Source organism: Marmota marmota, unplaced genomic scaffold, assembly GCF_001458135.2.
Source record: "Marmota marmota marmota unplaced genomic scaffold, marMar, whole genome shotgun sequence".
Taxonomy (NCBI): domain Eukaryota; kingdom Metazoa; phylum Chordata; class Mammalia; order Rodentia; family Sciuridae; genus Marmota; species Marmota marmota.
Genome location: NW_026000174.1, coordinates 45,601,759 through 45,745,937, shown reverse-complemented (window position 1 = coordinate 45,745,937; position 144,179 = coordinate 45,601,759). Strand labels below are relative to the sequence as shown.

The 144,179-nt window shown below is 42.9% G+C and overlaps 1 protein-coding gene and 1 long non-coding RNA gene across 22 annotated transcripts; one reads left to right on the top strand and one right to left on the bottom strand.

Annotated features, from left to right (window-relative positions):
• Positions 1–22,711: 22,711 nt before the first annotated feature.
• Cd44 (CD44 molecule (Indian blood group)) lies at positions 22,712–104,619 on the bottom strand. 21 transcript variants are annotated; one of them, XM_015477779.2, is made up of 18 exons: positions 104,388–104,619; positions 71,201–71,366; positions 67,131–67,264; positions 61,915–61,983; positions 59,086–59,310; positions 52,644–52,769; positions 51,258–51,383; positions 48,540–48,653; positions 47,947–48,063; positions 46,083–46,211; positions 44,655–44,786; positions 41,743–41,844; positions 39,801–39,890; positions 38,718–38,921; positions 35,886–35,939; positions 32,147–32,218; positions 30,011–30,089; positions 22,712–23,650 (listed from the first exon to the last, which is right to left on the bottom strand). In XM_015477779.2, exons 1-18 carry the CDS (start codon positions 104,458–104,460, stop codon positions 23,446–23,448), a joined length of 2,217 nt encoding a protein of 738 aa, XP_015333265.1. In that variant the 5' UTR covers positions 104,461–104,619; the 3' UTR covers positions 22,712–23,445. The 21 variants fall into 21 exon arrangements, with proteins under 21 accessions (XP_015333265.1, XP_015333258.1, XP_048644538.1 ...); XM_015477772.2 differs by lacking the exon at positions 52,644–52,769 and having other exon boundaries at positions 104,388–104,616; XM_048788581.1 differs by lacking the exon at positions 52,644–52,769 and having other exon boundaries at positions 38,853–38,921; positions 104,388–104,616.
• On the top strand, positions 79,182–91,675 carry LOC125612094. The gene is made up of 3 exons (XR_007342399.1): positions 79,182–79,193; positions 88,257–88,264; positions 91,505–91,675. It is a non-coding gene; the product is annotated as an uncharacterized LOC125612094 (long non-coding RNA).
• Positions 104,620–144,179: the final 39,560 nt, after the last annotated feature.

Below are 144,179 nucleotides of genomic sequence, written 5' to 3'. Positions count from 1 at the left end.
CCATGCTCCTGCAGTTACCAACACAGGAAAAAAGGAACATGAGGAACCTTGACTGAATCTTAGAGCTTCCCCGTGAACATATGTACCTCACTTCTGCTCATATTTCAATGGCAAAAGCAAGTCACACAGCTCTACCTGACCTCAAGGGGCCGAGGAAGTGAAACCTTCCCAGATGTCTAGGAAGAAAGCTGGAGGTAGCAGGCAAATGGCTCTAGTGGCTATCAGGCCATGAAAATTCCTTACAACATTCATAAAAGATAATTCACAAAACATGGTTCCTTAGTAGGTCCAGCACAGCCCGATTTCCTCCAGTATGGGGGAAATTATAGTTATGGAATTGAGTGGCAAGCATGGAAACGTTGTGTTAGAGAAATGAAATGCGTGGTCTTCAACAGCGGGATCCCCTCAGCGTGGCGAGATGAGCGTGTGGTGAATGCAGGCCCACTGGGAGATCCCTTTCCACATTTCAGGGTACCCACTGCAGATGGCCTAGACTCATTAAATTGTTCTCTAGAATTCTTTTTTTGGGGGGAGGTAGAGGAAAGGAGGCAAGTATTTGATTTTAAGTAAAATACATAAATGTGTTACATCATCAATTTTTTTTTCCAATTATTGGCAACAGTTTATTTAAATTAGTGGTGGGAATGATCACTTCATTTGAACAGACATTTTTCTCTTCCCTGGAAGGCCAAGTCTGACTCACATCCACATTTCAAAATGCTGGTCAAATCTTAATCACAGAAAACATACTTAACCGTACGAGTCCAGGCTGCCATTTTATTTTAAGAAAGCAAAGAGCCACGAATGAAGTCCACTTCTAAACACTTTAGTATGGATGCATCTTGGTCAAAATCAGCCAGTCCTTGTAAAGATGACTTACCCAGGAAGAAACTTGATTTTGCTGGGACCATGAAGTCTGGGACCATGACTCCTCTTCGCCTGGATCAGAGGTGTTAAATCCATCTGCTGTGCGGGCCAGGTAAGTGTTGCTTTGTTCCCAAAGAAGAAGAGGAAGGGGAAGAAGGAGAAGGTCAAGAGGAAGAAGAGGAGAAAGAAGAGGAAGGAGAAAAAATATTTTGGAGGGTGAGTATGAAAAGAGCAGTTGTGGACTGAGTAATGTCACATAGGAGTTCTCATCTCCACTGAGTCATTCAAGACTTCTGCACATGTGGCTATGCTAATCAGCTTTCTATTACTGGGGGAAAAATGCCTGCAATAAATAAACTTATAAAGAGAAAGGATTTATGTTGGCTCATAGTTTGGAGGTTTCTGTCCATGGTCTGTTGACCCCGGTTGCTTTTTAGGTCTGTGGTGAGACAACTTATGAGGGTAGGAAGTGCCTGGCAAAGCAAATAGCCACCCACCTCATGGTCAGGATGTGAAGGAGAAAGAAGGTGAGACCAGAGTCCCACAGTCTCTTCCACAGCACGTCCTCAGTGACCTAAAACCTCCCAGTGGGCCTCTTAAAGATTCCACTAAACCACCCAATAGCACCAAGCTGAGGATCAAGGCTTTAACACAAGGGCCCTTGGGGGAACATTCCAGATTCAAACCAGAGCAGTGGCCAATTCTCTTTGGAAGTATATAAAATTAGGGCTTTGAGTTAGATAATTTCTGGTCTTTTGAACACTGAAATTTGAATTATCTTGCCCAGGTAAATCGGCATGACTACAGATATTTATTTATTTATTTGTTGATCTTATTAACATAATATCTCATTATTATTCTATTATTAACATAATAGAATACATGTAACCCAGATCTAAGTCATAATGTCACATGGACTATAATCTCACAAACCCATTGCCCAGGGCAGGAACTCTGGTGCTTCTCCCATACTATATTCTTTTGCTTAATTTGGGTATATAATTTCCTTGCTTTTTAAAGAATGGTTTCATCCACATATATGCATTCCTAAACAAGCTTTGCTTATATCAGTCTTTCTAAATACTACTGCATGTAAGTTTTTTATTTTTTAATTCTATTTTTTATTTCTTTCTTTTCTTTTTTTTTTTTCTTACACTATTGGGGGCTGAATACAGGGCACTCTGCAACTGAGCTACACCCCCAGCCCTTCTTATTTTTTACTCTTTAGTTTACAGAGAGGGTCTTGCTAAGTTGCTGAGGCTGACCTCAAACTTAAGATCCTCCTGCCTTGGCCTCCTGAGTTTCTGGGATTACACCTATCCACCAATACACTGGACTGCATGTAGTCTTTTTGAACATGCCTTTTTTTTTTTTTTCCTATCAGATGTTGTACTTCTCCGTTCATCCATGTTGTTTCAAGTAGCTGTGTCTGATTAATTTTCACTGCTGTATCATAATATGTGAAATATGACACATTTTGTCGATTCATTTTCTAGCCAAAAAGCTTTGTCTTATTTCTAGTTTTCTTTTCTGTTTCCTATATGTATAACCTAGCATGCATTCTTAGGTGAAATAATAAAAATAATAATATCATGTGTATGTGAGTGAAAATTTCCTATACTGCCTACCTTTTTGTCCACAGTCTTCTCACTGGGCCCCACTGTGCACCACCCATGATAGCCCTGGTATCCATAAAATGCCACCTGTTTCATGGAGTCCCCTTCTCTAATGAGAGCACTGAGGCAAGCAAGGGACATTTCTAGGAGGAGAGTTCAAGGTTAAAAATGGAGGCCTTCTTTCCTGAGGCTCACACGGTCAGGCCTTTGAGCCCAGGTGTGATGGTAGCTGGGCAGGGCCCACTTGGTCCTCGGTGTCTTGTTTGAGCAACAGCCTGTGAGGCCCAGCAGGCTCCTCCAAAAGCAGCTGGTTGCTTGCTGTGATGTTCATTTCTGTCATTTGACAGAGGTTACAGGAAGTCCCAGAAAACCCCTCAACCTACCCAAGAACTGCTTGTAGCTCCTTCAGCTACACCCTTGTCTTCATCAGTTCTGGCTGCGATAACAAAGTACCATAGACTAGGTACTTTATAAACTAGAAATATTTATTTTTCACAGTTTAGAGGCTCAAACTCTGAGATTGGAGGCGGCATGGTCGGGTTCTAGTGAGAGCCCTCCTCTTGGTTGCAGAAAGAGGGCAACAAAGATCTCTGGGGTTCCTTTTACCAGAGCACTTATTCCTCCATGGGGTCCCATGCTCATGGCCTAATTGCTTCTCAAAGGCCCCACGTCCTAATACCATCCACTTGGGGGTGAGGATTTTAACATGTGAATTGCCAGGGGTGGTGGCTCATGCCTGTAATCCCAGCGGCTGGAGGCCGAGGCAGTAGGATCATGAGTTCAAAGCCAGCTTCAGCAAAAAGCGAGGCCTTAAGCAACTGAGCAAGACTCTGTCTCAAAATAAAACAAATAAAAAGGGCTCAGTTGATAAGTGGCCCTGAGTTCAATACCCAGTTCAGGAAAAAAAAAAGAAAAAGAAAGAAAGAAAAAGAAAATGTAGATTTGAAGGTGACACAAACATTCTGTTCATTACCCCATGATGGAGGACCGCAGGACCATAAACCGCAGCATCTCTGAAGAGGATGTGCTTGTGGCTCCCACCTAAGGCACTGAACCTTGTGGGTACCTTCTTTCCAGGCACAGTGACATAAACAGGAAGCCAGTGCTCTGCATATCAAAGAGCCACAGGTGAGAGAAGTTTCAGCCACTTCCAGGCAACGGGTCTCCTTCCCACTTGTCAGCCCAGACAGGAAGGTGGGGGTGGAGATGTTGCCCACATTTGACGTGGATCACGCTAGAGACCATGGAGTCCCTGGCAAGAACACAAATGTTTCTAGTTTAATGCTTTTTTTTCCTGGTAGTTTTCTAAGTTTAGTTAATCATGGCTCCCAACGAGGCACTGAGGAACCATATTTAGTTTCCATGTTGTTGTAAGAAAAATCGAGCCACAGCGAAGTTCCAGTTCAGGAGTGCCGATTATGTCTGCATAGCTTGTCCAAAAAGAGTACAAATCCACCCAATAGGAATATGGTTTTACTTTCAAACATTTTAAAGCACTGAGTTTCAATTTTCATGGATACCATTAAGTGGATGAGTAAAGCATTATTCTATTGTCCCCCCCACACCCCCGCTTCCCTGAGTCATAAGAAATATGCACAACCTCAAAATCTTTGTCTGTTATTTAGGATAATTAGATTTTAACTTTCCAAATATTGTCCGGAAAAATCTAGTTTCTTCCAGTTAAGGGGAAAAAGGCAAATATAGAACTGCCCTTGTCTGTACTACCCTCTTTCTGTTGCATGACCTGGCTCTGTTGGAATTCTCCAACGGTTCCTGTCACCTCTCAGATATTTCCCAGGCCTGGAGAGCACCCTGATCACAGAGGGAGGAGCTGTGGAATTTCCCAGTTGCCTTCATCTGAGTGAAAGGTCCAGCTGGAACTGTCCTCCTTCTCCACCTGGTCCCAGACTTTCATGTTGGTGAGGACAGGGATCCTTCCAGAATGCGAGACTATCGAGCATCTCAGAGGGAGACTATTTCAAGTTTAGCCCATGCCTTTTTGCAGATGAGGAAATGGATACTCTGATTTAAATGAACTAGAGGTAACTCAGTGCCAAACCAAGGTTACCTCCTGGTCCCCTCCCTAGCTATGGTCCATTGGATTATTTTTTGGCTTCACTCTCCTCCTCTGTGATATGGTGCTCATTATGCCTTTAATATAATGGACTTGATGAGAGAACGTCGATAAAGCAGTTAACATAGTACTTGGCACATAGTAAGGGTTTAATCAATGATAGCTATCAACATCCTCCTCCTCATCATTCTGAGTGCTGTCAATCACAGCTTCTTAGTGACTAAGCTGGAGGAAGTCATGTATCCTTTCTCCTGGGTTGACCTTTTTTCCCAGTCATATCACATGGACATCAGCATGTAACCCACAGTTCAACTGCCCTCCCCCCAAATCTGAGCTTTAGTGACGGGTCCTTGTCTCTTCTGACTGAGCAAGGGATACCCATCCTCTACTCTAGGGAAGCTTCTTGGTCATTATAAAGTGGTGTTATTTTGATGCCTTCTCTTGGTCTGATGCTTGGCCACAAGAAGCACAGAATTCCTTCAGGGAGATGTCAGTCTCAGCCTGGCCAAAGTGCTCTCTCACTGAGATGGGAGCTTGAACTGGCCCTACCAACAGGAAACAGGACATTTAGAAATGAAGCAAGTCTTTTCCTCGCTGGAAAAGTCCCTTGGGGAGTCCTTAGTTCCCAGAGTTGCATGCACTCGTAGAGACCAATGTCATGAGAAAGGCCATTTCTGTGGAATGTGCCCAACCTAGCAGAACCATCCAGAACTCCCCTGGCTGGGTCTATTCCCAGCAGCTGCCTTACCCATCATAATGTGTGTCACCCACACATTATGTTTGCTTTCTCCCCAATAGTTCCAGGCAGAGATTGAGAGGAAATTTTTGAGAGCTTTTTGACTGGGGGAGTTCATCCACAGCTATGCCAGGATCTTCTCAGAATGATGGCCCTTAATGGTTTTTAGCAACTTCAGGTCAGCCTCACAGTCTTAAGGGTCTGCTACTTGTTATTAATAATAAAGTATTAATTGATCACCATATTAATAATAATAACATAGTTATTAATTGTCTTAAATTGGGATTCCTAGAAGCATAGTCTGAGGCAGGATTCCAGTTCAAATAATTTTTTTGAGAGTGTATTTTTTAGGAAGACTTGCGAGGGTATGGGGAATCCATGCATGGAATGGAGAACATTGAACAAGCAGTTAGGTTTGGAAGAAGTCTGTGAATTTCTCCTCTCGAGGAAAGAAAGCTTTTCTCTGAGCAACCATATCAGTCAGACACGGACTACAAATGGGAGAGAGCAGCTGTTAGTGATTAACTGTCAACACAGCAGTTAAGGGAGGAGTGTTCCAGCCTGGAAAGGGGGCCCAGGCAGAGCACCAATGGCATTTCCTGAAGCTACATCCCCTATGTGCCTTCCACGTGGCAGGCTCACTCTCAGTCATTTGGTTGTGTACCTCAGTCATTTGGTTATGACCACAACTCTGTAAGGTAGATGCTATCACTTTCCCTATTTTATAGATAAGGAAATTGATACTCACAGGGGGAAACGTGCACACCTAGAAAGAAGCTGGCCCAGAGGTCTTTCTAGATTCACTGCTTCCCTGGATTTGTTCCGTTTCCCCAAACAACCTGGTGAGTACAGTGCCAATGGTACCCATTCCTTATAGTGTATGGACCTCTGTGCCGAGTGCAACCCCCTTTTGTGTCTAATCCTGAAGTCCAGTTACACATGACTTCAGGACACTCAAGGAGGACTGGTCTTGCTGGTCATGCCATAGGGTTATATATCACCTATACAGTTGCCTTCTGGAATCATGAAACCCAGGGTTGGTTAAGAGGTTGTCTCAAAGGATACCTGGAGTCTCTAGGTGCACCTGTAATAGTTGCTCTCACTAATTCGAGCAAATCATTCTCTTCCCTAAACCTCTGAAAGTCAATGGGCCAATGAGAGTCAATCTTGAATGTCAACTCTCATCTACCGAGAGTGAGGAGGATTCTCAGACACTCTCCAGGATGTCCAGGAAAGAATCAAAATTGATTATCATTAACTGTAAAGGAAGAAGGAAAGAGAAGTGATTGACATTTGTCTTACATCTGCCATCTTTCTCAGGATGGGCTGAGTCGTGCTGTTGGTGAATAATACAGAAATCTCAGTGACCTCCACAAGATAAATTTATTATCGGCTCATACCATGGTTTCACTGCAGGTCTGTAGATGACTCACTCATTGTCATTGTTCAGAGACCTTATGTGACAAACTAGCCGCTCTCTTTTTTTTTAATGCCTCTTATTTTTTATTAGTATTTATTTTTTATTAGGAAAGAAAAATAATTTGAACTTACTTATTTAGCCATTTGCATTTTTGTGTTTTGTTCTTCCATGTTTTTATTGGTACATAATAATTGTATATAATGGTGGGATTTGTTGTTAACTATTCATAGAACATATAACATAATTTGGCCAATATCATTCCCCAGTATTTCCCTTTTCTCTCTCCTCCTCCCTCCCTCCATCCCTTGACTCTATTGCTCTCCCTTCAAATTTCATGAGATACCCCCCTCACTTTTCTTTTCCTTTTTCCTCTCTACCTTCCACATATGAGAGAAAACATATGACCCTTGACCTCAGAAGAGTTTGGCTTATTTTGCTTAACCTGATGTTCTTGAGTTTCATCCATTTTTCTACAAATGATATATCATTTTTCTTTATGATTGAATAAAACTCCACTGTGCATATATACCACATTTTCTTTAGCCATTCATCTATTGATGGACACCTGCACTGGTTCCGTAGTTTATCTGTTGTGAACCATGCTACTATAAACATGGGCATGCATGAACCACTATAGTAGAATGAGTTTCATTCTTTAGGATAAATCCTGAGGAGTGATATGGCTGGATCATATGGTGGTTCCATGCCCCATCTTTGGAGAAACCTCCATACTGAATTCCATAGTGGTTGTACTAATTTACAATCCCACCAGGAGTGTAGAAGTGTTCGTTTTTCTTCACATCCTCTCTAGCATTTATTTGTTTGTATTCCTGATGGCTGCCATTCTGACTGGTGTGAGATGAAATCTCAGGGTAGTTTTGATTTGCATTTCCCTAATTGCTAATGATGGTGAACATTTTTTCATATATTTGTTGACTATCTGTATTTCTTCTTTTGAAAAGCATCTGTTTATTTCAGTTGCCACCTATTAATTGGGTTAAAGTTTTTTTTAGTTTTTATATATTCTAGATATTAATCCTCTGTCAGAAGAGTAGTTAGCAAAGATTTTTTTCCCATTCTGGAGATTCTCTCTTCACACTCTTAATTGTTTCCTTTGCTGTGAAGAAGCTTTTAAATTTGATGTCATTCCATTTATTAACTCTTGACATAATTTCCTGAGCTTTGGGGATCCTATTGAGAGAGTTGTTTTCTGTGCCTGTGTGTTGGAGTATTGACCCTATGTTTTCTTCTAGGAGTTACAAAATTTCTTATCTAATTCCTGGGTCTTTGATTTGTTTTGAGTTGATTTTCATGCAGGGTGAGAAATAAGGGTCTAGTCCCATTGTCTACATATAGATAAACAGTTTTTCCAGCTCCATTTGTTTAAAAGGACACTTTCTCCAATGTATGTTTTTGGCACCTTTGTCGAGGACCAGGTGACTATCTCTGTGTGTTTGTCTCTGTGTCTTCTACTCTGTATCATTGGTTTGTGTGTCTGTTTTTAGGCCAGCACCATGCAGTTTTTGTTACTATAGCTCTGTAGTATAATTTGAAGTCAGGTATTGTCTCTAGTGTTGCTTTTTTGACCAGTCACTATCTTAAGCAGGCTTTTGTTGCCACACCAGTAGGGAAAAGAGCTCTAGGGAGAGCCTCACATGGAGGTTAAATGTCACCCCACCTCATAACCTATTGGCCAAAACTAGCCACGTACTTCCATCTGGCTCCAAGAGAGAATGAAATATCATACCACCATATTTTCAGAACAGGAAGGGGAGGGGAGATCCAGAAACATTTGGTAAACAGCATACATACAAACCCTGTTCCACTTCTCTGGTCACCTAATATTTGATACACTCTGTTCCCCACATACAAAGTGCACTCAGCTCTTTCTGAAGGGAGATACACAAAAGTCTCATCCAGTCATGGCATCAGGTTCAGAGTCCAGGATGTCAGTGTGCTGTGCGGAAGTTCCTAGGTATTGTCCAGATGTAAATCCCAATGACAGTGGAGTCATACGGATGTTCTGCAGCTCTTCCCGTCCGCTCCATCCTAAGCACACACACTGCCATTTGGAACAGAGATAGGTCAGGCCCTGCAGACACTCCCATCTGGAAATGGACCACTGGAAGACTTACAAGTCACTGTGTTTTTTTCTTTTCAGATGCGGGGAGTTCTCTTTACCCAGTTTGGACTTAAACTCCTGGGCTGAGCCATCCCTTTTCAGAAATCTTGATGGGCAGACATTAGAGGGCCCCTGCACTATAGATAAGGACATTTTCTTGATTAGATCCTGATCTGGCTCCTTGAGAGGACTTCTCCAGTCCATTACCCACCACCCACCCCAGAGCCCTTCATTCTATTTTCTAGAAAGTCATTTTCCACCGTACCCCATTGCTGTTGCTCCTTTAGCAACACCCTCTATTTTCTGCTCACCAAAAGTTAGAGTTTAGGGTTTCTTTTAAGTCTTGAACAGGACTGAGGGTATAGCTCTGTGATCGAATTCTTGCCTAACATACTCAAGGTCCTGGGTTTGATCCCTGGAATTGGGTTGGGGGGTGGAAATCTGAACAGTTTAGAATTTCATAGGTAAAGTCTGTGGTTTCCTTGACATTACATCTCTTAAAAGTCTCTGCTAGTGATAGTCTAATGCCAACAGCCTCATATTCCAACAGCCATGGCCTCAGTACTTCAGAAGCACGCCCCTGTCTCATTACTGTGGGAACTTTGAGCCCAGGCTTATGGCAGAGAACCACATCCTTGCATTTGTTTTTCCCAAGCCATTTTTTAAATGAAAGAATAAACCAGATGCCACATGAATCCATGCAGGGGATTCATCAATAGAGAGGATGATCAGGCCCTGGAATTGCCTTTGCCCATGAAGCTAAAGTGGTTTTATTGCACGAAGCATCTATCTTATCTCGGGCTGTTTGAGATTGAGAAGCAGTTGGGTCTTCCAATTCTGTGTTTTCGCACTTGTAGAATCTCCTTTTCCCTCTAGAAGGAAATAGAAACATTGGAGATGGAAACTGTGCCATTAGTCGGTGTCTCTGAGCAACTAAGATGACAGAGCCGGCCTGGGACCTGTGATGAGCATTCAGCACCAATGAGCAATAAACCTTGTGTTCCAGGCCACCGGGAGCCTGCAGTTGTGTGAAGTGCAAACAATTGCCTGGCAAATTTATCTTCTGTGGGGACTTTTCGGCTTAGATGTTTCCTCCCTGGTGTAGCCTCATTTGAAAACAAAATAAAATGCTTCTTTCGTGCCAGTAGCAAATGATGCCTATGAAAATGATATGTGTTTAACTGTTCCCAGAGAATAGGGAGCTCAGTCCCCCAGACTCCCTTCTAAGGCAGGATGGAGGGGAAGGCAGGATAGATAAAGTCAGCTTCTAATGTGATACTGAAGTTGCTTTCCTAAGATTGAGGCGATACGGTATTGGGATCTCTCAAAAAAAATTCTTTTCTGTATTAATTTCAACAAAAAGAGATTATTTTAAACACTGATATTATGGGAAGCTAAAACAATGGTTCGTTTGATTTAAAAAATGACCAAACACTGATGTTGCACCTTTATTTCTGCCCATGTAGGATAGGCAGCTAATCCCTAAAGAGACAGAAGTCTTCTTTGTCCAGCTGGATTCTTCCTGAGGGGAAATGCCCAGTGAAACAGACAGAGGATGCTCTTGATCAAAATTTATTGATCGTGAGCCAAGCCCCGGTCTGTGTACCTCTTCTGATATATCCACTCTTTGAATCCTTATAAGTCAATAGCATGGTACCTTCACTGACTCCACTGGACAGGCAATAAAACTGAGCCCCAAATGTATTAAGAGGTACTCAGTCATAAATTCCAATGAGTAAGTTGGAGACTGGGGAGAAAAGGATGCCCCTTTTTTCTTTTTTCTTGGAAACTTGGAGTCTGGATGCAGCTGCCACAGAGGCAGAGAGGGAATCTGCCTACCGGACACAGCTGTGTGTTGCTCTTGCTGTCACTTTGCTTCTGTCGTCTGCATGTCCCATTTGCTCAAGATTCAAAGTCCTGGGCAGGAGGACCCTCTGAGTTCCTCACCCCCATCTCTGCCCTCTCGGGGCCTCCAGTTCATAAACATCTCCAGGGCTGTTCTGGGATAAGCAGCCCCATCTCAAGGTGCCCTTTCTGCCCGAATCTTAGGTTACTGCTTCCTGCACCAGCAAAAGAAGAGACTCCTGGGCTATGTTCTTTCTCTCCTCCAAAATCTATTTGCCTCTTATTCTGCTAGAGTCCCTTCATTTCCTCTTTTTTTTTTTTTTTTTTTTTTAGTGGCTCTTCCCTCTTTGGATTCGGTACCATGATCTAAGCATGTCTTAGGGACGAAAATACAAAAGCGAGTGTATTCAATCTGTGGACTTTAATAGAAAACCCAGATGGACCATCTGTTCTCACACAGGAGCCACAGTGCATATTGTCTCGGTGCCCTTGGGTTCCCTGGGAGTGAGCACTTACATCCGGGAACTGGAGGGAATGGAAAAAGAAACATCTGGAGATATTGCCACCCTGGGTTGCAGCTGGGTTTCTCCTGGACTACCTAAAACTAAGCATCGCTCAACACCTCCAGGATTAATTTCTGTCTGAAACCCCCTGTTCTGACTTAGACAACAAATACCATTTTCTCCCACTCGTTTTGACATCTCTCCTAGCAGAATTAGTACCTGGGGAGTATTGTATACTAACAGAATATTCACTCCCATCTTGCCTCTGAGGTAATCGAACTGTTATCTGACAAGAAAGAAAGAATATCCTGACTGAATCACATTTCCCTAAACCCCGGAGGCAGAGAGGGAATCTCAGTTCATTCAGCCTCACTGATACTATCTAAAGTGTAGCCCGTTTGCACAATATGTTCATAAGCTTAGAGGACGCTTTTTGGAACAGAAAACTCTTCCAGAATAAAATTTCTGGGAACAAAGAATTTTCCAAAGAATACATGTGTGACTGCTTAATTATCTTTTTATGGGAATGGAGTAGACTGTTACTTATACGTTTTTAATATTAAATTCTTTTCAAAGAACAATAAAAAGCAGTCAATAAATCAATTTCTTTGGGTGACAGTCCCACACTATTTTGTTTTAAATAAAAACATTTAGTGAAAAGGATAATTTCAAATGAAAATCCAGAGCCAAAAGTTGGCACAGTATTGACCTTAACCTCAAACACCAGACAGACACTTGATCTGTGATTTACCTAGAATCTACAAGTGAAGGCAAAACCTTTTTTACTTATTTATTTTTTTTAACTTCCTTAAAATTCTATTTATCTATCTATCTATTTATTTATTTTGGGGGTAATGTGCTTAGTGGGCTTATTTAGTTTTTAATCGCTTTTACTTTTTAAATACATAACCGTGGAATGCATCACAATTCTTATTACACCTAGAGAACACAATTTTTCATATCTCTGTATATAAAGTGTGTTCACACCAATTCGTGGCTTCATCCATGTACTTTGGATAATGATGTCCATCACATCCCACCATCATTGCTAACTCCCTGCCCCCTCCCTTCCCCTCCTACCCGTCTGCCCCATCTACAGTTCATCTATTCCTCCCATGCTCCCTCTCCCTACCCCACTATGAATCAGTCACCTTATATCAGAGAAAACATTCACCACTTTTGTTTTTTAAGCAAAACCTGTTTTAAAGCCTTGATTCTCTTTTGGTCATCTCAAAACTCATTCAATAGCTTGTGCATGCTGACACCATTCCTCCTCAGGAACTGAAAGAAGAATATCCCTATTCAAAGGACCAGTATTTTCAGGCAGAAGCAGTGTGGCATGGAAGGCAACTGAGTGTGTTTGGGCCCCAGGTTGTTCATGGAGCATCCTTTCCCCACTTACTAGTGCAGTGACTGTGTTTCCTGTGTCTTGGTTTCCCCATCTACAGGATGAACACAAGATGGAACTTCCTCTCATGGAGTTGTGCTGGGTCTCATTCAGTTGTCTTGCTTTAGCACGGCCTTCTTTGGTGTTCTCTGCTTGGCACTGTCTTGAGATCTCTAACAGATTGCCTCGTTTAGTTTTGGTAACTCGGTGAGCTATGTTCCATTATCTATAATCCACCACATGGAGGATGAATAACTAAACTGAGCAATACAACATGTTCAAGACAGTGCCCAGTGTCAGCTGTCACGGATCAACAATCTCGTGTGCATCCCTCTGTCATGGCAGGTGCTTGACTGCGGTGATTGGGGACCTCAGACAAGGCTGTGTAGTGCAGCATATAGCAGAGTGGCCAAAGTACAGTAGATACTCAGTAAACAATAGTTAAATTGCAACTCATTAATGTTTCCTTTCCTTCATGACCCATGGGTCCTTTTCAAAACACAAAATGTTGATTAAAAAGAAAATATTGGGTCATCGGTTGTAACCTGACCCCTTTTCCCACCCAGGCAACCTGGTTCGACTCCTCCACACCAAGCTTTTAGTGCAAAGAACCCCAACTTTACTTTATGATTTTTAAAATTATTTATTTTTCATTTGTTCTTTTTAGTTATACATGACAGTAGAGTATACATTTGATATATTTATATAAGCATGGAATACATCTTATTCTAATTTGGATCCCAGTCTTATATGATGTGGAACTGTGGTGTGTTCATATATGTACATAGGAAAGTTAAGTCAGATTCATTCCATTCTTTTCTATTCCTGTCCCCCCATCCATGCCCTGCATTCTCCTTTGTCTAATCTACTGAATTTCTATTCTTCCCTCCACAACCCTTATTGTGTGTTAGCATCCACATATCAGGGAGAACATTTGACCTTTGTTTTGTGGGGATTATCTTATTTCACTTCCCATAATAATCTGAAGATCAATCCATTTACCGGCAAATGTCATAAAGTCATTCTTTTTTATGGCTGAGTAATATTCAATTGTGTATATATACCACAATTTCTTTATCCATTCACTTGTTGTAGGGCACCTAGCTTGGTTCCATAGTTTAGCTATTGTGAATTTAGGTGCTATAAAATTTTGATGTGTTGTCTCTGTAGTATGCTGTTTTAAAGTCCTTTGGGTATATGTCAAGGAGTGGGATAACTGGGTCAAATGGTGATTCCATAGACCAGAAACCCTACATCTACTAGAAGAAAATATAGAACCAACACTCCACCATATCAGCTTAGGAACTGACTTTCTCAAACAGACTCCTAAAGCAGAAGAAGCAAAATTGAGAATCAATAAGTGGGATGGTATCAAACTAAAAAGCTTCTCCAAGCAAAGGAAACAATCAAGAACATGAAGAGAGGGCCTACAGAATGGGAGAGAAATCTTTGCCACCTGTACCTCAGATTAAGCATTAATCTCCAGGGTATATAAAGAACTCAAAAAACTTAAACAGCAAAAACCCAAATAACTCAATCAATAAATGGCCAAAGGAACCCAACAGAAACTTCACAGAAGAAATATGAAGAGTCAATAAATACATGAAAAAATGTTCAACATCTGTAGCAGTTAGAGAAATGCAAATTAAAACTACACTGAGATTCCATCTCACTTCAGTCAGAATGGCAATTATCAATAATACAAGTAAACAATAAATGTTGGCAAGGATGTGGGGGAAATGTCACACTCATACATTTCTGGTGGGACTGAAAATGGGTGCAACCACTCTGGAAAACAGTGTGGAGATTCTTTCTGTTTTTTCCTTGAGGATCCAAGGACCGAAGTCCAGCAGGACTCAACTTCCAGGTAGACCAAGGGGAAGAGCTGAAGCAGCCACTAGGGGGCGCATTATCAGCAGGCCATAGAAAGCCAACAAGGTGGTTGGGAACAGTAGAGAAAACATCAGTTCTGGAAAGAATGTGAATCAGGATGGGATGACTCCCATTGTGTTCTACCTTGGCTTGTCCTATGAACACATAGGACTTTCCCCAGCTTTACACACAAAGCTCTACCTTTTTTCCAAGGGGAAGTGATACAAAATAAGGGGTCAGAGATTCCTTGCCAATTAAATGGAATCCCAATATGGTACAGCCCAGAGACAGAGCCTGGCATTGCCATTGACTTTGTAGCTCAGGTCAGATTGTATTTCTGAGCTGTGCTCCCCACCCGCCCAAACCCAGCACCAGTGGCTCCAGTGGGTGGAAGAGGGGCCAAAGTGTGGCCAGTCCATCCTGCCCTGGAAATGTAACTGACAAGCCCCGCTGAGAAGGAGAGGAGAGAGACATTGGGGAGATTTCTTTATGCCTATTATGATTTATCTATCAGCTCTATGCGTAGCTGAGACTTAATAAGTAGCTACTAAATTCAGTTCTTTCCAAACACTTGTTCGAAGTCTTGTTCTTCTTTCCTTTCTTCTAACTAATTTTACCCTTCTGACAGCTTTTCCTGACTTGTTTTTTCTTCAGTTCATAATGAGACTTAAAGAATCCTAGGAGGAGGAAAAAAAAAAAACAATAAAGCTCTTACCGAACTCCAGTAACCCAACCTGAAGTTTGAACTGCCCTTAAGCCTTGGTTGCTGAAAACCTGTCTCTCCACTTCTGCATGGACAAGTTTCCAAGGCCTAGGATCATCACAGAGCCAAGCCCTGGAATTTCACCCCCTTTCCTCTCTCTCCCTGTCTAGGAGCCACCCTGAAGCTTGACTCTGGCGAGGGCTTTGTGTAATAAGATATTGACAATAACAAACCTGCATATTTCACCATTCCGTCCCCCCCCCCACACCCCACAAAAAAACAGGAACCCCCTTCTCTTCCTCCTAGTGGTTATTTGAAATCTCAGTGGGGAGGGCATAAGTTTTCAGAACCCACATTCTTGGGAGGGTTTGGGAAAGGCTCAGAAGTTCTCAGAACATCCTGAATCGTGGTTCAGATTCTATCCAGGTCCCTACTTTATATTCTCAACCTTTCTGGTAGAAATTATTATTCCCATGTTATAGATGAGGAAACCCAGGCACAGGGCTGTGAAATAACTTATGTAAATTTACACATAAGTAAATAACAAGGGTTGGGTATGAACAAAGAGTCTAGTGGTAAAGACCATCATTTGAAAACTAGACTTTGGCTCCCTGGTCTGGGGTTCTTGCCATTCCTCTTTAGGGATCGAGGAAGGAGAAAGTGGTTTGGATGAGACTTGTGGAAAATAGTAGTCACCGCACGATGAGGTCAGCGGTCTGAAAGCCTGAGTGGGTGGGATTAGGAGGTGGGTTATGGGGAGCCCTGACAAGCAAACTACTGGTGTTGAAGACCGGATGTCAGCACAGGCCAGGAATGGGGCTTGTGGCTACGCTGTTCAGCCAGACTTTTTCCCCCACTGACCCTTCGCCTGGGGCATCATGGCAAAAAATCATAGTTCCACATGACCTGATCCTTTCCCTTCCAATAAACACAGCATCTATGAGGTTGTTTATGGATTCCTGAATTCGTTCCTTTGCCAACATGGCCCACGGTGCATCTATTTAGCTTACTCATCTCCAAACCTCCCCAGTGGCTTCTAGAGATTTCCTTTGGCTGCACCAGGCACAGAGAGCTCTGGGTTCTTTGCAACATCTGGAGATGATCCCTCAATGTCAACAAATTCAATCCACCAAGCTTCTGAAAATAGGCAGTAAGACATGTGTAGTCAGAGAGTTTGGACAGAGTGGGGCTCCATGCAGGTTCTACCGCTTTCTACCGATGTGGTTTGGGGACCACAATGAATTTCTCTGTACCTGCAGCTAAAAGTGGAATAGGAATTTCTTCCTTATGGGTAGTAGGGAAAATTAAAAGATGTGAATTTTTGTAAACCTCAATATCTGTAAGTGATCGATAGCGGATGGTCACTTTGGAGGCCATGATTGAGCTGGGACTGCTGTTGTGCTTTGGAGATACAAAGCCAGATCTTGCTTTCAGAAGTGAATGGAGAAGGCCTTTGTCGGAAATTAGTGAAATTGCCAGGTAAGAACTACATCAGTGATAGACAAGGTCAAGAGATGATAGCAAGAAGAGAGAAATGAGCTCATCTGGGCAGAGGTGGAGTGAGATGACTTCCTAGAGGTGATAATCAAAGCTATGGATGGATGCCCAATTTTGGTTAATGTGCAGTTACAACTCACAGGACCAAGAGCTTACCAAGGGGTGGTGGCTGCCTGTTAGCTGCCTGGCCTCCTTGCTCTTGGCTTAATAGCAAAAGCCTTTCCGTTATAATTAAATGACAAAGAGGTGCCATGGATCCTGAAATAATCTGGCTCTAACTTAATAGCAACACACAATTAAACACTGATTTAGAATCCAGGGGACTAGAGGAAATAAATCAACTACCTACTGTGCACATGTGGAATTTGGCCAGTAGAAATTAATATTTTTAATCAAATAATATAATTCAGTCAGAATTACACAAACTATCTCATGGAATTCTCCTATCAATCCTATAAGGGTTTAACTGTTCCTCTTTTACTAAGACTCAAATTATCTAAGTTGTGCAAGCAGTATTTTTCACGATTAAGCAATGGCAAGATCATTTTTAAAACCCCCGTGACATGTCTGATTCCAAAGCTCATGATCCTTCTGCAATCTCGCAAACATATGTTTACACATAACTGCTCCTTCTTTTTCCAGTAAGCACTGCATTTATGCAGTTATTTATGTTTTTTTAAAAAAATTAATGTTATTGTCTACATAGACCAAATTGTGAGTATATTTTGCATGTAAACATGAAGGTACCCTTGAGGCACAAGATTCTTTCACATACCTGACATACATAGATTGCACTTGTGGCCCTGATAATTGACCTTTTTGTGGCTTCCCTTTTTGCAATGTGACTTTGTAACTCCTCCCACTGGGAGGTAGAACTTATGTCCCTTCCTTTAAATCTGGACTGTTTCTTGTGATTTTCTTTGACCAATAGAATACTGTGGAATGGCAGAGCGCTAGTACCCTAGGCCTCCAGAAGCGGTCAGGGCATCAGTTCTCCCTGGGATTCCTACCAGGTCTGGACTGGCCAGAGAGGAGCATGTGATAGACACATGGACAGAGAGGCTTCAGGCCACCAAGATCAAGCCATCCTAGATCAGACAGCTTCCAGCTGACCAGTGGGTTAACTACACACACGTGTGAGTCAGCTGAGTTCTGCCCAGATCAGCAGAGGCAGCCAACCAACTAGTCGACTCATGAGAAATAAATAGATGTTTGTTGTTTTAAGCTACTAATTTTGAAGTGGCTTTTAGTGCATCAATAGTTAACTGATAACAACAAAAGCATAATTTTATTTTTAACTAGAAGGCAATAAAGGCAAAACTTGCATTGTTTCAATTATTAGTCAGTACCCCAATTTGGACTCATTGTTCCCTAGACCTGTTGGGCAACTATCTTCTTGGTATCCCCCTTTATCATTTTAGGAATTCCCTTTAGTTTGTTTTCTGAAACTCATGTCTTCCCCTTTCTTGGTAACTCCCTTGTTTTGGTGGAGTACATCCTTTGGCAGTCACATGTGAATGGGTGCATAGGCTTAGAGACTAGGCATATCTGAAATATCTTTGTTCTAGACTTATTCTTAATTTGAGATTTTGATAAGATAGAATTCTAGCTTGGAGAAAGTTCCCTCAGAATTTTGAAGGTACTGTTTCATGGCCTTTCACCTTCCAATGTGGCAGCTGAGAAGTATGATTCTATTTTGATTCTCAATCCTCTATTGTGTTGCCTCTATGAATTTTTAAGATAATATGGCTTAGCATGGGTCTGTTTTCCTCCATTAAGTACTCCCTTGCCCTTAGTCAAGATATTCATGTTCTTAAGTTCTGGGAAATTTTCTTGATTTATTTCTTGGATGATTTCTTCCTCTCCATTTTGTGTTTTCTCTTTCTACATCTCCTATAATTACATGTTGATCTTGTAGCCTGGGTCTCAATTCATTGTCAGATATAGTTAACTCCATTTTGGGGGGGGGGGTTACCAGGGATTGAACTCGGGGACACTCAGCCACTGAGTTACATCCCCAGCCCTATTTTGTATTTTATTTAGAGACAGGGTCTCACTGAGTTGCTTAACTCCTCACTGTTGCTGAGGCCGGCTTTGAACTTGAGATCCTCCTGCCTCAGCCCCGCCCAGGCCTCTAGGATTACAGGCATGTGCACCAGGCCCAGTGATAACCCCATTCTTAGTATCAATTTAATTTTAGTCAGCTTTCGATTATTGGGATAATATTCCTGGGAAAATAAAGGGAAGAAAGATTTAGTTTTGCTCATTGTTTCAGAGGTTTAGGTCCCAGTTTGTGACCATTGAAAACAGAACATGATGGTGTGGAGTGCACCTTGGTGCAGGGGGTAGAACATTGCCTCTCACTTTGTGGTGGCTAGAAAGCAGACAGAGATAAAGATAGAGGAAAGAAAGGTCCCAGGACAAAATATGTCCTCCAAAGACACGGACTCAGTGACCTTCTTCCTCCAGCTAGTGTCTACCTCCTAAAATTTCCACCATCTTCCCATAGCCTATTAAACTGTGAATCCCTCAATGGATTAATTGATTGATGAGGTCAGAACCCTCATGATCCAGTCCCCTCTTGAAGGCCCTACCTCTGATCACTGCTGCATTGGAGACCAAGTATACAACACACGTGCTTTGGGGAGGCATTTCAGGTCCAAATCATAAAACCTTGACTCAACCAGGGACTATTTTTAGACCAGAATAAACTTCTGGTCTTCTGCTGGGATTGAGATAGAACAGTTCTTAGCTGCACGGAGTGGGGAAGGGGGTCTGGAGTTCTGACTGCTTCCTAAATAGACTTTAAGCCTCTCCACCTAATCTCCACCGTCCCCACCACTTTCAGAGTAGTTAATGCTGCCAATTCCTGAACTTTTGGGGATTCTGCTGCATGAATTTGTTTCTTAACTTTCCCCACTGCGACTTAGGGGTTAGCTCTTCCAGGTTTGTTCAGTCAGTGACCAATTGACTATTATTTTCTAGCTTCAATTTTTTTTTTGTTCTAATTAGTTATACATGACAGTGGAAATGACATGTGGAAATGACATGCTGTCATGTCATACAGGACAGCACTTATACATTGCTGGTGGAACTGCAAATTGGTGCAACCACTATGGAAAGCAGTATGGAGATTCCTCAGAAAACATGGAATGGAACTATCGTTTGACCCAGCTATCCCACTCCTCGGTTTATGCTCAAAGGACTTAAAATCAGTATACTACAGTGATGCAGACACATCAATGTTTATAGCAGCTCAACTCACAATAGCTAAACTGTGGGACCAACTTAAGTGCCCTTCAACAGATGAATGGATAAAGAAAATATATACACAATGGAATGTTACTCAGCCTTAAATAAGAATGAAATTATGGCATTTGCAGGTAAATGGATGGAGCTGGAGAATATCATGCTAATGAAATAAGCCAATCCTCAAAACCAAAGGCTGAATGTTTTCTCTGATCTAGTTTCAAATTTTTATTGCTATCATCTCTTCTTCCAATCTCTGATTTGCTTTATCCTTTAGTCAGTATCTCTTCATTGTCTTTATTTAGAGGCCTACTTAAGGGCATGGAGGTGAAAGGAATACTCAGTGGCACAGAGGATAGGTTCACCTTCTTCTCTTCAATGGGGAGTCCAAGAATAGCTATTTGCTTTTAAAGAATGAAAACGTCACAGAATCTCACTTAGTTTGAAAAATGTAGGCTACACACCTCCTATGAAAAGAAAATCAAACTTTCTTCAATAAAAGACTCTTGAGTGTTGGAAACCATGTAGTTTTTCCTTTTAGAAAAAAAACAAAAAAAAAAAAAAACAAGATGAGTGTGAGGCTTCAACCACCTCAGAAACCTTTGACTTTGTGCTTCCATTTTACCCAGAGAGACAACCACAGCTCGTCCCTCCCAGCCTCCCATTTCCCTTGAATTAGAGACTTCTGAGTCCATTTCCTTTTGCCTTTTAATGTTAGCCTTTTAATATTTTCCAATAAGTGCTTTCAACCGGGCAGAATACATGTCATGCTTTCCTCATTATTATTGGTCCATCAATAAATATACAAAAACCAGAGGAAGGGTATGCTCTGAAAAATCCAAGTAGCAATAGCAATGATCATTGTACAAACATGAACAATGGGCCAGTCTTTGCTAACTCCACACCGAGGACTTACAACAAGACACACCTAGGACAAAAGCAAATGAACCTGTTCTTCTTGTTCTTAAGGACATTTCATTCTTCCAGAGAAGTTGGATATTTCCTCTCTTCTACTGCTCTGCTGTGACATCACTGAGTGAATGTTGACACAAAACTGATTCTTGATGTTATGGGTTTCAGTGCAAAACCTTTTGAGAGGTTCTGCTGGAAGAATACATGTTGACAGGCTAGAACCTGCAAAATGGGGAGTTGGAGGTGTCTTTTGCCTCATTTGATTTTTTCACCCAGAGCTAATTTAAGGAAGGCCCTTAGGAGACATAAAAGATTGACAATTTCGGGGAAAATTATGCCTTAAGCTCTCGGGTTGCTTTGTGATATAGTTAAATGGTGGCCCCTTACTTTTGTAACAAGGGCCCAGTTTAATGACTTAGTCCAGGACACCTGGCATGTCATTGGTAGGAATGACATGTGGTCAAATTATGCTTTCAGAGTCATGGCCATTATGTCAAATCATTTCCTACCCTGCCTGTTTGTTGGAAAATGTCTAGAACGGGCGGGAAATCATCTCTAGCTGTGAGACTTGACTCTCCAATGTGCCCCCAAAAGAATCTGGGGGACAGGTGGAGCCTGGCAGGGCCCTCTTAAAGCCGATCCCAGAGTGGCTTGTGGCATTCAGGTTAAAGAGCCTGAGGGAGCCTGTCTGGGTGTGTGGCAGAGCCAAGAAATCCCTTAGAAAAAAAGGGGAATTTTTAAATACTGGTGGGAGTGACAACCCAGAGAAAACTGAAGTCCATTTTCTTTCAACTTGAAAAGGAAAATAAAAAAGAAAACCAGGTATCTGAACATGCAAGTAGCCAAAAACATTCACAGAAGGAGAGAAAGGAGTTTTCCTTTTTAAGATTGTGGCCAGAGCGGAGGGAGAAGGTCAGAGCGGGTAGGAAGAGCAGCGGTTGGGAAGGAGTGGAAAGTTTGCATCTCTCCTTTAAATATACCCTTCCTGTCAACTCTTTGTACAAACCAGTCCTCATTTTTAAGTAGGGATTTTTTTCCCCCTTCTTCTCCTATTTTTGACTTGAAAAACATTGCCTGTGAAGCACAGCAGTTCAGGCAATGAGCGACTTTTCTGGAAGCCTAAAAAGGGAGAACCCTTACTTGAGAGCGTCAACCTTATCGGTCATGAGTAGCCCCTGGAAGTTCCAGGACCAATGGCACATCCTGAATGATGAAGAGGTGCCCCAAAGGACTTGCCAAGTTGGAAAAACACAGGACAGAGGATAAAGCCATTATTCTCTTGTTTAGCCATAAACCTGCTTTTCTGGTGATAAGATTCCAGTGGTGAGAAACCCTGTAACCTTTTGAGGGATTCCCCAGGAACTTAACTCATCCCAGTCAGAAACTGCATGGGGGGGCAGACAAACAAATATGCCATAAAACAGTGGAATAAGATCTATACCACATACCCCCCCACCCACCAACCTATGCCAATCAGTTGGCCACTGACCATACTTTTTCATTTATAATCATGAGAGGTCAAAAGGCATAATGATATGTTTTTTTTGGAAATCACCACTAGGGTCAGCATCTATGAAATGGGACCCCACAAATGGCAGGTGATAAAAATGGAATATGATTTCTCAAAACCCTTCAAGGGGACAGAAAGGTGGCCATTAAAACCCCAAAGCGGCTGAAGCTCTTCTGCTCACAATTCTGACTCCAGAATCCAAGAGAAAGCTTTTGAACAGCCTCAGAAATCAAACAGTGCTGCCTTCCTTGATCTGTGAGGTTTGGCTGAGGGATCCTGAGTGGGAGTCCAGGGACTCTGAGATGAGTTTAAGGAGGACCATTCTCAGATTATCCCAATGAGCTCTAGAGACCCAGGCGTTGCTGGTTTTAGAGACAGAAGGATCACAGCACAAAGGGTTAAAATGGAAGAAGTACAGATATTTATTATGTATCAGCTGAAACCCTTTTATGCCTCTGACAAAGTAACCTAAAAAAAAATCATACTGATCAAAGGACCACCAGGGTTTAATATTTCAAAAACACAGATAAATAGCTTACTACAGATAAATAGCTTCACCCTTTGGGTGTCTCCCAGAAGCATCTGAAAAATTTCCAGGGGGGTCTGTTTGTTAAAAGGGATGTATAACCAGTATACCCCAAACCCCTACCCTCACTGGAGAGCAATGCCCAGGGATGGGCTGCTGGAGGGACAATATGGGCCCGTTCAGATTTTCTCCCAGGGACCAATCTCTTTTAGCCTCCGGGAATGTCCTTAGCTGGTGACTGTTAGCTGGGAGGTAGGGTATGGAGAAGGTTGGGAATCAGACACATGCATTTGTGGTCTTTGTTAGAAGCCATCTTTAGCACACCCTGAAGGGGTGAAGGCCTCTAGTGGGGAACTGGAACTGTCAGATTCTTGTGGATTATTAACTGAGTCCTAATGTCAGAAAGCAATGCTGTTTTTATAAATTGGACCTGACTTTTAAAAACAAAACAAAACAAAAAAACCACAAAAAAGAGTAGAAAATTTTATGCTAAAAAAAAGTCCCCAATAAAACAATCAGTAGCACATTGCATCTGTGAAGTGTCCCAGCTCCCTGTAATGGTTATATTTCAAACTGTGGTTTCTTTTCAAGTTAATGGTGTAGATGTTACACCCCGATCTTCATGTCCACATTCTGCAGGTTCCGTGTCTCGTCGGCTGTCATAAATTGGTCTGGGGTCTCCGATGACTCCTTGTTCACCAAATGCACCATTTCCTGAGACTTGCTGGCTTCACCGTTGAGTCCACTTGGCTTTCTGTCATCCACGGTCCCATTGCCATTGTTGATCACCAGCTTTTTCTTCTGCCCACACCTAATCATTTGTAAAACATCGAGAGAAAGGGTAAAATGAGCATGGGTTTCTGGCCTTTTGACTAAGATAAAGTGGAGACAGGGTCAAATGACTCAATCACCATCTTCATGACCATCATCACTGTTCAGTCATGACCATGACCATCACCACAGCTTATAATGACCTGAAAGCACTGAGCTTGATACCTTCTCTACTTTATCTTATCAACTCTTAACAACCAGCATTTCTCAAAGTGAGGTCCCTGGACCAACAGCAAAAGCATCATTTTGGAACTTGTTAGAAATGGGAATTCTCAGTGAATCAGAAAACTCTAGGGTTGGGGCCCAGGACCTGAGGTATAACAAGCCTGTGAGGGCTTCTGATGCACGGTCGGGTTGGAGAATCCGTGATCAACACTCTGGGAACCCAGCGCTATTATTATCATCCTGTCACAGGAAGAATTGGAGATCTGAACATTTAGTATTTTTCCCAAAATATTTAACAAGCAGTAAAAGAGTCAGGATTCAAACCCTGGTCGGTCTGACTCCCAAGCTCTAATTCTTCTCCTACCACACCATGCAATGGAAATGTTGACTTTTGTGAACACTGCAGCAGTTCCTGCAGACTCAGGTGAACTGTCAACATGACGATTGTAAATCATTCTGATTTGTGTGTTCAAGAAAGTCGCACTACTTGCTCTCCCCTTCAACATTTGTTGGCCTTGTCAGTGTTATTACTGCTTGCACAGAGAAGAATAAAACAACATTGTTCTAGAAATAGAGGCCATATTTTTGATTTTCCCTAACATTGGTTCGCTCACGTATAACCCTGGGTAGAAGATAAATTATTCTCTGTTACTTTAAGGTTTCTTCATCACCTTACTTAAGACTCAAATGCAGAAGAAGGTTTTCTACAAATGAGCATGAGACTGTCCTGCTATTGTCATAGCGTTGCCTCACCCTCCCGGCCTGGTGCAGGGCTTCCTCTTTCCTGTAACATGATCACAGCTACACACAGAGCAGTTAGAAAACGGTGCTTGACGGAAGCAAAGTTGCACAGTTTCACAACTACCAGGAGGGCGGGGAAGAGAAGGACTAGCATTCGTTAAATACTTTCTGAACTCCAGACTCTTCGCAAATAATTTTCTATGATCCTTATAATAGTCCCACAAAGCAGCAATCGTCCCCATCACACAGCAGTGGAAACTGGGGCCCAGAGAAGTTTAATAACTTTCTTGAGGTCACCTAAGGGATAAGACTGACAGAGTCAATATTCAAATCTAGACTTTTATGACCAAAAGCCCAGCCCTGCTTGGCTCTTATCAGTGCTGCCAACCATCTGGATATCTGGAAACAGTATGAAGACGGAATTGTTCACTTTGCCGCTGGATATTTGAGTTATAGAGACAAAGCCTCTATTATTCATGATCACAGGCCATTCCCTGTAGGACTGCCAAGGCTATAAACTTTAATCTTTTGTTTGGGGAAATAGAAATTATACCTCCTCCACAGGGGGTGGATCTTATATCCTCTGGCATGAGGCTTGGTGAAGGGTAGAGGGAAAGATGCTTGAACTACGGAGCAAAGTTACGAGGACAGGGGGCGTGGATAAAGCCCACAGAGTAGGGTGCATGGTCAAGAGCAGGGTTTGGGAGGCTGGGCTGGGAGACCTTGCAGCTGTGTGACCTGGAGCTATTCAACCTCTCTGAGCTTCAGTTTGGGGTACTTGTGAAATGAGGCAATGGAGAGTTATCAGCCTCACAGGAGAATGGAGAGACCTCAACACAGATCCTGGTACTCAATAAAAGAGTCTATTATTGTTATTATTTATTGCTTTTATGAACAATGTGGGTTGAGGACACTAAGCACTTAGACGGGTATCCGGAATTCAGGAAGCGATCAAGAAGAGGCTGGCTGTAATTGCTGGCATAACGAGAGGCATGTGAAATGGACTAGGCTGATTTCCTCTGGCTGCCTCCTCCTCCCATCATGTTTTATGTACTATTAAAAGGGTTTAAAGGGCTACAACTAGACTGCCACTTGCATGATTCTAAATCCTCAGGTGGTATTCTGTGTTCTTTGGAGGAAAGTTGCCTCATTAAAGTAATTTCTATTTGCCTGCCCATTGGATGGGTGAGCAGGGGAATGAAGTACTGTGGCAAAGTGATTTGTAAGCATAAAAACCAAAAATCTGTCTCTGCATGCAGGGGCGGAGACGAACATGTTATTAATCTAAATGAAGCTGATTTTGGAAGTAAATAGCACTTGACCTTAGAACACAGGAATACTACACTTGACCTCTGGCTGGCTCCTCTCCTCTTTGGATTTATGTATCTCCATTATCTGTCTGAGCTCTTGGAGGAGGGTAAGACGATTCTCGCAAATAACTCAGTCCAATATTGAGTGATCTAGGTGCTTAATAAATAGTTTCAAAAGATAAGGGCTAAATTTTCCATTTTCCTTAGTTCTAGGAATGAAGGAGGAACAGCAGCTGAAGAGACCTTAGGGATCATCCAGCTCAACTCCTTTTTATGTAAACTGAACACTGAGTCCAGAGGTCACGGGTATTGTCCAGAGTCACATTGCCAGAGTCACAGCTTAGACCTTATGACTCCCAAGGCCGGGGATCCTTGCTGACTTGTGTTTTGCCTTTGTCTTCTCTCATAGAAAGGTCCCGCTGTGACCAAGCACAGTGACCACCAGATGGAGGGCTCACCAGGAGGGGGCAGGGCAGGCTGGATGGGCTTTAATATCCAGGTAACGAACTTTTAGGACATGGTGGAATTTATCTCAAAAGGCTTCGTTGGCAACTAACTTAACAACTGATTCACGTCTCTTCTACCTGAAAAATCTTTAAAAGATATTTAGGAATTTATTTTGGGTTGTTTTAGAACTGTGCCATCTAACACAAGTAACCACCAGCCACAGGTGTAAGTGTCAACTAAATTTAAACAAAATGAGTAAAATTTAAAATTATTATTTTATTTTGGGGGCTACTGAGGATTGAACTAGGGACACTCGACAGGGTCTCACTGAGTTGCTTAGCACCTGGCTTTTGTTGAGGCTGGCTTTGAACTCGAGATCCTCCTACCTCAGTCTCCTGAGCCACTGGGATTAAAATTCACTACTTTGGTGGAACTAGCCGTGTTTTAAGTGCTCATGAGCCACAGGTGGCTAGTGGCTATGGACAAACAGTACAGATGCAGCATGTGTCCATCACTCAGAAAGTGTGATTGAATAGCACTGTTGTAACCAGCAGGATCCCAGCAAGCTAGACAGTGGAAATAGACCGGGAAGACATTTCTAAATTATGGAGATTTATGGAGGGGACCTACCAAGAAGAGGATGGGTAACTGCCTTCTGGGTTCACAGAAAATATGATTATTCCCATAAGAGCAGAGACCTGCGGAGGTCTTTTCTGCACAATCAGTCTAGAAATGTCCTTAAATCCCTCCTGTCTTGGAAAGTCTTCTCTGACAATGTCCTCAGGTCTTTTTTCCTCTTCAGACACATTGGAAAAATTCTTTAAGGGAAAGATGCCTGCAGGCTGCTTCTCTTGGGCTTCATCCAATATCTACCACCCCAATTGACTCCTGAAATGATGTGCTCTTAGTGGGGGTAAATCAAGTCCATTTCCCCTTGGGGAGCTGTCATTCAATGAGGCTGGTTTCAAAAAGAACATCAACGAAAGCAATTTTGGAATATGGCGGGGGGTGGGGAAAGTTGAAGAAGTCATGGAACACCCTACGTCAGTGTCTCACAGAGCACTTTGTCATGGTCAATCCTGTGCGTCAACATCAGCCACTAACATCTTTCCTCTTTCAACCATAATCCCTATACAATGGCTGGCACTGAGGGTGTTCTCCACAAATAATAAGTGACTCAAATCTGACAGGCTTATACAACCACTAAAACTCAAGATTCTTCTATGGAAGGAACAGCACGCTTCATTTTTTCTCTTCCTTCTCACCAGTGCTGATGGTCACGGGAGCCACCCAAAAGATATTCGCTGAGCTGGTCATGGTGGCACATACCTGTAATCTCAGCAGCACAGGAGGCTGAGGCATGAGGATCAGACCTCAAAGCCAGCCTCAGCAACTTAGCAAGGCCCTAAGCAACTCAGCGAAACTTTATCTCTATATAAAATATAAAAAAGGGCTGGGTATGTGGCTCAGTGATAAAGTGCTCCTGGGTTTAATGCCCGGTACCAAAATAAAATTAAAAAAGATGTTTGCTGAATGAATAAGTCTGCTTTGAGGTCCTATTTTCAACCAAACGTTCTTTGATGAAAATAGGATTCTGCATCACTCTTCAGTGTTAACACCCAAAGCAGAAAGGCCCCAGCCTTCTAACAGGATTAGAAATGGGCTGTTGGCTTTGGGAATGCAGTAAACATTCAGGGCCTGTGCAGCCGTTAACCATCCTTTAGCTGAGTGGCAAATCTGTTTTCAATTATCAAATCGGGACACAGTAATTTATGGCATTCACACAGCTACTTTCCCAGTGAGATACTTGCTCTGTTGGGTCCTGTGTGTCCCTGTTTGCCTGTTGCTATGGTGACTGCTGGTCTTGGGAGGAGAGGACCCGGGATCATGAGGCCCTGTCCTCTCTGTTGCTGCTGACAAGACAGGGAGCTAACCCTCCACGATGTACAGACCCCAGCTGCTCTTGGGGACAGCTGAGCTGCTTCTCGGAGCGCTCCCCACGTCGACAGCATGCAGGCCAAGGTCTCCATGGTGACATGTGCAAAACTTATGGACTGTATATGTGAGCATTAGGGGTACATTCTAGGGCCTATGACAAAAGGACTGATTTCAAACAATGGGAAATTCATATTTAATTGAGCAACAGTAATCCAAGGGAAGACAAGGAAGCTGGGGGAAGTATAAAGATTCTTTGTCACATTATTTAGATTCATCTTTTTTAAAAAAATCCCTTTTCATTAATAGGAGCACATAGGTTTTTTAGACCCCTGGTTCTTGTTCCTTGTGTGACTGATTTTTTTTTTAATGCTCTCAAAGGTATATAGAGAAACACAGCTATTGACTTTAATATAGTACTTTTTTTTTTGGTAGTGTGGACTGAACCCAGGGGCACCAAAATATACTACTTTTATTAACTTGTACCAGTATAAATTTGGTACTATTTATTTCCTCAGATAGTTGGAGACTACAAAGGTTATGCACAACATGGTATTAGTTGTTTATTGTTTTCTAAAAGTGAACAACCAAGAGTCTATAATTCCTCTCTAGGTCTTCTCCCAAACTAAGGGGCATTTTCTGGCCTGTGAGATGATTCAGAGGCACAATGCAGGCAGCCCTACCTGAAAATAAGATTCTCTTACTTTAGAAGCAATCCCGGGGGACATCTACGAACGGTTTAATATTACAAAGGTTTCATAATGAGTCTTTAAAGAGTCTTGGGCAGAAAATTTCCACTTATATAAAAGTACACCTTTATTTTAAAGTCTGCCTGGTTAATGCTCATTTCCTCTGTTGCGAGAATTATTATTGTCCTCCTGTTCACCCTGGGTAGCATTATTTCTGGTGCCTGCTTGTGGCTTAACTATGTGTATGTGCCATGCAAATAATTTTCAAACTGCTAAGCCCCGGTTGAGGTAGGAAGAGAGAGGGGCCTCTAAGGACAGGCAAAGAGAACACTTGCCCATTCTCTCTAGGTCTTCTCTGTCTTTATCCACCGGAGTACTCTGTCTTTACCCACTCTCCTAAGGAAAGTTCTTTATTGTTCCATAGATCTCAATGTTAGCAAGTTTTCCTAGGCTATAACCTGAATTCTTGTAACTGCAGCTTCCAGAAAATAGAAAACATTATTACAAAAAAAAAAAAAAGACACACAAAGCTAATTCATGCTTCAGGCAAGGGTTCTGGAAGGTTCCATGGACGTCAGGCTAAAGATCCCTGAATCTTTCCATATTTTGTGGATCCTCAAAGCACTTAATAAATGTTTATTTAACAAATCAATGAATGAATCTTTACTTTGTTGTGCATTCCCTGTGAGCTATTTCATAACTTTTATGAGAGAGAGTCTTCATTGGGTTTAATTCTGCAAAAATTAAGAACCATGAGATTCAATAACCATTTAAAAGTGGGGGTCCAACTACTCACCAATGTCTCCTTTCTCTAAAGAATGGGACAGGAGGGTTTCTTAAACTGTGCCATGCCCACCAAGCCCTGGGATCTTGTTAAAGCCCAAACTCTAAAATAGGAGGTCTGGGGTTGGGACTAAGATTCTGCATTTCTAACAAGCTTCCAGGAAGCCAAGGCTGCTGGTCACAGGAACTACACTCTGAGCAGCAAGGACATAAAGCCTCAGTTTATTGATGCCTCCCCCAAGTCGCAGGCCCCAAGGGGCAGCCTCTTACCTTCTCCGACTGTTGACAGCAATGCAGACTGCAAGAATCAAAGCCAGGGCCAAGAGGGAGGCCAAGATGATGAGCCACTCTGGTGTGAAGGAACCAAAGGACACGCATGAGCTTTGGAAATGTACTTTGTAAAACCAAAAATGCAGTTTAAAAATCAACCTGTTTCAAATAAGAACCACAGTCAGCACCGAGAGCCCTCCAACCAAAAGGTTCAGCCACCAGGCAGGTCATTGTAAAATAAGAATTTTTCTGTAGCTGCTTGTCCAACAGGCCTCCTGAATGAATCTTTTATCATCAGTCAGCATTTTCAAGTCCTACCACGAGAAATCTCTTTCCAAAAACATCTAGGGTGACTTGTTGAGACTTGTAGATGCCTTTGGTGCAGTATTATTAAATAGGTTAAAAGAAATTTATGCTTCTTTTGAAAGAAACATTCTAAACAAAAATGAAGGTCACATTCTAGTGAGTGTGGCAAAGGACCCTGCTTGGGAGGTAGAAAGCGGGTGAATCTGTGCACACGTAATGAGGGTCATTTGGCTCCATTTGCAAGAGTTTTCAAAATATTCATGCTTTTGATCCCATAGTTATACTTCCTGGAACTTACAGAATCTCAAAATTAGCTGTAAAGATGCACTTTACTGTGCTGTTTCTAATATTAAAAGTTAGGAACAACCCAATATCTAATGGTAGGGGATTGGTTAAATAAATTAGGATATATCCATTGTATATATCCAAAAAGAAAATAGTAAACTATGTGAAAAAGCTGTGGTCAACCACCAGGAATGGTTGACCAGACCACACGCGCCATACAGTTCTATTTTTGTACATAAATTACATTGAAAGACAACAGGAAGAATACAGATGAAAATAGTAACCATGGAGCTTCTGAATGGTGAGATATTTTTGTCCATTTGTTTAGTTATATTTTTGAAAATCTCTTTGATACCATGTATGACTGTGCCCTATTGAAATACTATACACTTGTTTTAAGGTCAGGCTTTGATAGGATTAAGGTAGGACTTGGCAAGTGCAAGTTTTATATGCTTGCAATGAACCAGGGCTTGAGAAAGAAGAAAGATGGAAAGTCATTCATTGTCCACTTTCTTGAGAAGTCTTGGTTTCCTCCTATTTCCTGCTGGGTACCACCTTTGGCTCATCTCAAATAGGTGGGGAGGCTGACGGGAGTGTACTATTTCTCCAGCCTACGCTGCACCTTGGCCCTGGTCTCTGGTCCTGAGATGTTCCACATTCACTCTCACTTGAGCTGGGAAGACACCTACTGCCAGTCACAGCTTCCTGCATTTCCCTTCTCCTTCCCTGTCCTCCCTGGCAGCCCATCCCCTCTCTCCAGAGGCTCTGCCTTCAAGTGTGCTCAGACAAGCTGAGGCAGAGGAGCCAGGCATACACCACATTCTTCTCTTTTCCCACGAGTGGCTCAGTTTGGAGCCCTCCAAAGAGGGGAGAATTAAAAGGGTAATTTACTATGCTGGGAGAGCTCTTCCTCTCTGTAATCGCCCTTTACCAATGGTCAGTTCTGATCCTGAGCCAAATAAAGAACTGGCTTCAGATGTCTCAAATCTTGACACTCTTAAAAGTCAGGTGTCCACCCCCCTCACTACTTGCACATATAATATTTTCTGAAAAGTTTTTTTTTTTTTTGACTGGATCAGTGGATTGACCCTCATGAAAAAAGTAATGAAGGGAAAAGAAGAATGCTTTGCTCCACCCAACACAGATGGTCCTTATATCTCCTCCTTATTTGCAATGCAAAAAAAAAAAAAAAATCCAGCCCAAGAAATAAAGGGGACAGTTGGTGGGAATAGGAAGGTCCTAGGAGAGCTCGGGTAATCACTCATTTGTGAAGAAAACTTTAGTAAATAACATAGCACTTCTCTGAGACAGGCCAGGGGATCTGAATGTGAGCTCAGCCCACCTAGGTGACCCAGGGGACCAAGGAAACAAGAGTGTTCCATCCTTTTCTTCCAAGAAGCATGGTACTCTCATTCATTCTTAAACTTTCAAAGAGAAGCCATCAGGTTCAGGGGACCTTAATTTAGGAGAATGGGCATTTGATTGGGTTTCTTCTTCTTCCTGGAACATTCTGAGAAACTTTCTTTTTTTTTTTTTTTAACTCACCTGGAATGTGGGGTTTCCTTATAGGCCCAGAAGTCGTGGTTGCCCCACCTTCTTGACTCCCACTTGAATGTCCTAAGGGGAAAAGCAACAAGATCTCTTAGCTCAAGTTTGGAATGCATAACCAGGAGTTCTTTCCAGAGCAACACGTGGGGCCAAGTTCCAAGGTCTGCATCACTAAGAAACTATTTATAGATTGAAGCCACAGACATTTATGGTGTTATGTAAAAGACATTGCAAGACAATCCACCCCCCTCAAGAGTTCCATGCAATTAAGGGGAAGGCTCAGAAACATTATTTTGTGTCGAGAAACATGAAAATTCTTAGAAGCTGTGTGGTGCAGTGGTTAAGACTTTGGGCTCTAGCTGGGCAGCCTCGGATTCCAGTCCTACATCTGCCTCTTGCTAACAATGTGGGCTGGGCAAATTACCCTCCTTAAGTCTTGGTTTTCTCACTTATGAAATGGGGATGATAATAATAGAATCTACTTAATCATCATTTCACAGAGACTTAAAGAACTATGCAGTCATGGTAGTTGTGTGTAGTTATTAATCTCTATGTTTAATTTAGGACCTTGCTCCTCCAAGTGTGGCCCCTGGGCTGGCAGCATAGCCATCACTTGGGAGCTCGCCAGGAATGCAGAATGTCAGCCCTTCCTACAAACCTACCGAAGCAGAGTCTTCATTTTAACAAGATCTCTAGGGGATGCAATGGTCAGTTCTGGTCCTGAGCCAAATAAAGAATTGGCTTCAGATGTCTCAAATCTTGACACTCTTAAAAGTCAGGTGTCCACCCCCCTCACTGCTTGCACATGTAATGTCCAAACTGAATCTAAAGATCACATCTAATATCATCACAGAAGCCCAAACAAACACCAAATAATAAGGATCTGGGAGCGATGACCTTTTCTGTCACTGAAAAAATCACCCTAGTAGATTCCTTACCCATGTATTAGTGGAACACACCTTTGTTGGAAAAATGAACATTTTCTACCACTAAATATTGTAATAATAAGGAAATGATCCCAAAGTCCCAAATGGGAGGGAAGCATTGCAAGACATACAATCCACAAGTCAAAACAATAGGTGGCTTATCAAAACGAGAAGAGCATCATATTAAAATTAAAACAACAACAACAACAAAACCCCTCTAAGACACCTTGCTAAGAGACTTACCTAAATTAAAGCTTCGTGAATTTTGTGTTTGTTTTTGCCTTTTGATACTTCCTATACTACCTGAGAGCAAAACTTGAAAATGTCCTACTACAATGAGCTTTTTCCTCTAGCAAATGGGAACCTGCCATAATCTACTGAAGGCCACTGAGGAGAGAAAACTCAGATGTTTAGCCAGTCAGCAGGGACTTAAATGAATAGCTTTTCTTAGAGAGTCAGACTTTGGAATCTGCAGAACAGACCCTGAAATCTTGATTACAATGATTATTTGGGGTAGGAAGACTCCTATTTATATAATTCAATGTTTTTGTTAAAACTCATAATAGAGCAAATTCTTACCAGATGTCTTACTGTTTCAACATACTCCAGCCCATTTTGACAATGGCCTTTTACTCCACAAACCTCTAAAGTATCCAAAGCATTTACCCTAAGTGCCTGCCAGGGTCCTTGGTCATTGGCAGGTCTTCACCTGCACAAGTTGTGGGATAGTGGCCATCTAAGTTGGAGATCTTTGGCCTTGGAAACCACCTAAGGTACAGTCACTCTCTCTGGTCTTTTTTTTTTTTTTTCCCTGACTCACAGCAGCCTTTGATATTTGAAAGGGAGACCATTAATAGATCATAATCTCTTTATTTTGATTTTCCAAAAAGTGCTCCCAGCAAGGAAAGATCTGGGTGTGTACACAACAACATGAAACCTCCTGTTTGAACAATAGACACCTGCACAGGAGCCAAACAAAGAGACCAGCTCCCGCCCACCAGATTCTCACTTCAAGCAAAAGCTGAAGAGGATGGACAAGAGACAGCAGGCTCCCCTGAGCCAGAGCGTTCCACAAATCCATCTAGGGTAGGACTGGCAGGGAGAGCAACTTCTGTAAAGAGGGGCACCGGGCACCCTTGTTGGGAGGTGAGACTCAACCTGAGACATGGGCAGAGAGCCTTCATTTGGCTTCAGCTGTGAGAAAGGCAGTGGAGGAGAGAGCTTCTCAAACTTTGACTTCTACACAAACCACCTGGGGGGTGTTAAAATGCAAATGCTAATCCAGTCTGTCTGCGTTGGCCAGAGATTCTGCATTTCTAGCCAGCTCCTCAGTGGTGTCTCTGCTGCGGGTCCAAGGACCACACTTCAGAGTAGCTGAAGTCTTTTGGTTTCAAAGAGCAGTACTTTTAATAATAACTCCCTACTGTTTCCAAAATACTTGCACATTCCTGACACCTTGTGCTCCTCATAAAAACTCTAGGGGGTAACCGAGGCTGGTTGATCTGCACCGCTCTTTACTAATAAGGATCTGAGGCTGGGAAAGGTCAAGGGCCCTACCCAAGGAACCTTCAACTTCTGTGTCTACTTCAGAAATATTTCAAATGAGCCCTACATTCCCATGCTCTTCCATAAAGGGTTATTATCAAAGCCATCATGTAACTATCCATTTTCAGATTGGCTTTAAATCTGTAGGCAATCCTTGCCCCAATTTGGGCATGAAGGGGAGGATGATAATTTACATGGATTAACTGGTTTGTGTGAGGTCACCTGGATTTGCAATGCTAACGGGGAACCACAGTAGGCAGCAATGGCAGAGCCTCTCGCTAGCCCCAGCATGAGAGATCAGCTGCCTCATGTCAAACTTTTGCTGCCAGAAGTACTGTTTTCAGGGATGAGATCTGAGAGCAAACAGGAATCTATTTAATAATGTGTGCCTGGCAGTAACTATGGTTATAATGGATTGCTTTCTCTAGACTGTGCTTATGAGAGGCAATGAATCTCTGGGTTCAACACCTGACTCTGTCACTCAATGGTCATGCCAATTTGGCCAGGTTACTTACTTAACCTTCTTTGAGCCTTAGTTTCCTCATCTGGAACATGGGACTAAAAATGGTCCTTATGTATGACACAGGGTTTGTAGTCTAATTAAATGAATTAATATTAGATGAACTTTGAATTTGGTGATATTGATAATTATTGCCCTATAGAAATAGAAGAAATAGCAGTCGCATATGGTCTAACCTCTGAAGTGTTTTGAACAACGCTGCTAACACTCAGTAAACTCTTAAATGCTAGCCATCGTATCATGTGACTTTAAATCAATGCCCTGTAACAAATTATCGCAAATTTATTAGTTAGGAAACTAAATCTCCAACCCTTTGTGTATCTTTCTTGGTTAGTGTGTAGAGGAACTGGGATCACGATATTTCTCTTTCAGACTCACACTCTTAGTCATTCTGGCAGATGGCAAATGTTAACAAGCAGCCCTGCTTGAATTCTCGCTGATCCTTTCAGATGGAAGACTTTCCTCCAGAGCAGTAGTTCTCAAAGTGTGGTCCCTGTCCCAGAAGCATCAGCATTACCAGGGAATTTATTAGAAGTACAAATACTTGGGCTGCACCCCAGACCTACTGAATCAGAAACTTTCAGGGTGGGGCCCCAGCAATGTGACTTCATTCACCCTCCCTGCGATTGTAATGCATGCTAAAAATGTGTGAACAACTTCTCAGGAGACACTGACTCATACTTCATTAGTAATCTTCAGGTTCAACGATTATAACAGTAAATGACTACAGCAGTTTCAAACTCACCAGCCGATCCAGATCCATGTGTGGTATGGGACCTCCCACCTGCGTCTTGGTCTCCTGTCGTGGGCAATGATGGAAGGTCAGTATGGTGCACTTGCATTTTCATACAACCCGTCACTGGGTTTAATCTTTTAAAGGTAAGCAAGGAATGATGGGAAGAGACTGGAATGGGTCCATGATATTAATGACTGCTCACTGCTTGGTGCAATGATGAGTGCACTAGAACTTTAATCAGAATTAAGGGAGCTGATGTAGCATAGGTCCTCAAGGATGCCCCTAGGAGATGTGCTTTTGGTAGAAACCCAAGAACTGTGGCAAAGAACTCTCCCACAAAAATATGATGCCCTCACAGGTCTGAGGTTGGGACTGGACATTGTGTATTTTAAATAAAGACAGTAAAAATTGGATTATGAGACTTCTGATCACTGTGTACTCTGGCTCAGGGCATGGAACACTTAAAGAGATTTATTGAAGGCAGGAAATGAATTAAAATAAAAAAATCTTGTGATGGAATGATTTAAAGATTCAAAAAGAAAAGTCAACCACCTATTTAGGGGAAAGGGGGTAAAAAAAAAAGTGAAAAAAGAAATTGTGAGATGATAACATGTGAACAATGTGTATCCAGGTATTAGAATTAGTTCCTAATGATTTTTCAAAAGTCAAGTCTATATTTTCAATACCAATAGTTGATATAATCCCATCTTCTCAAACATCCATTACTATAAAGCTTAATCTTAGACCAACTCAAGAATTGCTAAAATCTATATCTACAGGTTGAATCCCGGATTTAGCCTGTGAAAATTTCCTGTCTTCTCCACCCCACAACAACACCATATTTCAAAAAAAAAAAAATACTAATCATACTAGAATCTTGTTTTTTAAAAAATCACGACAATGGTATCATAAAGTGGCTGTAGTCATCCATTGAGAAGGTACCTGGAAAGAAAACAGTAACCTGATCATCTTCATTTCCCTGATGAGGAAAGGTGATCACCCTCATAATTATATTAGATAGATTGCTTTGTTCCTTGGTTGATGGTTAGAATAACAGATGGCAGCACTTGCTGAAATGCCCCATTGTAATCCCCGATACCAAAAGCACCACCAATATCACCAAAACCATCACCAGCACTGTCACCACGGTTCTGAATGTGTTAGTTCCTAGCCATAAACATAGAGACTGAGAAAAATGTATGGGCAGAAATACACTTGGATGAGTGTTTGAATGAAAACCAAGGATGGGAATCAGACTATTCACTAATCATTTACTCCACGGGGAACCATGAAAAGTCTGTCTGTATGGTTACCACCTCTTGTACACTCCATAGAAGGGATCAGTAACTGGGAATACAGATTGTATAGAAGGCCTTTTATCACCAAGGTTTTGTAAACCTTATAGGATACTGTAACTATTAAAATTGCTGTTTAAAATTTAAATCCATTAGGTTGCACAACAGGCCTTATTTTGCCAAGAGAAACTAAGCAGTTTTTTTTTTTTTTTTTTGTACTAGGGATTATACTCAGGGGCACTCAATCACTGAGCCACATCCCCAGCCCTATTTTATATTTTATTTAGAGACAGGGTCTCACTGAGTTGCTTAGTGCCTCGCTTTTGCTAAGGCTGACTTTGAATTCATGATCCTCCTGTCTCGGCCTCCACAGCTGCTGAGATTACAGGGGTGCTCCCAGCTGGCAGTACTAATAACATTCACTTGTCCAGAAGAAATCCAACAATGGTTCTTGGAGTTTTTTAGCAAGGAAGAATAGAACCGTGCTAAATGGAAAAACAAAAAAACAAGAAATGTGAGGGGGCTCTGTCCTGCCAGTATTGCTGAAGTCAGTATTTTTTAAACTGTTTTCTTTGAAATCCTGGCGTGGGCAGCCCAAAAGAAAGGCCAAACAAGTGACCTTCTAGAATTTCTTTTCCTACATCAGGCATAGCATCACATAGCCACCTGTTTTATGTATTAGGTTTCATATTTTTTTTTCTTCTTTTGGGAGGAAGGGTTGTGGAGGGAGGGTCTCTGTTATAAAAAAAAGTATATTTAAATTCACTAATTTTTAATACGTTAATGAGCCATAAAAAGTACTCAAATAGCTGATACTAGGAAGAGGGAATTTGTTTTTAGTTTCCTGGCTAGAGTGAATGTTTTCTAGTTCCCCCTTTTTACTGTGAATTTCTTAATGCACAGTGAGAAACAAACAAAAGAATAATTAGAGAACTGCTTATTTGAGAAGAAAAGTCTCATTCCAAGTGCATATCAAACTTAATTGAATAAGTCATTTCTTTGCCATTACAATAAAAGAAGTGGTTTCTATTCATTAATAGTAGATTGGATCATAAAGCTTTTAGTGCATCATAACTAGAAGAGATTAGCCACCAGCCCATCACCAAAGGTAAAATTGATCAATCCATCACCAATAAAAGATAATAGAGGAAATTACTCACACGTTTGGGTAAACTATACCAAATAGGCAGCATATATTAGTTGAATCAAATGAAATTGCCAATATTCAATTATTTCCACAAAACCATTAATTTCATATGGTTCAACTTGATAGATCACCAGATGAGGAAGAAGACAAAGAAAGAAATCTCACCATAACAACCAAGTCACACACACACAAAAAAAATGGAAAGTGCACTGGTAAATGGAAGCATTATTTTTATCCTAAATAAACCTGAGTTTACTGACAGTAGAGTTGATGTCCAGGATGAAAGTCACAAAGTTGCCTAATCACAGCGTACGTAGAAAATAGCCCTTTAATAGGAAAAAAGTGCATGTGGTTTCTCTCTGTGAAGAAAGCAAACCAGATAACAAGTGGCCAAATTACCTGGTAAAGAGCCATCAACATTAGAGGTGAAATCTCCAACAGGAACTTCAGTAACTCCAAAGACCCCAGGCTGAGCAGGGGTCACTGGGATGAGGGTCCTGTTTTCCCTTGTGTCTAGGTAGTGGGAGGTTTTACCTTCCAATGAGGTAGTGGAGTCTTCAGGAGGATTTCCACCTCTTCTTCCACCTCTGCCATCATTCCTATCTGTGTGGAGGTGGAATCAATGAAAATCCCACATGTGCAAGATCACCACCCTCCACGTGCTTCTTTTCAGAGCATGCGATTGCTACAAAAGCCTTCCTCTTGTTATCCAAGAACAAAAGCAAAAGACAGGGAAGTTGGTCACACTATTGAACAAAACTGATATTTTTCAATAGATGCCACTTGGACGGCACTCAACAGAAGTGATTGTAATACCCAGAAGAAGCATTTGTTGAAACATCTGCCTGAGCTGTTAAGGTAAGGCTTAGGCCGAGACAGCTGTGGCCTTGAAGTCAGCTTAGATACGAGACAATTTTGCGCTCTTTCTCAGCGGAATCCACCTTCAAAGATCTAGAAGGAACGCCGCGTTGAAAAGCAAAGCGTGAAAGATAAAATTATGCTGCCTGCAAGTGAAATAGAAAACGCAAGTTTTCAAAGACCTAAGGCTACTAACTTAACTCTTCCTTCCTTTTCCAGGAGGGCACTGCTTCTTGGTCACCAGCACCACAGAGTTGCGTTCCAGAGGTCAAATGGCAAAATAATGTTGTTAATGTAAAGAATGTAAAGTGATAGAATCAGACTTTTACAGCAATCGCAAATAGTAAGGAAGCAATACATTGTTTTTAAACTAAGTCACCAACTCTAGAGCTTGAGAAGTATGGCCTTAGAGATTAAGCAACACAGTTTACATTTAATGTACAATGGCTTCTAAGAGGTCTACAGAGCAGAAAATGCAGAGACCACCACCAGATGCACCTTTGGATCAAAAGAAGCAGTGTAGCAACAGCCAGCTAAGGTCCCTCCACCAAAGACATGGAAAAAGCACCCTTAAAATAGTGGTGTTTATCAACAGCTGAAGCCAACTGAGCTTTATATCCTTACTGCTAGATGTGATAGTAGAAATGGTTGTTTGCTCTTTATCTTCTTCCAGTTCTCCATGTGACGTAGAGAAACTCTGGGAGTGACTGTGCTCTGTTTCAATGAGGGATGAAGCCAGTGTTATTTTGAACCATAATACAAGTCCTCTGAGATCTGCTAACAGGAAGGATCTACGGACAGGTGCATGGGGAGAACGAGATGTGCCACACCACAGGGAGAAGTATGCAGAAGAATTCCATTTTGTCTCTACCTTCTTCCCCTTTGTCTCTGGGTATAACCCATCAAGGTCAAGTGCCAAGGTGAAGCCTGAACCAGAACTCCCCACCCACCATGGATCAGCCCAGTTCCCACTATAGCACGGCACCCAGACCCTCAAGAAAACCAGAGAACATGGAGACATGGAAAAGGAACATTTAAATTTTAGTGTTCCTATCAGTAGACAAAAGCATCTAATTGCGGGTCAACAAACATGACTGTAGGAAAAAAATAACACTATGTAGGATACCTGTAACCACAGAAGAGAAAAGATCCCATTTAGGATGACCTGCTTGAGTAACTCAAATCAAATTTATACAAGGAAATACATAACTCCCTTCTAAAAACCATTAAGTGAAAGATACCATTTCATTCTATTATTGGTTTTTTGATCTCGTCTGTGGACAGGGATTCTCATCACTGCACCAAGGAAATGGTTCCCTGGGCAAACACAGGACCCTCAGTGTTCTGAGGTTGAACCGTTGCCCATAACTGAAATCACTTTGAGTGTTTTGAATTCATTTCATTTGCATTCTTCTAGGAAAGGTACTGACCTTTGAGTTGCAGGTGCAAGCACTCCATAAAACACACCCATCAGCCATGACCACCGCCAAATAAACATTACCAAGAGACAGACATCCACCAAATCCCAAACCCAACATCAGAACAAAAGCCAGAAGAAACATAAAATGGAAATACAAGCTCTTCATTGGCAGAAGCCAGTTCATAGGCTTATTTACCAGCTCCTTTGATGCTTCACACTGTGCTATTTATATGGCCGACAATCAACACATGCTTGCTGATCTTTTGCTGGGCCTCAAGGGCTCATATAAAAGACTCTCCCCATTATGAGTAGCAAGCAGTAAAATGAGACCCTCTCAATTCTGGATTTCCTTCATATTCTGCCAAGAAATTATGGATGACTTCAGCCTGATCTCTAGGATCTGCCTGTACATATGGTGAAAAATAAGGCTACTTGAAGTTTAATGCTGCTTCCTACCGAATGCTTAGTGATAAAAAGGGGGGGGGGCATTGGCAAATGTTCCTTTCTTTTGTCCAGGTCCTCGGGGACCCTGCCACCTTTGTCAATTGTCCACAATGTGCCTTGCCCCTCCTCTGTGGGTTAAAGTGATTTCCCTCCTCTGACGATCTGGCTCCCAAAAATGTCTTTTCACAACCATGAAAGCAATCTGTCTGCCTCTACTGAAGCAAGGCTGAGAGTCCAAGGAGGTGGTCAGTTAAAACAAAGAGAAACCTCTGTCCTCTCTGAGGTCTTGGGTGTCCCTGATATGAGTACCTAGAATGCATTTGGACACCCATTTTTATCTTCTTCCTTCCTTCCTCATCATTCCTTTCTCCTTTGTTCTTTCTTCCTCCCTTTCTCTCCTTCCTTCTTATGTTCCCTCTTTCTTCCTCTTTTCCTTCCTTCCTTTATTTTTCCCCCTTTCAGAAAGTCATTGAATCTGGAAGGCACCAAAAATAAAGGTAACGTCAGGTTTCAACGACCCACAAGAAATATAGACAACGAAGACAGCGTAACACCCCGGGGCTGAGCAGAGCCACGTAGCGGAAAAAAAAAAAAAAAAAAAATGCACGATTCCACCACCAAACATGGCATCTTGACCAACATGGAAAAGAGCCGAAGCAGGAAGAGAGGTCAACAAACAAGGCTGAGTGTCATCATCCTTACGAGTTGTCACTGAAATAGGTCCTGTCCCGTTGACGTCTTCCACCGAATCTGTGTTTGGATCGGCAGGAGGCTGAAGCGTTGTACTATGACTGGAGTCCACATCTGAAGGAATTAAATCAGTGTTATTGCTTTATTTCCTAAACCACCGCCTAAGGGTCATTTATGTTCTGTAGCCAAGTTCGTTTTATATTTGAAACTGGTCAGAGGAAAGAAAGCACATAACTGATTTCAGAGCTCCAGAGTGGGGATAATTGTTGTTTCTCAGAATGTCACAAGAAGTAACCAGCTTTCACTGGAGGGCGGAGTGGTCTCAAAATCATGATTTTGGTTTGTTTTTGCTGAGTCTAGAAAGTTGCTACATGAGCACAGGATGGGACTCCCGAGCCTTGCAGAGGCAGAAACATAACCCATGTTAGTCCCATTCTGTGCCCATGGCCTTTCTTAGACATGCAGAATCACCTCCCACCTAGTAGGCAAAATAACTCTTTAACACCCTTCTTCCCTCATTGAGTCCTTTTTTGTTTCACAAAGTGATCATGTAAATAAAACTGAAAAAAAAAAAAATCATTACACAATACTACCTAGGCAGAGGCCACAGGAAGTAGCAGGGACAAGAAACAAGAAGCAGTGGATGTCACTGAGTCCCTCCCCAAGAAGCACAAATACGAGGCATCTTTGAAGTTTACTCTCTATAGTGATGAGTGGTGCAGAAACTTAGCACTAAAGTGTTTGAGATCCTATTTTTAATAGTTATCACAGGTCTATTCTGCTGAAAAAACAAATCCTGAGTGAAACAGAGGCCGAAGGTTGAGTCAATCCACCCACACTATTGCCTCTGGGGAAATGTAATCAGTTCCAAATGTCTCCAGAGGAAAGTGCTGAAATACTGGGCTCCCGCACCTGCACGGAAGTCTTCACAATCTAAAAGAAAAGATCATCAAGATCTTTGTAGGATAGAAATGTATGGCCGACTCTACTATCTCAGATTTCAAAGAAGAGGAAAGGCCAACTAACTCAAATTAAAATTCCTAGTAGATATTCTTGTTCATTTTCCTTTTTATTCATAGACTCCTTCAAGAGGTAGTATGCTCCTCTTCAGTTGAAGCCAATTGCATTGTCCTTACATGCTCACCATGTAATGGGATCCATTTCTCTGCCTCAGTTTGAAGACCCTTTAGTTTGATTCTGAGGATCTTTTACTGCCTTTCTTTTCTACTGGATGTCATCAGAGCCCCCAGGAGCCATGTTGCACTAAAATGTGTGCAGAGGCTGCATGAGGCACTACAGGAACTCAACGCAATGGCCTCAACCTAGCCATTCAACTCTTCTTCCCTATGACAAGGGACCCACCAGTCTGACATAGTTATTTCTTGGCTTTTCTTCTTTTGTGGCCTTCCTTATGTGAATCTCCTTTTGTTAAAAAGAAAATCTTTTACTTCCTTTCTCTAAATACCCAAGTTTTTTTTTTTTTTTCCATTTTCCCCAAAACAGATCCAATCCATCTTCCTCTAATGCTCTCTGGAGGGTGTGGGATGCTCTGAATTTATTGAGCAATTACTGTTGGCAATAGTGACTTCACATCTCTTTCTGCTTCACATTGTTAGGTCTATTTTGATGCTAAATGCTTTCTTTTGCCAGCTAAAGAGCATGGGCTATGGATTATTCAACTTATTGACTACTGATAAAAGAGGAGCACTACATACTATCAATTCTTGAAGTTTCTCCCAAGCAAACTGTCACTTGTTATGATGAAGAAAAATTCCTTTTAAGCATACAAGTTGATAGGATCAATTCGCAATATTCTAATCTTGCAGAACGATAACTACTATCTTTTCCTCTCTCTTTTTGAATTGCTCATAGGTAAATAAGAAAGAAGGGTATTTAAGAAGTCAGGAATTCCATCTCATTTAAAAGTTGTTCACCCATTAAATTCATGAACATTCACTGAAAGCCAAGAAGAGTCTAAATTCCAAATCACTAAATACCATATTATCTCTAAATGTGACAAGAATAATCAAGTTTTCTGAGCCTTTTAGTTACTTTTTTGGTATAACGGCTCATCAACTCTTTAACCTCTCTGATTTTTCTGCCAAAGACAAGTTATTTCTTAGACTGCAATGGAAATAGTCACTGACTCCATAACCTTGTTCTTTTGAAAACCTTGGGTTAGAAGTAAATGGAAGAGGGCTGGGATTGTGGCTCAGCGGTAGAGCGCTGCCTAGCACATGCGGGGCCCTGGGTTCGATCCTCAGCACCACTATTTTAAATAAATAAATAAATAAATAAAAGTATTGTATCCAACTACAACTAAAACTTAAAAAAAAAAAAAAAGTAAATGGAAGAGCAATCTTGGGACTAACCCCTCCACATGGGAAAAGACTTCCACTTTCACAATATAAAATAATAATCCTTTAATGCTCTTGCAAAATTATTTATTCTAATATCAGGACTTCATATTCGGATGAATGTGTCTATTGCTCCTACCAAGAAAACTGAGTTCTGAAGAAATTCCAAGTTCCCAAGGAAAGTAGATTGGCCTAAAACCCAGGACATATTGCTAAGAGAAATAACTGCAAGATTTTAAAAACATAATATATTCATTAATGATGGTGGAATGTGACAATCATTATTATCCAAAGTACAGGTTTGAAGACACGAATTGGTGTGAATATACTATGTATACAACCAGAGATATGAAAAATTGTGCTCTAAATGTGTAATAAGAATTGTAATGCATTCTGCTGTTATATATATATATATATATATATATATATATATATATATATATATATATATAANGAGAAATATATATATTATATATTTATATATATATATATATATATATATATATATATATATATATATATATATATATATATATATATAAAATTCAAATGTTCAGAGACTATTACCCATGGTTCTTTCTGTCTGATGACCTCGTCCCATTGGATGTGAGATTGGGTCAAAGTGATCAGTCCAGAAATCGTCCTCTTGACTCTGTGTTGTCATTCTTTGATCTGGATGGCCGTCGTGGGCTGAAGCTTCTATGACCATGCAGTTCAAGCAGTTGTCAAAGTGTTAATTGACATTTGTCCAGGGACACACTGATGTTTTTCAAAAGATTCTCTAGACCAAACATTACAACTCTCTTTCTAGTACACAGGGCAAAGAGATTTCATGTACAGAATGTTTTAGCAGGTTTGGGTTCATTCATGCTCATTTTCTTGGCAACTGGCATGTGAACTAGAGGACACAAGGCATTAACGATTTCTGCAGTGGATGCAGAATGAGTTATAGGCATCAAGGGAAGATGAAGAAACAGCTCTTGATCCGTGCCGTGTCAATCCCCTTAAGGGGAAAGTACAAGCACCCAAGTGCATGATGTCATGCAGAGAACACCACATTCCAGTGAAATACACAAAAGATTGTTAGTGATCTAGAGAAGGAATCAGATAGATAACAGATTAAAAAAAGCTCACAACAGTATCTCCCCAGCAACAACCATAACCACATAGCCAGTCACTGAATCCCTTGCTCTACTAGGAATTCATTCAAAAGTTGCCATGCACTGGAAAGATATTCTGCATTATATTCTATATTGCAAATGGAAACATGGGACTATTTTTCACTGATAGCAATAAGAATGTGAAATTCACATTCTTTACAAAGCAGGGTGTATTTCAATACTTCAGTCACACAGACCAAAGAGTCATGCACAAGAGCTTGCAGAACTAAGTGATCTGGCATCACTTAGAACGATATGACTTGAGTCCAATTTCTACAGTCCCACGATTCAAGAATAGAGGAGGTGACTTGGTTATAAATATGAGGAAAACAATTGTACACTCAAGGAGAAATCACCAAACAGATATGCACAAAAGCCCAAATGATGTCAGCTAGGTGTCATTTTTCTCATAATATCGGGTTCTGCTTCTTTCTACTCTAGGGTTCTAACAACATTCTTTCTCAGAAGCCTAGTATTTCGCACGACCATATTATAAAGATGGGCCCACATTAGAGAGTAGATTTCTTTACAAAAGGAAGCATTTTATAAGCTTGGTGTCTCTGTTATAATCTTACTAGGGGATGCCCAAAGCTAGATCTGAAAGTGACATTCTCGAGGACATATTCCCTGTGTTTCCTTTGTGTGCGTGTAGCTATTCTGTTCAGGTGATTTTTAGGAGCCTTTAAGGTTTGCCTCTGTGTTCACCACAACATGACTTTTTCAGAAACCTAACAGGACCTTTCCTTCATTATTCTTGTGTCCGGTGTCCTCAGTGCTCAGTATTTAACTCAAAAGGAAATTCCCACTCAAGTTTGCTTATTAAACCATCCATTACCAGTTGTCCCTGCTGTTGAATGAGATTCTTCTCTTGGTGTTTGGTGATATCCCCCGTGCCATCCATTCCCAAACCACTGTTCTCTCTGCGTGGCTGTTTCTTCTGTTGTACTACTAGAAGTTTCCCAGGCTGTGAGAAGAATGTCAATTGTGAGCCGTTGTGGTCCCATTTCCTCATCAATAGCTCCTATACTTTAAGGGCACAGACTCATGAGGAGAGACAGTAGAAAAGGAAGACAACGAGGAGATACACCACTAATATTCAGAAAGGAACATTAGAAATGAAATGGCCCCATCCTTTAATTCTTCAGCTGAGAAAACTAGGATCCAAAGAAATTTTAATTGGTTCAAAATCATGTGGCTGGATTGGTGCAAAGTTAAGGCCAGGCCCTAGCCTGTGAGTTTCCAGGACTATTCTTATCTTACTGTGGTGGGTGACCTCACATATCCTGTCTAAGAGAACTGTTCAAAGAATAAACTCTTTGCTGACTTTGGAGAAAGAGTATAACAACTTATGAGTATAGTCCGACAACTCACATGAGTCACGTTCCCTAAAGCACACTCAACAAAAATGTACCAGCAATGGCTTTACCCATCGTGAAAGCTGTTACAATGTCTAGGGCGTTACAACACTGACCTATAACCCTATGGCAATGTCCCCAAACCCTATGGCAATGTCCCCAAACCACTACCTTCTGACATTAGGCTCATTAATCCAGGTCTCTTAGGACGTGTTCTGCTTCAGTAAAAAATGTTTAGAATAACTTCTAAGATACACTATTAGAGCACAAAGGGGACTATAAACTTCCTCTCTCTTCCTTTTCCTATTAGAATTCTTCTTTGTTAACCCAGCTCACAACCATTATGTATATATCAAATATATTAGGCTGAGAAATCACATGTGAGCCTGTTGGACATGTTCAGTACAATGTGCAGGACTTATTGAACTGTGTCCTAAATTTTTCTTTGGTTGTCTGGGATCCCTCAGCTGAGTGATTCCCAAAAGCTCCTTTAGCCTCTAAGTCACTGTTTAGTACATGTCCCCTACAGGGGTATTCAAGGTTGTGAGAGTGGTAGTTGAACCACAGTTTCAAAAATGCTACAAACTGTTATCTATATAAAAAAAAAAAGGCTTACTTTATTCCAAATAAGGTAGGCATCTCTCAGAGTTACAAATCTGAAAGAAGAGAACATACTTTTTAACTTTTTCTCTTTTTGTTTTCATCCTATTTTGATAGTCAAGCGGTGAGACTGGAGATTCTTTTAGAAAACCTGAGGTGTTTGTGCATAAAAAGAAATGACAGTGAAAGTATCAAAGCATCCCTCAAGTTCCCCTGGGTTTGGAAACAGAAAAAGAGCAGTTGTAGAATTCAAATGCAGACCATGTATATTACTGACTTTTCCCCAAGAGTTCAAGGGATGCCATTTTGTGGAAGGAAGAGAACATGAAACAGAAAGTGGGCTTATCACACATCCTCACAGAGAAGAAGTATTCCAAAGATCCTTCTGTTTGTCAAATTTTCCTTCCAGATCCTCCACTAAGCACTCAAAGAACGCACTCTTCACCATAAATTTCCATAAACACACACAAATCACCCACATGGGACCTCTGGGAATTTTTAACACAAAATTCTATCTCAGATATAGAATTTATCTCAGATAAATATTTTGGCCTTTCGTGCAACCTGACAAGTTTTCTTCCAGTTTCTAAAAATTGTGTGTATATTTGGCCCCTTTTCATCCTCTGCAGAGATAATGACTGTTCAGAGACACAGAGTATGGCCAATGTCTAAAAAATGTCTTCCCTAGCCCCCGGAATGTCTTTATTAACTCCCATAACCAGAGCTGCCAACTGCCATCCTTACTTGTGCTTGTTGAATGTGGGGCCTCCTCTTCATCCTGATGCTCATGGTGAGTGAGAGGAGGCTGTGGTTCCTGGGTCCGGTTTTCTCCATGAGCATTGGAGCCATTTTTGTCTACATCTGTTATGGTGAGGTTATACATGCTGTGATTTTTTTTTTTATCAATCAACTTTTATTGGTTTTCTTCTTCCATTTATGTACATGCTATCTAAAGGTGTTATGTCTGAACACTACTTCTGAGCATCCACTCTCATAAATTTGAATGATTTCACTAATATGTCCCAAGAAAAAAAATGAATGGGTGTGAAATTTCTTCACAATTACTTGGTATTCCACCATAAACACCTTGTCAGAGATGGTGCCATAAACCATTCAAAGGTATTCATTTTATAATAAGGCCACAAAAAATACCTTGTGCCCAGATGGTATGACTGATATCTGACTCCTAAATGGAATTGAGCATCCTTATGAAAGTTCACTGAGAATTTGTGATGCGACATTAACTAAATTTTCCACTGTGTCCTAAGGGTTGACAATTGCAGCATCATAGACTTTGAAGGAAAAATATCTTTCGTTAATTACATATAACCCATTACCAGTTATTCTTGTGGTTGTCTCAAGTGGTGCTTCTGGATTTGAATGGCTTGGCCTCCATTGGTTCCAGTCCTGGTTCTGTTCTGTGTGGTCAGAAACCCGTGGAGTGGTTGAAACTGTGATAACGATGATTGAAGCAATTAGGAAAATGTTATTTCTTGAGCCTTCACAAATTGTACTGCACATTTACTCCTTCTGTAGTCTATACAATGAGTCATCTATACCAGGTTGTATAGATGGTTGCATGGAAACGGAGAGAAAGCAGAGAGAGCCTTCAGCTTGATCCACCATATTGTGAAGCATCTCAATGTCCTTTGCATTCTGTCATAGAATACGTTGGGGTTCAGAACATGAGATCTTCTTGGAGAAAGCAGCCAAAGAAACTGTGGTAGCAGAAAGAACAGCTTTGAATACACCAGCCCTCCACCGAGGATCACCAGAGATGACAGAGCTTTGCCCATCCATGCAGATTTGTAGGTGGCCCTCTGCACTTGAAAGGCCAAAGAATTGGTATCGCTGGCATGTTTGCTACCTCAGACGGAAGAGGCAGGTGATTGAAAATTATACCACAATGATCACTATTTTGTTAGTAATTTTTCTGAAGAAACAAATACCCTGAACAGCCAGAGCTTTCCTGTAGATGGTTCTGAGAAAGAACATCTACCTAAAATAGCAATATGGTTTAGCTACATAACTCTGAATGTTTCTCAGACACCCACGGTAATTCTCATCAAATACAAACTATATCATGAGCAAGCCATTCATAGCCAATGAAAGAAAAACAAGATGCATTACAGTCAATAGAAAAAGTCCAGAAGTAACCCATCACCATCAGAAAAGTGCATTAAAAAAAAAAAGAGGTATATATCCATATAACAGTTCCCTGATATTGTCATAAAAAATATTAGCATAAACATCTAACAGAAGGATCATGAAAAAATTAGAATGTCTTTTTATGAAAAGGCTATTTGCAAATCCATCTTCTTTCAAAGCTTATTTTGATACCCAAATAACACAAAACTATTTCACAAGTTAAGAAAATAATGTCTAGAATCATGAAACACATTCTCAATAGGCATGAAAAATGGTAGTTATCCTTCCCCTCCAAAAGGAAAAGGGTATCCTGTTGAATCACAGGCATAGACACTCAGCAAAAAAGTGAATGGAAATTGAAAAATAATATGCTATAGAGATGAAGAAATAGTGAAGGAAGTTTTCTCCTGCAGTCTGATCATACAGTTTATTTGCAGGTTGATCTTTTGGGGTCACCATCCAAGGGATTTTGGTTTCTCAAGTATCAAAACCATATTTTTTACAGATGGACCTACCCAAGACTGGGCCACATCCTGAACCCAGGAGACAGTGTACTCATAAAGCTCCAGTGATTTTGGTTATTTGATCTTCTTTCTGAAGGTATTAAAAAGAGCATAGAGGGGCTGGGGTTGTAGCTCAGTGGTAGAGCGCTTGCTTAGCATGTGTGAGGCCCTGGGTTCCATCCTCAGTACCACATAAAGATAAATAAATTAAATAAAGGTATTGTATCCATCTACAACTACAAAAAAACATTTTTAAAAAATTAAAAAAGAAAGAGTATTAAAATTAAAAAAGACTAAGCTCTGCAGAGATATCCAGTCTAAGGAATATATATTTTAAAGTTATAAAATAAAGAATGGAGTTCATTTGTTGTATGGCTGCCATATGCTCAGATGCTTTCAAAATCTGGGCTATTCTTTTAGATCCCCTCCTCCCTGGGTGCTATTCATTTGGGGATGAAACTCTCAAGTTTCAACAGGACAGATAGAAATTCAGTGACCTGGGAGAGCTCATGTAACACCCCAAGAGCCTTATCTCTAAGGAAAAGCAAAGCTGTGATGGAGTTACTTTCAAGATTCTCATTCTGTCCAGCAAAACCATAGGTCATCACAGGTTCATGTGAGAAACTCAGTCATCTGGCAGAATATTTGACCAAACTTGGTATATTTTAATTTTTAAAGAATATTCTTTTCAACTCAATTTTCATGTCTTAGTTCTCAAAAAGTTTTATAATGGTCACAAATTTGTATACTATTAAGCAGTTTCACTATTTGCTTTTAATAACTAGCACTGCCTTGTTTAAGTGAGCTAATATTCACCCTTCTTTTCAATGTCTTTTAATTCCATGTTTGTTAAAATTCTGGGTTTGTTCCTTTGACTTCAACCAGGTTTTGATTAAGACAACTCTTGAGTTCTCACTCCCCTGTTTTAAGCCTTTCTAGGGCCTTCTAAAAGCCTTCAATTCAGGGTCATTGGCAATTTTGAATTAATACTCTCTTAACCACTCTTCAAAAGCAAGGGCTTTTTTCATCCACATGCTCCCAGCACCCAGCAGAGTAGGTACACAATGAGCATTTGTTGTGATGTTTTCACATGTCATTCTCTGACAAACCTCGATAACTCAAAGAGAATCTATAGTAGCCAATCTCACCGATAAACAAAATAGGAAGAACCTAAGGCATTTGGTTCACTTCTCCAAATATATTTAGGTTGTCATTAAAAAAAAAAAAAAAAGAAATTGTATCTTATTTCTTCCTCCACAATCATATGAGGATATAACTAAGGGATCATCATAAGTCCACCCATTTTTCACATTGACTGTTTTCCAAGAGAAATACTGTCAGGTGTCACTTAGGTTAATTAGTAAAACTTGCATAATTGGTTCTACTGGAATTGATCATTCTTACTGGTGCTGGAGACAAAGTCTTCATCATCATCAATGCCTGATCCAGAAAAACTGACGTGTTTGTCTCTTTCATCTTCGTTCTCTTCATTTGGCTCCCAGCCTGTTGAAATGGCATTTGGATCCGTACCTGTTATGGTGACTTGCATTAGTGGTGGAGCTGGATGCCAAGTAACCCATTCGACAGAGGAAGAAAGTCAGGTACAGCAGGTGGAATGGATTTCCCAAGATTTCAAGAGGAAAGGGAGAGGGTTCTTGCGGACTTGCATCTGAATCTAATCTATAGATCTCAAAACAATTGCTATGATCTTTACAACAGAACCTTCACTTTAAGAAAGAATAAATATGGACACCGCTCCACCAAAGAAGTAAAAACAGAACACAGCAAACTAAAAGCAATGAAAAGATAGTCAAAAACTCCCCTGTGCTTTCAGATGCAGTTCTTAATAACTCATTATTCACATTCTTTAAAAGTTTGAGTTCCAAGAAAAGGGTGGAAAGGTTTCACATATGCCTATTTGCTTTACCAAGACACCTTCAGGAAAACTTTGAAATCATGTCAATCATTTCTAAAATGGTACAGTGGCATTCATAATTTTCTAATTTATTTTTTTTTTAAATCTTTAGCATCAGATTATGTATCTCTCTAAATGCAAATGGAAGTAATGCTGTAATTCCCAACAGTACTTTGGCAGACAGAGAGGGGGGAAAAAAAAGTCAATTAACAGAGAAATAATTTCTGGCATTTTATTAGTCAACCAGAAGAGACGATGAAAGTGGACTCCAGTCTAAATTCTTAGAACTTTTCCTTCTTTTCTTTTGGAATCAATCATAGAAAAGGAGATGGAAAGTTTCAGCTTCTCAGTGGTTACTGCAAAAGACCTCTTTTTTTTTTTACTAAAAAGAGGTTTTCTGCATTCTGAATGAGGCTCAGGCTGTCTTATGAAATGACCATTTGCTTTGCATACCATTAGTGTCCATCCCAATAACGCAATTGAAGGAGGTTTTCTATATTTTCCTATCTCAGCTAGGTTATTTCATTTTCTCATAAAAAAGTTACAAGCTTTTATGACTTCAATAATTTTGGAGTAGGCATAAGCATTCTTTCAAAGTTATAATTTTGTTCTATCCTCAAGACAACCTGCCCCTGTTCATAGCTCCTCTACTATCCTCCTCCTAGGAGTTAGAAATCCCACAGAGAAGAAAGAAGAAAACTGCATATTAGTTCCATGTAATCAAAGATACTGATCTCAGAACTCATAGTCCTTCCAAAATCATCACAAATATTTGTGTGGCCAGAATGGACTTTAGACTTGAACATTATCCCAGATGGCAATGAAAATCATTAAAGATGGTCAAGAAAATATATAAGATAACCATAACTCATTACCAGACATTGTTGTTGTAAGAAGATGATTCCTGGACTCTGATGGTTGAAACAACCATGAAAGCCAGCCCTGGACCTCTTGCTTCTTGGTTGTTGTTTCAGGAGCCGTAGCACTAGTGCTCATCAAAGCTGTGGTAACCATGACTGAACGGATTGTTGAAAAGTGAATTGTGAGTTCCTAAGAAATAGCATTGTGTATGCTTTCACTAATTTTTTTCCCCTACTCAAGAGAATCATCTATACTCAATAGATGGAAAGGTGGAAAGAAAGGGAAAAGGCCAAGAAATTCCATTTCTTTCAGAGGTCTAGACTAGAATTCATAGAATGTCAGAGATGGAAGGACCTTGAATATTATCTGGCTCAAGCTCTTCATCTGAAAGATGAGAAAATAAAAGTGCTGGAAAAATTTGCTGACTTGTGTGAAGTCAGAAAGCTAATTAGCAACAGAGACACCTCAGAGCATGAGAACTCTGAATTCTAAAGGTTTACAATGTGAAACGGGGAGGGAAATTTTGTCTCCTCCGCCATGATGCTAAACAAGGACCAGTGGTAAGAATTTCAGGGAGATGGGTGTTCTTCCAACACCCATGCTACAGCTTCCTTTAGATTTAATGGAATAATCTGAACTATCCAACAATGAACTTCTTCAAGAGGAGCTTTGTTCCCCATGATAAGGAAGATCACTTGGCAGGAAAGTTGTGTAAGTAATTAAATGATTAGAAATGCTGATTGAACCAGACTATTTAAGATCCTCTCCAAATCTGAGCGTTTATGATTCTACACCCCAGGTCTTTAGAGTCCTAGCCCCTTAATCTTCCATACACTCTATCTTGGCTAACCAATATCATTCTCCAAGAATTTAGGGTATGATATTTCTGCCAGATATAATCCCAGGAATCCAAAACACAGGAAAAGAGAACATGTAAAGTAGGAGACTGAAGAAGATGTCTTTCACTTTCTCCATGGAGACTCCAAATCCCCTGGGAACCTTGCCCAGAGTCATTTATTTTATATCAACACTATTATTTTACAAAGCAGAACAGTCCATTTTTAGTCCCATTTGAGTTGAAAATAGTATAGCAACACAGGAAAAGAGACAAAGTGACCCACTGATAAAACCAGAAGCAAGAATCTTGACTTGAAAATTTCCAAAGACTGACATTTCTGCCACCGTGACGTGCAACGGAAGAATATTGGATAAGAGGCGACAAAAAATTGAGAACAAGTTCAAGCAGAGAGGCTGAAACCATCATTAAAATCCCAAATACAAAAGACAAGTGAGATTTCTTTTTTCAGATTTCAAGAAAGCCCAGAAATGATCCCAAAAGAAACACAGCCAAAGAAGACCTTTTCCTTCACACTATTTTTTTTTTCTGCAAAGGTCAACACTGTAAACATTAAAAAATGGCCTTTTCAGTGTGCTGCAATCTCTTTCCCACCTGACCCCAACATATCCTAATCAGTGTGACATGGAACCATAACATAATAACATAACATAGCACTGTTGTCATAAGTGATTATTTATAGAAGTAAAAGATATAGTTTATTCGTCTTAAAAGCAAATGTGAAGTATCATCTTTCTATTTTTATTTCTTCCCTTTTGCGGAGAGGATGTCTGCTTATTTTGAAATATGATCATATTCTCCATCAGCAAAAGCTAATAAATGGAGATATGCTTCTAAACCCCCGCCATTGTTATAGACAAAACCTTTCTCCCTGAAGCTCCCACTTCAAAATACTTTGCAGGAATTTAGAAATCATAGGCAAACCTCCAAGAACCTGTAGGCGACCTAGACTCTGATGTAGAACCACATCATTTTCTACCTTACAGTAAAGGTTTGAAGTATCCAAACAAGTGGTCCAGGGCCTGCCCTTTCCAGGTGTAAATCATGGTTCCCTCTTTTACTACTAACTGTGATAACTGGGTCAGCAGGAAATAAAGGTGTGCATCTTCCAATAGACTTTTTTCCTAGAAGATATTTTTCTCAATGAATCGCATAATCAAAGCATCTGAAGGAAAAATAATTTTGATTCTACATACATGATGCCATAAAAAGAACAAATTAGGTATTTAGGGGATCTTGTCATATCCCCAGAGCTATTGGCTTCTGTGACAAGGGAAACAGCAGCAGATCCTGCTCTCACTAGTGATGCTGAGGGACCCTCAGTGGGACACTTGGGCATGATAATGGATATTTTTTTTCTTATCATTAAAAGACCTGGCATTCAAGACTATCGATGAGCAAAAGACATAGCGATTTACCTGTGGCTGCTGTTGTTGTGAGATCCTGAGTCTTAGGCTGTGAATTACCAAACCAGGACCATATCCAATTACTTCTCTTCTGAGCTGATGCACGGCTGTTTGAGTGCACAGTGGAGGTAACTGGATCGATTATGAAAACATTGTTGAGTGAGATTCTCTCTGTCAGAGTTTACTCTCCATTCTATATCAAACATCTGTATCTCTTATAGAATGAAGATTAAAGAAGAGATATTGAGGTGTGTTTTTTTTTTTTTTTAATCTTTCTGGCCTTCTTTCTAACATCTCCCAACATCTTAGAACAACATCAGAAATGCAAATTTGTATGGGTATCAATCCAGTGCTTCTCAATCTCCCAATTGAACCTCCTATAATAATGATTAGAGCAAAAATCAAGCCACAGCTTAATACTGCAATGGCAAGAGATTTGTTTTTTTCTTGACTGGGTGACTGGACCATGCAATATGCTAGAAGGTCTTCAATGCAGCATGACATAAAGTTGCTTTCATTCATTCACCTTTGGAGTATCTTTGGAGATGCTTGCATATATCATTTGGATCTATCTAGCAACACACCCAGCTTGTGACAACAACTGGGACTTCAAAGCTCTACCCATACACATCAAACTCAGACCACACTTTATACTTGAGCAAGAATATCACGAAGGGTGTGTGTTCCAAGTATTGAAATCACATCAAACTTTCTCAAGTATCCACTCATCACTTTCTGTCACTTTGGATTCAGTTCAGTCCGTGTTTCCAGACAAGAAGCAAAAATGTCAAAGTTAAAGATTTTGAACTCAAATTAGAAAAAGGATAACAGTAGCATCTTGTAATTTAAAAATCTCTCACTTGACTCTCAACTTGGACTTGAGTCCAAAATGTTTCTCCATAAAAACAGAAAGGTAAAAATCATCAGGACAAATACATAAACCAGCTGAGATTATTAAGACATATTTCAAATGTTGAAAATGTGATACAAATTAAGGCCTCTTCCTTCAAAAAAGTGACCCTATACATAAACACTCAACATTTTGTGCGTTGTTTCAAGTGGTTCCTGAATACCTTCTCATTATAAACTTTGGTGTTATACATGCCAAATTCCTATAACAGGCACAACATGGTCCATGCTATAAAGGACACATTAGTTCAGAACAGAAAGCAGAGAGATAGGAGCCAATTTCCCTTATTATGCCCCCAGTAAACCTGAGCATCCCTTAGAAAGCCCATAGACACCCTGTTCTCACCTCAGTAACTTTATGAAAATAGCTTAGTTCCTGCCACTTTCACCCTACAGTACACCAGGAAAAAAATAGCAACAAAGGAAATGAATATACAAGAGCAAGATAGAAATAGGCATTATTTTCATCTTCCTGAAAGGAGTCGTATGAGAGGGAAAGATGAAAACAGCTACAGCCTCGCCAGCACTTTCCAATTTGCCCCACCCAAGTACGCCATGCCAAACCAAAAGAAAAAAAAAATTACTTGTTTGACACCCAGAAGACAAGGAAATTGAGACTTCCAAAGCAGGAGTTGGCTTCCTGAATTAGTTTTGGTTTCTTGATTCCAGAAAGTTCCAATCACCAATAGGAAGGCACCGATTGACACATCTCCAGGAGGGCTCTTCCAAAAATAACAATTATGATAAACAGCCCACGGGAAGTCCAGAGCCGTGTAAATGGTTGGTCTTGTTAGCTTTCCCTTTGCCACCCACTAAGCACCCTTAAGAAGGAATGAAGCAGTCAAGCCAAAGACAGGCAGCTTCCACATCCCCAGCCAGCCCTCCTCTTGACCTCTGCCTCCCTGCATGCATTAGGGAGGATCTGCAGACACTGCCTCTGGCTATGGCCCAGCTCAGTCCAACCGTGATAAGGCCAGGGAATCTCCTTCCTGGACTCAGAAAATCTGATTCTACTTAGGAGCTCAGCATTGTTAACTCTTCCCAGTATGCCACAGTCTGCATTCAAGTTCCCACCCGGCTTTTGTTTGTTCTGTTTTCTTGTCTTTGTTTTGATATCCTTCTTTGCATGGATTAATCTCTTGGAGCTGCGGTTGGCCTTAGTGAATCCTAGAACACTTCAATAATTCTCCACTTAGCTCTGGACTCACCCACATGGACAAATTGGTTTCTCTCTTCTGTCCTGAACTATTAAAAGAAACAGCTATGTGCTCTGTAAGGAGGAAAACATAATTATTCTCTTAAGTATGTTTTTCTTTTCCTTAATATCTGAACTAGCATGTTGCATCCATCAAGGAAGGACTAACATTGAGCCCCAGTAACCAAAGCAGTGTCTGGCGCAGACTCCAAATCTTGGTTGAATAAATGAAAATCTCACTCAAACTTATTCTTTTCAATATTACTTTCTAGGGTTTTTACCATTGGATCCCAAGCATTAGAATAGACACTGCACATAGTAGGTCCTCGAAACACATTTGCTGACTGACTAACTTAGAAAAGATGCTAATAAAAATGTGATAATTGCCTTTTCTAAAGCACAAGGGGGTGGAGGGCTCATCTCATCCCCACAAGATGTATTTTGTCAGGATTTTCTTCTTTGGTGGGAAATAGGACTTTAGAACTGTTCTACTTCCTGCTGACACCCCTAATTATTGTATTTGCCAGTGTCTAACAGAACTGTGCACCGTAACAACAAAGTGATGTTAAAAAGGCCAGCAACCAGCCTGGTGCTGGGCGAGTGCCTGTGATCCCCTACTCCAGAGGCTGGAACAGGAGGATCGCAAGTTCAAGGCCAGCCTCAGCCACTTAGCAAGATCCTGTCTCAAAAGAAAAAAAAAATTAAAAGAGCTGGGGGTGTAGCTTGGTTGGTGTAGTGTCCCTGGGTTCAATCCCCAGTGCTAAAAAAATATTAAAATAAAGGCAAGGCACCCAGGAAGCAGCAGGCAGCTCGTGGCACTATGGTTTCCAGATGTCTGTCTTGAGAAGTGTTGCCCATAGAACCACAAACAAAACCACAGGAAAAACATACTTAAGAAGATAGGTGCCATCTTCAGAGAGCCCAGGCCCAGGAACGCATGGGAAATTTGAATAGATGCACTTTTTGAGATGCTTCAAAGAATCTGCCGGGAATAACCAGAACCCCAGACCTACTTGCATCACTCTCTCAACAAGTTTCTAACAGAAATTTAAAAATGCCATTGTGCAAATAACCTTAAATTAAATCAGAGCCATGTGGAAACTTCCCTGGCCTCTGGGTGATAAGGGATAGAAAGGACCTCATCTTGAGTATTGACAAACAAGTATATTTCTGCCACACTGTCTGGAGGCCGGAGTGTCACCCCTCAAGAGCTGAAGCCAGGAAAAGAGAAATCAATCGGCACCATATTAGGAAATCCACCCAAGACCCAGTTGCACTATTTAAGTATGAATAATTCCCACAGGAGCAGAGCCCATCTGGAAACCTGTTGAAAACAAATCAGAGGGGGACAGAGGAAAGTGAAAAACGAGAGAGAGGATGTGCAATAGAACTGCAGCCAATGGCATGAGACCAGAGCCACCAAATGCAGCACTTGCATCTGTCCTCTCTTATGGTCTTAAGTAATGAACGACCCACACACCAGGTAAGCATTAAGGACCTTCCCCGCAGGCTGGCATCTAAACTCTGAAGCTGATATAATTTGATCATAAAACTCCTCCTTAGACCCAAAGCAAAGGAATTGTTTAGCAAATCACAATTGATGATTACGAATTAATATCACACCATGAATGACTGTAAATATGATATACATTTAGGTAGAAAAAGGAGCCTATGGAATGGTATTCGTTCTCGGCACTCCCACCTTTATGGAAACAATCGTATCTACAGTGAATAAGAAGAAAGAAGCAAAACCAAAAGTTGTTTCTGTATCGGGTTTGAACCCTAACTATATCCCCAGAGATCAGAGCATCAGGGAGGGTGGTGGGGGGGTCTTCTAAAACACTTCCCGTGGCACTTCTTACTCCAAGGTAAGAAACACATAGTTGTAGACAGACAGACAATTGCAGGCTGTGGTTGTCGAGGCATATAGAGCATGGACCAGCACGGCCACCCACCGCCCCAATGACGTCACCACCGCCTCCATGTCTGAGACAAAAGAAAATCAAAACTCAAGGGAATATGGCTCAGGAGATCCCAGGTGTGTTGCCAAGGAATTGCTACTGGGAAGCAGAAGGGCTCCTCCTCCTTACTGGTGGTGGGGTTGTTCTCGGAGACCCCGGCGTCCTCTTGGTCTGTGGACGGTTGTGAAGTGGGCAGGTGGGTGTGGAAGATGGTGTAACCCCCTGAAGTGCTCCTTTCGCTGGAGGAGCCGCTGCTCATGTCCTCGTCCATAGGTTGGCTGGGGTTGATGTCTTCCTCGTGCGTCCTGTATTCGCCTTTCTTGCTGTAGCGGGTCCCATCGCGGTTGACAATGGCTTGGGAGAGAGAAGGGCACTTTGAGAACTTTACAGCTGATATTTTTTGAGTCTTGAAGAAAGACTGAATTGTCATATAGCACAGTGGCTTTGAAACTCTTCTTTTGTAGGATGGATACCTTTCTATCTGGTGAGGAGACATGGGGGGTTGCACCCAGAAAGTACATTCTTCTCTGCTCTCCCTGCACCCCATCCCACACAGCCTGGAAATGAGCAGGAGAAAGAAGAGGTTCTGGGGAACCCTCATATTTGAATCCCAGCTTCATGTAGCTCTGGATGAGGCACAATTGTGAGCTTAAGTCCTCATTTCTAAAGCAAGTGCAATGTCACCTTCTGGGTAGAATTATCACGAGCCTTATGACATTGTGAGTAAAGCATTCAGCACAGTATTCAAAATAAATGAATGCTCTATAAATGATAATTCCCTACCTGGTTTCTGACTCTGCCTTCTGAAGGTTGTGTATAGTGTGTTGTTATTAACTCTATCCATTTCCAGAAAAGATTTGAAATAGCAGACTAGTAACCTCCACAAGGAAGGCATGGTTGCAAACCCATGAAGGAACAGATTTTCTTTCTAAAGGGCAAATTTTGTCAGTTGAAGCAAACCTCCACTCTAAGCTAGGAAATCAGTGTGTCTAAATATTGACAGAGGCTCTGCCATCCTCTGTGAAATTTGACCTTGATGTTAACAAACACGGACGTACATAAAGATCTAAATCTTTGGTTTAAACAAGTAAATGGCTAGAATGGACTAGAGGGGGGAAAAGTTCAGATGAATTTATTCATTGTTCCTGCTTTAAATATGTGCTGCCTTCAAGTCTGGGCCACTCACTACATGCATGTGCATTTAGCAGAAATTATTTTCTGCTGAATTGCATCAGTGCAACTGAAGTTTCCTTTTGTCCACTATCTACCTTGCTCAAGTGGAACTATGAAAAAAAAATTCCCAAATCTCAGTCTCCCTGATAATCTCTGTAGATGATCTGAGGAAATACAAAGACCATCTAAGGCCATTTTCTGTAACTGTAACAAGATACTTCAGAACAGGTAATTTATAAAGAATAGAAGATTATTTGGCTCACAGTTCTAAAGGCTAGGAAGTCCATGTTCATGAATATGAACATGGTTCACAGCATCTTGTGAGGGGCTTCTTCTTGTATCCTAATATGGCAGAGGGTATTACCCAGTAATGATTCAGAGCAGTGTGCTAGCTCAGGTCTCTCTTCCTGTTCTTATAAAACTATCGAGGCCTCACCTTCCTGGGGGCCCATTCTCTTGACCCCCTCCATCTAATCCTAATTATTTCTCAAAGACCCCATCTCCAAATACCATTAACATACAAATTTGGGGATTGTTTCCCACATGTGAACTTTTGAGGGGACATATTCAAATATACCACTGATCAAACATGTACAAATCTGGGCTTTGAAAGGGATCTGTGGGAATCAAGGTATTTATTGTGCATTTACTATGGACCAGGCACACAATAAATGTATTTCTTAAGTTTTATGACAATCTTTGCATGTCATTCGATTATACATAAGAGAAAATTGAGGCTCAGAAAAAGTAAGGCATTCCTCTATTGTCAGCCAGGTGGTTAAGGAAGTAAGATGTCAAACTGGCCCAATTGATCTAACACATCTCACATTGTACTATTGCTGTGTGAGGCTACCCTTCCTGCAACAAGGCACAGGCCAAAGACAGATTCTTTACATAACAGGGGAGGCTGAATTTGTATGGTCCAGGAAGATGCCCATCACCCACCACTACTACCACCAAGCCCAAGCACCGTGGCTCTGAGCAAGCAGAAAGCAGATTTCCTCAACACTGTGCTACTTACCAAAGAAATGAATCCCAGGTACAGTATGATCAGGGTTAATGGGTTGAGATATTAAAAAGTTCTGGTTAAGATTTTTTTTTTTTTTTGCTTTTAAAAGTCCCATATACATACTTCTGCAGATAATCAAGATGATTGGGAGTGGGCATGGTATAAATAATGCCACAACACATATCAGGAAGTTTTAACCCTTTGTAATTATCTTTCAAAACTTGAGTGATAGCGAACATAAAATTTACATTTTGGAGCCCGAATGCCCCTGTCCCTGACACTTCTTAATCCTTCTTTATAAGAGAAGGATTCGGGTGTCAGCAGCTGGAACTTTAAAATATTATTTAATGTTACTTATGTTTAAATTTATTTTTAAGGTTATCTTCTATTTATGACAAGTGGTGTGGGTTTTCCATTTGCTAACTAGCTTTTATTCTTTTTAAATAAATAAATTTATTTTTAAATAAATAAATACAAATATATTTTAAGTAGAAGAGAATAGGTCAAATAAATTAAAAAAATATATATCAGGTAAAGTGAGAGTGCTGTGTAGTACTTAGAGATATGCGTCCAGAATGTGAAAGTGGTTTCCAAATGACTGAAGATTGAGGAACACTGCTTCAGGATAAACCAAAAGGGGAAGGAACCCTGAATCAGAGCCAACCTTCCCCAGCCCTAGGGAAATGACTAATATTCTATTCAAATATAAACCATAGAGAACACACCGGATGCCCTTCCCAAGAAAGAGAAAACTCAAGATGAGAAGAGAGACTTACTTATGGTAACTATGCCATCAAAGGAATTGGGCAGGTCTGTGACTGATGTACAATCTTCGTCGAGTGGAGCTGGGAAGTAGGGGGGAAAAAAAGCATGAAAATTCTAAAAAGTCACTAGTAAAATTGACTCCATTTCTATATAGTAAGAATGGGATTTTATTAAATTTATCCTAAGTGATTTTCTTTTTGTGAAACTTGGTATTTTGCTAGAAAGTTCTCTGCCCTTTGTGGTGTACTTTCCATTTTTGTTTAATTTCATAAGGTCCTGAAAACTTATTACCTCTCTCCAACAATTTTATTTATTAAAAAAATCTGTGTTTTCTGTATCAGCCACTATGGAAGGCTGAGGGTTTAATTGTGAACAAGACAGACATGGGTCCTTCTCTAGTGATATATATATACTAAAGAAGATTTTAAAATTTTTCTACTGTAAAAGTAATGTGGGATCCTGTAAAAGTTTTTAAAAAACAAAGAAACATATAAACTATCATGAGAAAATTATTTGTAATCTCAGGCACCAATAGAAATGATGGAAAAACATGGCAGACACACGGTTAGCATGAACACCACGTTGATCTGCAGATTAAAAGAGTCAATAAGGAAATTGCCTGATCAAAATATTTTAAAACCAATTAATTTCTAGTCTTGGTATTAATTATTATTAATATACTAATTACTTTATTAATTAAGTACTTTATTACTTCATGAATTTAACTGGTCTTCCTAAGTACCTAATCCGTATAGACTGCGTCTCAGCTGAGGTCAGCCATCTTGGACATAGGCACCCAGAATAACTCTTATGAATATTGTCTTGGCATATCTCATCATGGGCACCCCTGAATTGTTTTTCTTTTGTTCTCCATTTATCTTCTCCTTTCCCAACCCTTCTTCAAGATTTCTGGGCTGTCTGATCATCCACAGATATTGCTGGGAAACCCTCTGAACAGCATTGTCTGAAACCTTTGGAAAACAGGCATTGAAGTTCTACCTGCATGCCATCCTTGGAGTCCTATAAGCAGGCTGCAGAGAGCCTAACCCACCATCCCATTCATGCATGTCATACCTTGTATTGGCCCCTAAAAATTCAGAGAGCTTTGAACTGGTTTTGCTGTTAAAGGAAGTTTGGATTTATTTGTGCATTACAGCTTTCATAGTATGTGTGTGTGTGTCTGTATGCATGTGTGTGTGTTTGAGCACACATGCATTTGCTTAAATGTAATATGGCAGTATATCTGTATGGTTGGTTTCTTCTGGAGTTGCTTCTTGACAAACAAGAAGGAAAAGGGAGAGAGGGAGGGATGGATGGATGGATGGATGCATGCATGCATGCATTTGTGCATGGGGGAATGGAGGTAGACAGACTGCTGTCACAAGGAGAGCTGCTATCACAAGCATTTTAAGTATCTTGCCATAAGTTGTTGGATACTCAGCATTAGGCAAAACAAGAGTTAGGCAAAACAGGAATTGGTTGCTTCCCAGTATCTCTGACATCCTTTTCCCACAAGTAAAGGGAATATCTTTTACCTGACCATATCTTTGGTCTCATCGTGAAAATAACTAGCAGATTCTTCAAAGGGAAAGGTCACCTCCTTGGTAGGGTCATTCCTTACCAACTAATTTAAACCAGCCTTTCGTCACTTCCACACACCCCAACGTGTATCATCTTGCTTTAATTTATTCTTCTTGTTCACCATTGTCTAAAATTATCTCTCTCGTTTTACCTGATGGCAGTCCATGGTGGATCTTACCATGGCCCCTATCTTCTGCTACCACTGCCCATAGGAATTTATAAGCTCCAAAAGATGACTAGTAAGTGTGGGGGTGGGGGGGCGTCGCTGCAGATGGAACCCAGGGTCTCGTACATGTTAGGTAAGTACTTTACCACTGAGCCACACTCCCATCCTGAGGAGTAATCTTATCTGTCTTGGCCAAAATAGTTACGTGTGATGGGAACAGAAAAGCACTTAATAAATTTTTGATCAATTAATAAAAAAAGGCAAAAACCACCAATATAATTTCCCAAAGGTCCATTCTCCCAGGAAGCATACCAAAGATGGTAACTCCCCCAAATGGTTTGCAAATATGAGCAGGTCAAGAAGTGTGTAGATATACTCTGAATGGTATGCCATAAGAAATGTTAAAGGAAATTACAGGTACAGGTGTTCATTAATTATTTGTCAGTATTTGCTTGACACTTCTATGCCAAGTCATTAAAAAAAATATGGAGATAAAGAACAAACGAACACATTTCTGTCCCTTTTCCTGAGCAATTCACAAAGTTATAGGAGAAGATAGTACTATTTCTTTAGCTCTTTACAATATGAAAAAAATCCTCCAAAATTTTCTTATTTGAAAATACGATCATGTAGCCAACTTGGGCGATTTGTGGGGCTTCCATCCTGTTTATCTTGGAGATGCTGCCAGAGAATGGTCCCATCTTTGGGATGATTTTGGTATTTGTATGCTGCAGATGCCCAGAAATGGGTTTTGGATTATGGATGTTTTATGCCAGGGATGCAGCATCGTCCCCTCAATTCAGACACAATGGCAGATGAGAGGGGCACACTGAGAATCTCCTAGAGATACATTGAAATGGGATGGGGCATGTCAAGACCACTAACCATTCTGTGAATGGTGACAGTGTGTGCTCACATAGACCCCCTTCATGCTCCATTTCACCTAAACTTTGATAAAGAACATCAACTCTAGCAAGTATACTGTGATGGATGGTGACCTAAATGTCCAATTAATATATTCATGCTCCCATGTCAGATCATGGGACCTCATTAGACAGCTTTTCATTCTGCTTAATGAGCTCTGCTCAGCTGGGAGAGTTAGCCGCTGAGGTGTCCCTGAACCCAGGGATTTGTTAGAAACTAAGGTGGGCTTCCTGGTGGGCTGTGTTTTCAGAAACTTAGGCTCCATTGCATGAAAAGGGCCAAGAGAAACATGACAGAAATACAGCCTCTGGTTCTTCCTATCCCCACTCTCCCAAGCAGTACTGAGTACAGACAGCTGAAAAAAAATCAATAAATATTCTCTTTAAACTTAAAACTTAGAAGCCTATCAACACTGAGTCAGTTGGGCTGTGGATGTAGCTCAGTGGTTGAGTGTTTGCTTGGCATGAGCCAAGCCCTGGGTTCAATCCCCAGTACTGCAAAAAGCAAAACCACATTGAGTTAATTAGGAAAATAGAGAAAAAGAAAACCATTACTTCTAATTTTGCTCCTTTAATAGAGCCATTTGGGTATGAAATACATCTCTAGTTTAAAGTTTTTCAAGTGAATTAACATCCCCCTCTCTAAGGAGAGAAAAGCTAATCAATGCTATTGACCCTGGCTTTGGGAATGAACCCAACATCGTGGGCAAAATTAAAGGCAAGGAGAAAAGCCTCATCCATCTCTGCCTACAGGGCTTTGATTCCAGACCCAGAAAACAGCATGAGCTTTTGCCTTTTTGAATGAAGAGTCTCAAAACCTTAACCAAGGTGACATGGACTTGTAAAACAGGCAAGAGAAAATGAAACACAACTACATACTTCACTAAATATATTTCCTGGTCACAGCAAGGAGAAGCAGCAAGCAGTGCCCAGAGGCTTGGAGTCTGCAGGCCCATGCCAGCCCTTGCACTTGACCAGTCCCTTTATCTCACTTCTCATGCCAAGATGGATCAAGCAGTCCCCACATTGGCTGGGCATGGAGCTCCTGTTTATCCCCATGTGGTTGTGTTCATTAGGATAGCCTTAGACATTCCAGGCATGGGCCACATACTGTCTAGCCTCCATTGGACTTTTCCCCTTTTGATCAAACTCTTTTTGGGTCCTCTATCCATGCAACAGAGAGGAGTCAATGTTCTACAGCTTTCTTCTCATCGTTTTGAGTGTCTCTCCATAGTTGTAGTAACCTATATTGTAGTTGTAGTAACCTATATAGGCAGAATTCACCAACTTCACATACTCTGTTTTTACTACCCACTGTGTACTTTTTCCTTTCCCCTAAATTCTAGATTTCCTCTCTGACTCCTCATGCGGATCCTTCAAGGTCCTGCAATAATAGGTGGGTGGCACAGCCTGATGCCAGCCCCTGATGCAACCCCACAATGACTGCAATGGCCCTTAAAATTTCATGCAGATTTTATATTCTACTACCGTAGATTATATCTATATTTTTTCATATAGTTAATGTTTTAAGTCACTTTAGAGCTAATTTAGCATCCCCTTCTCACCTTTATAGAAAACTGACACTTCATGAAGATGTGTCATGTTTACCTCGAAGCTTCACCTTTTCCTTTAATGTAGCTTCAAACCTTCAGGTGGAACAGAAGGCTCAGTTTGAGAAGTCAGACTTCTGATTGTTGGCATTGAAATATTTGACATTTATGGAAATGATCCTTCTCAAAAGACCCTGAAGACTCATAATACATAGAATTGTTTGATTTTTCTGGGGCTTGAATTAGATGTGTGAGCACGAATTTCTGGGCTAGGGGTTGGAAGAGTTGCATAGATGGGGAGCCGACCAGCATCTACACCTTCATTTAACTTTCTTATTCTCTAGTTGTGTAGTTGTGTCAACTGTTGGGTAAGTGACATTCAAGAAGGTGGATGGTCAATCATGCACTCTCTTAGCTTCCTCTCAGTCCCATATATAATAAATATTCTCAGCTAAACCATTTGGTTTGCACCCCACTATTAGATCAATGACTTTCCCTTTACACTGAATGAATCACCCTTCATGAGCTGGCCCCTGCCGACCCCTCTGACTGTATTCCCTGGCATTCACCCTTCCGATCACTGGACTTTAGCCACCTTGGCCTCCTCGATGTCCTTGGAACAGGACAGGATGCTCCTGCATACCTGGCTTTGCACTGGCTGCCCCTTCTGACAATGGCTTCATGCATCACTTTGATCAGGGCTCCTAAATGCACCTACTCGGTTAAAAAAAAATAAATAAAAGCATTCCTATCACTTTTTAACCTTTTATTTTACTTTGCTTTCTTTTTGAGCACTTACAGCATTCTGCGTTCATAGTAAGTATTTAATATTTATGTGTTCATTATTTGCCTCCCCAACTTAGCACCTTCTCTCTGCTGTAGAGATAGTCAGTGAGCGCCTGCTATATGATAGAAGCTACATAAATCCCCACATACGGTGACACTGAACTGCTGTCATCCAACCATGCTGCCACAGGCCACACAGAGATGGTGCACGTAGAACCAACCTGAAGCGTTGAAGCAATACGTGTCGTAGTGAGAGGTGTTGGAGGTGAGGATGTACACTCCTGTGTTGTTTGCTGCACAGATGGCATTGGGATGGATCCGGGGAATCACCACATGGCCTTGTATGAACCCGTACCTTCCACGGAAAAGCAAGAGGTTACTGGCCTGCATGGCTGCTGTGGGAATTTCATAATATCCCATCAAATGACATTTAATGCAGTGTAGCATTTCTTTCAATTCAACCCTAGGGATGTTAGAGGTTTCAACAACTGAGTTATGTGAAATCCCATAATAACATCACAGTAGAGTAAAAGAGATCAACCAGACTAACAGAAACAAAGTTATCTTATTTACAGATCCATGAACAGCCTTTACTTTTTCTTTTTCTGTTTTCTTTTTTTTTGGACCAGGGATTGAACCCAGGGATGCTTTACCACTGAACCACATCGCCAGCCCTTTTATAAATTTTATTTAAAGACAGGGTCTCACTGAGTTGCTTAGGGCCTTGCTAAGTTGCTGACACTGGCTTTGAACTCACAATCCTCCTGCCTCAGCCTCCTGAGCTGCTGAGATTACAGGCATGTGCACCATCCCCAGCTATTTTTCTTTCCAAATAAATAAAATTCATGAAAGAAAAAAATAAACAGTAGTTCCAAACAAAACTTGTGGTCAAGTTGGTTGGAACAAGCAGAAGGAAACTGAGTCCCAGAAAAGTGATAAGAGATTCACTCTGGCACTCGATGACCATTATATTTTTCAGAAAAGACCTAAAAATACCACTCCTATGATACAGGAAGGGTTGGCTCTTCATTTCAGGGCACAGATTTCATATCTGCCTTACTTCCTCTCCACCATTCTTCTTTCCCAGCTTGACCTTATCCTGAGAGTCCCTCACTTCACACTCCATTATTCTAAACATAAACCCTTGTTCATATGCCAGTTGCATAGCATATGGTCTCCTGAGGATCCTGTGCACAATTCCATTGCCAGTGGAAATAAATTGACCATCATTAAAATGAGAGAAAGAGCAATTAAGGAAGTAGGTAGCAATGGCTCATTTAGTTAGAGAACATTTCAACACAGCAAAGGGGTGGTGGTGGGAGGGGATGTTTAACCCTTCTCCCCCTTCCAAGGTGTCTCTGGAAGCATGTTATGTGCTGCTGGAGGCCCTTTCATTACAGCATGCAGTGCCCAGCCTCTTCTAGCAACATGCTAGTGGCTACATACTCATGACACAAGTTTTTTTTTTCTTTCCCCCAAATAGCAAATGACTCAAAAAATAAGAACATGCCATTTTCAAGGGAGGGAATGATGGCAGCGGGAGGGCAGAGAGGGAGAAGCTAAATCCAGCAGGTTTCTGAAAATGCAGCGCTGACTAAAAGGCTCTGTGCAGATCCTTTAATCTTTCCTGCCAGGGGCAACAGCACAGAGTGCGTGGCCCTGCAAGATCCATGGAAATGTGTGTGAGTTGGAAGTTTCTAAGCACACAGAGCTCATTACGTCTATGTTGCAACGATAGCTCGCATGACTAATTCCTCCTCTGAACCAACAGACTGATTTTCCCAAAGTTTTCTTAGCTGGGGAGGGGGAGTGTCACAATTAAATGTTAATAGGTTTTCATGTATCTGAGTGTTGCTACTGATCAGGGCGGGGCAAGTGAAAGAAGAGTAGCTGCTGAGGTTTTATTCTTACCCGTGAGACTCTGCTATCTGTCCTGTGGCAGGTGTCTGATTCAGAGCTATCTGAGTGAAATTATGGAAAGAAGTTTTGCAACACTTAATACTAGTGACAGGTGAAATGATCTATTTCTTTGGCTTGGTTTTACTTTTTTCTTTTTGCTAAATAATACTCCTTGGTGAACCTACCTCCCCACCTCACCCTACCGCATCATGTCACATTGACAAGGAAGTACAACACTAATGTTCTAGAACACACACTTGTTTTGTAAATTATTACTGATATTTTCTCATATCATGTTGTCTGTGATTTTTTTTTTTTTTTTGATACTGGGGATTGAACTCAGCGGTGCTTAACCACCGAGTCACATCCCCAGCCCTTTTTGTATTTTATTTAGAGACAGGGTCTCACTAAATTGATTAAGTTGCTGATGCTGACTTTGAACTTGCAATCCTCCTGCCTCAGCCTCCTGAGCTGCTGGGATTACAGGCGTGCACCACCATGCCTGGCTATCTGTGATTTTTATGTGGTGCACTATATACAAGCTGAGGATATTAAAATTGGTGTGTGTGTGTGTGTGTGTGTGTGTGTGTGTGTGAAAGAGAGAGAGAGAGAGAGAGAGAGATGCACAAGGAGGAAAGAAATGTTCAGCAAATCAGTACAGCATACTTAACTCCCCTCTTCCCCTCAGGAAAGCTTGATCACTAAAATCTTGTCCTGGGCTCAGACTAAGGAGACCAAATCCTGACTCCTGTGCAAGCTGTGTGATTCAGGAAAAGCTGAGGAATTTACCTAAGCCTCAGTTCTTTATTCATAAAGCAGGGTAGTAAAATCAATCCACAGCATGGTTTAAAGACTAAGTGGAAGATGTAGCAGGGCTCCCAGCACCTCGGCACTCCCTGATGGCCCTGACAACAAGATCTCCTCTTGGTTTCAGCATATGAGACCACCTCTCCATCTCTCAAAAGACTTGTCTATATTTCACAGTCAAAGTGCAACTTACTAAATCCACTTTCTTAGCCTAGTGGCCTAGTCAAAGCCAAATTCAAACAATTAACCTTGGGTATCCAATAAATGGATTTTCTAATTGGTCTTCTTTCATCTCAGTTTCCGTAGGTATAGGAGAAATCTTCCTCCCTCTGCTCCTTTTACATTCTCCAGACTTAGCTCTGTATAGACACAGAGATGTCAAATACATCTGCTCTTTGTTTCAGAGTGTTACTGCTTGAGAGTACTTTCTTCCCTGATGCAAATGTTCTGCATATAATTTGTGTCCTTCAATACAACAACCACTTGCCATTTGTGGCTAGTTGAGCATTTGAAATGTAGCCAGAGTCACTGAAGTTTTCATATTTTTAAATTTTAATTAATATAAGTAGAAATCAGCACATGTGGTTAATGGCTACCATATGAGAACCATCATAGACTAAAGATTTTCCCCTTCCATTTTAGGAAAAGAATCTCAGCTACCTCTCATGAGGTGAATGCATGACTGTACCCAAGGGCAGGGGACAGCAGCATTTAACTTACACTTAGTAGTTTTCATAAAAAGTACTGTAGCTTGACTTTGCAAAAGCAGCCTGTGTGTATGTGTGTGCATTGAAGAGAAAGGGGACCCACTTTTCCGGAACCACAAGCTAGAGTGGAAACTTTAGAGGGTTACTAACACTACTCTGACCTCTTGTAGTGAAATTAAACCAAACCAGGCACTCCACTGTGGTTGTCACCATGGCTTGCTCTTTGTGTGCAACCTTGCCATAATAATTTTAAAAATAAGGCCCCTGCCCGTTGTGATTACCTTAGAACAAACGAACAAACTGATTTGAGGAAAGCTCTACAGAGCACTGGGGTCCCTGAGGCATATAATGATGTATCTTAGTGGAACATGTGCTAAACTATTTCATGGCTATTTATTGACTTTTTCAAACCAAAGCAACATAAACACACACACACACACACACACACACACATACATACATACACGTTTGCAAAACATGCTTTGGGCCAAGTTTGCAGGGCCAAGACTCAACCAGCCACATATTTATTTTAAACACTGTTATTTGGTTTACGTTTTCTTGTGGTTCCGACAATGATATTGCATGCTTCTTCAAAGCCAGGAGAGCGCTGTGGAAGCACATTACCCAAGAGGATTCCAACCGATATGACCCTTCACGTCTTCCTCAGGCCTCCCTCTCTATGACTCACAAAAGTGTCTTTAGCTGACTTGAAATTCCAGTTGTCAGGCTGGTTTCACATGGACTTGGCCAAATTAATAGGTGGGGCTGACTGGTTAGGTAATAATCCATTCAGCTGCCGGGGAGGGGCCTTCGGTTCTAAGCCCCGTCCCCTGGACCCAGACCACTGGCTTTCCCAGTGGTGGGTGCTGGTCCCTTACCTGCAGGTCTCAAATCCCTTGGCTAGAGCCTGTTGCATCTGGGCCATGGTGGGCAGGGTACTGTTGAAAGCCTTGCAGAGGTCAGGTGCCTCCGTCCGAGAGATGCTGTAGCGACCGTTTTTCTCCACATGGAATACACCTGCGTAGCGGCAGGTTATATTCAGATCTGTAGGATGAAACAGAAACGTCAGTTCTTTTGCAGACTATACTTTGCATCAAAATAGATGAACAATAGGAAGCTTCATTTTAGGGAAGACTCAGGAAATATTCAAATAAACATCTCTACTGACCAGAGCCTTCAAGATTCACTCAGGCACATCAAAGGAACATTCCATAAGTTCAAATTTGAGATGAGACATGGTAAATAAAGCACATCATGCTTACGGTCCCCATTGGTTACTACCCAAAAGAGTTTTTTTTTTTTTAAAGCATCTGATTTAAAGTAACACAAACTCATGGAAACCTTACAAAATTGAGGAAAATAATGAAGAAAAACAAGAGTACCACTGAGAAAGCCAGAGCCTTTTGCTGTATGAACACACACCCCCACATGGAACACCTATGCGTATGTATATGTACACACATATGGCTGCACAGTGGAAATAGTACTAGATACACAGTCCTATATTTGGGAATCTTGTTTCACCTTAACCTTCAGAGCATTATTGCACACTCGAGTGTGATTGTCTCCTCACCCATAACCTCCAATGCCTTCTGGCTGTACCCAGAACAAAGGTCCTCATCATGGCAAGACCAAAGCACTCTGGCTCCTGTCTCCTTCTCCAGCCTCAACATGGCTTGCTCTGCTCTAAGCATAAAGCTTTCCATCAATTCCCTCAGGTACTTTGGCTCCTTAGAACACACACCTGCTTTCCCTCTGCCGGGAAAGTTCCATCCTCAGTGATTCACATGGGTGGTTCATGTTTATCATTCAGGATTTCAATTTTATGACCCCTTCCTTTGGAGTCCTTCCCTGATCACTCTTACCAGCCCCCAGCTTCTCCCTCTCCTTCCGCTGGCTTTTGGGGTCTGCATAACAACATGCTCATCCATTTGGACATTTGGCCCTTTGTCTGCCTGAAGTGACAGTCTAAAAAGCAAAGGCCTTTCACTTGTTTGCAGCTGTATCTCTAGCATCTATAACAGTGCCCAACAGAGAGCGGAGGTTCCTCAGCTATCTGTCAAATGAATGAACGACTCCTTGAAATTTCCTCAAAAACACATCTTTAATATAGCGACAGATCCATGGCCTGCTATTTGTTCCCAAGAATTAATGGCATTGAAAATGAAGCTCAACTGCTCTCCAGTGGGTAAATGACTGTTTAACATGAAGAATTCTGTGAGTTTTTGTAGACATTGCTCTGAAATCTCAGTCAGGAGCTGGAAATCATCCTGGTTCTGCATGATTCTGTAACAATCTCAAAAGACTTCAAAGGCCTTAATTGAAAACTCATTACTCTTTTGGAAGTCTATTATCCCCAGTCTGCATGTGAGTAAACTCCACCCAGAAAAATGAAGTCATTGGAATTGGCCTGGTGAGGTTCCATTCCTTCTGAGCACTTCCTTGAGACTCAGGGCCTGTCCTTCTCTAGGAGACAATGGACAAATGCCCAGGTGCCACGTAGGGCAGCATTCTGTTAGTTAAGACATAGAATAACAAGGTTGGCTTCAAGCCAGACTCCAGGCTTTCCCCTTGGGCAAGTCCAAAGAAAGTTGGGAAAATTCTACTTATGTATCAATAAGAAAATTGAGGTTCAGATAAATGAGTTGCCTAATAAAATGAATATTTCCATCTAGAATCATAGGCTTCTCCTGAATCCCAGTTGCTTTATCCTGCCTTTCTGAGCTGACAGCTGTGGAAGAGATCTTTCACAGCAGTATCCTTAGGTCCCCAGCTCCTTTGGGGCTGTGTTGCCTCAACTTCAGCAGAACTCTGAGAGGTGAGTTTTATGTATTATTTATAGGTGAAGAAACCAAAGCTCAGAAAAATTGAACAGCTTCCCCAAATCACCCAGCTACTAAATGTTAGAGCTAGAAAACAATCCCAGGTGTGTTTAGCACCAAATGCATGCTTTGAACTGCTTTGTGGAGGTCCTTTTATGTCACTAGACCAGCTATAGGAAAGGGAGAGGCACATGTGAATGGTTGCTTCATGATGAGAAGGATAAGGTCATTCTTATGGAGTTGCATAGGTGACAACTAACTGCTCTCCCTGCTAGAGCCGAAAAGAGGTTCCAAACTCTAGAAATCAGTGTTCAGCAAATTAAAAACAGGAGAACTATTAAAATTCTACATTATCTTTTCTTATTCTGAAAATAGTAAAAGAAATAAGAAGTGGCACTTGAAAAGACATAAGCCAACGTCAACTGTGTTTTCTTTTGTTCGTGTCATTAGGAAGTGGGTGCTTAAAGGAAAAAACATCAGGGCTGGGGTTGTGGCTCAGTGGTAGAGCGCTCACCTAGCAGATACGAGACTCTGAATTCGATCCTTAGCACCACATAAAAAAATAAATGAATAAATAAAATAAAGATATTGTGTCCAGCTACAACTAAAAAATAAATATTTAAAAAAAAATCAGAATCAGCAAAATACAAAATATGCTCTTGTGCAGAGTGTTCCTTATCAGGTTTGATGGGTCCTCCTAGACCACTCCTGCAATACTTGGCTAATGAGGCAATGAGAATGAGGAGGAAGGAAATGCACAGGCCCTTTTGAAATACTATTTGTTTTTACTGACATTTTCACCTTGAGTCTCAGTTGGCCAATCTCACAAAGGGAACCTGTCACTCTGTAACCTTTCCGGGGCCTTTCCTTGTCCAGCATGCAAAAGAAAAACAAAACATCCCAATCAGCTTCTTGGAGGGGAGGCTGCCAGGGGAGGCCTCCGTCAGATGCCAGGAGAGACAAACTACCTGCTCCTGGCCCAGGTGGCTGCTGTCATTCCCAGGTTAAAAATAAAGTCTGAGGCTAGACAGTGGTTTGGAGCTGAATGGCAATTTCTTGCTTATCAAAATCAATTCTAGCTTGCCACCTGGCAGACAGAATATGTGAATGTAAGAGAAATCAATGCAGGCTGAGATTTTTGAGTAAAATCCCTTGAGTTCCATATGTAGCACCCGATGTAACTTTATAGACAGTACCGGCATGCATTGGGCGAGCATGCTGATATGCGTGTAAGCGAGTATGTAGGCTTGTGGCCAGCCGAGACAGGATGAAACAGAGAACCTCAACCTTCAATTCTGCAAGACTCTGAGGCTTAAACAGGGCCTGATACATTGTAGGTATCCATACAGAGCTACTGAATGCAGGAAGAAATTCTTGGCAAAGTGAAAAATCCCACAGCTTGCATTTATGTTAACTCACCAGAAGTTTCCACTCCTAACTCTGATGGCATTCAAACCTTTAGGAATTGTAAAAATGAAGTCAACTGTCATGAACATTCACAGTCCCTTTCCTGTAAGTCCCTCTTGCCTTAAAAAGGGACCAAGCCTTCGGGGCTGTGTATCACACAAGCCCTGACAATTTAGGAAGATGTTCCAACAGGCTTCTTTAACACTTATGAAAACCCAAATTATCACCCTAAAGGATGTTCACAATACCAACAGCAATAATCATAGCTAATACTTATTATTCACTTATTACATACATACCAGGCACTTTTGTGAGCATTTTACAAGTACTAATTCATCTTATCCTTAAACAACCCTATGAGGTGGTCGATATTTTCATCATCATTTTTCAGATACAGAAACTAAGGCACAGAGCAGGGAAGCTATTTAAAACAACAACAACAACAACAACAAAAAAAAACAACACCTAAGTTCACAGAGGTTAATAAGAGTGGAGCTAAGACCAAATCTAACCAGCCTGAACTCCAGGTGCCCACAAACTTTGCCACTGCCCACTCCTCTAACCTTGAGCTAGGCCATTTTTTTTAAAAAACCCTGACCTCATCAAGGCATAGCTGACAATAGTCCCAAGACTTAAGTAGCATTAAAGTAAGGGTAACATCTGAGCCTCATGGATCACAAAACACCTCTGGATAGGGTGGCAGTGTCCACGGCAATGGTGCGAGCCATGCTGCCAACACGGCAGAAAGGACTCCTGAGATATTTTCATGTGTCTTCTGAGAAACAAAGAGTGGATTCAGGATCCACTCTGACTCAAGAAGTGAATGTTAAGTGGCTGATTGCATCTCTCCAACAAGCCTCTGCAACTGGAAATAAAGTTAGGTTTTCCATTGAACCCTCTAGTCTCCAATAAATCTCTTGAATCATGTAAGGAATAATCTGTCCCAAGCCCCCCTTCCCCCACACACACTTTGAGAGATGGAATAGGCCCAATGGGAAACATTGACTCTTTGAGGCCACTTTCAGATTCAGAGGGAAGGCTCCACAATGACACCCAACCTGCAGAATGCTCATTACAAGGAGTCTCATCCACCCAGGTGGGCTTGTGACCTGTCAGGAAGACCAAGGGAAGGAGCTCTTCCAGACTCCACAGCCTATAGAGCCCAATTCCATCACTGAACCCACTGAGGGTTGATGGTTCAGCTTACTTGGGACCTGGCCAAAGATGCTTTGGGGGCTCAGATCTTTCCTTCGCAGCTAGTTTGTTACGTAACGCCTCAGATGCTCAGCCTCCTCTTTGATGGAATGACAATACCAACCTCTCAGTGTTTGAGGGACTATTTTGTGACATATGTTAAACACTTGATATGGGGCTTGGCACTTAATAAACAGAGCCAATGGATATTGCAACTTATTATCTGCCTTAAGTACTTTAGCTAACTCAAATATCATAAAAATTCTATGAGGTAGGCACTACTCCCAAATCCATTTTTAGGAAAGGAGGAAATTGAGCCCCAAAGTGGTAAAGTAAATCGTCCCAAAGTCATCCAAGTGGGAGAGCTGGAACTCTATCCTGGCTCCTGTTTAAATTTATCATCACTTGATAAGCCACAGATGACCAGTAACACCACTAATCTTATACATAGCTTCCCCTAAGCTTCAGAACAAGAGAAATAAATCTCACTAATAAAATCACCCACACACATTTCAAAACTTTGCCTACATTGTGGAGCCTGTGAGAAATAGGCTTCTTGGTCCCGTCTAGTCATTTCCCAAGTGGTAGAAAATCACAAGCAACATCTTCGAGGAGGAAATAATTATTGTGTAATTTTCACTCAGGTTGCTATTATCTACATCTTTCCAAACTTGCTTAAGAAGCAAGTGGAAGTATTCACACAGCTAGAGAGTGACAGAGCTGGGTGACAAGAGGTGTTCCACCTGGAATCCAGAGGCTGGTCTTCAAGGGCTATGTGAACCCGTGAGACTGTGTGTAAGACTGGGTGTGTGTGAACTCATGGGCACAGGTGATTTGATGGCGTACTGTCCCTGGGTCTCAGGAGTTTCTCAAAGAAGTCTGTGACGGAACCCAGTAAAGAGTATAACAAATTGTTATCTTTGGTCATCAGGAATTCAAGGATTCTGGAATTTTGCAAATCCCTGCGGGCTTCACAACAGCTAGGACTATCTCTCTCTTCCTACCGTTATCTACCCAGTACTCCATATAGCTGTCTGGGGCAAGCAAATGAGAACAAATGAATGAATAGATGAGTGAGTGAATGAATGAATATGAATGAATGCCCCCCCCCGCCCCCGCCACAAACACACAGGACAAGCAGACTTAGGAGGCAAAGAAGGATGCCTCTCTGGTCCCTTCCCTACATATATCTAGTGCAAGCCCTATGAAGACCTCAGGAAGAAGACATGCCACCATACTGTGCCCAACGAGAGAAGGTGACTTCTCCAAACCTCACTTCTCTTAGTAGTCCTAAATGAAGGATTTTTTTCTCTAAGGAGTCAACCAAATGTGCCTGGTCCCTGTCTGTCATCTCCACAGGAGGGATGAGGTAGAATTAGGTATCTTCCTCCTAATTTGGTTGTGGAATCAGCTATGTGTGTGGAGATGAGGTGTTGCTTTATCTTGAAGGTGAGAGTCAGACCCATTCTGGCGACTCAATGACTTGTCTAATTCCCATGCTCACTTATCACAGACCAGGAGTGATAACATCAGTAGGTGTAGACATTATCTATTCTGGTTTGAAAGTTTTCAACATTTTACACTAAATAACTCATTTTATTCCCGTGAAGACACAGTGGGCACTTTTATTATCTCCATTTTTCTTTTGAGTTAACCTATTCATGGAGAAGTCACAAGTTAGGTCCCTGGTAGAGTCAGGTTTCAGACCAGGCTGGTCTGGCTGATCCCTTCATAAGTGTTCAATGGCAGCTCATGCATGGGACAGATTCTAAAACTAGAAGAACCCCACCTATTCTCCACGTGGTTTTTAAAGTGTTGGGAGGTGATCATTAAAAGAGAGCTCAAGAGAGAACAACTTGAGCTTATTGAATATCATTTAAAAACAGACTTCCCTTGATTCTGGATCATAAGGCTTCAAGGGCAGGGCCTTCGCCCCAGGGCCTGGTGAGGATCAGTGGAAAACAACTTCACTAACGGAACATCCACCCTCTCCCAGGGGGAGAAGTTCTACAGTCCTATGTTCACTGGCTTTCCCGACAGTAAGTCAGCTACCTTGCTCTGTTCCTGCCCTTTGCCCTTCCCATGGTGTCTTTGGGAATTGAGAGTCCAATCCTAGCTACAGCCCTCAAGCCACTTGCCATTTACAGCCTAAGTGCTCTAGTCACAGTCAGGCAGAGCTATGGGGAGAGGACCTTGGGATTCAGAGTGAGCCCAGCGCTGGGTTGCCACACCATGTTACCCTTGTGACATTTTGAGATGTCTACTGCCCAACCCAAAGGTCTAGACAGATCAAGTTTAGGCTCCAGGCTGATCGAGCTGGAACCTGGCACCCAACTTTAGGCTGACTGCATCCAACTTGATGGGACTCCTGGGAGTCAAGCCACACCAACCTCTTGGGCAGTGGCAGCCCCAGGCACTGGTGAGCTCGCCACATTTTTCACTTTTATAGGAGTGATCATTAAAAAGCCAGGATTCTGTTTCTGTCTTCTGATTTGTTGAACTTGTGTCTAAAATGGAAGATGATGCAACTCAGAAACCTAAGTGAGCTGATTCTGATTAGACGTGGGGAGGGAAAGGGCCAAATATGTTTTAAAGCATTATTGCTACTTAGATCTTCCATGTTTAGAGCCAGGAAGAACAATAGAGAGACAAGAGAAAATTAAATCAAGAATGACTGAGCATGGTTTCCCACACAGTTATGAGAAAAGCAGAACCTCAGGGGACCATAACTGCAGACTCCTGACTCCTTGTCCAGGGCTCTTGCCACCAAAATCTCTGTTATAAGAGGTTTGAGCAAGTTGATCCCAATAAAGCCACAGCCCTGCTGTCTTAATAGGACATGAAGAAGTCTTTCTGTTCTTCATCTGTTTGATGTCTTCAAAGTCCAGAAGTCTCCCTCTGGGAATCTTTTGACTCTTTCAAGCTATTACAGCCCCTGCTGCCACCCAGGCCTGCCAGTCCAGGAGGCTGGCAGCCTTTCTGCTGCCCCCATGTCACTTGCTCCCATCTCCTGACGCCCATGTGATGGGCACTTAGTGAAAGGAGATATTGTTCAGCATCTGCTTCCAAATGAGGCCAAAATCACACTTGGTGGCCGAGTCGCCTTTGGCTGTCCAGTGCAGACCATGAGTCTCGAGTGACTCAGTCTCCCCCGGAATTGCCCTGGAGGTGGATGAGGGTTTTAATGAGCAGAGAAAACAGTCATACACAATCATACCAGGGGAATTTCCTCCAGAATGTGTTCTGGGTTGCTTTCAACTGAGCCATTCATCTCCTGGTACTTAGAGAAGAAAGTTGCCCCAACTTCTTGGCTAAAGCCCCAGGTCTCTTGGCCTCTTGTCTGTGGAGCATGGAAACTGTTGTGGCAGCCAAATCTGTACGGGTAGGGCCCACCATATCTCCACTCTATCAGAGAACTTTCCAAAGGGTTCTCTCAACTGTTTCCCTAGTGTTCCCCTAGCTCTTCAGCCAAGGCCTCCACAGAACCAAACTAACACATAATCTAGAAAAATATTGGGTTGCTTTCCTCGCCTCAAGTGCAATTATGGGACTTAGATACTGAAAGCCTGCTGAGGCCCCCACTCCTGAGCCTGAGTCCACAGTCTTCCTGGCAAAGGACATTAGGTGCTCTGAATGGTTGCCTCCGTGCACAAGAATTCTGTAAGGCTAAGTGGTCCTTACAGAGCAAATCTCCAGGAAGACAGATGACAGAAAGAAACCACAGTGTGTACCTTGTATGTTGCCATGGCAATCAGGAAATCCACTGTCGTCAAAATCTTTGTTTTCTTCTTTTTTGGATCTTATTGATTTAGCAAATTGACTAGCACAAACCCAGGATGTGGTCAATAATCTCAGAAGGCATCTCAGGGACCACATAGGGGTTTTCCTGTTCTACATAGAAAAAGGATCGTTCCCCTTTTTTATAATTATATATATTTTTTCTGGGTAGTTACAGCAACTGCCACATCATCTAATTTGTATCCAGTTTCTTTTCAGGTCTGCAGCCAGAACTTTAAAGAAATAGTTAACTTTAGATGGAGAGAAGTACCTTGTGAGAGTCGAGAAAAAGGAGAAACTATTACTCACAGGTAATAACTGCATTTCAGGGGTGATTAATAGGTCACCGACATGCTGATGAGCCAGGGGCTCTATATGGGAGTAGGATGCACTGATTCTAGCCTAAATCCTGTTAATTATAAGCTACATGACCTCGAGTAACTCACAGTAGCTCCTCTGGGCACACCTAATCTTCCTGCCTCCCAGGATGAAATAAGAAGTTAGGAAATCCTTGGAGCTTGTAGGAAAAAATGGGGAGGGTAACTATGCATGCTTGGGACAGTATGAAATCTCAGAAAGCTTCTCAAAAATCACATATGAATTGAGACCCATTTAAGTCTCACCCTCTGCTGAATGGAACGGATCAAAGTGTGGCAGATAGTCTTGCCATGTCGGAGTTTCCTTTGCCAATTATGAAGCACTTTCATACCCAAAAGAAGCCTTATAAAATCCAGAGAGTAGAAGCAACGGACTCATTTTACAAATGGAGAAATAGGATTAGGAGACTTAACGTCTTACAGAGTTTGAAGAACCCAGGTGTCAATGCAGATTCCCCAGGTCCCCTGGGTTTCCCCATTACCTCCTAGGGCTGCTGCCCTTTTGCCTTGGTTTGTCCACAGGCTAAAGGGAGCAGTAACTGCACTCAGAGAGGACAGTGACAGTTTTCAGACTTTCTTCCCCTCCCCACCATGATGTATCCGGCAGAACTACATGATGTATCAGGCTGATCCATCAGCTACTCATTCTCCCCCAGTACCCACATTACACACCGAGGTCTGTCTATTCCCTAGGATGCAACATGGACCAATCTAGAAATCAGTGCAGTAGGGACCAATCATAGCCATGATGATGATTATCAGGAAGTCCTGCAATGCACCAGGAGGGTCAGTCACCCATGTCATGGCTATGAAAAGAGATGGTCAAGCAATTTAATTTGCACAGGGTCCTATGGTCAAAGGTAGCAGCTCACAGGAAATGCATCCTGCAAACATGCTGTGGGGGTGATGTAGGCTTAGCATTATTATTTTTATATTTTTCCTCACCATATCAGCATAAAAATACTTTGCAACTTACAGTTATAAAGATAAAGATTATCCTTTGTTCACTGGGCAGAGAGGAGAGAGCCAAGTCTGAATTTCCAATCTACTCTATGGGAACTGGACCTGGGTGAACAGTGGGCTTGACAAGATTTATAGAATCAGAAACTCAAGTGAGCCATTTGTCCTTTAAGACAGAGCCACACCATTGGAGGGGAGAAAGGCCACCCCTAGTTCCCACAGAGCCCAGCTTTATCACACAGTCCACAGCATCTCCAATCTCGATTGTCTTTCCTCTTGCCTTTCTTTTAGTCTCTTTTCCAGTGAGAAAGAGAGGATTCTGGAATGTATGGAGCTGCTCCTGTGTGGCAATGTGGTCCAGGCATCTAACCAGATGTTATTCCACATAATTCTCAGAGCAGCCTTGAGAGACCCAATTATCATTCCCACTTCACAGACGAACTGAGTGAGGTTCACAGCACAACTGGCCCAGGATCCCACTAGGAAAGTGACCAAAGGCAGGAGTCAGACTCCAGAACGACACACGATCTCTGACAGGAGTCAGTCAAGACTTGGTATATCAAAGCCACAGCTATCTGCTTGGCAAGCACAGAAGCTCACACTGGGGACTTGAAATCCAAGAGACCTACAGGGCAAAAGGTATGATTGGGACACTGGGGTCCTGACAGCTCCTACAGTGAGCCCTGGCTGGGTTTCTTAGTCACATTAATACTAATGGAGCATCAACTATGCATCAGGCTCTCGGCAAGGGACACCTCATATTATCTAATTCAAACCCCATAATAGTTGTATGAGGTAAACACGATTCTATCACTAATTCTTTTTACAAGTGACAAAACTGAGGCTGAGAGAGGCTAAGAAAACTGTCCAAAGTTGCACTGTAGGGGGTCAGGAGACTCCCCCCTTCCTTTTTAGCCACCACATGTCAACACCTCTATTAACTGCTGCAATTTGAACAGTGTTGAGTTAATATTCCAAGAACAGACAATACAACTGATTACTACCTTCTCCTTCCAGCAGGTAGCTAAGGGACCAAAAGAGATAGGGAGACTTTCCTAGAAAATGTCAGCCCTGCATTGGGACTTGAGGCCTGTGCCCAAATAGGGTTGACTCTCTAGGGACCTAGATAAGAGCTTGATGAATGGATTGGATTTCTGTCTGGCTGGGGTAGTGGACCAGTCAACGGCTCTGCTCTTCTCATGACAGACGGGATCTAGTTCAGATATTCCTCAGACTAATGCTTTTTAAGCCTCTACCCCCCACTTCCATCACTTCAACTCATAGGTAGGACAATGTCAGTCATTCTCCATTGGGTACTAGATGCCTATCATCCAAGTGGCCTCTTTGCCTGTCACTCAAAAAGGCTCATCCTAACACAAGTGAGTTGAGACACTTTTATAGAAATAACCACGATTTCGTTTCAGGTTATAAGAAAACTAAGTCATTCATAAACCTTGACACTGGGTTGCCAATAGGACTTTATCTATAGTTTACTGATAACCAATTCTGAGTTACAGATGGGTTAAAAAAGAACAAAATTCATGTTTTTGGGTTATCCCTTTTCCTCTTCAATTATGTCAATGGGGAAGTGATGTGGCTACAAAAATATTTACTTGACTTGCAACAACAGAGCATTTCAAGTGGCTAAGTGGAGTTCTAGATTTTCATTGATTCTGAACTTGGAAGCTCAGAAAGTGCCAGGTGATATTTTAATAACCCAATCTCTCTCTTCTCATTTTCTGTCAAGTGCTTCAATGAACAGGGATGTGTGTGTGTGTTTGTGGGTGTGTGTGTGTGTGCGTGCAGCATGTGTGTACATGTGTGCACACACATGAGAAGCAAGAGCTCTGTTCCCAGTGCAATGACTCTGCTGTTGCTCGTTGCTCAGATGTTTTCGAGAGATACACAAACATTTCAAAGCAGGAGAGCCTGGATTGTGGGAATAGTTCAAAAATCTGGGCCAAAAGATTTCCAGGATTAGTACAGTTCCAATTGCCCTGTGCACGAAGAGCATGTAATTCATACCTCTTCCTGAGCTTTCAATCTGTGACATCCTATCTGTAACAGCAGATGCCAGTCTCAAATGCCAAGCTTCAGAGAACTTGTTGCTGACAAGCTTTTAAATACAGCTCTAGCTGTGGGGTTTGGACCAAAGTCTTTACCGTTTATTGCATGCTCAGCTCGAGTGGGTCAAACATAACTTCCTGATTTTAAGGAACATGACTTCAAATGATCCTTCTATGAAGCTCTTGAAGAAAATAAGGTGTTGATTTACCTTCAAATAAATGGCCATGAACATGACAAGGGACCACACCCAGTAATAATGGCTCATTCTTTCCCCACACTGGAACTGAGTTCTAGAAATCTCTGGGTGAGGACAAATGGGCTTCTTCCTGTGAAATCTGTGCCTCCAGAAGCATCAGGAGCCCACTAGGCGTGGTGTAAGGTGTCAAGTCACACCATCTTCCATATGTGTGCTATGAGCCAGCTATGACCCTAGATGCTGGGGACACAGATACCATCCCTGCCCTCAAAGGGTGAGGACATAGACAGTAAACAGACAAGTGGCCAATCTGTGAATGAGGTCATTTCTGGTACTGATGTGACAGAGAATGACATGGACTGCATGGACAGGTGGTTAGTGTGGTCTGATGCTCACTCTTCTGGGAAATTAAGGGCATATTTTATTTATTTATTATGGGGTTTGGGGTGGATCAGATATCTGGTAAAAGGAGCCCCGCCCCCATACACAGATTAAATGAGATTTGGAAGTCACCTTTGCCTTGTACATAAAGAGATGTCCTTGGAGTTTGAGCTCAGCAGGGTAGACAAGCAAGAATTGGAAAGAAAAGACTATGACAACTAAATGGACTGACCTTGGGGACAAGAGTTTCATTTGAATCATATGCTGAGTACAGTGAGTGAAAGGAGGGCTGTGTCTGCCCCTTCTGTCTTAGCCTGAAAGTCAAGGCTATTCCATTCAGGCAGAGAGTTCCCAAAGAGCCCAACAGGGTGAAACTGTGATGTGTCACTCCCAAGCCCTCTAAAGCCTTCCAAGGACCTCTTGGGCCCTGGGCATCTGTGCCATTCAGTTTTTCACAGTAACTGGCGACTGCAGTGTTACCTGCATGGTATTTATTGTGAGATCATAACGGCTGAGGTCGTCTTTGGAAAGATGGGTCCTAGACTCAGCTCTGGGATGTTAAGCATGCCGTGATTTCTTAGCCTTTAAGTTTCAGTTTCTTTATCAGGAAAGGGAAAGTAATGCCTTTCTCTCCTGGGTTGCTTTTAAGGATTAAATGAAGAAATGCATCTAAAGCCCTTGGCAAAGTATCTGAATCTTAGAAAAGCACTTGGTACTTGATAGCTATTAGCCAACCATCTCAAAGATTAAAGGGTACTCAAGGCAGCCTGGATGGGGAGTGCCTCTCAGGCTAACTTAATTCTTGATTAACTGGTTGGTTGCTTACTGTATCCTTGGTCACAGCCCTTGGAGACCTCCAGCACTCCAGCTAACTAGGATTCAGGAGCCTAACTTTCCAGATGCAGTCTATATAATATGTGAAAGAGACAGATTGATAGAGACAATACGACAAATTAGAGGGAGATGCATAAAACGTCTACCTATAAAACTCAAGGAAAGACCTGCCACAAGTGGATTTAACCCATGGAACTAAAGCAGGTCCCCTTGGGACCAAGACTTATTCACCTTCACATCCCAGAGTCCCACACACAGTATGATACCCAATAAATGTCTTTTTTTTTTAAGTGGGAAAAATATTAATTTGAAATTCCAGTGACACGGGGTTTGGTACCAAGCTGCTTACTGAGAAGCTGCAAGCACTTGGAGAAGTCATTTCGCCTCCCTGGGTCTCAGTTTCTTCATCAGACAAGCAAGCGGTTGGATTTGATGGCCTCTAGGTCTCAACCTACCTCCCTGCCTCTGAGAGAAGCCTGTGTTTCCTCCTAACTTACCCTCGAAATACTACAGGAACCCAAATGGCTCCCTCTTACCCGTGGGACAGTGGCATTTCACTGTATCGAGGTGGCTATGGCACAGAGGATAGCCAGGCAGGGTATTCTGGCCAGTAAAAAGAAAGAATAGACGAAACTAGAGAGAGAGAGTGCGCCTTGCTCTCAGATGACACCAAACAAAGCTTCTGAGCACAGAGGCCTACTGCTGGCCTCCTGGATGCTGGAGGGAACGAATGGTTTCTATTAAGAGGCGGGCACACAGTGACTGATTTCCTTAGAGAGGCTCTTTCTCAATTACTGCAAACATCACCAGTGCTCCTTGTGGTGCATTTCAGCATTTTGGGGCCAATTCAAAGCATTCTTCCTTCCTGAGACAGTCCTCAGGCGCTGCTGAGCAGACGGCCCCTCCAATGGCTCCCTGATCTTTGGTGGTCTTGGAGGCCCCACAGCCCTGGGAAGAGTCTACAGAGGGAAGTTCCCATCACCTCCTATCCCAAAGATGCTGACCAGTTTACATTATGTCAAGTCTCTTAATTCTCTAGGAGCCAAGAAAAAGAAAATCAAAATTCTTAGAAAAAGAGATCCTTGAGTTTTCAAGGCCTCCAAGTTCTGGGATTGAAAGATGAGTTTTAGCCCCATAAAGCTGAGTAGGAACTTGTAGTGTAATGTTAACAGGGAGAAGGTCACCCTGAATTCAATTCCAGGCCTGTACACAAGAGCTAAGCCATCTAAGGTGAGCACTTCCCCTCTATGACCCTAAGTTGCTCAGCCTGTAAAAGTGGCTTGTATGAAATTCAGTCACTCATTCATTCCAGATATATTTGCTCAAAAAGAAGTGAAAGGGAGTTAGATAATATATGTTAAGAATCAGTATGCAGTAGGTATCATAACAGGTACTCCATAGATGTCAATCTTTTCCTTTGCCCACCAGAAGATAAAACTTTGAGCAACCAGCCTTAGCTCTCCCAAATACTGAGAGGACCCTTAGGTTCTAAATTTATAATATATTTATGCCATCAAAAATCACTTACACTTTGACTCTCTGCTATTTCGTGCCAAGCAACAGCCTAAAGCCACACTGATGAAATTAAAAGCAAGATGAGAACCTGCCTTAGATGCAAATCTCCCATTAAAAAGTGCAAAAGTCTTACTCACTTCTGAGGTGTGGCCTAGAGTGGTTGGACCCTCCTTCCTCTAGAGGAGAGCAGAACTAAGCAGTTAAAGAAAAATGAAGTGTTCTTGGAGATAAGAGAGCCGAACCACGTAATGATTGACAGGACTTTTAGGTACTCAGAAGTGGCCCCCTCCCCGTGGGCAACCCACAGATTCCAAGCTGGGGCTTTAGGGGAGGAAGTAGGTTCCAGAAAAGTCCAGAATTCCCAGTATGAGAAGGAAGCTACCAAGTTAAACCACCTCTAAGGGCTCTTCTGTCTTCTGAGGCCGGGGAGAGCACTGTCAAGAAACACCTCCTCCTCAGAGGGAGGAAACTGCTATCTCCTCCTCCAGCCCCACCACCAACTGCCAAGACAGAAGGCAGGAAAGGCTTGATCCTGCTGAGACAAGCAGCCTGGGAGGTTGACTGTAATTGTGCAAGTAAAGACAGGACCTGGAGTGTGCGCCTTCATCTGCCTTCACCAGCTCCAGCAAAGCTTCCTGGAACATCCCGGCCTACCTTATCTGCTCTGCAGCAGTGGTTCCAGTAAGCACATGTGTGTGTCAGCACTCTGGGGTGCCCGCCCCAACAAATTAAAGGAGATTTTATTAGCAAACGTTATGCCCAGAAACAGAACGGAAATCTGTCAAAGGCAGCTGGAAGCCTTCTCAAGTGTGGCGGGAGCACAGTCAGGGGTGAATGGTGAAGGGAGAGGCCTATGATTGTTATGATCATAACAACCATCATAATTATTACTGTTGAGTGCTTACTCCCTGCCAGAAATTCTATCAAGGGCTTCATGGACCCCCTCACATCAGTCCTAATACGATCCTAAGCTATAGGTACTATAATTCTGTTTTAAAGATGAGAAAATCAGGGCACTGAGCAGGTAAATGAATTGCTTAAAGAGACATAATTGTTGAGTGACAGCACTCGAATGTGGCTGTCACTACAGGGTCCACAGTGCTTTCTGAGCACCCAGGACATCAGAGGATCCCCAATAGCCCAGAGACTCAACTACGTAGGCTGGAGTAATTGTGCTCAGTTCTAGCCTTTAGAAGAAGATAGAGACCTGGTTTTGAAACACTGTTTCCTGTGCCTGTTTAAAGAGGGGCCTGTTTCTGACCATATCCCAGGAGGTCTGGGAAGCTCTTTGGGGGAAGAAACCAGGTGGATTTTTCAAAGTTTTCAACAATGCAAACAATGCGGAACACAAAAGTGGCTGTTGACTTTAACCATCCAAACAATAAAAAAAAACAGAAAGCTCCAACAGGCTTCAAAAGGATGGAGGAGCCTGTGAGCTACCTGATGGTGCTTGTTGGAAGGGAGAAGGAGCTGCCACATGTCCCAGGAGGGACCTGCAGGGAGCTCCTCTCTCGGCCCCCAGTAAAGAAGGAGCCTGGTTTGCTTCCCTGAACCTTGTCCCAACTTTCTCCTTTCGAAACAGAGTTTCCCCCTTGTCCTTTACATCCATCCTACGTGATGAGATGTTGCATGTATTCGGCTTCCCTTGTGGGGCCCTTGCGGGAAGTCATGGGAGACGCTACTTTTAGACAGTGCCACTTAACAAAGCTGGCGAGAGAAGTGGGGAGGCACACAGCCCAGAGGAAGAAGGAGGAGAGAGAGGTGGCCTGCTGGCTGGCCCTCCCTCGCTCTTTACACACTTGTCTCTTATTGCAATAGGAATAAATAGAAGAGAGATGATGGAGAAATGGGTAATAGAGATGATAGACAGAGATAGATAATAGATGATAGAGATTAATAGATATAAAGTTATTTATTGGGGGGGGGGGCGGTTACCAGGGACTGAACTCAGGGCACTCAACCACTGAGCCACATCCCCAGCCCTATTTTGTATTATTTAGAGACAGGGTCTCACTGAATTGCTTAGTGCCTTGCTGTTGCTAAGGCTGGCTTTGAAATTTTGATCCTCCTGCCTCAGCCTCCCGAGCTGCTGGGATTACAGGCAAGGGCCACTGCACCTGGCCGATAAAGTTATTATTAAAAGTTGAATTTGGAACTCCTAACCTGAATCCATCATGGTAAAACACAATCTCACCCAAACCTCCCCAACACTGAAGTGGATACAGGCCTTCCAAAAGAGAACCCCAATTCCAACCTTGTTCATTCAGCAAGGTTCTGTCCAGTGCCTCCATGTGCTGGACATGTGCTAGTAGGACCAGGGCTTCAGATAAGGCAGACAAGGTCACGGTAACATAAAGTTACAGTTCAGTGGGGAAGACAGATGTTAAACAAGTCAACCCCACAGCACGACAAGTATTCTAGCAGAAATGCCTGCTGCAGTAGAAAGCTTCTTATAATCGGAAGCCTTTGCTCTCCAGGGCCCTTGCTGTCCCCGTGGGAAGCCTCCCTTAGGAAATGCACTACAGCTTAGGACTGAAGGGTGGATTTAGAACTAGCTGGCCAGGCTAATGCTCAACAAGGCTCCCAGTCTGGAAATTCAGCCTCAAAATAAAGCATAAGTCATTTTGGCTTAATAGAATCCATTTCTTCTAGCTCTTCATGGTTAGATACTAAGAAGAACTGGCTTCCTTCCTGTGCAAGAAACAACCACATCTGTGAGAACCATCTTTAAACACATGTGAATAGAGTCATCATAAATCCTTTAACTTTGTTTAAGTGTTAAAAAAAAAAAGTGAAAATCACAAAAAAAATTCCTGAAGGCCTCCCCCAGGATGTTACATTCATGTGCTAAGTGTATAGAAGCCGGGGACTGGCCCAGAAAACCCTCCTGTTAATTTTTGGGTGTGTTAAAAGGCCAAGATGTTGGACTCTTTGAGTTTTGAACTCAAAGAAACTATTAGGAAGGATTCTGCCTTTGAAAGACCAATTAATCCAAAATTCAATAGCCAATTCCAGACTCCTAAAAAACCAAATAAGATCCATGGGGAGCCAATGTTGTGTGGTGACATGAACATCAGCTCTGGGGTTCAAATCTCCAATCTGTCCTAATTAGCTATGACCTTGACTTGTAATGACCTTGGGAAAGTCATTAAGTTTCCCTCCCATACAAAAGAATGATAATGCCAACCACAAAATTAATGTAAAGACCAGATTAGATAATGGAGCAGAAAACACTTCACACCCATTAAAACACTCCAGTAGAAAAGTGTAATAGAAAAGGGAAGGCAGCCATATCTCTTGGGGGTCGTCATTTCATAATTTACAGGATGAGATGCTCATCCAAGGCCATGGTGATTGGTTGTTAATGGATCATAATAGTAGTCCTGGGGTGTGGTGCTATTCCAACAGTGCTGAAATGGCCTATTAAATACTGAGTTTCTAATAATAAAGTGCTCAAGTATGCAAAAGATAGACTATTGTTTGGAATTATAACAAACTTAAGGTTATTTCCTGAAGTTATGTCCTTTTATGGGAGAAAAGAAAGGATAAAGTTGTGACTACTATGACTGAGAATAAGCCAAAGACCATGTAAGCCTCAAATTATATTGTGTCTCCATGTGGATTCTATCCATTAAGTGTGTCTTCTCAGAAAAAAGAAGTGGAGGATGTGTCTCAGGAAAGCAAGAACTTAGTTGTACCTTTTTTCTTTGGCCCAGATAGAGTTTCAAACCACAACTCCACCAAGTGGCTCTTACTGACTCTAATGCACATTGTTATCACTGCAACATGGTTTTCTTCTGACTAACCCAATTTTTGTCTGGAAACCCTCAACTTGTGCTTTGGGGGAAGGGAAGCCCAGACTCCTAGCTCCAGTGGACAGGTTGTGACTGACCTTGGTCAAGCATTAAGGTCCAGTTTCTCCTCATCAGGGACTGGTTAGGGATGTGATCCCACTTGTCCAGTGAGAAGTAAATAGAAGTTAATCAAGCACTTCTGGAAAAACCATTCCTCCAATATCAATATCAATATCACTGAACTCCCGGAATGGTCTTATCCCAGACTTCTTGTTGTGGAAGATAATACTTTAGGAGAGCTGATTCCTCTGTTACTTACACTGCACTGATAGCTGCAAACCAAGACCCAAAGGATAACAATCTCATAGTTTGATGCATAGATGGATCGCAGCTTCTCTTTAGTCACGGGAGTTATAACCCTCACTCTCCTATCCAAGAAAGTATATCTGACTCAATGTGGTGAGACAGATATTTGTGCCGTTAGTGGGGGATAACCTTGAATCTGTTCTCACTTACCAGACACAGTTGTTGACCACTGATCATTTGGATTAGTTGTTGCCTACACTCTACCAACTGTTACATATCTTTATCATTAACTGTGCATACATTTGACAGGATCTTAAATAATGCCACATCCGTATCACTGTTTTGAAAGAATCTGCTCTTGTCATCTCCCAAGAAGTCACCAGCAGCAAAGGAGATAAAACTCGGAGGCCCTTTTAGCCAGATGCTGAACATCCATATCCCAGAGTTCCTGCCTTTCCTCCTGCCTGGACACACGAGATGCACCTGCAGAGCCACCGGAAGTCATTCTGCAACACCCTCCCCCTGCACACATATGCTAAGTAAACCCTGGTTCCAAGCTTCAGCTACAAGACCAAGAAAGTGTCAAGCAAATGGATGAGATTTAACCCTAAGCCAAAATTTAACACTCAAGATCCTAAGTCAGTTAGGACACCCTCCCCTTTCCCTGCCTAAAATGACTTCCAAACCACATGGCCCCCCTTTTCTCTCTTTCTCTAGAATTTGGGTTCCTATGCTCTTCCACCATCTGCTTCTAAAATCCGGAGTCGGCTGGGAGGGTCCCATGGATCTCAACTCATCGTTGTCTGCTGCAGAGCAGGTAGGGCAAACCAGTAGCAGAATTTTTGAGGAGTGAAACTTTGTTTTTCTTGCTTTCTTACTCAGAGGACCCAATTGTGAGGCAGTCAGGAGAGGGGACAGTCTAGTTAGAGCTGCCGTGGGAAGCTTTGATCCCATCCTCAAACTGAGAGTTGAAAGGGTTCTGGGAAATCCAACAAGTGGGGTCCTCCAGGAACTATGGGGACCCGGCAAACACAGTTGATGCTCTTCACCCCGAGGTTCTAAGAGGCCCGGATTGGATGGGATCTCCCTGTTACATGCTTTCACAAGATCTTGTGTTTCTCCTTCATAACACTTACACAGTATAATTAAATAGGGCTTATTAGCTGTTTACCGTCTGTCTTGGCGATGGACTGTAAGCTTACCACGCAAGCGGCCGTGCCTCTCTGGTTTCAAGTTGTACCCCAATGCCTAGCAGAGCAGAACACACACTGGTGTTCTATCCACGCATGTTGAGTGAAAAACAGAATCATCTGAAAACCCCTGGTTGTTGATCCAACTCATAGAACTACTCAGAGAGGCTGAGCAGAACCCAGTCCAGGTTGCTCTTGGGCCCTTTGGATCCAAAGGTTCATTAAGGCAAAAAGGATCAAAACAAATACCAAATAAGGACATGCAAGATAGTCACAGGAAACCAGGTCCAGCGCTGCGAGGGCTCCAGTGGAGGGGAATCACCTCACCGTTTCCCATTGTGTCACCAACACAGTTCATTGAGTCTTCCTCTGTTTGTGAACTTCAGGTCTCCTTGGGGGAAGTTTCAGCCCATTGTCCTCTTGCTCAATGCCCTCTCCTCTGTCATTTCAGAGGACAAAATGGAAAGGTCCGGGAGTCAGATAGTTTTGCTACTGAATAGTTGTGTGACCTCAAGCCACTCCCTTGAAGTCCTTGAGGCTCTGTTTCCTTGTCTAGTCCAGTAAAACAATTTCTACCACCCTTTCCACTCTGACATGCCACCATCTTTGACTTTTGGTCACCAGGCCAGGCTAACTTCGCACAGAGGGCCCTTCCTCTCTTTCTCTACTTCTGAGTGCTACTGTGTAGGCTCCATTCAACCTGAGCCTCCAAGCTGACCCATCAACCCTAGCAAAGCATCTGAGAAGCATCCCACCGAGTGCTTCTATGGAGTTACCCCCCAAAAGGCATTGAGACCCATCTTGGCAGAGTACCTGGTCCCCTGCCAGCCTGAATGAATTTTCATGCCTCAGGAAATGGCCACAACCAAGATGTCTGAGCCAGGACTGGGCCCCCCTAGATAAGCAGGGGATGGCAGGCAGCTCCCAGAAGGTGGGTGAGCATTCCGAAGAATACAGTTTCAATGATTGGGGTCATCCAGCAACAGGAGCCATAGATAAAGGCAAAATTCACCTCAGGTAATAATAGCACCTTGTAGTTTTACATCACGTGCTCCTGCCTACCAGCACAAAACACTTTCACACCAGGAGGCCAAGGTGGAGAGGTCTGGGGGAGGCAGAGGGATTATTATCCCCTGGTGGTTCACACAGTATATTGAAGCATTAGACTCGGGCCAATAGCCCAAGGTCACACAATTAGGCTTTCACAGGGTGGGAACTAGAGCAGAGTGTCCTAATCTTACCCAGGGGCTATTTCTAGTAGACTCTTGATGGAGCCTTTTGTTTATACCTGGGTTCTATCTTATCTTACCTGCCCAGGTAGGGAGACTATTTTTTTTTTCCCCTTGGGTATGAGTAGTAGGAAACTTGAGTGGCCCAAAGTTGGCTGGCCAGCCTGAGTTCAGAATCCAGATTTCTTGACTTTGGATGCTACAAGTAGGACCCAGTGGGGCCCGTCCACAGGAAGCTGCTATTTTTTTGCATTTGGGAGGCACAAGCAGAGTTCCCGTGGCAGCTGAGAATGCAGAAGCTCCAGGGCTGATAAAAGTTGTAATTAACATGCAACGTACAACCCTTTCATCTTCAAAGGCTTCTTCCCCATTAGCTTGTTATTCCTCCTATCACCTCCATGGGCGAGGCGTCATTTTTTGTCTTCTCGGTTTGCAGATGGAGAAGGCGATGCGGAGAAGGTGCCCTTTGCCAGGAAGCCTGGCCCTTGTTCAGAGGAGATTCCTGACTCCCAGCAACTAACTGCACTTTTGGGTGATGGGAAAACAGAATGGGGGTGAATCATAAGAGAAGGCCCAAGCAACTCTCAGTAAGACTGTTTTTAGACTGCTCTGAAAGGAGGTGGGGCTGACAGCGTGGCTAGTTGGCTAGCTTCAGGAATGGCTGAACTTCCAGAGCATTCTATACTAACGATCAGAAGCATAAGCTGGAGAAAGCTGTTGCTCTACTATGGTGATAGCCCAGTGATATCACCTGGGGGTCAAATCTTCCTTTTTTTTTTTTTGCCCATGGCAGACATCACTAATGGATCACAGCACTCTCTGTAGTTGAGTCAAGGTTTGACTTCTTAGTACAGCACTTCAGAAAGCCTCTGGGAGTCAGTGGGAAATGTCACAAGAGCTGACTTCTACTTGCTATGGCTGCTGAGGACTGTTTGGGATTCACTTAAACTGCCACTTTCTAACCCAGGTCACGTTGTCAGGGTTCTCTCTCGACCGATACTGAAGCTGTCTTGCTTTGAAACTCTGTTAGCACTGACAGATGAGTCATGAGACTTCTGCGTTAGGGAAGTTAGTAATGCAGTGCCACTATTAACCAATTACCTAGAATCAGTCTAACGCTATCCCTCACTGCTCTTCAACGTGGACTTTCTTCTTCTTCGTTTTTTTTTTTTTTTAATATTTTTATTTGTGGATGGACACAATATCTTTATTGTACTTATCTTTATGCAGTGCTGAGGATAGAACCCAGTGCCTCACACATGCTAAGGGAGTGCTCTACCACTGAGCCCCAGCCCCAGCCCCAGCCCCAACATGGACTTTCTTATCCAGGCAGGCTGACCCCTCTTCTGTCCCTGATTCGGTCATATTAATTTCTCCTGCTTTAAACTTTTGGTTCATGCTTTATCCTGTCCTGGGGTTTCTCTCCCCTTCTGTATCCATCTTCTTTCCACATTCAAGTCATCCTCAAATTCTTGAAGCCTTCCCATATAGTCCCAGCTCAGGAAGATGTCTGTTTTTGTTTGTTTGTTTGTTTGTTTCTGATCTACCAACACTTGGTTATTTGCTCTTAGGTACAACTCTTTCACCTACTAAACTTCTCTTCTACTAAACCGTAAAATTCTGAGGAAACTAGCTCTTCTACCTCCCCCACTTCTTTCCACAGTACCAATCACACCATACACTCTAATAAGCTAAAGGGGTCTGTTTGTCACCATTTTACAACTGGGGAAAGAGAAACAACCGATAAGGGAAGGACCTTGCCCTTGTCATCCTATGTCTAAGGGAGAAATGCTAGACCTTGGCTGGGTATGTGTGGGTTCTCAATTCTCCTAAAATAATACTTGTGTCTGAATGATGAGCTGGAGATCCAGATGGCTCAACCACATTCAACCCTAATTGAGGGCATTGTATGTGACATGAGACCTGAACCCATCTGGAATTTAATTTCAACCCAAACCCATGGTCAAAGGATTCGTGATGGGTGTGAATTGGGAACAATCAGAATAGGCTGTAATCTGACCAGGATTTTCAGAGACTGATAGAAGACTGGAACCAGACAGAGGATTTAGCCTCTGACCCATTTAGACAAACTCCTCAGTAATGAAGTCTTTAGATTCCTTTTTTTTTTTTTCCTCTGCCCACTTAGAGCAAGAGTTTCTCTGGCTCCCTGGGAAAACAAACAAACTTAAAGGGAGTCTGGGAGACTCTCAGTAGAAGCAGCAGCTCACCAACACACAGACCTGTCTAACTCAGAGCCTTGACTAAATTTTATATGTAGGTAGTATATATGTGCATACATGGTTTGTACTTTTTTCTTTTCCGTTTTTTCTTTAAGATTCTCATATTGTTTTTCCATAAGATACTAAAGCTCATCCTCTAAGTTGAGCTTTGGCTGAGTGTTGTGGTTCATGTTGCAAGGTTCCTTTAGGGAAGCTGAGAATTCAAAGGTGTTCCTGGAGCTTTAAGAGTGAAGACACCATCTTTTCTTTCCTTTATGAGCTGGCTGTTCTGACTTGGAGCAATGTTTTTGGAAGGACAGTTTAAAGGACCTTGCATTTAGAACCTGCAGGTAACTCCACGCCTGGATTCCTGGAGTGTCAGCTGTGTGGGCGGGACATGTCAACTTCTCTGACCTGAGCTTCTTCATCTGACCACTCCCCAGGCGATGAGAGTGGAGGATTCCGGGCAATGTGCCTTCTCCCTCGGAGTCATTCTGGCTTATTGGCATTTATAGGGTAACTGGGTCCATATGCTCGTTTCTGGCATGGACCAATAATTCACTTCTGACACTTAATATAAACCAGACATCACATTTTTTGGTACTGCATTATAATAGTGTTATTCTTTCCATTAAGTTTTATGAAGCTGAGGTATTAGTGGGCCCACAGAATGGTAAATTTATAGAACACGAGGCCTGGAAAAGAACTTGAGAGATCAATTAGAATCCAGCCCTCTCGTTTTAAACATGGAAAAATGGTGGTAAAGTTGGGTTAAAAAAGATTTTCTGAGCATCACATAATGAATCAGTACTCAGAACTAAAATAGCACAATCATTTCTATTCTTGGGGTACTTTCTTTTATTTTTAGTTGTAAATGAACACAATACCTTTATTTTGTTTATTTATTTTTTTATGTGGTGCTGAGGATCAAACCCAGGGCCTCACATGTGCAAGGCAAGCGCTCTACCGCTGAGCCCAAACCACAGCCCCTTGGGGTACTTTCTATGTGCTAGACACATAGCTTTAGAATGAAGAACAAAATATCATTCTTGAAGCTTAACAGTGCGACTGCCCGAGCTCATACTGCTTCCACGTGGGAGAGGGGAATAAACTGAAGTCTTATTTTGTAACCCTAACACTTCCATGTACCCTCCCACAAGGCCTGGCCTCCTCCTTTGGGCTATGCAGTTATATGGAGGTGATCCTTGGTTTGGAAGATTTTTAAATCATCAATTGAAAGAACCAACACTTTTTATTTTTTCCTTTTAATGTAAAAAAGGAAACAAAAAAGACAACATATTTTCTCTGAGTATACTGAGAATATGATTATGAGAGTCAGAGTTCATGATACATTAGACCAGATTTAAAAATAAAAACTGAGGCATAGAAGGAGCCAGACTTAAAGGAAACGAATGAGCTCTAAACTTCCCCTATATTGCCTGACATATCAAGCCTCAAGAAGGATCCACTAAAACCTGAGAGAGTGCTGAGAAAAGATATTTCAAGATTTGAGATTCATTACTAGAGGCATTAGAAAAAATATTTTTCCCCTGTAGAACAAAGAGGGGGAAAAAAGATGAAAAAGAATTAGACCGAACCTATAAAAATCACAAATGGTAAATGATGGGGATTGCTTTGCTAGTCAAATCTAGAAATGTTATTCATTCAACCATCTAAGTATTTATTTAGCACTTACTATAATTGGGGGGATATGCCAACAGCTGGGAGCTCTAGTTGTACAAAAATGTACCCAAGGCATGGGCTTTCCCCTAAGGGACTTTAGAGTCATTACACAGCTAAGAGGCATCCTTCGAACCTCTTTTTAACTGAAGGCATACCACAGAGTCTTTATAAATTATCAGGGGGAACAACTGGAAGATCATAAAGGAAAGTGAAAGTTACTTAAGGGAACATTGGAACATTAGTTGCCTAAAGGGATGAACCTGACCTCTAAGGCTGACATATGAAAACAGCTAGTCCCAGCACAGAGGATCCAGTGCAAAGGCAGTCTCCTGGGCAAGAGATTTCTTCTTCAGACTCTTGTCTGCATCTGTATGTTCCGGGCTCCTGTCCTCCCTCCAAGGTGTGGAGCCTGCAACTCCCTAGTGGCTACAGGGCTGGTCTTCTGAAGGCTGCAAGATGGTGCTCAGGTCTGCTGGACTCTGGGTTTTGAACTGGGAACATTCAGCATTGGCAACATTTGTGGCTGACATATAGGAGACACTCATTTAATACTTTCATAGTTTACAAAGTGTGGGGCGAGAGGTATGGGTGAAAACAACACTCTAGGTCAGAGGCTGCATGGAACTGTTCATTAGTCCCTGGCACCTTAATTTGCATAGTATGAACACCTGTGAAGAGGCATTACGGTCATCACCCATGTCTTCAAGAGATGAAGTACAACAAAGTGCTGCTTAATTCTCTGACTGGTGCATGGGTCCTTCCAGAAGACACAAAGACCCGCTTGAGTGCACCAAAACCAAAACCGATGGGGAACCTTGGACGCATCCCCGTTCCCAGGCTAAATGCCTGAAGTAAATCAGATGTCCCCAAGGGGCTTTGCCTCCTGTATTCCTGGGTGGCTTGTTTTTCATCCAGGGCTATACGGAGAAAATTCACTTGCTCCATGATGTGATGTTCACCTACTGGGTCAAACTTGGCTTGGGCTGAATTCTTTGTGCCCTGGATGCAGGGAGCCTGACTCCTGACAGCCTCCTCCCTACCAATTCAAAGTGGTAGGGGCTGGGGATGTGGCTCAAGCGGTAGCGTGCTCGCCTGGCATGTGTGAGGCCCGGGTTCGATCCTCAGCACCACATACAAACAAAGATGTTGTGTCTGCCGAGAACTAAAAAATAAATAAATATTTAAAAATTCTCTCTCTCTCTTTAAAAAAACAAACAAAAAAAAAAAACAAAGTGGTAGAAAGAAGACCCTCGAACCTAGGGCCTTTAAACAGGCCGACATTTTGCTGCTATTCAGTTGGTTCATTTCCATTTTGCCCAATCTTGCAAGAATCATGGTCCTAGCTGATGGAGAAATACCAATCAAGAGCCTTCACTTTTCATCCTGGTGAGAAATACTGATATAACAGTGAACTCAACTCACCATCTTCTCCAGTCCTACACCCTCCCCAACATCCCATCAGTAGAGGAGTGTAGAACTTCCATTCAAGGATTGGAATGAATGAGCCACTCATAGTATGAATGGGAAGAGTTTTCATGACGACTTCTTCCCCCTTCATTTTTGCAATTCCAAGTCTCTCCTCTGACATTGTGTTTGAAAAGGAAAAGCAAAACCAGCTCTGTGGGCATTATGATTCCACGCACAACCAGATTCCCAAATAGTTTTTGGAAACAACCAGAATACTCCCAGGTAAAATCATCCAGATTTGGGGGATGCCCTGAAATCTTAATATACCAAGAAAATCACCACCATTTTGACCGAGAGCATGAACTCTGTAGCCAGACCAGCTGGGTCTGAATCCCAGCTCCATCAAATCCCAATTGTGTGTCCTTTGGCCCAGTTACTTAAATTCCCCGTGCTTCAGTTTCCTCATATGTATAAGAAGAATAACAACAGCATCACCTTCATGAGGCTGGTGTGTGGTGAGTTAGCGTACAGGAAGCAACTGGTATGTGCTCGCACATCGTCAGCACCCCGTGTTTGCTATTATTACCAACAGTGATGATGTGATGATGGTATCTCAGAAACATAGAACCAGCCACAAAAAAAGCAAGTGCAGAAGATACAAGAACTCTAAAACAACAACATGAAATTTCAGCCACCACCAGAAAAGACTTGCAGTGACACCATAGTAAATGCTCAAAATGACTGGTGATGAGCACACCCACACACACATACCAAGTCTTGCAATTAACTTTTATTCTCAAAAGGTGGAGACCCTACTGAGGTCTGAATTAGAACAACATATATTCCATGTTTGTATAATTATGTCAAAATGGACTCTACTGTCATGCAGAACTAAAAAGAACCAATAGAAAATATTTTTAGTAAAAAAAAAAAAGAAAGAAAGAAAAATTTTAAAAAGGTGAAGACCCAAGGAAGGTTTTAAGGATCTGAGTTTTGCAAAGCGGTTGGTGACTCAGCCCCTCCACACCCACCTGAGACCCATCTGCCCACACTTGCCCTTACGAAGGACACTTCTTCAGGAGGACACACCCAGGCTGCCAGTGCACCCCAAACTCGGGGAAATCTGGTTCCATGAGTTTCTGTCCCCTGTAATACCCATGCACTCATTTTGTGCCTGAGTTCCCATCTGAGTCTCATGGAGCAGGGGACCCACGGGAAGGCACGACTTGGCCCAGTTGTGGACAACTTCCCACTTGGCAAACTGGGAAGAGGAGGTCAGTGTGGCTCTCTGCCAGGGGTCAGGTTTCCCTGCACACGGGCCTCTTTCCTGCAGCACCATCATGTTGGAAGGCAGCTTGATAATTCTCTCTCTTCCAGAGAGCCCCACAGGAGACAGCCAGAATCTTCTGTGAAGCCCTCCTGCTTCTCTCTCAGCCGCCACCACCTTTCAGAAGCAGGCGTGGGGGTTAGGTTGGCCTCTCACCTGTGGATTCCATCCTCGGCATGGAGGCTCCCAAATGGCCAGACCTCCACGCCGGGCACTGCTGGGGAGTGTTATATTTTGAGGCTCCAGTTTGGGGTTGGTGTCATCCTCTCCCTTTCCCTTCTTGGCCTAACCATCTATACAACCCTGCCCTCCCCAGCCACAGCAAGCAGCCACTAAAGCCACAAGCAGATGAGTGAGCTCTCTGCTCGGGCTGACCAAACATGAGCCCTGTGGCAGGCAGGTGCCCCTCAGCCCTGCCCAGAGCCAAGCCAGCCAGCCCCCCTGATGGCACGTACACATGAATGCACCAGCCTCTTAAGCAGACCAGCCAGCCAGCCAGCTAGCATTCCTATGGAGAAGTAGGTCTATATTCTAGAACTTCCATTCAGTTCAACAAACAGTTTCTGGTCACAAACGTGTACCAGCTCTAGGGTCTGGAACTCCAAAAATCGAAGGAGATATGATCCCTGATATCAGAGCTGTAGAAGACAGATAAGAGAAATACCCCTTCTATTCCTCTTGGCGGATGGGGCTGGCTTCTCAGACCCAGTTTGGGGGAGTGTTTTAAGAAAAATTTCATCTGCTCCATGAGTGGAGAGTAGGGTTTAAATTTCAAATGGGAGGAACCAGTTCTCCCTAAAGAACACTCGTGTCCTCTTTCAAGCGGAGACACAACGGAAATTGAGTCACTGGCATCTCACTGTGCAAACCCCCAGGATTTCTCTCTGGGGCCCAAAAGATCCCCTTTGAAAAGGACGCTGTGGGAGGCAGCCTCCGCCACCTGCTTCAACTCCATCTTTCACAAGAATCACTTCCCTTTCAGGGTCTGGGTGGAGCTGACTAAAACAGAGGTGCTGGGGAAACAACCACAGCTAATCTCTTCCTCAGCCCCTGGCTGGGCTGCTGGGGAGGCCCCGCTCGCCTCCTGCTACCTCCTGACCATCAGCAGACTCCAGGCTGATTCACCATCTCTTGGGTGGCCCCATGTCACCTAGCATTCCACACTGGTTTGGGCTCAAAATCCTTGACTTTTGCAGAGAACCCTGTCAGCCTAAGGGGGAACCAAGACTTCCCCTTACCAGGGGCAGGTAGAACCTGCTAATGAGCATGTGACAAGGGCCCCTGCGGGTTGCTGCATAAGAAGCGCCGGCAAGGTCAGTGTGAGAGCATCTGCAGGGCCTCTTTCTCAATTTCAGGAGAGGCCTTTGCCCTGACTTGTCTCTTAGGGAGCAACCTCTCCATTTTTTCCAAGCTTGCAAATGAGAGCATGTCTAGAAGGGCAGCTGGACTCTGATAAGGGAATCAACTGACTTATTTTAGCAACAACTAAGAAGGCTGACATCTCTGACAGCTGCGGCCAGGCCTGCAGAGTGACGAGTCAGGACAGGGCAGGGCAGGGCAGGGTATTCGAGAATCCACAACCAGCCCGAGGGTGGAGGGCAAAGCCATTCATGCCAGGCTGTGCTGGCCTCGGAAGGCAGGAGGATGGGAGGATCACACACAGTTCCCAAAGTTCTCCAAAGGCAAGTAATGAATGGACGGAGCAGAGGCCCTGAGGTTCAACCTTGGGGGATTTGAGACCACGGGGGAATCATGACTCTACCACTGTATCCTTGGGCAAGTCAAATTAGGATATGTTAGAATGTACTCCAGGATGGGTGAAGTTGGAGCCTCAAATTCTTTATCAAGAAAATGGAGTGAAGAACGCACTCATGCATAGGGCTGCTGTGAGGCTTACGTAAGAGACTCATGGCAAACCCCGGCTCAATGTTTAGCATAGAATTGGTGCTTAGTGAGTGCTATTTTCCTAGAACTTAGGACCCGGCTTTGCATAGAACCATCTGGTACAATAGCAAAGTGCCAGGTTTTAAAACCGGCATCCACAGATGTCTCAGGAGGCAACAGAGGCCCCAGGACAAGGCAGAATTGTTCTTGAGCATGAACTTGCTTTACCATAATACACATATATGTATGTGTGTGTGTGTGTGCGTGTGTGTGTGTGCGTGTGTGTGTGTGTGGAATATATTATATACATATATTATGGAATAGGAACATATATGAACATGATCATACATAATAATGGATTCAATTCTTTGTTACATATTTGTACATGTACATGTTGTGGCCATAAAATTTGGTCACTATTCTCCCCCAGTGTTTCCCTCCTCCTCCCCCGCCTCCCTTCTTATTATCATTCTTTATGAAGCTCAAACAGAACTACTGCGGAGGCAAACTACAGACTTGGAATGAGTGGTAAGACAGTATTTAAGGTGTTAAACAAGCGCTCCGCAGGGTTGGGGCGGCCTCCTACAAACTTCCAAGATAGAGGTATTTTAGAGACCGAATGTATGAAAGGCCCCCTGCCCTAATCAGTCTCAGAGGGCAAGTGACTAGTCCTTCTCTTTCATGGTCTACTTCCTCCTTGGGAAAAAGAAGGGATTTTTTTGGTGTGAGTGGTGTGTGTGTGTGTGTGTTTCCCTAAATGATGCTTAGAGTCCCCCTCTCTGAGTTTATGACAATGAATCAGGGAATATTTCTTGAATGAATGGAAGGGGTTGTGTCATAAACTAGGAATTTCATGTGGTCCAGCATCCCCTCCCACGTGGGAAGATTTGGAAGAAAATAGACCCTTCTGCGGGCTGCAGCCTCCAACACACGTACTCACACCAAACACGTTCAGGATGCCCCGTGTGTGCCAGGGGAATCACTGAATTAATCGGTGCTAACCCCCGAGGGGATGCAGCTCTGCTTCCTGGTTTCCTCTCATGGGAACACAGCCAAAGCCCTGGCTCGCAGCAAGGGGAGGCGTCTCTAAGCCCCAGTGGGAGCAGAAGGGTACCGGCCATCCCCAGGCAGCAGGGTTCTCAGAGGCGCCCCTCTTTCTCAAAACCAGGGGTACAGTTCCCTAGCACTGACCTTTCACCACAGAGGAAAGGCGATGGGTGTACAGAGGACTCCTCCGCCTCTAAGGCCACTTTCTTCTCCCCACACCTCATTCAAGGCACCTGTTCTCCAACTCTGAGTTTCTAGGTTCAAAGGTGCTTAAAGGAGCTTTGACCATTGCTATGCTTTTTGATTTCTGATACAGAGTTTGGACCTTTCTTTCCTCTGTTCAAAGCCTTGCCCCTTTCCATTTTCATGGTCTTCCAGAGTCTTCCACACCCAAGAATGGGCCATGGCGGTGCCTTTCCATTCCTCTCCCTTCCTTCTTCTTCCCCCTCTGCCTACCCAGCCCTGGGTCTGCCGTTAAGTCCTGTCTCCTTTTCAAGTCTCAGTTCCTTTTAAACAACTTCACAAGCACACGGAAGTCAGGACCCAGGTGCTCATTGCAGCTGGCACTTCTCCTGCCTTCTGTGGATGATGCACCCCAAGTGACCAGGGAAACTCGAGGTAGGAGTGAGCCTGCTGGTCTCTAGGAGAACCCCCAAGGGTCAGGAGTGTTTGAGGATGGGGCCCTTTAGAAGGAGTCAGGCTGAGAAGAATCAAGATACTCAGAGACAAAACAGAAGACACCACCGGTGGGTAACATGCCAGCAACCTTCCCTGGAAGCCTCAGGGAAGCTCCCTGGCCTCTGTTCTCCGAGGCTGGGCCCAGGGCTCCTGCCCTCTCCCCTCCCATACTGAACATTTCTGCCTTTCAAAGGTCCCTTGGAGCTCCAGTTCCCTGTGGCCTCTGGTCTATTCCTGCCCCAAATCCTACCCAACTTCTCCCATCCTGGAGTACATTCTAACATATTCTAAGCCTAAGCTTCAGAACTCAATGAACCTGAGTTCATATTCACTACCACCTGTGGCTGTGTAACCTCTAGCAAGTCATCTAACCTCTCTGAGCCTCTGTTTTCCTCCTATGGGCCTAATAACAGGGTACTTCTCACCAGGCTATTGCAAGGGTAAAATGAGATAACACATGTAAAGGATTTAACACAGTCAAAGTGTACAACAGTGACTAGTGCTACCACAGTGCTATTATTGTTGTTGTTATCATTATTTGCATTGCTTCTGTTCCAGGAATCAAACTTCTAGATCCCACCTAATCAAAATTCTAGATCCACCTAATCAAAATTCTAGATCCCACCTAATCAAAATTCTAGATCCCACAGGTTGGGTTGTGTCTTTTGCTTTCTTGGTATTCCTAAGAACTGGGTTTAATAAGCATTTGCTGAGTAGAATTAACTGTAGGCTGAGCTGTCTCTGTGACCCAGCTGGCACTACTTGAAAGAAAAATTAATTTTGCTGGTGATAAGCAAATCGGTCATGTAAAAATTATCTGTTCATATATAGACAAAGAGAGGGAACACTTGGAGTTGAGCCATGCTGGAATACCTCAAAGCCCCTCCCCTCTACAGCCACCAAAAGCCCCCAACCTCCTCTGGATGGGATACTGGAACCTTAGCCTCTGGGTCCCTGATGTTACCCTGATATCCAAGCTTCCTCCAGCTCCGAGGCTACCAGGCAGGGAACAGGAGCCCTATCAGTGTTTGGATTTTCCCTGACTGATTGGCAGAACCAGGAGGTTGCAGCTGGCCCAGTCATTGCCTCTCCTATGCAGTCTCCCTGCCGCTGCCCAGCTGCCGGGGCTGGACCCTCACAGATATCCAGACCTGGCCTCAGAGCTGGTTCAAGTTTCCACAAGAGTTATGGTGGTCAGTGACTGGAGGGGTGTATAAGGGCTTGGGAAACCAGATTCAGTGGGGAGCCACCCTCACTTTCTCAGTTGTCTTTCTGGAAAGCTCATTGCCAAGGGCTTCTAAGTGCGTGGCCACCTCACCCAGGCACCTACCCCTTCCTGTCCCAGTGCCAGCACCTGCCTCAGCTCCTGCCCCTGCCCTGCCTAGCTCTGCCCGGTCAACCACAGCCTGCGGGGCTCAGAGAGCCCTTGGGCGCAGGAGCCTGCTAGTCCAGACACCAGCTAAGCATCCAGGAGTACAGTTAACTTGCGGCCATGTGCTCCAGCCCTAAGGACCTCACCCAAAACTGCGCGCGGGCAGCCTGCCCAGCGAAGCCTCCTCTCTCTTTCCCGTTCTTCTCAACACAACGGTGCTTCCTACCAGCAAAGTCTACCGGCAGGTTAGCGCCAGTCCCAGCCCTGCTTTCCAGAACCCAATCCAAGTCGCTCGCCTTCCGCTGGACTACAGTCCCCCAGGGCCACTCTGCCCGCGGAGCTCCCGCGGCGCCGTCCTGGGTTCCCACTCCGCTGGCCCCGACGGCCGCGGTCACTCACCGATCTGCAACTGCGCCAGGCTCAGCTGCACGAGGCAGAGTCCCCAGGCTGCGCGCCACCAGAGCTTGTCCATGGTGTGTGTGCGCGAACCGCGAGAGCAAGCAAGTGGAGCTGGGGGGTCCCGGGGCGCGGGCGGGTGCGGGCCGAGGACGCGGCGACGAGGGCGGACCGGACCTGTCAGAGGCTGGGGACCGCTGGGCAATGAGGCCGCCTCGGAAGTTGGCTGCAGTTTTTATTCCAGGGTTGAGAGAGTGACCTAAGAGGGAGGGAGCGAGTGAAGGACACACCCAAGCGAGGGGCTGTGACTAAGCAGCCAGCAGCGGTTTAAAGACGTACCAGCCCTCCTCGGCCCTGGCCCTCCGCCCCCGCCCGGTTCTTAATGGAAGTTGTAAATCGGAGCTGCCGGGAAGGGACCGTGGCAGCGCCTGGAGGCGCCCACCCGCCCGACGCACCGCCGGGTTCTCCCACCAGCTCGCCCCCAGCCAGAGGATGACTGAGTCCTAAAACCTCCCCGCTGAGTTCTGCCTCTGGCCTCTCCTTTCCCGCTAAATTTCTCTGAGTCAGGCTGGGAAGGATTCTCTGGTTTTCCCCGGCGGGCGGGCGGCTGGAGATCCTGGGAGAGGAGCTGGGGCAGTGGCGAGATCCTGCCCAGATGGCGCTCCCAGGGCCATAGTGAGGAGTGAGGGGAGGGAGCGCTCACCCTTCTTCCCTTAAGAGAGTAGTGAAGTCCGTGTTGCTCAGATGGGTCAGGGGCAGCTAGTGATGGCCAGCCACGGGGCTGGAATTTGCCTCCCCAAATCCATGTGTTGTTCACCCTCAGGTCCCAGGATGATACCTCAGTCCTTCCACTCACCTACACACTCATTCATCCTCCCAAGTAGTTTTTCATCCACCCATCCATCAATCTACCAATCTTTCTTTACATCCTCCCATCTATCCTTCTGTCCATCCAGTATCCACCCATGTTCATCCGTCTTCCCAACACCCACTAGACCAACCACACATCCAACCATCCATCCAACCACTAGTTCTTCCACTCATCCACCATACAACTTATCCATCATTCCATACATCTTTTTCCACATTTCTTCATGAACCTGCATCCCTCCACCATCCTCTTCTCCATCATCCACCCATGTATGAATTCCTCCACTCATGTGCCATCCATCAACATAACCACCCATCATTTTATCCATCCTCTCATTCATCCACCCATTCACCCATTCTTTCTTGCTTCTACATATCCTGCTTCTGCAAATCTTAATCCACTTTCCCCCCTTATCCTGGCCAATAAATCTCAAAGAGGGACAGAGATTATCATATTCTTCCCAGGAGGCATTTCAAGTTGGAAAACATGAAAAATCATATTTTTAATCCATACCTACCCATAATATACTATGTATTAATATTGGGAAAGCAAAAGCAGGAATTTTTGCCTGATGAGATACACAGAAAAACGCAAGTGATTATCAGTGGCTGTGTAAGAACCCAAAGGAACCATGCCAGAACTTCTGAGGGAAGGTAAGATTTTATAATTTATTAAAGGAAAATGAAAAATGGAGAGAAATGCACCTAATTATCCACTTGTCCACTCATTCATCATACATGCAGTGAGCACCCAAGGACTTCAAGATAAATAAGACCTGGCCTTGTGTTCAGAGGCCTCACACTCTAGTAGGGAGCCAAACTCAGCAGCCTGCCACCCACAATATGAAGTATCCTGCCAAATACAGTTGACTATCTGTATCTGTGGATTGAAGATATTCTCATTGTTCCTTAAACAATACATCCAGTACCATTTGCATAGCATTTACATTAGTTTTTGTAAGATATCTAGAGATGATTTACAGCATATGGGAAGATTGTATGATATATACAGACATGACACCATTCTATATGAGGGACTTCAGCGTCTAAGGAGTTTGCTATCCATGCGAGGGGAGTATCATGAAAATAATCCCCTATGAATACCAAGGGATGACTGTATGTGTGTTCAGAATGCTGTCAGTCTTACAGTCCTAGAGAAAGAAGTCACCCACTTTCCTAACTTCCCAGGGGAGGTGATATTTGAGCCAGGTCTAGAAGGAGGAAGAGAAATTCTTCTCATAAAATTGTAAGGACAGGTCATTCACAGGTAGTAGTCTTGTAGTGAGGAATTCTACGGGTTCAGGAACAAATCATCCAAGTTCAAATCCCATCTGGGCTGCTTGACCTTGAATAAGACAATGAGCCTGTATGTAGCTCAGTTTCCTTAAATATAAAGTGAGCTTTATAATAATATCTACTTCATAGAATTGATGAGGATTAAATGATTCAAAATTCCTGCATCTATTAAGTACCAGATAAATGTAAGTGTGTGTGTGTGTGTGTGTTGTGTGTGTGTGTGTGTGTGTGTGTATATATATCAAGCACCATGTATGTGGAATAACTTGAATATTAGATCAAATGAAGAGATGGAGTGGGGGGCAGCAAGACCTGAAGCTAGAGAGGTAGAAAGGGTCCAGATTTTAAATTAGGCCAGTGAGTTTGAACTTGATCCTGTAGGAACTAAAGAGCAGTGTACGTTTTTAAGATTATTATTATTATGTTAAAATATGTACAATATAAAGCTTGCCATCTTATCTTCAAGTGTGTAATTCAGTGGCATTCAGTGCATTCACCATATTTCCCAGCCCTCACCACCATCTAGTCTAACTGAAGCTTTCCAGCTGGGGAGAGCCTTACATTTTCTTGCATTTTCAGAGAGAACATTTGGGGCTGAAAAATCACAGTGGTGGGGCATTCCACATCTGAAATGAAGATGGTACCTCTGAGCCCTCGCCTGAAGAGGCTGCCATAGCAGGAAAGGGCTGTCCCTGCTACTGTCTGTGACCAAGACATTGCTTGCCTGAAAAGCCTGGGGCAGGCTGGCTCCCAGGTAGAGCTTCTGGCTATAACCCTGTGAGAGGACAGCCCTGGTGGGTTCCTGGACGAGAATGGCTTTTAAACCTGATGTCACCTCCAAGGGCTTTCAGCATTCCCTTCTAGAAGGAGGTGGGGAGTGAAGGGAGTTGTCACTAGGAAGAATGTTGGTTTTGTGCAGGTTTTTTTTTTTTTTCCCCCCTGGGGGTTCCTTGGAGACATAGTGGTCAGAGCAAAGGTTTAAGAGTGGACTGTGCCCCTTCCCTGTCCCCTCCCACCATAGAAATTCCATTTGCATCAGTTTAAATACTAGAGCCCTGAGAGAGATTTCATTTTGATGAAGGATTTTACTTTTAAAAATATAGAAAAACCCACCAAACTAGGTAATGTGAGCCCTGTTCCCTTTTGCAACTAGTCCAGTAAACAACACCAGTTAATGAAAAAACTGGGTCTGAAAGTGCTTTGCAAACTGTAGAGGGGCATGCAAATTCTAGCAATTATTATTAGGATTATTCTCTCAGAGGGGAATATTTTGGCCACTGGCTTCCCGATAGTTTAGAGAAGGACTGAGGCTGCTTGCCATCGTGCCCCAAATGACTCATTTCAAATAACTGGCCTGGTGACTTACTGAGTCAGGGCCATCCCTTGGGAATTCCTGGATCACCTTTCCCAGCAACCCTGCTATCCACTTTCCACCCCAAACACAACCTACCCACACCACTAGTCACACAAAGTCCAGGCTAGCATCTCCTCTGAGCCTCTATCAAGGTTGAAATCCTTAGAGCAATTCATTTGAAACGTTCAGTATCTGTTGTGTGATGCACCAGCCACCTACCTAGGCTGAACCAGGGCATGTGGGAAACTGGGAAGGAGAGCTTGAATTGATCTGGGTTGACATGAGATCACACTATTTGGAAAGAATCCAGAATGCAATCAGCGGTCTTGGCATTCAAAGGCTAGAATCTGAGCATCGTCTCTCCTCTTATCAGTTGAGTGACTTAACCTCTGGGAGTTTCGGGTACAAAATGAGGGTGATACGCTTTCTCTCATAGTTTATGAGCAGTAAGTGAAATAAGCCATGAGGACTCTTTTCTTGCCTTATGGAGGGGTCAGTGATCTACCACCTTCAAAGCTACTTGAGAACTGGGACAAGCCCGTGTTGGGCACCAGTACAGACTCGGTCTCAGTGTCTGATACATCCCAGCCTCTGGCATATCTCTCCATATCTCTCTGGCTCCATAAATAAGCATTACACAAATGCATGAATTACTGTTCTTCTTTTCCTTCCCATCACTGCAGCCGGAGGTGTTTCAGGAATCACATGGGCTAATAGGTGGAAGCACTTAGACAACTTGAAAATTTCTGAATAGATGCAAGCAGCAGTTCCATATCTGGGGAGACTGGTTTAGTGAGAGTGAGGTGGGGCCGCATCATTGCTCACTCTGGCAGACTAGGGGTTTTTGCTGAAATACTGGGACCTAATGGCTTCTGAGTAGTAATATATAAATCTTGCTCTTCTTAAGCAAAGTCAAATCTCAACCAAATGTGAATAGGAGTATGAGGAGCAAGGCTGGGGACTTGGGGCTGAATTCAAGGACTGTAAATGCAACAGGTCATGGATTCTTTTAAAGGGACAATGTTCCATTCTTTCACAGAGCTGTTTCCCAGAAAAGGAGCAATCCATCAAAGTAAAGAAAGAGTGCTATTCCAGTTAAACTTGAACTCCCCAAGAAATCCATTCTTGGTTCACACTCACGGGGGTGAATGGTACACATGCAAATGAGTACTGGTGAGAAATTTTTAAAAAGTTCATAAAATAAATATTACTAAAATAGTCCAAATAAATAGGTAACTAGGAAGCAACCTTCCTGATAAATAAGTGACTTTGAATGATTGGTCTCAAGCTAACCAAGTGTGATCATGGAGCTAAGCCTTTAGGATTAGCAGGGCTTTCAAACTGTGGTCAATAAAGTAGTGGGTGCGGCTGGAAATGCCCAGGGAACAGGTGCCCCTCGATTCTAGATGTGCTCATGTCAGTCACAAAATGGGTTTACACAAAACTTGGGAGGTCAAAAATGGTATATGAATAGAACAATTTCCACAGTCACACAGTAGCAAATTTAGAAACGTGATATTTGAAGATATAATTGGAATTAATGGTGAGCATAATAAGGTCTTTGTAAGGAAGACAATGAAAAAGTCTGTTTTATTCACTATTATTTTTTTCTTTTTAAAAATTTGTTCTAATTCATTGTACATGGCAGTAGAATGTATGTTGATACATCATACATAAAAGGAGTATAACTTTTCATTTTTCTATTGTACGTGGCATAGAATCACACTGGTCATGTAGTCATATATGCACATAGGGTAAAAATGTCCAATTCATTCTACCATTCTTTCTACCCCATATCCCCTCCTCTTCTCCTCCCCTCTGCCCAATCCAAAGTACCCCTGTTTTTCCCTAGCATCCCACCTTTGTGTTTTAGCATCGCTATATCAAAGAAAACATTGGGCCTTTTGTTTGGGGGGGATTGGCTTATTTTGCTTAGCATGATATTCTCTAGCTCCATCCATTTACTAGCAAGGGCCATAATTTCATTCTTCTTTGAAGCTGAGTAATATTCCATTGTGTATATATATATCATATTTTCTTTATCCATTCATCTGTTGAAGGGCACCTAGATTGGTTTCATAGCTTGGCTACTGTGAATTGAGCAGCTATGAACATTGACTCGGCTGTGTCACTGTAATATGCTGATTTTAAGTCCTTTGGGTAATTATTGAGGAATGGGATAGCTGGGGTTAAATGGTGGTTCCATTCCCAGTTTTCTGAGGAATCTCCATACTGCTTTCCACAGTGGTTGCACCAATTTAGAGTCCCAGCAGTAATGTAGGAGTGTAACTTTTTCTTTACATCCTCACCAACATGTATTATTGCTTGTATTTTTGATAATTGTGCACTATTATTTCAAATAAACGTAAAAAACCTTTATTCCTTTTAAGTGCATATAGTAACTAAAATTCTCTTTTCTCATTTCATGCAGAATAGTTTGGTAAACATCTACTGCATGGATTATGTTGGTCAGATCTATGATTGATACATAGGTGGTGACTGGTACACTTGGAAACGTTTGTCTTCTTCATTTATTTAGTATGTGACCATTACCTATTGGGCAAACTGTATGCATTCTTGGTTTTTTTCGTAATTAATGACCACAGCTCCTCCACTGACATTACCACCATCATGACCCACCATTTCCACCATCACCACCAGCATCATCCATTATCACCTCTAGCATTAGCACTACCATCACCACAACCACCATTGTCTTCAACAATAATAACCAGAATTTACTACCTGTCAGGGCTAGTGTCCTTTAAGTATCACAAAAATCCTGTGAAAAGGTATTCCTTCTCTACAAATCAGGAAAAAACGGAGATAAGTTAGGTGACTATTCCACATCTTCATTTTACTTAGCAAATCTTTCCTGTCATTCAGAGACATAAGGATAGAAAAGTTTTCTTCCTTCCTGATTCTTGATCTGGAAAGAGTGCTCAATCAATGGAGTTAAAGTTAGACTTCACCAAGCTTGATTCTAGTCAGTTCCTTTTAAGAAGGAAAAAGTCTCCTTTGGAATCTTTTGTTGGAGCTGGGGAGGTGGAATGGGGTTGCTAAGGTAGAAGACAGAGTATACAGATTCCCACAGCTCCCTAAAAATTAGAATCCTACAATACAACTACTTTGAGTGCATAGACTCAGGCATTGAAAATTGATTGGAAAATCTGGGATTTGCAAAGTGCTAGACCTTTATTCCCTAGAGATTCATCATGAGATGTCTGTGTGCCCTGTTTAGAAATGCACACCATTTTGTGTATAGAACCTGAGAGTTCACTCAGAGACTATCCTTCTCATGAGACCCTTTGGATTTGAGGGCAGCCCACAAGTTAGAGTTCCTTCTCTGATCTTGATAAGTAGCTCCCGGCAGCCATAAGTTCACTGTGTAACCCCAACCTCTGTCCCATGACTGACTGGATCCAGTGGTTGACACAAGCCTGGCCAATCAGAGTTGTTCCTGAAATTTGGGATTTAACTGTGGTCGAAAATATGTGACACAAATTTAGAAGCTGTGGGGTAGCTATATACCTCCCTCCATATGAAGTAGGAGAGTAGGCAAAATAAGAAGAAGGCAGAAGTTCAGAGAAAAACAGAAGTATAAAATATTTCTAAAGTCTGGGCACTTTGCAGGTTCCTTGGTTGCTGTGGGGTATCCTTGTGTCCTTATAATGCATTCCTTTCATTCTTAGTTAGCCTAAGGTGGTTTCTTTGCAACCCAAAGGACTTGAAGATGCAGGAGTTCATTCCCCTGTTCTACAGACAGGTAAAACAGAGGCTCATGTGGACAGTATATATGCCTACTACTAGGTCTTGAATTCAGGATTTAACTAGAAATCTCAAGTCTTCCAAGTTCTATGCTCTTTTTTTACCAGTTACCCTCACTTAGGACCCCTCCCCAACATCATCTCATTCTATCCAAAGAATGCATCGATCTCTCCTTTTCTGTGGCAGAAACTAGGCATCCCAGATGATTTGCCCATGGTGGCATAGAAATCCAGATGAGTGGCAGGTCTTCTGAGTCGTGCCATCTCAGGCCTTTGTGGGGAGCTCCTTTCTGCCTGAACGTGCCTCACAGCCCACCTGAAAGGCAAAAATCTTTGAGTTGGCAGATGGCAACATTTTCTAAACACCCATGGGGTAAGACTTCTGGGCTCCAGTGTTCAGGCAAAAGGCTCCAGCCAAGTCTTGACTGGGCTCAGCATCAACACTTGCAGAAAAGATGTACGTATGGAACCCAGAGGTGAAGCCAGGTCAAAATCAAGTTCATTGATGGATATTGTTCCTCAACCACAGAAGACTGCTATTCCAGACAGCACTGTGTGGGTGAGAAAGAGACTTGTTGAACTGAACTTAATTAGAGGAGGATGTGGGGAGGGAGGGAAAAGGAGAGAGAAGAAAGAGGCATCTTGATAGAGTGTAGGGAGGTTAAAAGACAAAACCCAGGCATGAATCCACCAGGATATGAAGGAAAATAAAAGTTTCTAATCATCAAGGAACTTGATAGATACCTTTTGTATACACGGCATGGCCTAAGCACAGAGGAAAAGCCAATAATGAACAGGACATGCCCTCACTTCTCAAAGAGATTATGGTCTAGTTCAGGGTTGGCAGATCCACTGCCCATTAGTTCAGGCAGGATTAAGGAAGCACCTCTGTGTCCCAGGCACTACCTGGGATACTAAGGATACAACAGCGCAGAAAGACAGATTCATAGTTTGTTATCACTGAAGAAGTGGGAAGAAGGTGCAGGGTGGTCAGGGAAAGTCTGCATAAAGAGAAGAAGTGACATTTAAGCCAATCTAGAACAAATCTGAGATTTTTTAAAAAGACAGCAAAAGTAAAGTCTCAAGAATTCTTGGTGGTTTTGAGGAACAGAAATGGTTAATATGTCTGACACAGAGTGAACAGAAAAACAAAGAGCAGGAAATGAGATTGAAGAGGGGGGGTAAGATCAGCTCTTGAGCAGTCTTATAGGCCTTGGTAAGAAGTTTGAATTTTATGCTGAGGCAATGGAATGATTTTAGTGGGTTTCACTTAATAATTACTAGTGAAAATTTAGGTTTACTGTGATAAGACTCCAACAATTTACAGCTTATTGGGTAAAAGCCCTTGATGAATTAATAATCTATATAGTGTTTTCAGGATGAAGAAATGATGAGAAGGAGTAGGGATGTAGCTAGCACACAATAAGCCCTGAGTTTGATTCCCAGCACCACCAAAAAGAAAAAAGAAATAATAATAATAATAATTAATATTTGATATCTCTGATCATAATGGAGGATTAATTTGTATGGGACAGGATGGTCTGGATTATGCTGCAGTACAATCAATAGTTTAGCACAACTACTCAGATGATTTCTTGCTATGTTAAGTCAGCTGTGGGTCCAGGTCACTCTCCAAGACAATCCTTTCCTATGCAGTAGTTCACTGGGTTGGTGGGGGGAAGTTTACCAAAAATAATAAAAAACAATTGATTTAATAATGTGCAATGATAAACATGTAGAAAATTGGCAGGGGGTGGGAGGGAGTCATCTAGTTTTGTGGAAAATAACCCAGCCATTTGGAAAGAAGTAGGAAGCAGAGATAGATAAAATGGGTCATGAGTTTCTGCACAGATGGATGGTGGGGCAGGATGGAGAATTCCGGCTGATGAAAGTTCTGTAATTTTCAACACATGACTTCCAAGTGTTGTGGGGTCAATTCCATTCAGTTGGTGGAAAGGAAAGAAGCATGGAAGAGTACACTTTGGGAGGCCAGGCCTGTTTATGGGACCATCATTTCCACTTCCACACTATCAACTGGAACCCTATGTGCAAGGAAAGCTGGGAAATGTAGTCTACCTGTGAGTCCAGGGGAAAGGGGAGAACAGAGTTTAGTAAACTGCTATCTTTTGATACACATCTCACTCCATCCCTGGCTCCTCCTTGGGCCCTTTCCCCCATCTCTTCTTCTTAATATGTGCTGGTCCTTCACTTATTTCCTAGACTGATGCTGCCCGCTATGCCACAATTAATGGTGGAAAGGGGACACTTGACTGATCCTCATTCAATACACCTTCCAAAAGTTCCAATTCACTCTTCTCTTCATCCTCCACCAGAACAATAGGTTTGTGCAACCCAAGACATTGGGAAAGGGTTTTGGGCAGAAAGAAGGTGAGCAGGGTACCAACGTGGGTTTGATTGCCAGTTCAGCCATCTGGGAAACTGGACACAGTTTACAGGTGATAAAACAGTCCAAGTAGTCTTGGACTGTAAACTTGTGTCTTTCTCTGAGAACTCACTGGGACATTGTGAGATTAATTTTAACGTTATTTACAAAATGCTTTGAACCATTTCCTCAAATGTTAATTATCAAGGGCTATTAATATAAGAGGCTACTGATAAGAGGCTTTCTTAGGTGTTTTTTTTTTTTTGGCGGGGGGCGGTAACACCAGGTAAACAGGCTAACAGGTTTCTTTGCTATGGAGCTAGTCCTTAATTTTATCACCTCTCAATCACTTGTTGAGTGCTGGCTGCTGCCAGGCCCTGTGTTAGACACTGGGTCAGTGGGGAGCAAGCCCACCTGGTCCCTGCTCGCCAGGACAGGAGCGCTGTACATAGTAAGCAGCTTTTTCCAAGATCATTTGATCATAGACATGCTCTTTTTTTGAGGACTATCTCAAGAATTTAGAACCAAACATGAATTGAAATTCCTGAAATAGAATGTGAAACACATTAATATTGACCAAAGAAATATGACCTTATTTTCAATACATCAAACAAACAATGAAGAATGTAATTTCTCAGTCTCTTTTCACATTTATCTATAGAAAAAGGACTGAAAGAAGATGGGGTGGTTAAGGGAAGGAGACCTCTGATACAAAAGGAAGACAAAATTCTCTTTTAAAAAACACTTTGACTATTGAAAAGGTAGAGAGAAAATTATAATGAATTGCCACGTGACCAGCCCCCAGCTTCCACACATGGGCCATTTTATCTATCTCTGCTTCCTACTTCTTTCCCCATTGCTGGGTTATTTTGAAATAAATGCCATCGTATCCTTTCACCTGTAAATATTTCAGTATGTATCTCTAAAAGATAAAGACTCTTTAGAATAACATAGCCCAAATACCATAACCTTATTGATAATTTAAAATTTCTTCCATTAGAGGTTTCACGTATGTGTGATTAAAATATATATATGACTTTATCTAACAATCTTATTATTGAAGCACATTAAGACGCAGTACAGGTAATTGGCGTGTTCACGTGCTTGGGCACGCGCACATGCACGTACTCTGAGTAGCTCTGACGTCATCTCTCGGGAAACGCCCTGCTCCGGAGGGCACTCTCGACCCCTTGCCAGCTGCGCCGGGTCTTGGTTCTGCCTGCGGGAGAACCGAGAAGGAAGCCCCGCCCATCCTCACCTGAGTCCTGTGAGACACACGGTGTGAGGGCTCCCTGGCCCAGATTTACATGCAGCTCACAGCACAATCATTGTGAGCAGCCAATCAAATGTCCTCTGCAAAAATGATGCTGGGGAGATGACCCAGCCTCCGAAGAAGGATGCGGGCCACCATCTGATGTCCTTCTGAGAAGACCCTACCGGCCCCTCTTTTGCTGGTTGATGCCTCCAGGTTCACCATCTGAACTTTCAAATCCCTTTTGCTTTGGGGTCAGTGAATTTAGAAGATCTGTCTTCATCAGCCAAGTTTGGCCCAGGGTCAAGGGCATGAGAAATCTGAGCACTAGAGGGAAGACCCAGAAAGACAAATTTGGCTTTAGTCCCAACTGCAACCAAGTCTGGCCTTCCCAGAAGAAATCCCTGTCCCCTCTCCCAGTCCACATGAGGCTCTGCCAAGGGTAATTGGCACTGTTCCCACCATTGCTTGCTGTTTTGCACGGATGGAAAACTGTCTTTATCCTGGCACCAATGGCATTGCCATTGCCTCATCTGATGGAGAAAGAGTCGTACATCCGGGAAAACAGAGCTGCCCCACCAGGCCGTGTTCATAATGCACCCGGGGGGGGCGGTGTTTCATTGGGCTCCATGGTGCTGAGGAATGGTGGGGACTCTCAGGTGGTGCTGGTCCCTCTCACCACCCCTTCTTCCTTTTTTAAACTTCTGTCTTTCTCCTGCCTTGTCTCCCTTTCTCGTTTCCCCCTCTCTTCCTCACTTCTTCATTTCTCTTCGAGGGCCAATTCATCATGCAGAAACCCCTTCCTCCCATCCAACAGGCTATACTCAGTAAACATTTGCCAATTGAATTCTCAGCCCATCAGCCTCCCCCGGTCACACAGTGGGTACACTTAGGAACGTCGTAAGTGTATTTCACTTGTTTAAATTCACTCTCTCTTCTCTACCCTGGGTCTTCCTGCTGCTTGCCACCTCCTCAGTCTGGGTTTGTCCCTTTCTCTTCCCCCACCCACAGAATGCAGGCTCTGGGTGGCCTCCTTCAGGCCTTTCAAGGTTATGTTTCCAGGTTCAACACTCACCATCTGGAAACTCACCCCCCAGAGCTAGGGGTAGCTCTGGAGTGCAGCCCTCAGGGCATCTCCCCTTCCCATCTCTTTAAGGAAAGCCATGGCTGGCTTCTCTGGCCCTTGCTGGAGAAGAAGGGAGAATGATTGACAGTTATCTCATGGTGTGGGCCTAGGGGTCCAGGTAATGCTTGGCTGCCTGGGGTTAAGTTTGGAGCTAAGCCTACACTGGAGATGGTTTTAGAGATCCCCATTTCAATGATAAGAACAATTTGGACAGACACTGGGAGAAGGGCTGTCTCAGGACATCTCACTTAATTCTGTGCTGGGGACTGGCTACTTTCACTTAAAGAACTTGAGAATCAGAGAGGTTAAGTGCTTGTCTGCACAGACACAGTTAGGAACCAATAAAGGCAGAGATGGCAGCTGGTTTCATGCCAAAGCCCTGTTCATTCCACTGTAACAAAGGCTTCTGGGAATGGAGAAGAGGAGGGTGCCAGCCTGCTATACTGCCCTTCTTTGGGCTAACCATCTGAGAAAGTCTCTCTCTTACCATCCAACACCTTAGCATGTGTTTCTCTCTTCCTACTCATTTGCATCTCACTTTCTCTAGAAAATTTTATGGTGTGTGTGTGTCTTTGCATCTCTGCCCACACCTTGATGATGTCACCAGCATCTTGATCAAGCTCCAGAAAATCCTCCCCACCCCATGGAGCTTCAGGATTCAGACTGTCTGGAGTTAGAGCCAAAGTTTCCTTCTCTGTAGGGTGCTTGTAGGGACCTATGCTCAGGACTCCACTTTCTACTTCAGACTGAAAAGAAAGCTGGGATCAGCAGAGGAGAATCCCAACTGGCTTCAGCCTTCTGGAAGGGCAGGCTGATATTTGCAGGTCAGGTAAAGTTGAGCCACGTCTCAGCCAGGACCATGCTCCCAGACATGATATACCCAGTGGCCTTTCTCCCACCAGTGAACTAGCTGCTACACACAGGTGATTCTGCCACCATATGGCCCCTGGCAGATCTGTTCTGCTCTTCTTCACAATTAAATGCTTCTGCAATGTTGAAAGCATCTTTGATAGAATGAGGATGGGGGAGTTCACCTATAATCCAACTTATTATTAAAAGTTGTAGTTTTGTTTGGCATATTTCTGTTCAGTGTTCACTCATGATCATGTGTGCACAGATTTTTTTTTAACATTCTGCCTTCATGGTGCACACCCCATTTTTTACTTTGTTTTCTTTATTGCTCATTTTTCAATGTAAGTTCGAGAGTTATTATTTTTTAAAAATAATGTTTATTTATATTAGTCTCCCTTCTCCCAACCCCACTCCTCACAAATCTGCTTCCTGTTTCTTCACTTGCCACAGAGTGGGTTGTAGCCCAGAGTGGACCCTCACTTCCAGATATGCCGGGGGCATATCTGGAAGAGAAGGGGATGGGATGGAGGTGCCTGGTGAATAATGTTCAGCTTTTCTCCAAACCCACAGTCAGTCATGAGAGTTCTCCACTTGGGACAAAGCGGGTAAAGAATGGCCAGAAAATCCAGGCATGTTTTAGTTGAAGTTCCTCATCTAGCATTCCATTCATGGGATATGGCATAATTTATTCAAAATTTCCCTGATGTCCATTTAAGTTGCTTCCTTTGGTGATATAAAACACTCTGATGGAAATTTTTGTGCATGTAGTCTTTGTCTCATTGAATTATTTTCTCAGAGGCTCAATCAGGAACAGAAACAGTTATGAACAGTTTGATGGCAATAAGAAGTTAGTATTAAGAGTGGAGTTCCAATGACTTTATTTAATTTATTTTTTTATTTTTTTTTTAGTTGTAGTTGGACACAATATCTTCACTTTGTTTATTTATTTTTATGTGGTGCTGAGGATTGAACCCAGGGCCTCACACGTGTGCTAGGCAAGTGCTCTACAACTGAGCCACAACCCCAGCCCCCAGTGATCTGTTTAAAAACCCATATTTGAGCACTTTCTAGCTTGTACCTTGAACAACGTGTGTGTGTATGATGTGAGTATTTGTTACTGGGACTAGAACCCAGGGGTACTATACTATACCAAGCTATAACCCTAGCCTTTGTATTTCTTTATTTTGGGGCAAGTTCTTAATAAGTTGCCCAGGCTGGCCTTGAACTTGTAATCCTCCTGCCTCAGCCTCCCAAGTAACTGGGATTATAGGTATGTGTCACTACAGGCCCTTCTTGGACAAATCTCATAATCTCTTTAAACTTCCATTGCATTAAATGTCAAATAGGGCTATATATATGGAGTCGTAGTGAGGCTGAATACAATAGTGTATATCATACTATTTTAGTTAATGACGCTCATTTTCTTTCCTTTAGAGGAGGCTGACGCAACACCACACACCTGAAATTCAAAATGTTTCTAGAGGCTGCTCTGCAGCCTGGTTTGCAGTCATCCAGCAGATCACATTATTTTAGATCTTCTTCCTCCCACTCACATCCACCATCACATCCACCATAGGTCAAAGACTTCATTTAAAACTCACATCCTAGCCCATCTCTTTTAAGGCTCTTTAAAGGCCAGCTCTCTGAATTTTGGAAATCACCTCCAGATCTCCCCCTGCCCCACACATACCCGATAGGAAATAAAATTATAATTATTTTATATAATAAAATTATGTAAGAGCAGTAGGCTAGTAGCGGTGATATAATGTTCCAACATCATGAGATTATTTGTATTTTTATTTTCATTTTCTTGATACCAATTTTGATTTTGTAGGTTAGGGTTAGGATTTAAGGATCCAATGAATCATGCCTTCCCCCTACTCTCCTGAGTTTAGAACCAAATACATTCAGGAGGCTCCGAGATGCAGATCAGTATCCACTTCATTGTTAGGAAAAACTGAAGAAAGGAATGTAGCTTCACTTGGTAGCCTCTTCCCTGGCCAAAACCCAACCAACCAAACAAAAAAACCCTAACCCACTTCTGGATTCTCCACTTGCCAGAGTGGGCTGCAGCCTAGAATGGACCCTCACTGCAGGGGCCTTATTTGGAAGAGAAGGGGTAGGAGGTGCCCAGTGAAAAGTGGCAGCTGTTTTCCAAACTCACTGTCAGTCAAGAGAGTTCTCTCTGCCTCTCAAGGGAAGGAGTGGGTAAAGAATGGCCAGAGAGGCCAGTTCCTCAACATGAAAATATCAGGCCCAAATAGGATCAGTTTCTTCTCAGACCCAATATCTCCTCCTGGATTAATGCTTTGGGCATGGTGACAAGTTCATTCTCACTATTTGGACCTTTGGTGCTGCTCACAGCCATGTTCGAACCCACCCTGTCCTTTCTTCTTGCCTGGCTCTTCCCTGGTCCAGTCCCTGAGCGGGCTCCAGGTTGACCTATTAACCAGCACCCCCAAGATGGGGAAGCAAGGCTGTGACATTTGTGCTTTTTTTTTTTAGGTGGGGGGGAGAGAGAGAGAGAGAATTTCTTTTTTGAATATTTATTTTTTAGTTTTCGGCGGACATAACATCTTTATTTGTATGTGGTGCTGAGGATCGAACCCAGGCGAGCACATTACCGCTTGAGCCACATCCCCAGCCTCAACATTTGTGCTTTTGAATCAAGTTTTCACACTGCTTTCCCATCCGTTTAGGATTCATCCACCATTTAACGGGATCAATTTTATTGCAAATAACAATCATCTCTAAAACCATCACAATCCAAATTGAGTTCAGCAAGCAGGAAATTTATTAGTTCATACCAGGAGAAGTAAGGAGAAACCCAGGGTGTTATTATAGAGAACACAATGGTATTGGAGCCAGGTTCTTCTTTCTGTTCCTGGGCTTCCTCCTTAGTCTGATCCCCTAAGATAGATGCTGCGATTCTGGGCATCCCACGTAGGAACCACATTATATTAGCCACTGCAACACCAATCTCCAGGCAAGTGATGCAGCTGCCATTATTGTCTTAGGCATATTCTTGGAGCTATGAGCAGGGAGGGTAAAGAACAAACCCAAGGCTCTGATGAGAGGCCAAATGGAGAACGGATGTGGGGCTGGGAGGCAGCCCTGTCTGTCATGTATCACCTGTCACTTGTGTCCGTGCCTATGATTTTGAAGGGCCAATCTCCTTCCATTTCTGTCTTCTCATCTCTGAACCTCAATTTCCTCATCTGCCTTCTGCACCTTGCAAGGCTGCACTGATGAGCAAGTGAGATAATATTTATAAACTACAAACTGCTGTGTAAACCTTGCATCTGAAGAGTACAATGCCCTGCCTGTGAGTACTCCCTACCCTGCCATGGTGTAGCTTGTCCCAGACCTGAGCAGTTGTTTGCAGAGTTGATCAGTGGGAACTGGAAGCACCTCTCACTGGGATAAGAGTTTCTCCTTGACCTCTACATATGATGGAAAAATGCAAAAAAAAAAAAAAATTGAAGCACAGCAGGCCAACAAACTTATGAACAGATGCTCAACATAAGAAGTCATTTAAGGAAATGCAAATAAAAATCACAGTGAGATACAACCTCACACCCATTGGCATGCATGAAACAGTTCATATGTGAGTCTGTGTCAGGCACATAGTAAACACACACACATACATACTGTGCTAGACACATAATACATATGTATCAGTGTATACATATATACATGTGTGTTCATTTACTCCTTCAACAATCCTGTTCTTAATTGGAGCACAGAGTAAGCAATCAAAGTCACACAACTGATTAAGCAGATAAGGTGGAATAAAATCCAAGCTGTCTGACTTAGGGCCCCATCGTTTTAGACTTTAAAATAATAGCTAACATTTATTATGTGATGGTACTCTATATACCTCTTCTTTAATCCTGAAGAATCAATTCTGTAAAATGGATAGTATTCTCTTTGTTTGAGAGATAAGGAATCTGAGAAACAGAGAGGATAAGGCATTTAATCCAGAGGCACACAGCTGGCAGGTCACAGAAAGCATGGCCCCAAAACACTCAGTCTTAAAAGTGGATTTATTGCGATATAGACATACATGCACATAGCACCATTCGATCAATTTCATTCCACCTTTATGCCTAGCTACAGTGTATCTATTTAAACAATAGTAATTAGAAGGAAAGTCTGCAGGGTAGAGGAAGGAGCTTGGGATAGGGAGGGGAAGGAAAAGGGAAGAACTGGGGATTGAAATGGAACAAATTATGTTATATGCATTTATGAACATGTCAAAAGGAACCCCACACTGTTATGTGGGAGCACAATGCACCGATGGAAACATTTTTAAAATTATTATTTCCAGAATGCCCTGAAAAGACAAATGCATTCTATTTTTTTTAAAAGAGAGAGAGAGAGAGAGAGAGAGAGAGAGAATTTTTTAATATTTATTTTTTAGTTTTCGGCGGACACAACATCTTTGTTTGTATGTGGTGCTGAGGATTGAACCCGGGCTGCACGCAAGCCAGGCGGGCGCGCTACCGCTTGAGCCACATCCCCAGCCCCGACAAATGCATTCTAGAACCATGGGATCTGTATCTTTTGTCTCATCAATGAAATACTAAACTCCTAGCGTTTGTGGACCAAGGCTTACACATTTTTGCATACACCATTGCAGAGTATGAGATCCAGCACATAGATGCTTGGAAATGATAAGTTCTGAAGCCTCCAGGAATTTCTGCATTTAAGGAAAAGCCAAAGTCACAGTGGTAGATTCCCAATGGAATCATGAAGCATGCAGCTTCAAGTAGGTGGAAGGATAGGGTCCTTAAGAGACCGAGCTCAGGGACAGAGAGGTCCTGAGTCTGTGTTGTGGCACTAGAACTCATTACTGGGAATCCTTGGGAGTTTTCATGTCCTTGCCTGTGAAATGGAGATAATACTGTTGGACTTCACTATGCACAGTGAATTAGACAAAGTTGCTTATGAATAAGAAAGCTGTCTAATGAATAGAGAAAGCTAGTAAAACACCCAGCCCATTGCCCAGCATATGCCAAGTAGCTGTAATACGGAAGCTGTATTGGTCTTATTGCTGTTGTTTCTACTCGAAATTTGGAGGGTAAGCTGCCCAAGCTCTAGGAGAAGGATTGTGCTGCTCATATTTCATGACAGTCCTACCCCTTGAAGCCTCCATCAACAGCTGCCTTGGCCTCCAAGTTTCATGGCAAGACTCTTCAAAGTATACTGACAAAATCCCAGCTTTTGCTTCTGAAGGGGAGATGATTAAAGAAGTCCTGCCCACCCAAGGAAGCAAGGCCCAGGCCCTTCTCAGATCCCCAGGTCCCTCAGCCCTCTAGCTCCCCAGGCCTTTGCCTTGGCCCTGCCCGAGGCTGTGCTCTCTCTCTCTCTGCCCAGTCACATGGTTTGCATCTCAGATTGTAACCAGCAGCTGTTGGCCTCTGGCTCGGGCTGCTAATACCATGACCCAGAGGCAGAGGAGCTGTGAGCTCAGTCTGGCACTGGGACTACAACTTCCCTCTCCGCAGGGGTGGGGAACCAGAAGCTGGAGAGAGCCAGTGACCCCGCAGAGCCCTGGGGGCCATCGCTGACACAGGGCACTGATAACCCCAAAGGGGTTTTAGTTTCCCCACCAACACCCCCAGCCCCTCCGTCTGCCTTGAGCTGGAAGCCGGCCTACCCACCGGGGAGAAGCAACGTCCCCTGGGCAGCTAATGCTGCCAGAATCTTCTGTGAGCCCGTAAGTGCTTAGTCATGGAACATGAGAGCTGGCAAAACCCTCCTGAGCATCCCGTTTTATAGATAAGGAAACTGAGGCCCAGAGGGAAGGAGTGACTAGTCTAAGATGGTACCGTGAGTCAGGTAGGGCTGGGGCAGGAACACCTGGCTGCCAACAGTGAGCCCGGGGCTTCTCCATTGTGCAGAACCACAGAGCCTGCCCCAGGACTGTTACTGAGAAAGGCTAAACCCCATAAACCACTTGGGATCTATGGCCCCAGTACATAGCCAGCCCCCTTCAAGTCCTACCCACCTTTGAGGGAGGGCCTATCAGAACTCTCACATGGAAAGATATTTACCCTGCAGCGCTAAATGAAAAAGAAAGAGATTTCAAAGCAGAATGGATCCTGTGGCCTCCATTTGGATAAGGAGCCTACACAGGCATAGATGAAGGCTGAGAAGAAACGCAGGGACTTCCGGGAAGAGTCAGGATCCTGGAGGGCTCTCATTTCCTTCTTCTTTTGCCTTCAACCTACCTTCTAAATTCTCTATCTGGAGACATTTAATCCTGAAACATTGATTTTCAAAGAATACAGAATAAATCGGTGAAGTGCCAGGGTCTGCTGTCCCCTGGCCCAGACAGTCCCGGTTTGCTGCAGCTCCTGGGTAGACTGCACCCACTGCGGGAGGGAGGCGGGGGTGGTTTCCCTTCCTGTGGAGCTAGACAAGCTCAGACCTGCGGGCAGGCGGCCACGACAGCAGTCTTGCTGCCATCTGGGAGCAGCAGCTCCCGCTCAGGGCACTCCTGGGTCTCCAGGGGAAGGGCTGGGTGCCAGACCCCCGCCTCACCACCGGCTCAGCTGAGAGCGGGCCTGGCCGTTGCAGGCAGAGGCCAAGCCTGATTTCTGAGATGTGGGATGTGGGGAGGAAGGAGATCAGCTCAGAGGGCCCTCCCTGAGAACTCTCCCAGCCCCAGGCCACACCCTCCAGGAAACTTCAGAGCCCAGTTTGATGTTTCAAACAGGTACATCTCACCCACCTCTGGCTGCCACTTGCCCAATATGATGCCAAGATCCTCAAGACGGGCCCACCTCTCTAGGCTCTCCCAAGAGGGTTACCTGCCGGGTGGGAGTCTCCCAGCCTTCCTGCTGACTGCAGATCGGGCACTGTAGTTTGGGTCTAAAATGCCCCCCAAGGCCTATGTGTTTAAGGGTGGGCTCCCACTTTGATGCTATTGGGAGGAAGTGAAACTCTAAGAAGTGGGTGCTAGTGGGAAGTCTTTGGGTTATTGGGGATGTCCTTAAAGGAGATAGTGGGATTTCAGTCTCCTCCTCTCCTTCCTCTTTCATGTCCATGTCCTGGTGGGAAGGGTTTGCTCCACTAACATTCCCGCCATGATATGCTACACGCCCCTACACCCCAGAAACCTAAAAGCAATAGGCCCACCTGATCATGTTCGGACACCTCCAAAACTCTGAGCAAAAGTAAACCTTTCTCCTAAACTGATTATTCCAAGCATTTGATACAGTAACGGAAAGTTAACTAACCTAATGGTAGATGACGGGTCTTGTCACCGTTGCCACAGAGCTCAGGGAAAGTTTGTTTTGACGGAATCATTGCCCCATCCCACATAGCAAGCCATGACTCTGGTCCCCAGATGAGATCTATCGTTTCCTCCAGCATTGTATCCTCAATGTTGGCCAATTCATGCTCCTTCTCCAAAGGCCTGTTTGTAGGAAATGCTGTCATCACACATCAGAGGGGGTAACCTCCATTAGGGCAGCTTCTCCTAAGGGCGGGTCCTACACACTCTGCACATGGTGGTGACGGACGTGGGTGGAACTTGAGCAACCAGATCCAAGGGCACTGGAGCCCATCGGAAGAGGAAGTGAATCCCAACTCTGCTTCTCTCTACTCTGTGCTCTTGGGCTGACCAGGAAACCCCCTAACCCTCAGTTTTCCTCTGTGTAAAATGAGTCTGGCAGTACTGGCAGGATCAAATGAATTTAAACCTGTACGGCAGGGATCAGCACACTGTAGCCCTTCAGGGTCTGAAAGTTTTATGTGTGTGTGTGTGTGTGTGTGTGTGTGTGTGTGTGTGTTGCTAGGGATGGAACCCAGGGACTTGTGCTGGCTGGGCAAGTGCTTTATCATCGAATCATACCCTCTCGTTTTTACTGGGTTTTACATGTTTTAAATGGTTGGTAGGAATCAGGAAGTGAGGAGTATTTCACAGTTTATAAAATGTAATATGATTTTACCTGATTTGAATTTCGGCTTCCACAGTCAAGTTTCATGGGAATACGACCCTGCTTGTTTGTTTACACTTCACCTGTGGCTGTCTCAGTGCCGGAACAGCAGAGCTGAGTGGTGACCAGATGGTCCCACAAAGGCTGAGATAATCACTGTCTTGTCCTTATAGGGAAAGGCCTTGCTAACCCGTGTTCTGAATGGACGGTCGCATGGTAGGATGTTAGCAAACATTGCTTTCCCTTCTCCTGGGGTCCTCATCCCCTTCTTAAGTACCCTCCACCAGGTACCTTTTTCTCTCGTCTTTTTTTTTTTTAAGGTCTTGACAGAGTGTCACTGTTTGGAAAGCTGAAGGAGAAGGGGTTCCTTCTCACCCTGGTCATCAGGCAGGAAGTTGGAGGGTTTGTTACAGACATTAGATCTTCTTTCTGCCACCAACTGGTTGCATGACCTGGGAAAATCATTTCACCTTACCAAGCCTCCGTCTCCCTCACCTATAAAAGGTGATCATGGCAATAGCAGATGTTTACATCCTAATTTGATGGATATTGTTGCTTACATCAGTAACTTATTCAATCTAGCAGTTTTTTAAGTACCATTGTCACCCTGTTGATAGGCAGAGAAAGCTGGAGCACAGGGAGGGTGAGTGGGTTGCCCAGTTTCATAGCTAGTCAGAGGTGGGATTCAAACCCAGCCTGACTCCATCACTTGGATATTTAAACAACCGCATTATAGGGCCCTGCATACCTCAAAGAGATTCCAATAAGGATTCCAAATACTTCATTTTTAAATTGACAAATAAAAATAGCATACAGTTATGGTGTACAACACGATATTTTGATACATGTATACATTTAGAATGGTTTAATTAAACTATTAAATATATGCATTGCCTCCCCTACTGTTTTTGTGGTGAGAACACTTACAATTCCTCTCTCAGCAATATTCAAGAGCACAGTATATTGTTATTAACTATGGTAACCATGTTTCAAAATAGATCTCTTGAACTTATTCCTCCTAACGTGAAACCTGTGGCCTCTGATCAACATTTCTCCAGTTCTCTCTTTGGTAGCCACCATTTTACTTTCTGTTTCCATGAGTTCAACTTCTTTTGTTGTTGTGATAGAGGGGAAACGTAATCTTAAAATTAACTAGCTGGACTCAGTTCAGATGAATCTAAAAAAATTTGATCTTATCTGATGGAGAGAAGGCATATGTTCAGCTGACTCCTGATCAGGATGCTTTGGCAACCAAAAGCATGCCTTCTCTTCATCAGGTGAGATCAGATTTTTTAAAATTCCACTTGTGAGATATGGGGTATTTGTCTCTCTGTGCTTTGGTGGTTTATTTCAATGAATATATTGTCCTTTACAATCATCCATGTTGTTGCAAATGATAAGATTTCCCTTCTTTCAAGGTAGAGCAATATTTCATTGTGTGTATACATGGCGTTTTCTTTATCCACCCATCCAATGATGGACACGACACTTGAATCCATACCTTGGCTGTTGTGAATATTGCCTCAGTGAACATGGGAGTGAAGATGTGTCTTCAACATGCCAACTTCCTATCCTTTGGATATTACTGGATATATTGCTGGATCCTGATAGTTCATTTTTAATTTTGGGGGGAACTTCTATGCTATTTTCCAGAGACATGAACACTTATTACCAGCCTGTCAACTTGTATAGCTGTGCAAACACAAGTTGAAAGAAAGAGAAGTGGTACGTTTTCGAATCTCTTGCTAATGACAGCATTTCAGAATGGAGAGGACACATTTGTGAAGTGACAGCCTATCCTTCTTAGATGGTTTCTACTTCCTTGCTGTCATAGGAGAAGAGAAATAGTCCTGTTCTATTTCCAAAACAGCACCTCCTTCAGATCTGTTCTCAGTCAACCCTTCATTGTTGAACAGGAATCTCCTTTCTCCCATGTGGTCTGGAAGCTGGTGCTATCTTGGTGTCTGCCCTCCTCCCAGCCACTGTACCCTGCCCATTTTGATAAGATGTCGGGTGAAGAGCCCATGTTCCTCTGAGCACTCATGTGACCCCCGAGTTCAATTGGAGCCAGTGCTTTTGGTGGTTTCATTTCCGAGAAGTCCTGAAATGATGGCTAAGTCCATCTCAGTCCATCCAAATATCTTCTTAGAAGAACCCTGAAATGGATTGTCCACATTGTCCCTCCCTCCTGTGTTAGTCAATTTTCTGAGACTGTGACAAAATACCTGAACAAATCAACTTAAGGAGGAAAGATTTATTTTGGCTAATGATTTTAGAGGTTTCAGTTCATGTTCAGTTGGTTCCATTGCTTCCGATGAGGCAGAATATCATGGCAGAAGGGAATGGTGAGGGAAAGCTGCTCATCTCATTGCAGCCAGAAAACAGAGGAGTGGGGAAGTCTAGGAACATACATAGCCTCCAAAGGACACCTCCAGTTATCTACCTCCTCCAACTAGGACTTACCTTCTGAAGTTTCCAACCACCCAATACATGAGCCTTTGGGGTAAAATTCTAGATACAAAAAAATTGTAACTGCTCCCCTCTGTTCCCACCCTCCCATCAGCTGAGGGTGCTGCTCCTGTGTCCTCTCAGGCTGGGGTAGATACATGTTTTCTGTGGAAGTCCTTCCTAACCCACTCTCCACTTCAGTCCTCCATTCCTTCCCTGCCTCTCACACCTACATTCACATTTAGATGCTAATTGACTGTTGAGGGTTGGGGCAGGCTCCGTCTTGCCTTTTTGTCTAATTGATCCACACCAGGACGTCTTGCCCATGCTGCAGGCTCCTGTGTGGCTGGGAGGGCGGGGAGGTGGCAGTAAAGCACACCATGCACGACATTTGATGAATGGCTTGAGCTCTGGGTGTGAAATTCCTCTCTCATGTCCTAGCTGTGGGGCCTGGAGCAAGCTAGCTGACCTTCCCGTACCTGTTTTATCAAGAGCAAAATGGAGAGAGCTTCTACCTCATGGATTATTGTGAGGATTCAAGGAGACAATCCGTACATATATTAAGTGTTCAAAAACAAGCGATCATTTATTTCCCTTTGAGTAAGCCTCTCAGCTTAAGGCCCCTCAAGGATGTGACACAAGCTTTCCCACACGTTTCCATTGAGTTCTATATCAGAATGTGTCCTTGATTTACCCACTAGGTACTGAGGGCCTACTTAGTGCCAGGCACCATGGGAAGGCGAGGTCTCCCTGTGAAGGGGAGGGAGGAGAAAGGCATATTAACAGATGCCTAAGACGAGCCAGGAGCAGAGTGCCTGAGGCCTGGGGGCCTGGGAGGATCCTCCAGCTCTGGGAGGCTGTGGCAGAGGGACCAGGGGGCAGAAAGACCGGCTGGTGGAAATAACCCTGTGGTGAGTTCAGAGTCATCCACAGGCCCCTCAGGCCGACCAGAGCAGGAACACCGTCCCAGGCAGCAGGCACAGTGGTGTGGAGTCTCAGAGCAGCAACATGTGGGAAGCGTGAGTTCCTTTTAGCCTGTAATGTTAAGGCCGTGGCTGCCCAGGACAGGGCAGAAGGAAGGGGATTCTGCTAGGGTCACAGCAGGGAAGGAAAAGTCAAAGTGCAGGAGAGAAAGGCCAGGGCCTCTTCCTCCCCAAGGGGTCCAGAGACTGTGTGAAGACTCCAACCTGGACCTAGCCACAGTGCCCCCTGGCAACCCTGAAAGCCCTGCAGGAATTAAGCCACCTTCCCAGTCCTCACATGGAGGGAAGGGAACAAGCCAAGACTCGGAGAAAAAAAAAGAGCGCTATTCCATGAGCACTGTCCCAGCCGGCCAAGAACGGAACTTTTTCCTCAAGCCCCTGACTGTGCTAGAAAGCCACCACCTTTTCCTCCTGTAAGGAACGGACAAGACCAGAATGGTCTCAGACCTCCTGGCTGAGACCACAGCGGGCTGCTGTAATGTCTGAGACCAAAGCGCTTCCTCTTTCTCCACTGCTGCCTCTCCCTGGGCCAAGGCTCCATGTAACAAGTCTCAGTATCCACATGTGGCTCTGAAGAGGAGGATGCGTTAGATTCAGAAGCAGAAGCCCTGGGGTCCTCCTCCAGTCTTTTTCTTTGGCCAGCAGTGTGAATTGCACAAGATTGAGCTCTCGCTGGACTTTCGTTTCCTCATCTGTATGATGGTACCACACACTTGCTTTCCTAAACAGTTGCTTTGGAGAATTAAATAGGATGCACAAACACTGCGATGTTCTCACTGGGCATGGTGGTGTCATCTGACTTCCTCATTAAGTGTGATTTCTCTGGAAGTGGGGAATCTTAGTTCTGGTTTGTTGTTCCACATGGACCTCCAACACACACCTCCAGCATGGTTGGAGGTAGTTCTACCTGCCATAGTGGGAGTAGAAGGAAATGATTCTCAGCCTTCGGTGTGTCCCTCTTCCCTAGTCCAGCGTCCACAATGCCAGAGGGAGGTTTGGTTCAGAGCTGTACAAGGAACACCTGGGCCACAGAAGGGTACTGAGGAATCGGGTGCTCACTTCCTCTGTCTATTCTTATTCCTAGGGACAGTTACAATTGTCTCCCAGGAGTCATTTTTCTTCTTCCTGAATATTAGAAATCTGGTTCAGTCTATTTGGCAATGTTTAGGGACCAAAGCTACATTTCTCACCACCCTTGCATCCAGAATAGCCATGGGACAGAGTTGTGGCCAAAACAAATAAGATGACTTTGGGCTGAGAGTCTGGAAAATGTCTGACAGGTTTGTCTAGCGTTTTTCCATTTGTTCTTCATCTTGTTCCTGCCTAGAAGATAGGATCCAGGTCCTGGAACTTTAGGAACCATTTTGTAACCACTAGGACAGGAATGATATGCTATAAACGAGCACAGGCTCTGACAGCCTATTTAAGCTGCCTTATAACCATGGACCACCTACCTCCTGAAATATAAAATTCCCAATTGTAAAGCCATTGTTTATATTGAGGGGTGGGTTAGGATGGGTGATGGAATCTGTTATTTGCAGACAGGCACAATTATAACTAATGCACTCTTTCCTCCAAAGACTAGGTCAGTTCCACCTTGGCTCCTCTATGACCCCACCAAAGGACTTATCACTCTGCATTGTAAAAGGCAGTTAGCTACTCATGTGTCCCCTCCACGGGATTGCAAGTGCAGTTCATGGGCAACTGTACATTCTGTGTTGATTGGCGTTGCAACTATGGTGTTGAGCACCATAGTCTCTGGCAAATATTAACTGCCTGATGTGCTTTTCTTGAACCACTGAATGAAAGAAGACTTTGAGTCCTGATTTTTAGGAGGTTTAGCTAATGCCCTTAGACCAAAGAACCATCACCTGGCCAATTTTGAAATCTCTATTGATACATGAAAAAGTCAAATTTCAGAAAGATTCATCTAAAATGCCCAAAGCCATGGTACATGAACTTTGTAAATAATTCTCCCGGCCTGTCACAGAACCTCCCACAGCCCATCATGGCTGCCCCAAACTTGCCACTACATGACCTGGAGGGAAATGCACGCAAACCCCTGGCAGATTCTGGTGCCAAGTGTGCTGAGGAACAGCACCTCCCACACAGGTGGGAGCCCGATTGCTAATACGTAAATGTCTAAGTGGAAACATTCACGGACATTTTGTCAGGTCATTTCCCCATCCTAAACATCTCAGTGATTTTAAGACTTGTAAAATTACTTCTTCCTTGACTTCTGAAAGGGTCTAACAATCCCCTCTTCCTTCCCAGGGACCTCCTCAAAAATTGCTGTTTTTAATATTTCCCTAAGTCATTCACATTTTTTATGCACCCAGCTTGGATGTAACTCCTTCCTATTTGATCCTTTGGAAAAACACAGGGGTGGGAGGAGTCAAAAGTTATCAATGAGAATGCGAAGGCCATATATTTCCAATGAACTTGGAGTTCCTTTATTCAAGATGCTTGTTGATAGTCATTTGAAGAAAATCAGATGACAGAGGAGGGGTGCCTGCTGATGCCTCTCAGTTTCTTCTTTCACGGTTCAACCTCTTCTGGTGTTAGATGAGATAATCTCTTTTCATCTACCAGCTGAATAAGGGAGACATCAAGAATATAGAGAAGGATATAGCCACAACATGGAAGGGGTTTGGGTCTCTTGAGTGAGTGCATGAAGCAGAGATCTGTGGACTGCACCAGTTACAAGAGCAAGAATGAATTTTATAGTTTTAATTTTCCAGTGTTTGGAAGCTTGCTATAGCAATTAGAATTATTAGCAGATTATTTTTTACTTACCCATAGCCCTGTTTCAGTGTCTGTGCTCTAAAATGCTTTCACAACTTGCTGTGTATTAGAGCTACTCATTCATGACTGTATTCAATGTGAGAGTTTAGACTGGTGGTAGTAGTCTACCTTATACAATAGGAGCCTAAAAAAAAAAAAACCCAATGCTTGGGCCAAACCCCCAGAGATTCAATTGATTAATGGTGGAATCTAATCTTTGTTATATTTTCAAATTCCCCAATTGAGTTTTAATGGCAGCCAAAGTTTAAAAAAAACAAAAAACAGTTTCAGAGCAAGGATTCTCAAACTTGACTGTACATATTGTACATCAGAATACTTGTAGGGCTTGCCAAAACACAGATTTTTGGACCTTATTGCTAGAGTTTCTGATTCTATGTACCTTGAGTGCAGCTTGGTAATTTAAATTTCTAATAAGTTTGCAGATGAGGCTTATGTTGTTGGTTCAGGGGCCATAATTTATCAAGCAGGGATTCAAATATTGAAATTTTTCTCAGTGACAACAGTAGCTGGTGTAATACTTGAAAAAAACAACGAAAAACCCCCCACCTTCACTCAATAATTGAGTATATAGTTGAGTTAAAAATAAAAATACACAGGCCTTTATAATTGACCCCTCCTTTATTTTCCACCCCCCTCCTTTGTTTGTCAATAGATTCGAGTTGAGTTTGCTTAGTTGTGCAATCTAGTTAAAACACTCTTGAGAAACAGGAAGAGGGGACAATGGACAGGGATGGATTTAACACTTGGGTTTGAGCTGGCATGTGGGAGTAAATATTTATTAAGCACCTTGTGTAGACAGAGCACCATGTGATCTTTCCCTATTTTTACCTTTAATTATGGGAGAATTCCAGAAGAGGGTGAGAATTCTATACACCTGTGACTGTGAGCAGTGGAATTCAATGGAATGGAGGGAGGAGCATAGCAGGAGAAATGACCTCTCTCTCTCTCTCTCTCTCTCTCTCTCTCTTTCACACACACACACACACACACACACACACACACACACACAGGATTTACAGCCGTGGTAGAGCTGCATTTCGGATCTCAAGGGGGCACAGTGGATGCATATAAGGAAGTCTACTCATCCAATCATCATCACCTTTGACTCTGATCTCTTACAGCAGCCTCAATCAGAGCTCTCAGTGAAATACTTCCCATGGCCTATAATCTTCTTTCACACAGGCCATGGTAGACCGTGATTTTATATTTATGATAAATGTACCCCCACACCTCCACACGCATACACACATATATACATACAAACCTGTGATACAAATGATTGATTTGGCAGTAAAGTCTTTAAGATTTAGTAGAACTGACAACTTTGCACTCAGCATTGATACTGTTACTTTATTGTTACTCTTATTAATCACACTTCTAATCCCACTAAGTATTTTTATAGAATTCCATGTAACTGTAAAGTACTATCAACGCATAGATCCTGCTTAGTACATACTACTAATTTGTAAAATACAGATACTGATTCTGGCAGTGATGTTAGAAAAGGTAGGAAAGGGGGATTTGTTAAAAGACGTTGATTGATTAGCTTATGAAACTCTGCAAGGGCTGATGAACTAGGATTAGAATCTGCAGAGCCAAGGATGACTTCCAAAATCATGCCCAGACTGGTCCTGACCAGATCCCTCCACTCCGCCCCTGAGCATTTCCATGGCTTCTGCCCCCACCGCCGGGCATGGGGCATTGCTGCTTCAATTGTGACGCTGCTGCTTTGAGGAATTAGACGAAGCTGCCTCTGCAGCCACGTCAAGCACATTTGAGGCACTGCTCATCTTTTCTGCTTGGGTTTTCTCCAAAATGGAAAAAGACTACTTAGCCAGAACAGGTAAAATGCAGAAATTAATAGAATTGAGGTCTACAGGGACAACTTCAGTGTTTAAGGGACAGATGCCCCAGACTCTTCGGCCTACAGGGAAATTATTCCGAGCACACAGTAACAGTTACTCAGAGAGTCCCCAAAGTGATGACCCTCCCATTGCCCATGACAATGTCCAGATCGTTCATAATTTCTATCGATTTTCCTCCCTTCCTTCTGCTTCCAGGAGTCAATTCCCAAGTCACCTTACTAAGACTCAAGTTCTTTTTTTAGATAGCACTTTCAAGGAAAGCAAAACTTAGGAAGCCAAACTTAGGCAGAGAAACAATTGCTGCCGATCTGCAGCTTGGTGTGGAAGGAGCAGGAAGAATAAATAACCCTGCCTATCTCCTTCCCCATTTGATGTCCTGCCCACCCCTTCTGGAAGGATCAGTTTCCCAGGGCATGAAGATGGAGAGGGCAGAGTAGACGGGGAGAAGCAAATTGCAACCACTCATTCTAGCTGCCTCCCTTCATCTCTCAGCCTCTGTGAAGTCCCTCAACCACTGGGTCATGTCAGGACGATAAATTCACTTATACTGCCACTTGAGATACAAATTCGGTCACCACCTGTACTCTTCTTAGAAGGTAGTGGGAGACAAGGAGGCAAAGAAACAATTAACATAAATTACAGTTTCTACAGACCCCACTTCCCTACCTAATCATTAGGCTGAAGGTGATAACTACAGTTTCCTTCTTTAACCACCCAATTCCGTGCTTCCTGCACCCTCTGCCAGCACCATGGTTGGATGAGGTTCTTTTCCTGTTGTGACACAAATCTTCAGAGCAACAGCATCTGCGTCCTCTTCACTTTAATGCCATGGTTTCCCAGTGATCAGGACTACAAGGCAAAGAATACTGGGAGATGCCCCTGGTCTTGCATGTTTGAAATCCCCCCAAGTTTCAAGCCCTTGAGTGACAGCAACCCCATCCTCCCTTAGTAATATAGTAATTCTTGTCTCTGTTACTTGGCTCAGGGTATATGAGGTGCCTACAATGGTGAGCAGCTGGGTCACCTTATGATTTATTAGGGCCATTGCTGTGGTCCCCAGAGGAAGCATTCTATGAGGCATTAGGACCTCCAAACCCATTGAGTTCAAAGACATAAGGAAGAGAGGTGACAATTTTCAGAGTACATTATTTCTTGCAATCGTTGCCTCTAAGTTAGACCCACCTAGCTAAAGGAACATTTCTATCACCACCCGTTTTTCAGGTCTGTGCACTCTCCAGATGGTGGAGATGGTACCATTCTTTGGCTATTAACCATAGATTCCAAACCATTGCATAGCATGCCAACCGCACGGGATGTTGCCTGCCAGGTAGAGGCGTAACTGAGACTTCAGCAGGCTTTCTTATCGTTATTTCCAGGATGATAGATAGCCTCTAAAATGGCTCCCAGAGATGCCTGCTTCTGGATATTCTCGGTTATGTGTTTTCCCTTCCTTTTGAATGTGAGCAAAATGATGGGATGCCACTTTAGATTACAAAAGGTCTCTAGCATCTATCTTGTCTGCTCTCTCTCACTGTCTGCTTTCCTTGCTTTGATGGAATCCAGCTGCTCTGTTGCGAGTTGTTCTCTGGGGAGATCCACATGACGAGAAACTGACATCTCCAGCCAATAGCCAGCAGAGACCTGGGGCCTGCCAACAGCCATGTAAGTGGGAGTAGTTCCTCCCCTAAGTCAAGTCTTGAGATGCCTATGGTTCTTGCCAATGCTTTGCCCAAGGCATTTGCCAAAGATTCTAAGTTAGAGGCACCTAGCTAAAGCCATGCCCACTGAGGGCATTTGTTAGACAGCAACAGAAAACTAATATATCCATCCAGCTCCTCTGGATGAGAAGATATATAGAAACACCAGAGAATCCTGCAGTCTTCAGATGCAAGGATATGCTTTTGTTGTTGTTATGACAACCTAGAGCCACTGTTATGTGGAATACCATGGCAATAGTTAAAGATTTCCATACAGCCCCTAAAGACAGTGCTAACCGAGGCACTATCACAGTAGAAAATTCCAGACCTCTTTGTCACCAATCTTCTGGTTCTGCTCTTTCCAAGCCCTGAATTTCCAAACATTCTAACCACAGAGGATTTCTCATCAGAGCTACCCTTTAGGCTCACCCCAGGTCAGGTCTGTAAGCAGTGGCCAGCATTCCTGGTTTGTCCTAGAATATCCTGTAGACCCATCTGTAAACAGGTCTGTCACTGTCTTTTCTTTTTTAACTTGACCTGAGAAAGCCCCCTGAAGCCACAGGCATGCCCTCAAGGAGAAGGAGTAAATGCCCCGAGAGTCTGAGCTGCCTGCTACATAGGTTAGAATGACTAAAGACCAAAGACCGTTGGCCACTAAACACAAAACATAATACTCCCCATGTGATCATGAGGCTGCCACAGACCACAGGAACCCGTGCTACTCCCTATTTCACGAGACAATTGCACGTGTGCTTAATGAATGTGTGAGCACCCCAAGCCCAGAAATCCCATTTTGAGGGGCTGTTTCTTTGGACTGCTTCTGGTACCAGTTATTCTTAGTGTCCTGGTGGGAAACACATGATGTTTTGATAAAGGGAATGAAGAGAGTCTAATGAGGGCATTACTTACAGAAGTGTGACTGGTATAGCAAAGCACTCTGAGGCTAGTAGGTGAGGAAGATGCCTGAGTCTAAGGGGTAAGAGGATGGAGAACCTAGAGGGCCATCATCTGGAGAGGACAGGCAGCCTCTGGGGAGGATAGCCACTGCCAACCTGAGGTCTGCAGGGAGGGACCTGGGGAAATGAACAACCTGACTTCGCTCTCATCCCTTCCTCCAGTTACCTCCTTTGTTTCCATTGACCAGACCCAACCAGAAGTCAGAGGGCAAAGAAGACAGGTGGTACAGTACCAGATGTCAGCTGCAAGGACAGGTGATGCAGTAACAGATGTCAGCTGCAAGGACATAGAGCGTGTGGAAAAGTGTGGCAGGTGGATCTGGAGGGGCAGAAAGAGACCATGCAGCTCATTCCTACCTAATCCCCTTGTGGAGTAGTTCGTCCTTCCGAGAAGGCAGGAATGGAGCTGGTCTACAGGACAGGATGCTGCAGTTCTATGGCAGCCTTGGTTTCCTCATCTATTAAGGGAGGACTAGATTAGACTCCATGCTTTCTGAGTTCTTTTAGTATCACTGGGAGCTTAGGCACAAGCAGGAGTGGGCAAACAATGGATACGAACCACAATTTTTGCTTGAAAACTTTTGCTTTGAAAAAAAAACATTATTTCTTTTAAAATATGTTTCGAAATAAAATATATGGTTAGCGGAGTATGGTGGCACAGGCCTGCAACCCCAATGACTTGGGGAGGCTGAGGCAGGAGGATCATAAATTTGAGACCAATCTCAGCAACTTAGCAAGGCTCTATGCAACTTAGTGAGAACCTGTCTCAATAATAATAATAATAATAATAATAATAATAATAAGCTGGGGATATGGCTCAGTGGTAAAGCATCCATGGGTTCTATTCCCAGTATTTATTTATATATATATATATATTTTTATATATATTTATATATTTATATATATATTTATATTTATAAATGTTTATATATATAAATAAAATTTATTATACATCATATATAATTATAGATGAAAATTTTCATTTATATTTAAAATAATTATGATGGTTCACATATCATATATAATGTTATAATTAATTATTGAAATAATATAAAATTTCATATAAAATTATAAATATATTATACATAATATATAATTGTAAATAAGTTTTCTTTATTATATATAATATTATAATTAATTATTGAAAGAAGAAGAACTAGAGATGTATAGCTTTTGACTCCATTTCCACCTGGAGAAATGTGTCACTCTCACCTGCCTTTAGGTGGGCTGTGGCAGGGAAGTTTGAGAAGCATTACTTCGATTTTGATTCCTAAAAGCTTTTCCATAACTGGCTCTCAGAGTTTCTTATAGTCAAATTCTTTCTGGACACTGATATTCATCCCCTGAGACTCATTTTTTAAATAGCCCCAAATCAAAAAGTGCAAGTTGGGAAAGTATGAGGCTCCCTCAAAAATGTGTCTGAGTTTATGGGTCCATCACACCCTCCAGCCCCACCCATAAAAGCCTGAGAGGAATGCAACGTTGCCTTGGTTGGCTTTGTAGCAATGAGCTGCTCCCTAGAGGGCCGCTGGCTTCAGTGAAGACAAAGAGCTGGGGGTGTGGGGAGAAGGCAGAGTGAAGACAAGAAGACAGGGAGCTGGGAGTGTTGGACGCAAACTGAGAAAGGAATGAAACAAGGGTAAGAGATTGGAACAGAGAAGATCTTGACAATTGGTCATAGGGATATGGTAAGAACTGTTAATTTAAGATGCATATCCAACTTTATTGTTGCTTCTATGAAGCAAAAAGAAATAGACCTAAATCCATCTGATCTACCATCATTGGTTTCCTGGCAATCTAACAAAATAACCCAGATCAAGATAGATGGGTTCCTATTTTGGAAGGCAGTATGGAGATTCCTCAAAAAGACTAGGAATGGAGTCATCTTATGGGAAGGGAACCAGCCATCCCACTCCTTGGTATTTATTCAAAAGAACTAAAAGCAGCATGTTATAAGAACGCAGCCACTTCAATGTTTATCACAGCACAATTCACAGTAGCCAAGTTATGAAATCAGCCCCGGCGCCCACCAACAGATGAATGGATAAAGAAAATGTAGTATATATACACCACAGAGTTTTACTTGGCCGTATAGAAGAATGAAATTATGGCATTTGTTGGTAAATGGATGGAACTGAAGAACATTATGCTAAATGAAATAAGTCAGACTCAGAAAGTCAAGGATCGGATGTTTTCTCTCATATGCAGAACTCAAAACAAAGTAAGGGGAAGAAAGGAGATGGATACCATGAAAATAGAAGGGAGGTCAGTGGATAGAGGAAGGGGATTGAGGGGGAGAGGAGAGGGATGGGAAAAGGGAGGGAATACAGAATGAAATTGAACAAATTATGCTAGTGCATATATGACTATACCACAGTGAGTTCCGTATATATATATATGACATTGACTAAAGAATAAATAAATAGAAGGAAGACCAGTAGGGTAGAGGGAAAGGTAACAAAGGGAGGGAAAAAGGGAGAAGAGAAAGCACTGGAGATTGAAATGGAGCAAATTATATTCCATGCATGTATGATTATGTCAAAATAAACCTCCAATATGTATGACTAGAATGCACAAATAAAAACATTTTTTTAAAAAATAGATGGCTTCCTCAACTTACAGGCATTTAAACATTGTAGTCAGGGGAGAAAAATAAAAATGAGGCAGCAGATACAGATATGGATATGGGGTGTGAAGAAATGAGGCTATGAGACAGACTAAAGTTGGTAAAATTTTTCTGCAAAGGCCAGATGGTAAACGATTTCAGCTTTGCAGGCTGTACAATTTCTGTTGCTACTACTCATACTGCCGTGTAGCATAAAAGTATCCATAGATAATAGATGTGACTCACGGGCCATAATTTTTCATCCCCTATAAAAGAACAAGCTGGAGGGAGGATACCAAGGAAGGCACCCAGGAGACCTGAATGATGTGAAGGGGCTGATGGAGAGCTACCCGGGGAAAGAGCCTTCCTGGTAGGACAACAAACACTTGCAAAATCCCTGGTGTAAAGGTGCTCAGCGTGTTCCAGCCACAGAACGAAGGCTGGTGGATCTGGGGTGTGTTAACCAAATGCAAGAGAGTCTGGGCGTGAGTGTTCTTGCACTGGTTGCTGGCTGAAGAACCATGTCAAGACTCCCTCAAAGGGGGCCCCAAGGTGGATGAGAGGAAAATGGCAGGTACAAAATGGAAATGACCAGGGCTTTTTAAAGAACATATTTGACACATTTCTAAGAGTGCTCAGAAATACTTGAGTGACACTTTGAGAAGAGCCGAAGTAACTGACAGCAGATGGGACTGGGGGTTCACTGCTGTCCACTGCCACCCGGCCTGGAGGATGCTCAGGAGATGCAGAGTTATATTTCAAATTTCAAATTATATCAGAATCTATGGCCCCTGACCCTGTCCAGTCACCATGTGAAGTATCTCTCTACTGCTTCTTCCAAAGCACTGGTTATTCTGGGAGCTAATACAAAGAGTATTGAAGACGCTGGGACTGTATCAAAAGCAAAAAACTTAAAAAATCATTTATTATTATTATTTTTACATGATAGTATATTTTGAAATATTATACATACATAGAATAAGTACAATTTGTTCCAGTTGGGATCCCATTATTGTGGCTGTACTTGATATTTACAATGGTCATGTGTTTATATAGGAAAGATACATCCAGTTCATTCTACTGTCTTTCCTATTACTGTCCCCCCTCCCTTCCCCTCATTCCCCTTTGTCTAGTCCAATGAACTTCTATTCTTCCCCTCCCTGGTTGTGAGTTAGTGCAATTCCCATTAGAATTCCAATGGTATTCTTCATAGAAATAGAAAAGGCAGTCATGAAACTCATTTGAAAAAATAAGAGGCCCAGAATAGCCAAAGCACTGCTTAGTGAGAAAAGTAACGCAGGAGGCATCACAATACCAGATCTTAAATTATATTACAGAGCTATAGTAACAAAAACGGCATGGTAGTGGCACAAAAACAGACAGGAAGATCAATGGAAGTGATCAGAAGACATAGAGACAAACTCATATAAATACAGTTATCTCATACTAGACACAGGTACCATAAGCACACATGGGAGAAAAGATAGCCTCTTCAACAAATGGTGCTGGGAAAACTGGAAATCTATATGTAGTAGAATGAAGCTGAACCTCTCTCTCTCTCTCACCTGCACAAAAGCAAGCTTTGACTACCTAGCACACTGATCTGGGTAGGAGAGTAAGAGACAGAAGGATCATGCTTTTCATGGGAAATAGAGCTGGACTGGGCAGCAGAAAGGCCTTGCTCAAGGCTCTGGAAGTCAGATATCAAGAGAAGGTTCCTTTCCAAGGAGGGAAGGATCACTAAGTGCAGTTGAACCAGACGGGCTAACTGTCTTCTCATACTTGGTCCAGGACCCCCAAAATGCTGCCTCTTATGTATTAAAGCTAAGCTACCATTCTATTTTTAGGAGAAAAAAACACTTCTATGGATTATACTTTCCAATTTCAGGGATCTTTCCTGATCAGCCTCCATTTCTAGTAACCAACTAAAAATGATGGCTCATTCTTCATGTGCCCACTTGAAATCTAGCCAGTGGTTTCAGAGTCCACTCCCCTGAAGAGGGTTAGCAAGAAAGAATCAGTTCCAAACAATGACGGGGCTGTGCTTTTAGGAGAATGTCATCCTGTACTTTGCAGAGAGGATGTTAACCTCCATGTGCCAATCCCATCACCTTTAGCCACAGGGAAATTTGAATCATGTGTTGTTTGTCTCAGAGTTTCAATTATAGCCTTGGGTTTTCTGCTAATGGAGAGTATGAAACCTTAGGTCATATAAATAAGAAAAGTCAAGATTCCAAGAAAAGAATGTTGGCCCTTCAGAACTGTCTCCCGGCCAGTCCCATTACCAGTAGCAATTACCAATATTAGAGGGGCTTAGTGCTTACTGTGAACAAAACTGGACATGAGATGTGCTGAGAGGGACAGAATTACTTCCACTCCAAGGGATCTAAGCCCACAAAGGGCAAGGGTGGAAGAAAGACATGGAAAGTGCCATCAGTTGAGACATTAGGACATGGTCTTCACACTGGGACTGAAGATTCCAACACAGTTAAAGGGTGTTGGTTCCATTGGCCTAATGTGACAGTTTTGTGCCACACAGACACAACCACAGAACACTTCGGTGTGGTTGAGAGTGATGTGGGGGAGGGGCTCGAGGAATCCCAGTTAGGGCAGGATTGTGGCACATTGATCACACAAACAGTGGCAGAGCCTCTGCAACCAGTCCCCAGGAGTGTCAGAGTAAGCAGCTCTGTCTGAGGTGAATCTTATTGGACACTCTCAGGCGCATCCCTGAGGGGTGGTTTGGCCATGTCTCTAGTAGAGAGCTCAACACTTGGGATCTTCTAGAATTTTCAATTTTCCCTTAAATTCCTCTGCCTGAGCTAGCTAGAATTGGACCCTCATTGTCAACCAGGAACTGTAACTGACATATGTGAATAGAATCTCATCCAAGATCCACATGACTTGAAAATAAGATGTCAGTGAAATTTCACACTCATATTGGGCAGTTGAGGAGATTTTTTAAAAAATTCTTTTTAGGTAATCAGAGGCATTTTTGGTGAAAACATGAAATTTCTGGCCTAAGGTTTAGGTATGGAAAAAAGGCAATAAGAGAAAAATAGGAAATAAATAAGACAAAGGAAAAAGAAGAACACGGAGAGAGAAAGACAGATGAACAAATGAAATATTTGTGCATGTAACTGCCTGCCTTCAAAAAGTCAAGACACGCATTATTTCACATCATCCTCATGTCAAATTTGTGACTTCCCACTTTTCAGGTATGGAATTTGAGGCTGCACAGGGAGACCAGGAGATTTTTCTAAGAACACATAGGCCAGAGGCTTCAGAAGGCGAGAATTGAAACTGAGCCCCCTCCTTCAAATTCTATGCTTTTCCCGCCTTCTCATGCAATGGCGCAGGTGCTCTGTCTTCTGGTTTTGTTTTTCTAAAGAGAAAATAAAGCTGAGAGAACAAGAACCAGAGTACTTCTTTTCTGCCTCCCTCTTCAGTGTAACAGCTCTTTAAGATTTACTAAGGAGTGAAAGGAACCAAATGATGTGATATGCATGTACCAATTCACCAGAATGAAACCCACCATTCTGTGGAATTAATCTGCACCAATATAAGAAGTCTTATTCCTACCACCCTGTCCAGAGCAGGCTGACAGATGTGACTGCACTTGTGCCCTGTGGCTTCCGGTCTGGTCAGCAGATGCTGGCTGTTATTGGTAGTGTAAATAGCCCTTGGCCAGAAGCAGTTTGGATGCTGTTGGCTTTGGCTGGAACATCCCTGTTTTCCCCTGTCCACCCCTCTCATTATGCAGTGTCACAATGACCTGGGTCTCACACACATGCTGGGCTTTGTCTGGAATGACACATGCCAAGAGAAACTGGAAATGGGAGCTGGGTTGCTGAGAAAACAGCATCTCCTCTTGGAGCCTGTGCACCACCACATGGCCTGTGGTCACGGGCCTGCTGAGGCAGAGCTGGGGGAAGGAGAAAAGGAGAGACTCTGGCCTGGTCAGAGCCCACGCCAGAGCTGCCAGCCAAGGGGAGTTAGAATCCAGCTCTCTCGGTCTGTTCCACCTGCTCTAACATTATCTGGGTGGCTCATCAGCAATAGAAATGTGTTTCTCTTAGTTCTAGAGTTTGAGAAGCCTGAGACCAAAGTGCAGCATGATGTCCATCATGGATTGCACACTTACTGGGCACCAGACTTGGTGCTGAATACTTCACGTGCTCATTCAGTCTTCACAAAAACCCTGAGACAAGTACCATTATTTCAAATTTTCAGAGCCCAAAGTCATATAAAGTAAAACTGACCAGAGCAGAACTTTGACAACAGGCCTTGAAGATAACAGAATAGATGTTCAATTATTCATCTATGTTCACCATTTTGAGTTCTAGTTGGCTCATAAAACAAACTGATCTTCCAGAACAGAGTACTACCATAAGTGTTAAATCTTTTCCTTTTATTTTTTTATTAACACGTATTAATTGTACACATTAATGCAATGCATGGTAATATTTCAACTCGTGCATACAGTGTGCACTGATATAATCAGAGTAATCTGCATTTCCTTTCCCTTATCAGTTCATGTTTGAAGCCTTCAAGCTCCTCTATCTCAGATCTTTATAAAATATGTAATAGGTTATTGTGAATTATCGTCATCTCCCTGTGCTGTGGGACACCAGAACTTATTCCTTCTACCTAGCTATGTTTTGGTCCCCATTGTCCAATATCCCTTTATCCATTCTCTTCTCTCCCCTCTTCCAATCTCTGGTAATCACTATTCTACCCTTAGGTCAACTTGGGTTTGTTTTTTTTTTTTTTTCTTTTAGCTCCCACATAAGAGATAGAACATATGGTATTTGTCTTTCTGTGTTTGGCCTATTTCAGTTAACATTGCGATCTCCAATTCCATCTGTTTTGTGGCAAAGGACAGGATTTCATTCTTCTTCAATGGCTGAAGAATACTTCATTGTATATCTGCACCCCATTCTCCTTATCCTCTCATCCTGGATGAGCTCACTTTCCCACAGTCGAATGAGTATTGCGCATCAGTGAGGCGACTGAGAGACATGCACAATGTTTATTAAATGTCACTGAGAGTTGTGCCTATCACTTTCCAGGTCTTTTGAGCTCCCTAGCCTGTCAACAGATTAACCACACTCGTACTAGATAAATACAAGAAACCTGACTGGTTGGATTTTCTTCATTTCATTGCCCATTTGGTGCCATGTCGGTAGAAGCTGGCACCACGTCAGTAGGCGCTGGCACCATGTCAGTGCTTACCTTTAAGGCTGGGTTGTAGTCTCCCACACCTCCAAACCCTTTGTCACCCTTCTGCATGTGAGTTTCCCCTTCCACACCATCCTGTGCCACTCCCTGTTCTGAGGAGCATCTTTCTGGTTTCTAGAGGAGGCGCAGAAATGCATATGGAAAAAATATCATGCTTCTTTGTGGGAAAAGAAGAATGTCAAGTCAGAGCCACAGGATTAGTTCATTCATTTGTCACTGAGCCTCGGAAGAGGAAATGGGAGAGGGATTTTCCATATAATCCATGTAAGTGATCCTGGTTCATTAATCTATGACTGAATGCTATTTATGGATCAGGACATAAACCCAAAACACCAGGATTACAATT

Excerpts from the sequence above, each read along its gene's own strand:
- Cd44 (XM_015477779.2), bottom strand. The coding sequence starts at position 104,460 with ATGGACAAGCTCTGGTGGCGCGCAGCCTGGGGACTCTGCCTCGTGCAG. Across the intron at positions 71,367-104,387 it reads CCTGGCGCAGTTGCAGATCG|ATCTGAATATAACCTGCCGC; the intron begins GTGAGTGACCGC and ends TTCATCCTACAG. Across the intron at positions 52,770-59,085 it reads CGAGAACAACCCCACCACCA|CTTTGATGAGCACTAGTGCT; the intron begins GTAAGGAGGAGG and ends TGGTTACCACAG.